The sequence below is a fragment of the Pteropus medius genome, unplaced genomic scaffold (genome assembly GCF_902729225.1).
Source record: "Pteropus medius unplaced genomic scaffold, Ma_sr-lr_union100, whole genome shotgun sequence".
NCBI classification, from domain to species: Eukaryota; Metazoa; Chordata; class Mammalia; order Chiroptera; family Pteropodidae; genus Pteropus; species Pteropus medius.
In genome coordinates this window covers 6,457,359-6,595,859 of record NW_024348533.1, presented here as the reverse complement: position 1 = coordinate 6,595,859, position 138,501 = coordinate 6,457,359, and the positions used below count along the sequence as shown (strand labels likewise).

General features: G+C 52.8%; 7 protein-coding genes, 1 long non-coding RNA gene and 1 pseudogene across 19 annotated transcripts; 4 read left to right on the top strand and 5 right to left on the bottom strand.

Moving 5' to 3' along the window:
- Positions 1-10,586: 10,586 nt before the first annotated feature.
- On the bottom strand, positions 10,587-17,288 carry IBA57 (iron-sulfur cluster assembly factor IBA57). 2 transcript variants are annotated; one of them, XM_039880319.1, is made up of 3 exons: positions 16,924-17,288; positions 12,296-12,498; positions 10,587-11,855 (listed from the first exon to the last, which is right to left on the bottom strand). In XM_039880319.1, exons 1-3 carry the CDS (start codon positions 17,262-17,264, stop codon positions 11,464-11,466), a joined length of 936 nt encoding a protein of 311 aa, XP_039736253.1. In that variant the 5' UTR covers positions 17,265-17,288; the 3' UTR covers positions 10,587-11,463. The 2 variants fall into 2 exon arrangements, with proteins under 2 accessions (XP_039736253.1, XP_039736252.1); XM_039880318.1 differs by having other exon boundaries at positions 12,158-12,498; positions 16,924-17,287.
- Positions 17,136-20,067, top strand: LOC120616653 (uncharacterized). The gene is made up of 2 exons (XR_005656649.1): positions 17,136-17,275; positions 19,899-20,067. It is a non-coding gene; the product is annotated as an uncharacterized LOC120616653 (long non-coding RNA).
- A 3,610-nt stretch (positions 20,068-23,677) lies between these two features.
- Positions 23,678-33,752, bottom strand: GJC2 (gap junction protein gamma 2). The gene has a single exon (XM_039880302.1). It carries the CDS (start codon positions 25,734-25,736, stop codon positions 24,465-24,467), a length of 1,272 nt encoding a protein of 423 aa, XP_039736236.1. The 5' UTR covers positions 25,737-33,752; the 3' UTR covers positions 23,678-24,464.
- A 144-nt stretch (positions 33,753-33,896) lies between these two features.
- Positions 33,897-41,780, bottom strand: GUK1 (guanylate kinase 1). 6 transcript variants are annotated; one of them, XM_039880310.1, is made up of 10 exons: positions 41,623-41,713; positions 41,372-41,468; positions 41,088-41,268; positions 36,535-36,648; positions 36,259-36,300; positions 35,580-35,676; positions 34,689-34,827; positions 34,490-34,574; positions 34,252-34,337; positions 33,897-34,126 (listed from the first exon to the last, which is right to left on the bottom strand). In XM_039880310.1, the coding sequence occupies exons 3-10, from the start codon at positions 41,131-41,133 to the stop codon at positions 34,091-34,093; spliced, it is 645 nt and encodes a 214-aa protein (XP_039736244.1). In that variant the 5' UTR covers positions 41,134-41,268; positions 41,372-41,468; positions 41,623-41,713; the 3' UTR covers positions 33,897-34,090. The 6 variants fall into 6 exon arrangements, with proteins under 6 accessions (XP_039736244.1, XP_039736245.1, XP_039736246.1 ...); XM_039880311.1 differs by having other exon boundaries at positions 41,088-41,239; XM_039880312.1 differs by lacking the exon at positions 41,372-41,468 and having other exon boundaries at positions 41,623-41,761.
- A 68-nt stretch (positions 41,781-41,848) lies between these two features.
- On the top strand, positions 41,849-45,000 carry MRPL55 (mitochondrial ribosomal protein L55). Of its 4 annotated transcripts, none has more exons than XM_039880304.1 (4): positions 41,849-42,121; positions 42,739-42,830; positions 44,299-44,500; positions 44,771-45,000. In XM_039880304.1, exons 1-4 carry the CDS (start codon positions 41,867-41,869, stop codon positions 44,918-44,920), a joined length of 699 nt encoding a protein of 232 aa, XP_039736238.1. In that variant the 5' UTR covers positions 41,849-41,866; the 3' UTR covers positions 44,921-45,000. The 4 variants fall into 4 exon arrangements, with proteins under 4 accessions (XP_039736238.1, XP_039736239.1, XP_039736240.1 ...); XM_039880305.1 differs by having other exon boundaries at positions 41,850-42,121; positions 42,742-42,830; XM_039880306.1 differs by having other exon boundaries at positions 41,871-42,002; positions 42,742-42,830.
- Positions 45,001-47,060: 2,060 nt separating this feature from the next.
- CUNH1orf35 (chromosome unknown C1orf35 homolog) lies at positions 47,061-49,916 on the top strand. Its single transcript, XM_039880303.1, has 8 exons — positions 47,061-47,255; positions 47,378-47,528; positions 47,640-47,685; positions 47,774-47,856; positions 48,027-48,099; positions 48,287-48,366; positions 48,961-49,083; positions 49,180-49,916. Exons 1-8 carry the CDS (start codon positions 47,162-47,164, stop codon positions 49,253-49,255), a joined length of 726 nt encoding a protein of 241 aa, XP_039736237.1. The 5' UTR covers positions 47,061-47,161; the 3' UTR covers positions 49,256-49,916.
- Positions 49,917-50,556: 640 nt separating this feature from the next.
- On the bottom strand, positions 50,557-66,958 carry ARF1 (ARF GTPase 1). Of its 3 annotated transcripts, none has more exons than XM_039880315.1 (5): positions 66,804-66,958; positions 52,416-52,600; positions 52,216-52,326; positions 52,015-52,139; positions 50,557-51,886 (listed from the first exon to the last, which is right to left on the bottom strand). In XM_039880315.1, the coding sequence occupies exons 2-5, from the start codon at positions 52,561-52,563 to the stop codon at positions 51,725-51,727; spliced, it is 546 nt and encodes a 181-aa protein (XP_039736249.1). In that variant the 5' UTR covers positions 52,564-52,600; positions 66,804-66,958; the 3' UTR covers positions 50,557-51,724. The 3 variants fall into 3 exon arrangements, with proteins under 3 accessions (XP_039736249.1, XP_039736250.1, XP_039736251.1); XM_039880316.1 differs by having other exon boundaries at positions 66,799-66,930; XM_039880317.1 differs by having other exon boundaries at positions 66,698-66,888.
- A 16,149-nt stretch (positions 66,959-83,107) lies between these two features.
- Positions 83,108-120,611, bottom strand: WNT3A (Wnt family member 3A). Its single transcript, XM_039880301.1, has 5 exons — positions 120,498-120,611; positions 105,539-105,780; positions 89,488-89,753; positions 83,419-83,900; positions 83,108-83,263 (listed from the first exon to the last, which is right to left on the bottom strand). Exons 1-4 carry the CDS (start codon positions 120,566-120,568, stop codon positions 83,421-83,423), a joined length of 1,059 nt encoding a protein of 352 aa, XP_039736235.1. The 5' UTR covers positions 120,569-120,611; the 3' UTR covers positions 83,108-83,263; positions 83,419-83,420.
- A 17,252-nt stretch (positions 120,612-137,863) lies between these two features.
- Positions 137,864-137,979, top strand: LOC120616737 (uncharacterized; annotated as a pseudogene).
- The last annotated feature ends 522 nt before the right edge of the window (positions 137,980-138,501 follow it).

The following is a 138,501-nucleotide window of genomic DNA, read 5'->3' as shown; positions in this document are numbered from 1 at the left end:
CCAAAATAAAACCAATGCAGCTGTGTTACCAGTAAACAAAATTGGCTTTGTGGGGGAAATAACAGCTAAAGTCAGAGGTCATTGAAAGAGCTCAGTTCACCAGGAGCCATGAACTTCAAAGGAACAGCATGAAAGCTAACAGATGTTAAAATTCATCAAAAACAAAACAAAGACAAGCTCTATTCATTTAGACATCACCTCTGAATAACTCAAGGGCCAAGAGAGAAAAAAAGCAAAATGAAAATTTTAAAATACTTAGAACTAAAATGTAACAAAAACACAGGCTGTCAACCCCATGGGTTAAGTAAGGCTCAGAAAGGAACCACTTTAGCAGCTTAGAGCAGAAGAGAAGAAAGACCAAAATGAAAAGCTCTCATACAATTTCAATTACACGTTTAATGTGCTATAAAGATACTGAAGCCATGCATTTCAGCTAGGTTTCATTTGGTCAAAATGACAGACTGCAGCAGAGTTTGGGGTGTCAACCCCCAGCTGGACTTGCTGCTTACGACAGAACTGTGGACAAAGTGGATTGCTGTGTGGACTTGACAGGATAGTTTTCAGGTGAGTCACAGAGATAGTAGCACAGGACATTGATGTAAGGTGAAAAAGAAACATCGAACCAAGGACAGGTAAAGAATGAAAGAACAAGACAGAAGTTAATGAAACGGAGTCACAAGACACCAGAGAGGATAAATAAAACCACATGTCACTTCCTTGACAAACCTTTATGAAGACTGACCAAGAGAAGAGGCACAACTAGTCCACGCTAGGAGGGTCAGGGTGGCACATTGTGAGTGCTGCATAGACTGAAAAGATAAGAGGATTCAAACTACGTTATAAGGCTACAGTCATCAAAACACCATACAACTGGCATAAAACAGACATATAGATTACTGCAACAGAACAGAGAGCTCAGAAATTTATCCCAAGGAAACAAAAACATTAATTTGAAAAGATATCTGCACTCCTGTGTTCATAGCAACCAAGATACAGAAGCAATCTAAGTGTCCATTGACTGAAGGATAAAGAAGAGATAGTGTGTGTGTGTGTGTGTGTGTGTGTGTGTGTGTGTGTGTATGCATATATATGTGTGTGTGCATATATGTATATATGTGTGTGTGTGTATATATATACACACACATATATGTATGTATATACACACACACATACACACACACACACAATGGAATATTACTCATCAGTATACAAAAAAGATGGAAATTCTGCCATTTATGATAATATGGATGGACCTGGAGGGCATTATACTGAGATAGTCAGACAGAAAAAGATAAATGCTTTGTGGTATCACTTATACATAACAAGAGAACAGAATGGTGGTTGCCAGGGGCTGAAGGGGATGGAGGAAAAGGGGAGATATTGTTTAAAGGGTACAAACTTTCAGTTATAAGATGAAAAAATTCTAAGGATCTATATACAGCAGGATTAAAAAAAATAAGAGGACCTTTGCCAAAACTCATTGGATTGTATACTTTAAATTAATGTAGTTTACTGTATATCAACTATACCTTAATATAGATTATTGTTAATAGTATATTATGAACAATATTATTATAATAAAATTTTAAAACTTAGATGATATGGACAAATTCTTAGAAAACATAATCATTTCAATTCATACCCCAAAGAAATCAATAAATTTCAACAAGCATTCATGATTTTGAAAAAAGACTTAGCAAAGTAGGACTTCCAATAATGGGAACTTTCTCAACCCGAAAAAGGTTATACCAAAAAATGTCAGCAACCATAAGAACAAATGTTGAAATGACCACAGCATCTGCTTTAAGATCAAGAACAGGGTGAGGCCCCACATTCCTGTTTAACTCAATCCACCATAGGATGGCATGAAAAAAGCACCAAACCACCTACAGAAAAGAATCATTTATAATGTCACAATTTTTTTCTATGCAATTTCATAAAGATGCCATTTGCAATCGTATCAAAATCCTTTTTAAGAACACATGGATAAATTTAGCAAATGACACGTAAGATCTTTTAAAAAAGTATACAATCGTTGTGAAAGACATTAAAGTAGGAGTAAATAAATGGAGAACTATGTGAAGTTCACGGGTTTGAAAATTCAATAACACTAAGATGACAGGTCTCCCAACTCAACCTACAAATTCAACCCAGTGCTGATCAAAATGCTATTCCGCATGTGCACAAGTGTGTGTGTGAACAGATCGTAAACCATCTGACTCTGAAAGTCACACAGATAAGCAAAGTGCCAGGAATAACCAAGATGCTATCTCAAGGTCTTGGCTTTCTATAGAGCCACACCAGTTCCTGAGACAGTACTCAGAACAGGGTGATCAATGCAACGTAGCTGCAGTGCAGGGATGGACAGATGGACATGTGCAATAGGACGCAGGGACCAGAAACAGATCCACATGGTAAACTGAGGGGGTTGGGCAAACCAGATCTGCAGTATCTTCTTCTTACTCTGACCAGGGACTCTATGGGCAAAGGCCCCATCCCAGGCCTGCCTACCAGTAGTGCTGTAAGGCCAGGAGTCTCAAGAATGAAAGCATGCACCATGATATGGGTCTTGGGGCTCCACTCGAGGCAACGCAGGACCCATGAGGGGCCGCAACTGTCACCCCACTTCATGGAACAGGTCAGTTCTCCCCACACCGCTTCGCAGGTCTAAGGCCATTCCTATCAGAGCCAGAAGCAGAGGTCAGCATAACCTTAAATGAGCTAAAGCCGACTGAGGTCTTGCAGTTGGCTCCCTGTGACCCAGTGAGGCCAGTGCTGGCTACTGCCCATCTGGACTCTGTGTCTTGCTGCACACGTCCTGTCTGTCCATCCTGCGCTGGTGCCACGTGCACACGCCCTTTCTGGATGCTGCTGGGACCTACTTACTTTAACTCCACTTCATCTCTCTCTCTCTCTCCATCCATCTCCGTGGCACTGCATTTTATTCACAGAATTCAGCACTGGCATCTGACTCTACCCACCCCACAGATTATGTTTCCATGAATGGCTCTAGAGCTAAGTTTCTGTCCATCACTCTCAGCCACTGGACAAACAGAGCCTAGCTGGGTTACAAGATAGGTAGCTTCTGCAGCCATTTCTTCCTCAACTGTTTGTGCCCATCCCTACATTGTGCAAATCTGTAAGCACAGACCAGACTTGTGCTCCATCTCAAATTCTCCCTATTTCCTCTCCCACCTGCAATTCCTCTCTAGGGATTGTCCACTGCCCACCTTATTCTTTAGCAGTTGACCATAAAGTAAGTTTCTGGAAAATGAATCTTAATTTTCCTGAATTATATTTGAAATGCACAGATATATTCCTTTGGAGATAAGTCTAAGCTGAAAACTTAGTTCATTGTCTTCTCCACTATATACTAGAAAATGTTGCTTATAATTATGTTTTGCCAATCAGATATTATCCTAAATCTGATCTCTTGATACTTCAGACACTCTCTCCTCTTGATTGCCATTTCCAGTGTTTTACGTGATAACATCCACTATTGCGTTGATGCAATGCTTTTGAACACAAATCTTTATTGACTGGAAAAGCCTCTTATTTTCACAGTCAATTAATATAAAATAAAGTAGTGCCAAATTGGTCAGTTCTACTGTTTTATCAACATATAGTGTCTATCTAAAATTAGCAGTACTCATGACGAGAACTTCTAATGCATATCGACTTCGTTCTCTACTAGATTTCTAGCATCCAGCATGAGGCCTGCACTTACATGATTCTTAATATATTTATAAGATTAATTAAATTAATGTTCATGTCCTCAATTCAAATAAGTAAAATAGTAAAGCCAAAAGTAAAATAGACTTAAAAAGCATTTGTCAGCGAAGGTAGAAGAATTCACAATCGCTTGTACAATAAAGTACCATGCTCTCAAGAAAAGAAAGGAAGTGTCACAGAAGTCATTGTCGCAAATTCAATGCCAAAAGGAGTCCCCAGTTTGGGGTGTGATGAGAGGAGAGTCACTTTACTCGGTTCAAAGAGCTCAGTTGTGAAATAGCTCAGTTACTATACAGCGCGACTTTGGAACAGCCCGGCTCTGAGTCTAGGCAGCCCTCATATTTATACTCCATATTGTAGCTAAGCCAGTGTTGCAGCTCCAGGCCTGGGAAATGCAGTCTTCCGTGAAAATTGGAAGCACACTTCACTGAGACAGAGGGTGATTTATATAGGCAAGAGTGCCTGCCCCTGACCCCTGATTGGTCAATTTCTATGCAAATGAGGACTCCAAATCCCCAGTTTGAATGGTCCAAATAGTACCATACTTGGTCAAAATGGAGCCACTCTGATGGATCAGTGAAGATGCAAATGAGGATATAGCTTTGCAGCTCCGACTGGACAGGGAAAGTCTTAGTCCTATTGGTCGAATTTTAATCCTTTCAAGGGTTGACTCAGGCAGCAAGAGCCAGTGCAGGAGGCTTGGCGGCCCAGTCTGTGGCTCTTCCCTGAAATGCAGTGTGGTTGAGGAAGCCCTGCAAACAATGGCTGCTACTAGACTCTGGTTATGAATTTGAGCCCAATCAACCACAAGGAGTCCTCTTTGGCAGGTATATTCTCCTTGGTGTCAATGGAAGGAAGGAAGAGAAAAAACAGCTAGGTTTCTTAAAGGCACAGTCAATCTTATTCTAAAATGTATATAAAAAGGCACAGGCCCTGGAATAGCTAAACAGTCTTGACAAAGAAGAAAGTGGAAAAATCACACTACCCGACATTAAGGCTACTCTAATATTTACAGAAATCAAGACAATGTTGTATGGCAGGGATTAGATGCACAGAGATGAATGGAAAAAAAAACAAAAACAAAACAGAGAACCCACAGACAGAGCCACACAGATATGCACAACTGATTTTCAACATGGCATGCAAAAGCAACTCAGTGGAGGAGGGAGCCTTTTCAACCAATGGTGCCAGAGCAACTACACATCCACAGGGGAAAAAGTGAACCTCATCCCAAACCTCACACCTTATGAGAAAATCAACTTAAATTGTAAACTTAAAAAATACAACAAACTAAACTTTTAGAAAAAAGTAGGAGAAAATCTTCAGATCCTAAGGCTAGGCAAAGAGTGCTAGGACTAACACCAAAAGCATCATCCATAAAAGGAAACACCGATCATTTCAGCCTCATCAAAATTTTAAACTTTTGCTTTGCAGAAGCCCTTGTGACAAGGATGACAAGACAAGCAATAGACTGGGAGAAGATATTTGCAAACCCAGTGAAGCCTCATTACTCGCAGATTCTGTAGTTTTCAGTTCGCCCAGCACAGGAGCCTCCCCTTATCCAAGGTTTCACTTTCTATGGTTTCTGGCATCTACTGGGGGTTTTGGATGAAGAACAACTGTATGCTTTGAATCATCTGTGGTTTGTAGGCACTCGGTAATTTGTTGAATGAATGGAAGGAGGGAAGAGGGAGAGGGGGTTGGGGAACAGTAAACATAGAACTCAGCAATCTTGAGTCTCCATTGACAGGATCCCTGCTATCATTATTTTTCCAAATTTCTCATTTTGAGAGATCTCTAACATAAAACAAAATTTATTCAGAATTAATTCATTTTCCCACAAACCCTAATATGACCAAATGGAATCAATCTCATTTGAAAAGAAACTAAAGACACAGACTTCAAGTAAGTCAGGTGCCCAGACCACAGAGAATGGATAGGGCTCCCCAGGGCCACCTCCTACTCTCCCTCACACACAGGCAGGCATCTGCCCAAGATGTTTGAAATTTAGACAACAAACTTCCACATGGAAATTAGAGACAGACAGCACCAAGTGCTGGCAAGGACGTGCTGTTGACAGGAGTGTCACTGAGGGGAGGTGCAGGTAGCTCCTCATACCCAGCTCTTACCAGTGGTCACAGGTCCACCTCTGGGCATTGACATGAACCTGATGAAAGCCTGTGTCCACAAACGTCGCTTTCCAGTGTGGAAATAAATGGAGACCACAGACGAGAATGGATATTTGCTCAGAGCTCGCTGCAGCAAGGGGTTTGGCCACCATCACTCACAAGAGACACTCAGAGGCCCCATGGAAACAAGGACAACTCAAGGGTGCCTTGATGGGGCTGTGGGCCCAGGGAGCTGGCAGCTGAATGGAAGTGGGCATCCTAGATTGTCACTAGAGACAACAGCCTGTTGTCCTACCAGGCTGACTTACAGCAGCCGACTTCCCAGGTGGGCTACTGGGGACAGTGGGCTGGTTTCTTGGGCAGGTGGCTGCAGGTTGTGGGTCAGAATTCTATTTTTGTGGCTGATCCAGCCACAGTCTGTTTGGATGTGGAGAGCTGCTTTCCTCTTAACAAACTGCAAATACTCCAGGGGCCCCTCCATAGGGGAAGCAGCTAAATGTGGTCCACACTTTCAACAGCACTACTTGACAACAAAAGACCGCACTAAGGACACGGAGCACTGGGGAGGCTCAAAGTAGTGCCGAGAGGTCAGCCTCACCAAGGGCATGGCCCCAGGTCTGCACCCACACGAAACTTCAGAATAGGGCAGCACATCTGTGGTGGCTGGGGCACCGTGACAGACTGGGAAGGGGCAGGAGAGGGCTGTCCTGGCGGAGATAGAATGAATGTTCCAGACCTCCCTGGGTTGCATGTTCCTATGCATTTCTGAATCGATCAAATAGCAGAATTTGTGCATTTCACTGAATGGAAATCTTACCTACAAGGAGAAAAAAGTACTATAAATGATAACCATATAAATGAGAACCATTACACCTGACAAAGGTGTTAGTATGAGGGGCCAACATCTGCACTTGCTCATTTGGAAATGAGTCAAAAATAAGAAAGGCCAAGGGGGGTGAGAGGGTGAGGGGTTGACACCCAGAAGAGCATGGCCCCAGCACCTCATTGAGAATCAGACGTGTCCATGGGATATTTACTGAAAAACTCTCTTTCTGTTAGATGTCTTCATAGCAAAGTGTTAAAGAAAGCAGATCTTTTTATTCCGCCCTCATTAATTCCCCACCCCCACCCCACTTCCACCCTGGGCCTATGGATGTTGCCGTTTGCTCTAGAACTGAATCTCTGAAAGCAGGGCATCTCTCCCACACGCTTGGGGCATGCACCCAGGGTATGGTCCGTGGCTCCACCTGGGGCACGAACCCAGGACTTTCTGCATGTAAAGCAGACGTGCTAACCACTGCACTATGGAGCCACCCCTGAGAAAGCAGATCTAAACAAGCATCACGGGGTGGGGTCTCCTGCAGGGCATGTGACTCCCTGCGCCTGGCACCCACCTGCCCATCTGCCCGCCTCCACTCAGCTCTCACACTGGCCTCTTAAAATGGGGTTTCCTTCCCACCCAGACTCAGCCTCCCCACTCCGTAATTTTTTTCAAAGCTATTTATAAATGCTTCTCACACCAGTGCCAAGAACACAGCACAACTGGCTGTGCGCCACCCACTGCTGGCCAGCACCCCACCCACACCTCCGGCTGACCAAGGCACCAGAGCAGGGTCAAGAGGAAACCATCTCCCACGACCTACCTGGAAGACTTATAGCAAAGTGTTATTTACCTAAAAAGAGAAGAGAACCAGGGAAACCCACCGGAAGTCCACCGACAGCCTAGCTGAATGACGGGAGTGACATCCAGATACTGGACGTCACCCAAATCTTTCATGGTGACAACAGGAGTTCAAGCACTCATGATACATGAGGAAAAAATACAGGAGACGAAACCGTTAACTATTATACATGGCAAAATCTCAGCTACACAAACAGCGCACAGACAAACCTGGAAGAAAATGGGACACACTATGTATTTGTAAATGAGCACTTTGGAAAATCAATGGCTGGGAAGAGGAGCATGGAGAACACAGCACGGGGGCAGGAGAGGGGCTCCTAGGAAGGCTGGGCACTGGAGTGGGGTCCAGAGCCCTGGCCTGAACCCCTGTAGACCTTGGGCCCTTCCCATACCCATCACCCTGTTGATCTCAAAACATTTGGTTTTATTGCTCCTGTTTGAGGGTTTTTAAATTTTTTAATTTATTATTTTTCTTCTTTCTACTTTCTTTGAGTCTATTCTGTTATTTTGTTAAGACAAGTTGAAGGCACAGCTTAATCTTCAGTCTTTTTTTATAATATGACTAAAGCTATAGTTACCCCTAGTAAATTTACCACAACTCAGGGGTGAAGGAAGAGATTTTGATAGGGGTTTGCTATGAATAACAAGACACTTTTATCATTCTCATTACAGGATGAGAACCACAGATGTGCTGCCCTATTCTGAAGGGTTTTAAGAGGTTGGTGTCGGGAAGGAGGACAAAGACCAAATAAATTTATTATAAATCACATCACAGATAAGAATGTCTTATTTTGCCTCCTTCTTGAGTTTTGCTGAGCTGATTATTTTTCTCTCAGTCTATGGAGGATATTATTCACTTTCCACTGTCTTCCACTGTACTTTTGATAAACCGGATTTTTTTTTTAACATTTTCTCTCTACCTAAGATCTTCTGTTTTTGGAATTCTGTACTTTCACTAAATGGTGAGTAGGCAGAGGTTTTTATTTATACTGCTGGGGACCCACTGGTCATTCTTAGACTCAGGACCCACTGCCTGAGTCTAAGAATGACCACGTCTATTAGTTCTGCAAAGTTCTCAGCCACTATTTCTGTGAACATTATCCCTGCCCCCATGTCCTTTCCCTTCTGTAATGCCACCTTAAGCCAATGTCACAAACCTTCTGGCTTGACCCGTCCGTTGACCTTGTTCATGTTTCCATCTCTTTCTGCGCTCAGTCTAAGACCATCTCTTCATTCTAGAGTCATTTCTTGACATCAGCCTCCCAATTCTTCAGAAAATATATCCATGAATTTTTAAAAATATTTTATTTCTGTAAATTTGCTTCTGCACTCTTATTTATGATTTTTTAAAACATATTAAATATACATTTAATGTGTCTGGTTACTTCGCTATCTGAAAATGTATGGGCTTTTCTGTTGACCTTGTTTCTTTGAGGGTTAAATGAGTGTTTCTGGGTTCTTTGGTATTTTAGCAACAAAGGCTTATTTATTCCTTAGAACCTTCTCTATGTAAGGCCTGAAGTGGACATGGGTTTCCAAAGGAAGGCTTACACACACCACCAGGCTCCTAGAAACACTGCCACCCAGGGCGTTTTTCTTTTAGCTATGATTACTTATTTTTTTTTTAGAAATTTATACTTTCTATAAAACGAACTAAAGCAGGTATGAAAAGGGGCAAAGATCCTTCTGGGCACCTGCAGCAGTTCACAGATTATTTTAATGAAGTTGAAGGCAGATGTGAGGATGGGACCCACTGCCACCAGGGGCGGCTCTAAGTACTCCTACAAGGCTGAGCCTTCTGTAAGTTTCTGAAGGCTTACGTGGTTTGTCAGTGCAGCAGCCATCTTCTGAAAGTACCAAGGTAGAACCTGGAACACGCATTTGGGTCTGAGCCAAATATATTCAGGTCCCCATTAGGTTACCTGGAAAACCCTGGAGACGGTCAGAGGAGGTCCCCGTGCTGAAAAGCCCCAAGGCCAGCGTCTGCTCTCACTTACTCACAGCTCACTCCTGCCACCAGCACTGACATGCTGCAGACACCAGTGCCCACTGAGAAGCCTGAGCACCCACAGCACATAGCAGGTGCCAGCCCAGGAGCACTTCCAAAGAAGGGTGGCCTGGCTTGCAAGGCTGGCCTCCAGGATTCGGTCACACAGACACAGAAAGAAGTGGAACCCTGAGCCATCTCAGCATCAGTGTACAAACCAGCCAGAGGGGCTGAAACTGCCACATCACATGTGCTAGTGAATTATGAATTGTTTCCTACGGGTGGGGAGAAGTGACTGATGCAGTTTCCGGTTAACATATTACCTCTGTTACCCGATTTTCAGTAAAAGAGAACATGAGAAGAGGGTGCCAAAGGCAGAGCCGGGACAGGTGGCTATTCTGGTCTTGGCCAGGGTGGGACAGTCACCATAGTTCCATCAGCACAAGCACTCCTGAGTTCTTTATGTGTTGTGAAAACACCATTCCTGTCCAGAGGCTGACCTACCTCAATCTTGTTCACCCCAGGAGATGTGCCTCAGGACGGTAGAGCCTGGCCTGACCACTTGCTTTCAGTATTGGAGGACAGCACTGCCTGAGGGGTGCCTTGCCTTGTGTGGCTGGCTGGGGCCACATCCCCATCTCCCCTACCCTCAATGGCCCAGTCGCTCTCTGGGCCCCCTTCTCCTCAGGTTCACCCCATCTCCTCCTGGGGTGACTCTAAGCTGCATTTGGCTGCAGGTTCTGGGTGGGGTCTTGCACCCAACCTGGCACCTGGATGCCTCCTTGTGGGCTTAGCCTTCTGCTCGGGGCAGGCCGTGGCTGCCTCCTTGCCCTGGGCCAATGACCACAGCTCAGAGCCCCTAGGGCCCTGGTGCTCCCTACCTGTCCCAGCCTCTAAGGCCTCTTACCTTACTGTCAGCCCAGCTAAGCCAGGAACTCTTACTAAAATATTTTAACTGGTGTGCTTGGCTGCTGAAGGGAGAGCTTCTCAATGTATCGTCTACCCAAAACCAAGTCCTGGTGCCTTCCACCCAAAATGAAACCAGAATCCCATGAGGGCCACTTGTGGATCAAACTTTAATAGTTGCTCTGGAGTATGAGCAGGTCACCCATAAACATGACATTCACACTGAGTGGGAGGATGGATGTCAGCATGGTCTCCTTACCATGAAGGCACACCACATCATAAAAGAGCAGCAGGAAATCAAGCTGAAGCCCTCCCTGCAGGCGGCCCACCGAGCTCATGCAGGCTCCGGGAGGGGCTGCCCAGGACGCCAGGGGCAGACGCTGCCAAGCTGTGGCGCCACCATGAAGAGGTCCAGGGCTCCACAGCCAGCACCGAATGCAATGGTGTACCTGGAGAACCTTTTGTGGTGCTTAGGGGCGGTGCGTGCCTCCATGCACATACGCCACCATGATACCACTGCACACAATTCCCGCCCTGAGACCTGCCCCAAACCCACACAGAAGACAATTTCCAGAGCCGCCTGCCCCTTGCCAACCAGAGGCTGCACTGCCTCAGTCCCAGTCCTGCCCCAGAGCAAGCTGAGTGGTACGGGTGGCGGGGAAGGCTCAGGAGCACAGGTCCTCTCTCCTATCCTTGGCTGATGGACAAACGGCCTCTAGACCAACATGGTTTAGGACCTCGTCTGGGGTGTGCTGGAGGCTAGGACTCAGCTCGGCACAGAGGTAGGCACAGGGCTTGCTCCTGCTGCCCCTGGCACAGACCAGTGTCTCTGCAGAAGCATGGTGGGCTTTTGGGAAAGGCCTAGAGCAGCAGTATGCCTACTGCACCCACAGCCCCAAGAGCCCCATGTATATTCGAGGACCTTCCAAGGGGGTGTGCATTCCACAGGGCAACCCTGGGAAATGGGAGCCAGCCTGCAGGTGTGCAAAGAGATAGAGGCCCTCAGTGGGAGCACAGGGATGTCCACGCTACTTGGTGGTTGTGGGCCACCAGTCAGGCACAGATGCAGTCAAGGCCACCCGGCCACTCCCAGCAGTTCTGATATGCAGAGGGCCCTTGATTTTCTCTGAATGCAGCAAGGCTAGCCCCACGTCTCCCTGGCCGGCCCTGTACTTGCCAGCTGCCTGTCCAGACTCGGTGAGCACCGTAGTACCAGGGGAGATGCCACTGGCAGGGAGGGGACCCGAGAGCTGCACTGGAAAGAGGCGCTTACGGATGACACCCATGTGGTGGGTGCGGGCTGTCAGCTCCTGGCCTATATAGCAGCCCTTGGTAAAGCTGACACCATTCATGAAGGCCAGGTTGGACTCCAGGGGCAGGGCCACTCCTGGGGGCAGGTCATGGACTCCCTCAGGAACGCCTGTAGGGGAAGGAAGGGAGAAGTTTGGTGAGGGCTGAGGTGTCCTCCAGAGCCAGGGCTCAGCCAAGGAGAGCGGTGCAGCCCAAACCACCTCCATAGTTACCCACCCTCTGCCCCCTGCTCTGGTCCCCTGGTGAACAGCTGTCTGGCCCTCATCCCACCTGCTAGAGATGGCACCTTGCCTGACCGGAGTCCTGCTTTCCCCAGTGGCTCTTCCTAGTGCCTCTCTAGGATCTGGCCCTGCATTCCCACCCTCCCACCTAGCCCCTGCCCTCCCTGACCCTCCTGCCTGGCACCCGTACCTTGCAGGTACCGGTGCCGGTGATAATCCCGGAGGTCCCCGAGTTGGCCCCCAGGCACCAGGGTAGAGCCCTTGTCCTGAGCAAGGAGCCGCCAGCCCATGCGAGCAGTGCGGGGGTCACAGGTGAGTATGGCAGTACCCTTGTGCTCCTGCAGCAGTGTGGCCCCACTGGCCTCCTCCGGGTCACGGGACAGCACGGCCCAAACGTGCAGCTCAGGGCACGGCTCCACCGTGACCTTCCGCCGGATCTTGTGCAGCACCAGGTGCTTCTGCAGTGCGTCTAGCACTGAGCTGTCACACTCCAGGAGGAAGGTGGGCTCCTGGTCAGCGTGTTTGGGGACCCTGCGGGAGAAGGCAGCAGCACACGTCGGGGCGCACCATGAGACCAGTAAGCAGAGCCGGGCCTCAGGCCCTCCTGCCTCCACTACTACTAAGCAGCACAGTATACACAGGAAACCTCTCGGCCACCACAAGAACCCACCCCCACATGGCCATGCACATACCAAAGGGCGGGCCCAGGGACCACAGTGGCATCAGGCACTCAAGGTGAGGCAGAAAGGCACCAATGCCCACCCTGAAGACAGAACCTGTGGCCTCCAGCCCTGGAAACTACCCAGAAGTCAGGGTCCTAGGCACGGCCAGAAGGGGCGCACGTGAATTTCAGGAGGGGCACTCTGGAGCTGGAAAGTATGAAGGGGCCAGTGAGGCCACACCTAACCACGCCCACCTTCGCCTCCCAAAGGTCTCCCAGAACTACCCCAAGCCCATGTCTACCTAAACGACCCCAAGATTCTGATGTGGTGATCAGATAAAGTGCACAGGTCCTTCAGACAGGTAAGAACAGAAGAGAGGCTAGTGCAGTTAGACATAGCTAGGGGGTTGGGGCTAGATGGAGTGGTCCAGCCAGGATGAGGACACCCAATAATATGAAAACAAACAACTGGACTTAAAAATGGGCCAAAGATCTTGACAGATACCTCACTAAAGATATACACAGATGGCAAATGCGCACATGAAGAGATGCTCCCCATCACATGTCCTCAGGGAAATGCAAATTAAAATAATGAGCTATCACTATACACCTACTAGAATGACCAACATCTGGAACACTGATGACACCAAATGTGGGCAAGGAGGTGGAGCAAAAGGACCTCTCAGCTACTGCTGGTAGGCATGCAAAATGCTGTAGCCACTTTGGAAGAGTTTAGCAGTTTCTTACAGAACTAACTCTTACTACATGACCCAGCAATTGGTCTCCTTGGTACTGACCCAAAGGAGCTGAAAACGTACGTCCACACACAAACCTACACGTGGATGTTTACACTTGCTTTATCCATAATTGCTGAAACTTGGGAGCCACCAAGATGTCCTTTTGATAGGTGAGTGAATAAACTGTGCTACATCCATTTGATGGAATATTACTCAGCACTAAGAGGAAATCAGCCATCAAGCAATGAAAAGACAGAGTAACCATACCTGTGTGTTACTAAGTGAAAGAGGAGACCACACACTGGATGATTCCAACTGCCTGCCATTCTAAGACAAAGGCAAGAACTATGGAGACAGTAAAAGACCTATGGCTGTCAGCGATTGTGGGGAGGGGAGGGATGACTAGGCGGAACACGGAGGATGTTCAGGGTAGTGAGACTACTCTGTGTGAGACCACAGTGGTAGATCCATGTCAGTTATTTGTCCAAACCTACAGAAGGTACAGCACCAACAGTGACCCTAATGTACACTATGGACTCTGGATGGTGATGTGTCTGTGCTGAGACAAATGCACCACTCTGGGAGGGGATGCTGATCGTGGGGGAGGTCATGTATGTGGGAAATCTCTGTACCTTCCTCTCAATTATGCTGTGAACCTAAAACTGCTTTAAAAAGTGTGAAAATGAGTAAAAACATCATTAAAATAGGAATCGTGAAACTCTGAAGGGGGAGCTCTCACACACTGCCACCCACTGTCTTCTGCAGACTCCAGCAGGAAGAAGCTTACTTCACATGCCCCATCAGGAAGATTTTCCTTGCCGAGAAACAGCCCAGCCAATGAGAAACCACCACATTCAGCCAATGAGAAGCTACCACTACCCAAACTCTAGCTCTCGTCCAAGGAATCTCTGCTCAAAACAGCCCCTCCAACTCCCTCTTTTCCTCCATAAGAGCAGTTCCTCTCCTCTGTTCTCAGGACTTGCCTATGGTTTCACCATGGTTTGCATGTCCCTAACTGCACTTCCTCTGCTAATCCCGAATAAACTCATTTTGCTGGAAAAATAAGAGGCTATTTTATTTTTAAGGTTGACATAACTCTACAAGCAAAAAGCTGCATCTGAGAGAAGGTGCTGCATCCAGGATACAAGAACAAGGTGCTCTGAGGAAGGAATAACTCAAGAATGGGAAATCAGAAGCATGAGAGTGAAAATAAAAAATTCGAGAGAGAGAGGATGCAGAGAAAAGACCAGACAGGGAGCAAACACAGAGGAAGCCAGAAGGCACACAAGCCTCTGGGGAGTGGTCACACCCAGCGCTGCCCTCTGCCCACAGAGCAGACCCCAGAAAGATGGGACACAGGTAAACGGCGACAACAACCAGCTGGGGAAGGAGCATATGAACCAACCCCATGAACTAACCAGAGGGGTCAGACTAGAAAAGACATGTCAGGCAGGGAACAAGGAGAGCCCCCAGTGCCCCACACCACAGAACAGAACTGGGAGATGAACCTGGACATAGCCTATCAACCTCCCAGGCGCAGAAGCAGCCATCCAAGGCAGAAGGTGTCTAACTCCTCCCTCTTCTCACTGCTGAGAAGTGAGACCACTACCTCTGTGGTGTCTGACAGAATGAAGACCCATCCCATCCCTCCCTGCTGAGGACTTTGTTTTGGAATCTCAGAAGGGAAACAAGGGTCAGGGGACATCATCATAGTGGCCCCCAGTTCCCTCAGCACATTGAACAGCGAGTGGCACCACAATACTCTATTCTCAGGAATTAGCCAGGAGAGGAAAACCGACTCATCTCCAAGACAAATCAGGGCACACGCAACGTCTGCAGAGAGTGCCAAGTGCGTGCACTGGGCCAGGAAATACTGGTGCAGCATAACTGCAATGACAATCGGACCAGAGGGACAGTGTGAAGAGAAAACAACCAAGAACCAAAAAGAAACTGCTTTCCACTGTAGAGTGACTTATGATAATATAAACTCATTGTAACAAGAACACAAAAGCAAAGAGATTAAAGGCAGACTGCAGACACAGCAAGGAAATTGGGGATCAAAATATCACAATGGTGATAAATTAAAAACAGTAACGAGCAGAACAGGTGCTAGTAAAAAGTACTGACAGAGGGCTCAAGATAATTAAAGAATGCAGGTTCTAAGATAAAGAAATTAAACCACTAGAGGAAGGTAAAAGATATGTGAGGCACAGTGACCACAGCATCTCTGAAACAGGGGACACAGCATAAGTCGCAACTGTTTTCTGTAGAGGGCCAAATAGTAAGACAATTTGGGCTGGGGCCACACTGCCTATCACAAGTATGCTATTGGACCGACTGCAAAAGTAGGCCCGGGCAGTACGCAAACAAGTGGGCATGGCAGCGTTCCAATAAAATATTTACAAAAACAGTTACAAAAACAGCGACTGCCTTACTGACTCGTTCCACAGTCACATCACCCATCGAGCACCTAGCAATACGATAGGAAAGAAACTGCAAAATAATCATCGATAAAAAGCCCCTAAGAGCTTTCAAGGCCTGAAACAAGAAGGCACGAGACTTCTCAACAGAAATACCGGTGCAGGAAGACAGGCCACAGCTTCATAATACTCAGTGACAATTTTCCACCTGGAGTTTCATCCCAGCCAAGCTATCAAGGAAGACCATTTGCAGAGCTGTAAGGAGTCCAAGTCCACTTAAAGTATCCCACCTCTCAACAAGTCACTAAAGAATGTGCTCCTATAGATGCAGGAGTCAACTAAGAAAGATACAGATGCATCCACATCAGGAGGGGGACATGAGAGTTCCCAGGGGTGCAGGCCTAGAGGACTGGTCAGAGAGGAGTGGCCCAGCATGGCTTCCGATACATGGTCTGGAATTGCACGGAGGCCGTGGCCCCGTGATCATCACATAAATCATGATAATGTCAACACAGGCTGATGTAAAACACCAAACACGTATCTCACTGGACATGGGTTGATTGGGGAGGGAAATGCAGAAGACACTGTAGAATTCGTGGCACAAGCCGGTCACGCAGAGGCTGTTCCCTGCAGTCATGGCAGAAGCCTCTGACCCCTGTTCTGTGCAGTGGAGACAGGGCGACCAACGCAAGGCTGAGCCGGAGCAGAAGCCAGGCGCAGGGAAACCCAAGACTCCACCACGGGTGCCGTTCGCGGGCCTGTCCCTGGGTGTCCTTCTGCCCCACTAAGGAGCCCTGCCCGAGTGCCCTCCTCCAGGGTGCCTCTCCCATCCTCAGGTGCCCTCCCTGGATGCCTGCCCCACGCGTCCCTCTCCAAATGCCCTACCGGTGTGGTCTCCACCGGGGTGGGCCCACCGGTGACCCTCCCATCCTCAGGTGCCCTCTCCCTGGGTACCCCCTCATCCCAGCTCCCACTCCTCCCTTGAGTGCCCCGCCTCTCCACCCTCCTCTAACACCCCCTACACACACACACACACACACACACACACACACAGACACACACACACACACACACACACACACACACACACACACACACACGGTCCCCTTCTCGCAAACTCGCGGGTGTTCGCCCTCACCCGTAGAAAATGACGTCATAGAGCGTGCGTCCTTGGACATTGAGAAAGTGGGCGTAGACCGCGCGTACTAAAGGCGGGGCCGCATCCGCCGCAGGACCCGGAAGCGGCAGCTCATTGGTCAGCAGCCCCAGGAGGAACGGGGCCGAGTCCGGCCCGCGCACGCGCACCAGGGCGCGCTCTCTAAGCGGGAAGCAGGCCCAGGCTGCGCCGCCTGCACGGTCGCCACCCTGACAGCCCGAGCCGTGGGCCAGGCGGTGCCTTGGAGCCGCGCGCAGCTGCCAGCGCCAGGCCGAGCCGCCACGCCCCGGAGCAGCGCCCCGGAGCAGTGTCGCGGCCGCCATCTTACGCACGAGTGAGGCGGCGGGAAGGGGTGACCGGGGCGGCGGGCGGGTACCACAGCGGCCCCTCGCGGCGGGCGGGCAAAGCGTGTGCCTGGGCGGAGCGGGGGCGACACGTGTGTGCTGGAGGTGTATGTGAGGCGGGGCCTTGGGCTGTCCGTCAGCCCCACGCCGCCCCACCTGTCCCCTGGGCTGGGTCCTGGTCCAGGCTCTGGGCGCACCTGCCATGGCCTGCTGGTGGGTTATCAGAACAGTTTCTGCTTGCTTTTTACGGTCTTAGTGCTATTCATGTGCACAGTTCTGGAGCATTAAGCGCATTCCCACTGTCGTGCAGCCATCTTTCTCATCTTCCCAAACTGACCCCCCCACCCAAACACACACCCATCAGACTGGCAACCCAACTTCTCCCCAGCTCCTGGAATCCCCCCTCCACTCCTCTCTATCTCTATGAACCTGACTCCTTTTGTGACTGCGGATCCCACTGCCCACAGTGTTCTCCAGGCTCATTCACAGTGTGTCAGGATTTCCTTCCTTTTTAAGGCTGAATAACATCCCTTTACGTTGTTTACCCATTCACATGTCGATGGACATGGAGTTTGCCTCCAACCCTTGCTATTGTGAATGTGCTGTTGTGGACACGAGTGCACAGATTCTCTTCAAGCTCCTGCTTTCAGTTCCTTTTGGCATTGTGTAAGGAAACCCACTGCTCTGTGCCCTTTACTCTTACATTCCCTTCACTTCTGACACTTCTGATCACCAAATGTGCGTGTCTGAGGGGGTCATTGCACACATCAAGCAGTTCTTTGAAGCCAGCTGGGTGTCCCACAGTTTAAGTCAATTCTGATCCTACCTGCCTGTAGATAGCCTTAGACCCCACAGGTAAAGAGCTCAGTCCTACAAGACTGCCCCCACTTCAGACACCAGTCACAAGTCCAGGTTGTCACTTGTTCTTAAAATGGAGGTTCCCACAACCTCCTCTTTGGGTTTAATTTGCTAGAGCGGCTCACAGAACTCATGGGCTTATTATAAAGGATATAACTCAGGAACAGCCAGATGGAAGAGATGCACAGGGCAAGGTATGGGGGAAGGGACAAGGGGCTTCTTCGCCCTCGCTGAGCCCACCACTCTTTCTGCATCTCCACATGTTTACCAACCCAGAAGCTCTCCAAACCTCACCCTTTCGGGTGTTTACAGCAGCTTCATTACACAAGCATGATTGATTAAATCACTGGCCATTGGTGACTGATTCAACCTCCACCCCCTCTTCCATCCCCAGAGGTCAGGGACTGAAAGTTCCAACCCTCTAATCACTGCTTGGTTCCCCCTGGCAACCAGCCCCTTTCGTTAGGGGCTTTCCAAAGTCACTTCATTCACATAACAAAAGATACCTTTATGGTTCTCATCACAGGAAATTCCAAGGGTTTTAGGATCTGTGCCAGCAACAGTATGAGACCCAATATATATTTCTTATTATAAATCATGGTATCACAGGTATATAACCATAGTGGAATTGTTGGCTCAGATGGTAATTCTATGTGTAATTTTTCTAGAAATCTTCACATTGTTTTTCCTAAGTGTGCCACTCAGCTCAGGCTGCGTAACAAACACTACAGGCTAGGCGGCTTACACAACAGACGTTCATTTTTCTCACAGCCCTGGAGGCCGGAAGTCCAAGATCAGGGTGCTGTCAGGGCAGGTTTCTGGTGGGGCCTCTCTCCTCAGTGTGTAGATGGTGCCTCCTCATGGTGTCTCTTCTCATAAGGACATAAGTCCTATGGGATCCCCACTTTTATCATCTCACTTAACCTTAAATAACCCCCTAGTGGCTCATCTCCAGATACAATGACACTGAGGCTTAGGGCTTCCACATGTGGATACTGAGGGACACAATTCAGCCCTTAGCACCAAGCACAGTTTTTGAACCCTGCTCCCCCATCAGCTGTCATCCCCAGTTGTTTGCTTCCCTTTAAAGAAAACTGAGAGCCTGTGTACTGGCCCTTAACCCACTGTCTGTGAAACCCACCCCCGCTCTCCCCAGGAAACTGCAAGATGGCAAATTGAAACTGGCCACAGACCCCTACAGCCCTTTCTGTGTTTTATCCCTGCCTGCTTCCCGCTTCCATGATCTGGCAGGCCTGGACTCCGTGGATCACCATCACTCCTGCCCCAATCCACCAGTCAGAGCCCTTCAGAGTAGCACCATGCTGGCCTATAGTGTCGGGTCAGGGGCATCCTTGGCAGCCTCTCTACCACCCTTCCCCTCACCACCTCATCCAGCTACACAATTTCATAGTGCTTACAAGCCCACGGCTCCAAGTAATGTCTCCAGTCCAGGCATTTCCTCCCAAATTCCAGACCCCATGGCCCGTTTGGCACACCCCCAGCATATCTGATACTTTTACTGTGTGGGTACAAGTGTGACCTCCACATCTCCCCAGAGCACAACTGCTCCAGAACCCAGCATCCCACCCTCCACTGCACCTGGTGTCACTTGCACACCTCTCAAATCCAGGAGGTCCCCATGTGTTACCTAGACTCACCCCCACAGAGCTTGCAGCCCCACACTCCCCTCTGGGATCATCAGAATCAGCTCTGGCCCCTCTCCTGCCTCCCATCCCTGTTCTCTCTCCACCACAGACCCCCCGCAACAGCACATGGATTGCCCTCACCTCAAGTTTGGACCCCGGTGCTGCCTCCCAGCAGAGCTGCTCTGACCAACTGTAGAAGCATTTGTCCAACTTTCTATTTGAAAATTTTAACCTACAGAAATTGTGAAAGAATAATAAACTGTATCACATTTCACCTAGGTTCAGCAATTGTCGACATTTCGCCCTGTCTATCTGTGTGCTATCTCCTCACCGGTCCTCTGTTCATCTAACTCCCATTTCGGGGCCGAACCCTCCTCAAGGCCGTGCTGCCCAAGCCCTGAAGTCCCAATTTCCCAGCAGGGCCGACTGCATGGTGAGAGGCACAAGCAGCCTGCCCGGAGCCCCCCGGTCCCCTAGGCCTTCAGTCCCCCACCCAGCCAGCTTCCTGACTATGACCAGCCCGGCCTGGTATGTGGCTCCCCTGGCCAATGGCCCTTTGTGGAGGTCTTCCTCTGCTGGCCTCACATTCCATGGGTGACCCGGCACCTCCCTACCAGCCTCTGGGGACAACAGAGGCAAGTTCCTCCAGCCTCACGTCAGCCTGTCCCCAGCCAGCAGAAAAACCTGCTTCCTACTGGCCCTGCTGCAGGAAGGGCCAGCAGGCAACCTGGGACCTCCTGGAACCTTCCTGACCTCCTGATCCGGTTCCAAGCCCAGTCTGCTCCACTACCAGGACTGTTTAAATGCAAATACATTCAAATGACATCAAATGAACCTTCCAGCTCTTCCCCAGATGGCCTCACTGATGTGCCTCCGGACATGCGTAGCTGGTGGCTGCTGGCTGCCTCAATAGATGGAGCAGACAGCACCTCCCACCATCCCAGAGTCTGCTGGTCAGCAATGCTCCAGGGCCTCTCCGCCAAGAAGCCTTCCTGGGTCTCTGCAGCAACCTGGCCAGCCCAACACCAGGGACCTTGGCACATGGGCACCTCACAGCTACTACCCCTTCTCAGGTGTCCCCATTGCTGCTTCTTACGCTACAGCTCTGCGGGGAGAGGAGGCTGTGGCCTCAGGAGGATCCTAGGGAACCCCACTCATTGACCTGAACTAGGCAGAGGCTGAGACTATAGCTGGATCTCATGTGTGCTCAACTCTCTGAGGCCATGGGCCTGGAGCCGTCAGGAGGGGTGGGGAGATGAGAGCTGGAAAATGGCAGGCGTGGGGGTCCAGACCCCACTTCCCAGCTGTTGCTGGGCCAGGGTGGTTTCCTGTTATTCTCTCTTTGTGGCCTCCTCCCTTCCCAAAGGCAGGAGAAGGAAGCTGTCCCATTCTGGGGGTGTTGGAGGACCCCCTCCCCATAGCTCTTTGTGGTTTCCCTGAGCAGCTGGGAAGCTGGCTCTGGCTATGGAAACGGATGAGAATGAGACAAGAAGGCCATTCTGTCTGGTCCTACCCCAGCCACTCCCCTGGCCCTCCCTGCCCCAGCATGGACCTAGGCAGGCCCCATGAAGCCCGGGGACACTGCCAGGCACTGAGGTTTATCCTGCCAGCCTGCTTCTGAGCCCAGAGGACGGGGATGAGTAGAGGGGACAATTCTATACCCAGGTTCAACCCTCCATCCTCAGAGCCATCCAAGGTGGATGAGGAAACCCAGGGTATTTTTATTTGTTTTAGTAGCTAAGTAAGCACAAAGTACCATGTTGAGTGGTGGGTTGGGTTCCACCTCTGGGAATTAACAGAACTGAGCATCTCAGACACCACGTCCCAAGGGGGAAATGGCCACCCACGTTAGGGTATCGGCTCAGACATGAGATTGTGGTTGTGTCACAGCATCAAGGAATTGGTCTTAGAGGTGGGATTATGGATGACACAGAGGTTGGCTCCCCAGGCCTGGGATAACCAGTGACAACAGAACCTAAGATCCTGCCTTCAAAAACTCACAGAACTGACAGGACCCCAGTGGTACAATCAAGGCCCTAAGTCCCCAGAACAGAAGGCCAGTGTCTTCTCTTGTAGTGATCGCAGTTTGAGTTGGGCACATGCCTTAGGGTGGAGACCAACCCCAGGACCTCAGATGGGGCTATATTTAGAGATGAGCCTTAAAGAGGTAAGGTGAAATGAGGTTGCTTAGGGTGGGTTCTCATCCCACATGACTGATGTCTTTATAAAAAGAGATCAGGACACAGACACGCACAGAGGGACAACCATGTCAGGACACACTAAAGAGATGGCCATCCACACACCAAGGGGCGAGGCCTCAGGAGACCCAGCCCTGCCTGCACTTGGACCCTGGATGTCCAGCCACCAGGACTCGGAGGAATAAATGTCTGTTTAAGCCCCCAACTTTGTGACACAGCCTGAGCTGACAGAGCCTCCGTTTGCAGCTTCCTTCACAGCTGGGATGCCCTTTAACCAGCCCTGACTGTTGGGGTGTGTGAATCGGGTTTCTCCAAAGAAACAGATCCAACTGGCTATATATAGAGAGATTTATTAGAAGGGATTATTTCATGCAGTGGTGGAGGCTGAGAAGTCCTAAGATCTGCCATCTGCAAGATCCAGGAGAGCTGGTAGCCTAAGCTCTGGCCCAAGTCCAAGTCCAAGGACAGGAGAAGACCAATGTGTGGACATCCTGTTTGGAATGTTCGAATCCAGAATGTTCTTAACCAAGCACCTCCCCTGTTGGCTGGCTTCATGGCTCCTTTTCAGATGGATGCTGGGATGCTGGAGCCCCTCCTCCCCACTCTCCCCCCATGGGATCCTGTTACTGTCAGATGCCCGAGTGCTGACTTTCAGGATCCAGGCCAGCCTCCCAGATTTGCTGGGATGTGCGCCTGCCTTCCTCACTGGCCCTCTGCAGCCACTAGGACTATTATAAACTTTGTGTTCCACTGTTCCCCACCCAGATGCCCATCTGTCTCCCTGAGGCCCTGAGGTCCTCCAGGGGCTCCACTGAAAAGAAAGCCAGCTGCAGGAGGCTGACATGGGACATGGAGAGGGTGCGGGGCACACAGGGTGCCTTGCAGGTGTCTGTGGCCAGTTCTGCCACTCACTGTGCCCAGTCACACCTATGGGGGCCAGGCAAGGCTGGACAGCATGGTCACCACCCCATGGACCCAGCCTCCCTAGTGATGATCCCACCAGGAGCACAGCCCCAAGTCTGGGACTGCTGATTCCATGGACCTCTCTCTCGTGGAGAGGTGAGTGGTGCACCCCTACTCTAGATCCAGACTGGCTTGCATTCAGCTCTTCCTGGGGTGGGGCTCCCCTGGGAGCAGGGCTCAGCCAATCAGACCCCGCACAGAAGAGGAACTCAGCTTGCTGATGGCATCGGACCAGAGGCAGGCTTGGCCCCAAGACACCAAAGAGAGGATTTGCAGCTGCGAGAGGCTGTCAGGAGCTGCCCTGGGCCTAAGGGAGGCTGGGAAACAACTAGGGTCACCGAAGTCTAGACGGAGGTGATTCCTTGCTGGCAGCAGCTTCTCTTCCCCAACCCGTGCCTCCTGTACCCACATGTGTCCCTCTCCAAAACCATTACTGCAGGCTCTGGCCACTGTCCAGATCATACTGGGGCCTAACACAGCAGTGCCCTTCTGTAGCCTGAGCCACAGGCCAACCTCGGCTCTGAGCATGGGGGCAGGGCCTGCTCTTGTTCACCATCTTCGTGCTTGTTGGCGCCCTCCCCGCCTGCTGCCTGGCACTGAGCTGTACCCACGTGTCTCTGACGAGCTGCTCTCCCAGCCAGCCTGGAGCAGAGCTGTGTCCTCAGAGGCCAGCGATGGACATGTAGACGTGTGTATACACCACACACATATACAGGTGCATGCACACTTGTACACACCACACATGCATCCACACACAGACCACATATGCACACATAGGGTTGTAAACAAAAGTTAGCTTTTTATTTTATGCCTTTGGGACGCTATGTCTGAATTAGGGAGGGGGCCCGAGGGCAGGGAGGCCCTGGGCAGGAGCCCAGAGTGCCTTTTCCCATCACCTCCGAAGCTGCAGCCCCTGGCTACCAGCCTGTTGGTCTCAGCAGCAAGGCAGATCCAGGTCTTTGGGGAAGTCCAAGTCTGTCTCAGAGGAAGGGGCCCTGTCAGGCCACGCGAAACTCAGGCGGGCGTGGCTGCGAAACTCCTGGGCCTCAGCCGGCTCGGCTGTCTGGGCGGGAAACCAGGAAAAAGATGCAGGTTCCCCGCACTGGCTGGAGGATGAGCAGAAGACCGAGACGGAAGGAGGCGCAGCCGAGGGCGGGGCGCAGAAGGCCTGTACCTGACCTGCCTGGGTTTCCTCTGCTGTAGGAGGAAAACCTGGGATTGCTTTCGACTCTGCAGGAACCAGCACGTGGGCTGGAGGGTCAGGGAGCCAGGGAAGGAGCCCCATTTGCTGCTTCAGGGAGTTGGGCGCTGTACGCCCAACGCCCCAGCCAAACACTCCTGGGCGTCACACCTGGGCTGCTGCAGTGGAACAGGGAGGAGAAGGGCACTCTGTCTGGAGCCCTTGTCCTGAGGCGCCAACTGGGTCCCAAGGAAGCTCCTAGGGAAGGTCTGAGCACCCCGGCCAGGGCGGCTCAAGGTGGCGGGAGAGGACTAAGAGCAGTGGGGGCGGGGACTCAGATCCACACGGTGGTCTTCCCCTCCCTGCTGCTGGCACTGCCCTTCTCAGAGCCTGCCCTGGGCTTGGCGCCCTGCCGACCCTGGCCCCCTCCCGTGCCCCCCGACGTGGCACTGCCAGACCCGGAAGCAGGCGCACCGGCCCTCCGAGGTCCCCGGACGGCCTCGGGGAGGCTGGGGCAGGGCGGACTGTCGCGGTCCCCAAGCGCGTGCCCGTCCCGCAGCGCCCGCAGCGCCAGGCTGGCCAGGTCCTGGTCTTGGGCGCGCGCACGCTCCGCCGCGCGAACCACTAGGCTGTAGTCAGGCGGGCAGGCCAAACCCGCAGGCGCGGCGGCCAGTGGGCAGGGCGGCGGGCGCGGCGCGAGGGCGGGGGGCGCGGGGCGACGGGCGCGCACGGCGTCCTGAGCGCTGCCCAAGCCCAGGTGCGCCATCTCGCAGAGGTTGAGCAGCAGACAGAGGCAACTGACCACATACATGACCAGCAGGAAGACCGTCTTCTCGGTGGGCCGCGACACGAAGCAGTCGACCACGTGTGGGCAGGGCTGACGGCTGCACGGAAAGAAGGGCGGCACCTCAAAGCCGTACAGCAGGTACTGACCCACCAGAAAGGCCACCTCGAAGGCGGCCCGCGCCACCAGCTGGGCCACGTACACGCGCATCAGGCCTTCCCGCTGGATGCGCCGCCGCCCATCATGCGGCCCATTGGGGCCCGGAGTCCCCACCACCTTGCCGTCCCCACCGGAGCCCTTGGCCACACCCGCGTCCTCGGCTTCATTCTCCCCTCCCAGGCCCTCTGTTGCCCCCTGCTCCTCGTCCTCCTCGCCCAGGCCCAGCATGGGCTCCTCCTCGCCCAGGTTGGCGGACTCGGGCCAGCTGGGGTGGGACGGCGGAGGCATTGGTAGGGGCGCGCGGGGCCCAGGGCAACGGCGGGGGGCGCGCTGGCGCTCTTCCTGCGCAGCACGGGCTAGGCGGTGCACAGCGTAGCCGAGGTACATGACGGAAGGCGTGGAGATGACCACTATCTGGAAGACCCAGAAGCGCACATGGGACAGGGGCGCGAAGGCATCGTAGCAGACATTGTCGCAGCCCGGCTGCCGCGTGTTGCACGTGAACTTGGTCTGCTCGTCAGAGTAGATGGACTCTCCTCCCACGGCCGTGAGCACAATGCGGAAGACCACCAGCACCGTGAGCCACACCTTGCCCACGAACGTGGAGTGGTGGTGGATCTCCTCCAGCAGCCGCGTCAGGAAGCTCCAGCTCATGTTGGTCATAGGGGCAGGGGGGGCGGGACCTGTAGGCCACAGCAGAGCTTAACCCAGGGTGAGGGGGAGAGTAGAGGAGGCCGATACTGGCCACACTGAGCTCAACCCAAAGCCAGGAAGGCTCCTGTGGCAGAGGTAGTGGCACCTGGAGCCGGGGCCCTAGAAAGGAACTGTCTTCAGCTGAAGGGACAGCCCCTTCAGGAACACAGCTCCCACTCTGAGTTCTGACCTTGGTGCATACAGGGAGAGGTGGGGCCAGGGCAGGAGAAGGACAGATCCCAGGAGGATGGATGACAGGCTGCCTTGCTCCAGCTGAGCACCCAACCCCAGCAGCCCCCAAACCTGACCTCAGGTCCTGGTGGCCTGGAATGGAGCCAGCCCCTACTGCCTTCCCCTAGAACCCTTCCCAAGGAAAGCCTGGCCCCGGTGCAAGCTGAACCCCTCTCCCACCTCTGGGAACCCACCCTAAGCCCTGAGAGCCACAGGGGGTCAACTGGGTGAGCCAACTTTGCAGCTGAGGGGTAAACAGGCCAGCTCCAGTGAGAATCTGGGGGCTGCATGGCTTCAGGCCTCATGCACACATGCTCTCACCCCACTCAGCCCCCAGGAGCACCCAAGTCCCTGGAGAGGGTCTCATGGAGTCCTGTTCCCAGCCTGGGAGTGTACTCCAGCCTTCCCAGTCCCCAGCTCCTCAACCAGTCCAGTTCCTCATCGGCCCCCATTCCTAAGGGCCTATGGGTCCCCACCAGTGCACTGCTCTCCCCTCCACACCCTGCACAGGGGCTCTGATCCCTCCCTCTCTATAAAGGACCCCCAGGCTCTTTCGTTCCCCTCACTCTGGTCCAGCTGCACCAGGAGCTGCCACCCAACCCTCTGGGCTGCTTTTCTCCTTCATGGGCACCCTCGTGTCTTCTGCAGTCACAGCTGAGAAATCCCAGCTGGGGGGCAGGGTGAGGCCAGGGGGACTGTCAGCAAGGCACAGTCACCAAAAGGCACCTGTGACACTCAGAGATAGCCACAGGCCACTCACCACATCTCAGACCAATGCCCTTTCCAGACCAACTGATCACTATGTGCCCCTGTGCCCAGGAGAAGGGGCTCTGCAGGCAGAGCTACACAATACCAGCCCCCTGCACCTCCAGGGAGGGGCTGTACCTCCCAACACTCACCCTCCTTCCACCACAGTCAAGCCCAGTACCTGCACCTGGATAGTTTGGGGCAGGAGACCCCTGAGTGCCAGACTCTCTGGTCCCCTCCCTCCTGGACTGGGCCTGGGAGGCAGTGTGGGCAGGTATGGGATGGAGCAGCAGAGACAGGCAGGGCTCCAGGCCCTCTTTATGCAGCTGGGGCCTCACCCCTGGGTGGGGGGAGGAAGAGGGGGCAGCGGGGGTTCCTGGGGAAGTGACCTCACTTCCTCACATCTGTGTGCATGACCCATCTCAGCTACACATGTGTGAGGCAAACAGATGCACACCCACACATTCACTCAGACATATGTGCATATAGGTATGCAAACAGACATGCACACCCACATGTGTGCACATGTATAAACAGATATACTCATGTACATGCAGTTACCTCACATGTGCACTCAGACACATGCATGCTGGTATACAATGCACTCACAGACACATGCATACTCCTGCACACCTATAAATGCTCATGTACACAGTCACCACACACACATGCACTCAGACACGTGTACACAGACATGCACACTCACATGTGCACATACACTTGTGCACACAGACACATGCACACTCCTGCACACCTATAAATGCTCATGTACACAGTCACCACATACACATGCAAACACTCAGGCACATGTGTACACAGACATGCACACATGTGCACATACACTTGTGCACGCACAGACACAGATACTGACTGGCACAGGCCCAGCCCTCCAGGGCCACCACCTTCACTGTCGCAGTAGGGACTTGTAACCTGGGTGCGGGTCCACATGCTGTGTACATGTATGTGTAGGGCCTGTCACACATGCACAGTCCCACATCACAGGAGACTGAGGCCCACGCCCCTCCTGCAGGAACCTAGGAAGTGTATGGCAGAGCAGGCCCCACTTCTTCCTTCTTTCCCAAGATGTTGGGGGTTAGTCTCAGGGTTTAGGCAGACCAGCCCCTAATTCCCAGGCGGCATTGCTCCCCACCCTGGGAGATATGATGGATTCTCTTGACATCACCTCTGTAGCTCCCACAGGTAGGCCCCTGCCCTGGGGATAAGGGACAGTGCTCTGCCCTGAGAGGCTTGTGCAGGTACAGTCAGGGCCCCAGAGAACAGACTTGCGGGGAAGAGGGCAGATGAGAGTGGCCCTGTGAGTAGTCAGCTGAGGGGTCATCCTGGGCAGCAAGATGGGGGAGGGAGCAAACCTCCTCTCTCCCTTCCCCAGTGACATGGAGGAGCTTGGGCAGCCTCACGGCAGGGCAGAGGCTCTGGCTCTTCAGATGGGTGCAGGTCCATTATGCAGCACCTGTCACGCATACATAGTTGGGGTGTGGTTACTCCATGGTCAAGGAGCTGGCCCTGATTACCTCTGGCCTGGAAGACCCCTGCCCTGGTCTCAGTGCCATGGAGGGGGCTGCCCAAATCCACACCTTCTGCCGGCACTGCCTCCTGACCTGGCACATAGGCACTGGCAGGCACTGAAAATTCCAGAGGACCAGTCCCAAATACCTCCCTCCAGAATGGCTTCCAACACAGATGGGCCTATCTGGGTGGCTCTCTGCCCCGCACTCTTTGGGCTGTCAGCTTGGATGCACCCGCAGGGGCCTGTGTTGTCGCTCTGCAGATGCCTGAGGAAGCCCATGGACCAACCTCTGTGGTCACCCTGCCTGTGGAGTAAAATGCCAAACACCCCTGTAGCCCCATTCTGCTCCGCATGGGCCAAGCCGTCTTGCCATGGCCTCGGCTTCATGCTTCACGTGCTGACCCCACACGCATGCACAGCCCTCCCCCCCACCCCTACACACACCTCTGCCGGTGCACTGGACTGAACTGGGGGAGTGGGAGGGCCCTGGCATGGGCCACAGGTATGTGAGAGGCAGGGCTGGAGTGTGCCATGTAGTCAAGAGTTAGCGTTGGAGACAGGGGTCTGAACCTGTGTTTGTCTTAACACAGGCACAGATGGTTTCCTAGAGAATGTCACAGATATATACATGCATACACACAGCTCTGTACTCCCTTGCCTGTCAGCTGAAAGGACCTAAATCAAAAACACCCCATAGCACTGAACACACCTCCATCCCACTCCCCACTTAAGGAACCAGGGCTCAGAAGACCGGCTGATTCCAGGGCAGGGAGTTTGGGGGGAAAAGAAATCCATCTGGATCATTGGGTGGTGGCTGAGGTTAAGGAAGTTGCTAATGTGCACACACACACATACACACTGATGGGGCGTGTCAAAGCAATGCAGGAGCTCACCGAAGGAGCGCCCTGTATCCAAGCCTGGCCAATTTGGGCAATAGAATAAATAAAGTAGTAATATGGATTGAGTTTTAGATTATCACCAAGGTTTAAAATAAATGAGTTCTCACTCATTTATTTGATATAAATGATTCAATAACTAAATAGGGAAAGGAAAATTCTAAAAGGTGTTTGCAAGCACTGCGCCTTCCAGGAGGGGAGCCCAACTCTCCATTCCTCGGGGGCAGCTGCCCAGAGAGCCCCTTACAGAGCATGCAGCAAAAGAGAGAAGAGTGGGATCTGCAAATGTCATTTCAGCTCAAGGCCAGGTCCCACCCACAGTGAAAAGCCAGGTTGAGAGTATGGGCCTTGTTATGATGTGAAAAGGTACTGCCCCTGCCATCTTTCCCTCAAACCTCAGCCCTGACCATTGACCAAGCCAAGGGCCTCAGCCCAAGGGGTTTGAGGGGCCCCTGAAGCGGGGAACTGCACGTGGGGCCCTGTGGGGTTGGGGAGCACCAAGGGCAGCGAAGATCATGGGAAAATTCAGGAATCTGTAGGAAGTGTGGGCTGTAGTTTTGACAGCACATCCTTATTGATGCAGTGATTGTGACAAGTGCGCCACAGGGTAATGGGCATGGGGATCACATGGGAACTCTCCCTGGTCTCCACAATTTCCCTGTACACAAGAGTTGGAAAGAAAAACCTTAATTAAAATAGTTCCTGCTCCATCTCTTGAAGGGTCCTCTCCCTGTCTTTCCCACCTGCCAGGCATCTATTTGTCTGGTGGCTGCAAGCACTGAGTAGGGACTTTGGTAACCTGTCCTGGGCTGGCAGGGGGCAGGTGAGAGAACAGGCTGACCCTTTTGCTGTCAGTGCTACTGGGAGGCTGTGGCCATCAGGGGCTCAGCTGGGCCTATGGCGGGTGGGGGTGGGGTTGCTGACCCTTCAGGGATCCAGTCCCAGGGGGTTTGCAGAGACTTTTGTTTACAGAGAATCTCCCTCAAGCTATGTGTCAGAGCGTGGGTAGGCGAAGGCCACTCAGGGATCCAGGGTGAGGTTTGGCCGGAAAGAACCTGGGAGGGGCACGCCTGGCAGTGGTCAGCAAGGATGTGGGGTTGGGGGAAGGAGGATGACTGCTGGGCCAGTAATGGGCACAAACAGGGGCACCCCATGATAGCTGGTCACCTCCACAAAGAGCCTAGAGGGAGGCACCTGACAGGGAGGAAGGTGACAGGCAGACACCATGGCTCCAGGGGGTGTCAGGAGGACCCACTGTGGGAAGAACTGGCCTGCCACCCCCATCCAGGGCTAGAGGAGTAGTCTCTGCCAGGGTGGGCAGCTGGGCTCTCCCTGATTCAAGCCACCCCTCCCCCCAAGTTCTGAACAAAGGCTGAGGAGGCAGGCAGGGCTGAGGGCCAGGGCCGGCCCAGCGCCATCAAGCAGTGCAGCAGACCGGGGGTTGGCCATCAATTTCCTTTCCATCCCTGGCCCGACTTCCTCCCAGTGGCTCAGGGCCATGGGCAGAACTTCCTCCACTGAGATGGGGTTGTGGGTAGGGCTGCAGTGCTCAGTTGGCCATAGTGCCTGGGGATCTTGCCCTGGGAACCTTTGGTCACTGGAACTGAGTCTCAGGCAGCTTCTTTTAGTCCCTGAGGACGCAGGGCCCCTGCATGCGCCTGGCACTGGCAGCCCTCGTCTACTTGTGAGCACCCACAAGGACCCCACAGCAGCTCCGTCCTGCTAGGCTGAGGCTTTAGTTGGGGTGCAGGACCTGCCTCACCTGCCTGCTGAGGGGCCCTAGGGGATCAGGCCTCATGCAGGCTTGGTACTGCATGCTCATCTCCCCACCCAACCTTAGCACTAGCCCCAGGTCTCTCCCTTGTCAGCTCTGTGGTGGTCCCATGGGTTCTATCCTCATCCCTCCCCCAGGACACTGGCCCCCCAGACTGGATGCCCCAGTCATGTTTCACCTGGACTCCTCAGCTGCCTAAGACCCAAACCCCAGGCCTGCGGACCCTCTGCTACATCAACTGCACCTGCAGCTCCTGCGTAGATCACAGCCTCCCTGCCCCCAGCAGCTTAAGGAGGGTCACATACCCCACAGGGTTGGGTCCCAGGGAGCCCGGGCTCTTGGTCAAAGCTCTCATCCTCACAGGGTCCTCAGGGCTGGCCTTGCCCACATCTGGACTCTGATTTGCAGGTGTGCACACTCACATGCACTCACACTCCTTTCTGGGAAGCACTCACTCACAGCGTGTTCAGCAAATGCAGGGGGTGAACAGACTTCTGAGCTCTGGGGAGGATGGCTGTACCTGAGGTGCAAATAGCTGGGCTCCAGGGGACCCCCAGGGACCCCTCTCCACTGTGGCTGGAACCCTGAAACCAGGAAGCGAGGGGCATTCCTCCCCAAAGGGTGAAGGAAGAATAGGGTCGGGCCTGGGGAGTGAGTCATCGTGGCACAGTCCAAACAGCTCAAGCAGCCATGCTGGTGCTGCTTCCAGGCCTCTCCAGGCACTGTGGGCCCAGGGCAGGACATGGAGCCCCACCCCTGCAGGGTGCCCATACTCTCTAGCTCTCCTTAATCCCACCCTACCCCCATCCCCATCTTGTAAACTGCCTTGGGTAAAGCCACCAGAGCCAGCACTGTTTCTCAGCAGGCAGTATGGCATCACTCCTTCTTTCAGTCTCCCCACCCATCACATCCATCTGCTCCCCCTACAGCCCAGTGCACCATACGCCTCGGGCAGGCACAGCCCTCACCAGTGCAGCAGCCCTGGTCACTCTTGGATGTGCCAGTGCCCCTTTGCCTTGCTGGCCACTTGCAGGGCCCCCTGCCTACTTCCATTCCTCATCCTTGTCCCCCCAGACAAGTCACTCACCATGTCTGCGGCATATTGGGGGGCCCTCCTGGAGGACAAGGGTCTATTCTGCTCTCTGCTGGCCCTGGGGGCGAGACCTGAGGATCTGGGACCCAGCAGGTACTTGTGAGGTCTTAAGGACTGGAAGCCCCAGGTCACGCCGAGGCTGGCTGAAGCTGGGTCAGCAGTGCAGAGGAAAGGCAGGTGGGCCCACTCTGGTTCATCTGCCGTGTATAGAGGTGGGGCTCTGAAATTCCCCTTAGGCCTAAATGGCCCAAGGCCCCAGCCTCTGGACACACTGTAGCTGCCTGACTAATGTGGGCTGGACAGTCTTGCACAGCCTGAGGGGCCCTAGCTGCTGGGGGAGGTGCTGGGCACATACTCCTTCCTTCCCTGCTCACCAGCTGGCCTGAACAGTCCCAATAGCTCTACATTCCCCTACTTTCAGGTCTCATTGTCCTAGAAGACTCTGCAGGTCAGGACCTGTTTAAGAGACGGTAGGCCTGCGACAGACCCCTAGAATGGAGGGACACCCAGCCAGACCCAGCACCTGTCATCTCCTGGGGCTAGATTTCAGGAGAAGCCAGCCCGACCCGAGAACCTGGCCTAAAGGGAAGGGTAACACTGCTCTGCTCCAAAGGGCAGCCCACACCTGGTTTCCCAGATAGCAGCCTACCTTTCTCAAGCCAGAAAATGCAAGTTCTTCTGAGCCCTTCCACCTGCCGGCTGGTAAGACACTGGCCTCCAAGGGTGTCTACCCAGCAGAGTCCAGGGCCCGACCCAGGGCCACCTCTCACTACCAAGCACAATATAGAGGGAGGGCCTTCAAGGGCCCCATTGTTCCCCTCAAGGCCCAGCGTCTGAATCCTCAATTGTCCATGGGGCTGTACAGGGCCAAGAAAGGGAAGGGGCCTCCCCCAGGCTGCACAGTGGGCTGGGAGGCAGCCCAGCCCTGTCTCACCTGCCCTAAGGCCTGGGAGCACTGCCCAGTGCCTTTGCCCACTGTCCCGCACCCAGGCCCAGCTCCCGCCAGGCCTCATCTGTGAATCTGGGCTTTTGGATGATGCCCAGTCTCTCCAACTATTTCCATCTGGGCTACCTGCCGCCTCTGGGTCTTCATCCACTATGTGTCTTGGTCCCATCACAGGAGTGTGGCCTGGGCATGGACCACCACACCACAGCCCACCACAGCTGCTCTGGCCCAAATGAGCAGTACGGTAGGTGCCTTCTCAGATTCTAGGATCCTGAAACCACAAGAGGCCCCGGGTGTCCTTCCTGCGTTGGCCTCTCCCAGACCATTGGGCCAGCTAGACTCTTGGCTGTGCATAAGGCTGGGAGCATATGGCACATACAGGCCCCAATGATGCAGGGGTCTAGTCCCTGAAGTCTCACCCTACTCCCAGGTCAGTAGCATCTGTCCCTTGGGTATCCCTTGTCTGGATCAGGGACCATGAGGAATGGCTAAAGCAGGATGAGAGCCCAGGGCCTCCTCTCCTCAGCCTCAAGCTACCTTGATGAGACAGTATGAGGCATATGCTCCCCAGGAGCCCTGCCCACTCTTGGGGGTGGAGGGAGCCCACCCACCAGGAAGTAGCCCAGCCCTGGGGGACCCCCAATGAAGGCAGCCCCAGCTGGTCCCCTGACATGGAGTTGGAGTGTGGGGAAGCTGGGGACCCTGGTGTCCTTGGTGGGGATTAGGCGAGGGGAGCATGGGAATAGGGTGCAGCTAGGGGGCAGCCTCACTAGCCAGCAGCTCAGAGCAGTAGACTAGAATGGGACCTGATGCTCTCTGCCTTCCTGGGGCTGGCTGTTGAGGGGTGGGACTGTCAGGAGGGTCGGGGTCCAGCATGGAGGGTGCCGGGCCTGAGAGGCCATCCACGGGCTCAAGGACACTCTAACCAGCAGCTCTTTATTAGGACACCGGCCCAGCTCCCACAGGAGAGGGCGACTGAGTAGGGGGCACCAAGAAATGGGCATGGGTGGAAGGAGCGAGCTAGGCAGGTAGAGCCACCTCTCATAAACACCCTGGCCACCAGGGGGAATGCAGGGCCCTATCCAGGGAGGACACAGCTAGCAGCCTCCTCAGGAGAGGCCAGTCCCTTGAGCCTTCTTGATTTCCTGCAGGAAAGAAAAATAGAGGGGCTTGTCTAGGGCCTGGGCCACATGTCCCATCCCAGGCTCTTTTCCTAGGAGAGACAGAAGTCTAGCCGCCCCCCCACCCCAGCCCACCTCAGAGAGCCCACCTCAGAGAGTGCCTCCTTCAGGGTCCAGTAGGCCTTGTCCAGGCTGTCGTTGACGATGACCAGGTCAAACAAGCCGGGCTCTTTGCCTGGGGGTGAGTGGGGCACAGGGCCAGTGGAGGCTCAGTGAGGGGTGGGGGAACTATGGGTGACAGCTCCTGCCCCTGCCCCTACTTTATCCCTCCAATGAGTGAGTCAGTCTGCCACAAGGGACAGTGGGGGACACTGGCTAGGCACTCACTGCTTTCCATGTCTACCCGGGCAGCGGCCAGGCGCTTGGCCAGGCTCTCCTCTGTCTCTGTGTTGCGCTGTCGCAGACGCTGTTCCTGAGGAGCATGTGAGGGTCAGAGCCCGCAGAGCAGCCATGGAAGAGCAGCCCCAGCCTGGCTGGTGCTGGCCCCGGCCCCGGCCCCACCCCTGCCCAGGCTCCAGGCCCCCACCAGGACTTCGAGGGAGGGCGGCTGCACGAAGATGTAGATGGGCTGCAGGTCGGTCTTCTTAATGTTGCGCACGCCCTGGAGGTCCACGTCTAGCACGCAGATGCGGTTCATGGCCTGCACAGCGCGAACCGCCGCTTTGCTGGGGGTGGCCAGAGGGGAGGGGCGGCCACTCAGCCCGGGCTCCTCAGGCCTTAGTAACCCCACCTTCGGCCCTGGGCTCCTGCTTTCCCCACTCCCTTGCTCTGGGCCTGGCTAGGGGCCCTGCAAAGGCCCACCCTGATCCCATCTGTGCCCCTTTATGGAAGCACTCCCCCAGCAACTCTTGTACTCAGGCCCTCTGCTGGGCTGGGGGTCACAGTGAGAAGGGGCAGGAGGGCCCTGGCTGTCACTGCTGGGCCCAGGGATCCTGGCTCCTGCAGCTCCAGCGCCCCATTTCAGGGGCTCGCTTGGCTGCCCTTCCCAGCTGCACCTGGGGTAGAACGTGATGGTCCCGTGGGGGGCTTGGGAACAGGCTGCACACAGCAAGCCTTGGCCAGCCTATACAATGACACTGCTCTGGGTGTGGGGGTGGGGTGAGGGGTACAGCTACTGCTAGGCCTGGGACCCTCCCAGGAGGCCCCAGTGGTTGGAAGGGAGGGGGGCCTCAGTGTAGCCTGTAGACCTCTGAGACCCAGGTCCCCTGGGTCCTCATTGCATACCAGCCCATGGAGTGGCCCCCTGTTCCCACAGTGGCCTGGCCAGAGCCCTGGCTGCCGCTCCATCTCAACCCTTAGAGGGGCTGGGTCCCTCATTTCGACAGCCCAAAGGGCGAAGCCCCTGTCCCAGCTGCCCATTCTACATCCCCAGGAGGCTGGAAGGAAGGTGGGAGGGAGGGTCCTGAGCTCTGCTCACCTGGTCCCATATAGGTTCCCAGAGAACTCAGCATGTTCAATAAAGTCCCCGGCAGCAATGTCCCGCTGCATCACCTCCCTGGTCACAAAGTAGTAATCTGCAAGGAGCAGAAGCTGTCAAGGCTGCCCATACCCAGACCACCAGGGTCCATGGGACCACACAGAACCAGCTTCTGTCCTGGGCCTGTCTGCCCATCTGTCCATCTGCAGTGAGAGCTATTCTGGCTACTGGGCAGGGAGAGATGTCTGAGGAGACAGACATACAGACGCCTCTTCTTACACTGTCCTTACCAAGGGGGGCCTGGAGACTGCAGGATTCCACAGGGGAGGTTGGGGGAACTTTGATGCCCTGTCTCAGATAGGCACAAATGCCCTATTAAGGTTACAGAGAATGCTTGTGATGTCAGAAAGCCCTAAATGCTGTGCATGGCTGTGACTTTATCAACAGGCCGTGCGGAGAACAGTGCACACGCTGGGAGCAGTACCCCACAGATGCCTGGTGCTCGGATCAGGGTCCCCACCTGCATCTCACATGGACATCTGGTGCCAGCACTTGCCCATCCACCCACCCTGGAGGAGAATCCCCATCAGATGGGGAGACTGAGGCCTCATCAATACCCCAACAGGCAGGGGGCAGCTCCAGGCCGGTACTGGGGCACCAAGAGGCAGGGCCAGCTCACCTTTGCCGTTCTCCTCTCCAGGCCGCGGGTCCCTCGTGGTGTCTAGGAACAAGCACCTGTGACTCACCTAGGATATCTAGAGCCCTCACATCCCATCCCCAGGGCCTCTCCAAAGGGCCAAGCTTAGCCTGTGTGTGGGGGCTGTGGGAGGCTCCAGGGGTTTAGCAGCATAGGCATGCCCCCTGTGTGTGAAGGGGGGCTCCTGGGTAGGCACATCCCCATGTGTGTGGGGGCTTCAGGGGGATTGGCAGGGCCCCCAATCCCCTAGAGCCTCACGGGACACGCTGAATCCGAAGATGCTGCTGTGCTCTTGCAGGAGTCTCTTGAGCAGGGTGCTCTTTCCAGCCCCTGATGGTCCACTCAAGACGACGGGCCTTGGTCCTGACATCCCTGTGGGCGAGTGGGGGCACATATCAGCAGGCCTGAGGGACTCCAGTAGGTGGGATGGCTGCAGTCACACATACCCCAACTTTCCCCAGGAATCAGACGGAACTGAAGACTGTACTCAAATCTTGGCTGCACCTCCCCGAGGAGTGGGCTACTCAGTACCACAAACACATGGCCTCTCCAGGTGTCTATTCTGACCCCACCTGGGGAGCCTGGACTTCTGCTCCTGGGAGGAGCATGTCTGGGTCCCCACCCCTGCGTCTCCTGGCACTATGCCCTAAAGGCAGCCATGGTCAAGGTCAGTGGAACCCAAGCCCTATTCCAGGAACCTTCATCAGGAAGTGAGGGGCCAATCCCGAGGGACAACAGCTTCCTGACCTCCCTCCCCCAACCTTTGATACTTGCTGGGAAGCCAGCAGGAGGGCAGCAGTGGCCTCCTCTCAGCCCCACAGCAAGAGACGTAGATGCCTGCCCCAGGTGAGAATGGGAGGAGAGGGACTTTGAGGGGCATGGGTCCAGTCAGCTCTGTGCCTGCCTGACACCCCCAGTCTCCCTCCCCAGGGCAGGACGCACCTCCTGAGTGGGGTGCTGCAGCCGTGGTCAGCCTGGGCTGCTCTGGATGAGCTGGGAGGGGTTGATAATCCCAGCCTCCTCCTGCCTCTTAGCACTAAAACCCTCCCAAGGCAGTCAGCCCCACCTGCTCTGTACTGGAGAGAAGGCTGCTCCTGGCCCTTGAGAGGCAGCCTGCCTTCCCAGCCACAAGCGTGATGGCAGGAAGGCCACGTGCAGGTGCACCCTGCTCCAGATGGAGACCCCCGGAGGGCAAGTGGGAACTGGAACAGCTCCTTACGCCAGCCTGCCCCTGCAGGGCTCCCTGGGGGCCCTCTGGTAAGGTGTGAAGGCCCCCAAGGCACAGTCAATGGCCAGCAGACCACCAGTGAGGACCTGGAGGGATAAGCCACTTGGCCCGAGGACACCCAACCCAGGGCAGCTCTCTAGCAGGCCCCCCCCTGCCCCCACCCCGTGGGCAGTGCTTTCTTAATCTGCAATATAGGCCAAGTGGGTAATCTTGCTAAAGCATGGCTATTCTGGGGCCATCGCACTCCACACATGTGCAGAGAAGGAGGTGGGAGACAGATACAGGAGGAGGAAGGGACCTAGAAGAACCCATCAACACAGTGAGTGTCATCTCCATGTGACCAACTCTTAGCTCCTCAGTCTCTTGCGAGTTTCCTGTTACAAGAGTACCTTGTTTCTAATGATGATCCCGCTAGACTCCCAGCTCCTCTCTGGTGTCCGAGCTTTCCCACCCAAACACACGTGCCACCACACATGCCACCTGCATGCCTGCACTCACATGTGCCTGGCTCCAAGCTCATGGCCACTGCCAGCTGTCCCCACAGCCCTGTCCCCCAGAGGCGCGGTGCATGAGAAGTGTCATCTCTCCCTCACTGGCACCCTTCACAAAGCCCCATCCTTTACAAGACAGATGTCCTGTGGGTAGCCCAACCCAGTCTCCTGGGTTTATCTGGACTTCCTAGGCACTGAGTAACTGAAGAGGGGAGTGGAGGGAGGGACACAGAATGGAAGAGGAGAGGCTGGGCACCACCAAGTCCCAAGGGGGACTAAGGAGGCTGGGGTTTGCCCCACCACACTGCCTAGCCTCTGGACAGTGTTGAGTCCCTGCCCCTCGGGCCAGGCAGCTGTGGTTGTCCAGTGGCCTAGACCCCCTGAACCTGATGGTGTTTTGCTGCCACAGGAATGTGAGTTCTTCCAGGGTAAGGGAACACACAGTGACAGCCGCAGCAATGGACCAGGAGGCCTGCTTGAGCCTTGATCATAGCAGCAAACCCTCAACTCAGTGGGTGCTGGGGCCCCTAGCACCCAACTTGGGGTATCCACCTCCAGGGAGGGGAGAACCCAAGGTCTCTCCACCTCCATCAGGGATGTTAGGAGGCACCCTCTGGGGGACAAGAGGCACAAGGAAGGGAGGGTGGCCCATCCCTCCTGCCTGCACAGAAGCCCCTCATAGACATTCTGCTCTAGCCTGTGCCTGCCAAAGGTGGTGCCCTGCCCTAGCACCCCACAACCCATGGTCACACCCAGCCTGCCGCTGAGCTGCTGGAGATGGGACTCTGTTCGGTGATTGCTGTGACAGAGTGATCACTATAGCCACCATCCACAGTACACCTAGTGTAAGACAGTGCTCTAGGCTTCGGGGCCCAGTGATCAAGCACTCTGGTGCTTGCAGAACTGGTTAACTGAAATGCACACGTCAGAGGGGTCATCTCTTGGGAAGATAGAGCCCTCCATTCAGGGCAGTCTGTGTCCTCTACTCCCCAACGACCTCACAATCCCAAACTCCAGCTGGACAGCAAGAAACAGGAAAGTACAGGGGACCGCAATAAGGACCCAGAATGCAAGCCCGTGTGTTCCAGAATGCTCTCCACTGGAAGCACACCTGAGAAGCGTCCTACGCGGCCAGGTGGCTCTTCTCCAGAAGCATGAGGTAGAACCCCCTCTTTCTGGCTTCCTCCTGTGGCCCATCCTCTCCCGAGGGCTGGGCACTGTCACCACCCCACTTCCCTCCCAATTTCTCCACAAGACACCAGGATGAGGTGTGATACCTGAGAACACAGGGAGGAAAGGTCAAGTCCTAGCAGTCCTCTTTTAAACCACTAGCCACAAGGTGGGAAGAGATCTGCCTAAGGACAGCAGGTCATGCCCCATCCCCCAAAGAGGCCATGTGGGGCAGGAGAACCAGCCTGGCCTTAGCCTCAGGGCTCTGCATGTGGAACATGTCCTGACCAAGTAGCCCTGACAAACCATTTGGCCTTTGGGAATCGGCTTGAACTGGGACAGCCACAAAGTGGCCTTCTCACTTCCCAGAGTGGGGCTGGACCATTCCTATCCTGAGAAAGCTGGGCTTTCAAAAACATGGGCAAGAACCACACAGTGCAGGACTTGGGCCTGTCCTGGTGCTGGCACGGCACATCCGAGTCTCTTTGCATAAAGAAGGACCAGGATTGTCCTGCACCAGATCCTAATTTTGCCTCACGGGTAGAAGGCAGAGGAGGCACAGAAGTTTTGGCTCCTAGGAAAAGAGCTATGAAGCAAAAGGAGCCCAGGCCCTCCGGGGGTCAGTCTCAGCCTTACAAAGGTGAAACTGAGACCTGCACTGGCAGGGTCAACAGGGGACCAGGGGAGACCTGGAGCTGACTACAGGAGCGCCTGCCCCCACGCCAGTGTTCCCAGCTGTTCACCCCTGTTACTAACCTTTGCTTCTCATGGGCTGGAGTCACCTCTTCCCACTCCCAACCAAGTCACAACACCCCCTTCATTTCTGCTGCTCTGAGCATGTTTTTTCGAATATGCTAAATATGCCACAAAAGATGGAAATATACCATTTAGGTGTTAGAAAAAAAGAATTTGGGTGTGGCTTAAGAGAAAGGTACATACTGAGTGCACTGCTAGAACTTCTGGAATCTGCTCCTCAAGGAAACTGCTGATATCACCCTTCTGAGCCAAAAGTCAAGGGCCAGGTCTGAAATCGAACTCAACAAAGCCCAGGCACGCTGCACCTGTCACAGGTGTGGCACTGACCTGGGTGTGAGCGGGCTTGGTGTTGCAGGCAGGTGTGTGGAGTTATTAGCAGAGGTAGGGTGGGGACTCACCTGGCAGGAAATTTAGCTTGTCAGTGGTTAAGACAGGAAATCCCCACCCACCTGAAAATCTTCCCTGGGGTGCAGGGAATGGGAACGTTTTCTCAAGTTCCTCATAAGTCATAGCCTGGAAAGTCTAAGAGTGACAGAAAAGTCCAGAAAAGCCCACATTTGGGTAGCCATGCCGCCTGGGGGACTCAGGTGAGGCTGACTGCAAAGGTCAAGTCTTGGCCCCCCCCTTCCTGTCCTGTGGGTCCCATCCCACACTAAGCAGCTGTCACCTCAGTTTAGTTTCCCTCTTCCCAGTGAAAGCCAACAGTGATGACGGATGATGTGACATGCTTCACTGCTCCTCCCCAAACCAGCACATGGATGAACTAGGCTCACTACCTCTCTGCTCCTAGAAGAATGTCTAAGAACCACATTCTTAGACATTGGGCAGTTCCAGCAATCGAAATCTGAGATCTCGGAAACTGAGGGAAGCTGAACCTCAATTTACCACACCCATGAGTCAGGAAGTCTTGCCCCCAGGGATCTGCTCTTGGGCGCAGAATCTGAATCTAAAACTGTGAAGCAGGCCAGGAACCTGCAGTCCTAAGGGCCCTCAGAGCAGTCAGCTCCACGTGCCCAGGACCACCAGGAGGGTTTCCTTTGAGCTCGGGAAAGACACTACGTTACTACAAGGTGGCTAGGACTCTGCTATACGAGCTCCCCAGGCGGCCAGTAATGTCCTTCGGAACCCTCATCTCCCAGGGTTTTCGGCTCTGCTGTGTGGCCCACCTTGGGGAGGAGTGTCAGGCTGCTTCCCCTTTCTGCCCCTCCGCATCCTTCAGGGTCCACAATGGCATCCAGCATGAAGTCCTCAGGCTGCAGGGGTTTTTACAAACTGTCTGGAGCTTCTAGTGACAGAATTTCCTCCTACGTTTTGAGAACTGACACAGGGAACCAGCTTTTAATGTGCCTAAGAAAAACAGCCACCAGAAGCAACTTTAACACAAAAACACCCAAACACATAGAACACAACTTCAAAACGTAGTGCGGCCCTTTAAATGAAGTCAATTCACCTGCATGAAAAAACGCGCTACCCTGTCTGTCCTCGTATCCTCTGTCTTGCTCGCTGGGACCCGGCGACGAGCCAGTCCTAGGAACCCCTGACGTAACCTGAGGCACGCGGGAAGCGGCGTCCCGGGTGCAGGAAGAAGACTGAATGCGAATGCTTGCTTATACGCGCGGGGCCGCGGCGGCCCCCGGGACGGCCCCCCGGGACCTGCGCGGACCCAGACGCTTCGCCCCTCGCGGACAGGCCACCACTCACCGTCCGAGGGGGCGCGGCCCAGGGCGGCCGCCGCCAGCCCGGCCAGCGGGCGCCGCAGCATGAGAGGCCACCACCGCCACCCTTGGGGACGTACGTCACAGGAGCGCGTCGGGCCGCTTCCACCCGTGGGGCCTACGTCAGCGCCGCGCCGGCCGCCTGCGCCAGCAGACACTTACGTCACGGCGCCGCGCCGGGCCCGCCCCTCAGGGGTGTTAGTGAGAGCCGCGCGACGTGGCGCTCGCGGATGACGTTGCGCCGCAGGAGGGCCGGGCGAGAAGTTCGCGGTGACCGTGAGTGTGGCTCCGGGCACTCCCTTTCCCGCCCGGCGGGTGCAGCCGCGCCGGGGGTCCTCGGAGCCACTCCGGAGCTCAGTGAGGGTGGTACGTTGGTCGCGTCGTGCGGGCGGGGACAGACTCCCCGAGGAAGGGTCCGGGACCCGCTGCCGGCATCCACTCGGGAAGTTTACAGCATTTCTCTTCTATCGGGTCACCTCCTAAGGGTGAGGGAGGCCTCCAGGTGCCCTCCCCTGACAGGGGACAGCGAGGCAAACCCGGTGCATCTCGGCTGGGAGGGCTTGTTTCCTGGGGCCTGAATGTTGAGACATCAAACATTTAGTTTTGAATCTCCCGGCTTGTCGCCGCGGAAACCTCAGCCCTGACGCTTCCCAGGGGTCCAGGCTTAGTAAGAGTGGCTCTAAACCTCGGCTCCCTTTTTGTACTCCTTACCTCGCTGAATTTTGTGAGAATCACATGACTTTGGAAAACAAGGTGTGAGCTAACCTCCTTTTACGTTGCAGTCCATCCTCAGAGCAGCTTTCTGACTCCCTCACCCACCCGAATGGGCCCGGGCTCGGTCCCGGGCCCTGCCCCTGCCCTACTGAGTCAGGATCTTTGGGAGTATAACCTGGGCCTCTGGTGTTCACAAACCTTCCACAGGTGGTTCTAATGCCAGGTCAGGGCTGAGAGCTGGATAGGTTATGGAGGGACTGGCAAGTGACCCAGTGATAACATACTTGTTCAGAGACATGTTTGGGTCTGTGGCTTTCTTCCTGCATGCGATTTGGCGAGGATCAATTAAATGGAAAAGCCTGCCTGTTAAAAAGATTTCCTTGCCCAGCAGGTCACTCGCCCGGCCAGTGACTTGACCTTTGGGCCTTTTCATGCCACAGGGCCCTCAGGAGGAATGGCAGCCGTGGGCAGCTTGTTTGGGTAAGCAAAAACTTCCAGGCCCCTTGGGAATGCCATCATGCGGCCACCCAAAGGAACACCAACTTAGGAGCCTCAGAAAAGCTTCTCCAGCCAGTGTATTTACCTAGACAATACACATAAGTACACGTGTACGGACGCCTTGACAGGCTGTCGAGGGAAGAATGGAAACAACTTGTAAACGAGCATCAGACAGTGGTGGCAGTCACCTTCCTATTCAGAGCCTGCAGCCCAGCTCTTGAGTCCCTGGGGAAAGTCACGGCCTTCCTGCTGTGACTTCCCACCAGGACTGCCTCCTCATCTGCCTGTTCCCCTTGCCCCCTGGCCTTCCCCAAATGGGAAACACAGTGTAGTCAGTGTTGCTAGAGGAAATGAGAGCAGGTTTCCTGTTGTTTCTATGGAACCTGGGAAGAGGAATGCGGCACTCAGTCTGAGTCAGTGTGAAAATAAGGAAGAGACTCTGGCTGCAGCATTCACTGGAGAGCCCTTGTCCTGGGAAAGGTTCACGTGGGAACTGCTGTTCTAGTTGGGGAACACCCACTATCTCCTTTCTCCTGTCTTGCACTTCTGAAGGCAGTGACTTGGGTTCCTTTGGTCAAAATTTACCAGATGTTCAGCTAGGGGGTCTGGGACTTAACAGTAAATAAGATGCAGTTTTTATCCCCAGGCCATCAGCCCTGGATGTCCACTGGGAAGTACAGGGTGTGGGTCAATCCAAGTTTGCATGAAAGGTGGTTGGAGATTACTTTAGGGGTCACAGGGCAAGGCCCCAAGTAGGTGAGAGACAGGTGGGGGGCAGGGCCTCGCCCTTTCCTTCACCTTAGAGCATGTGCTCTGTTGAGTGCAAATCTGAGTGTCCACCATGTTCAGAAGCTGAGTGGCTTCCAGTGGTCTTGGTGTGCTCAGGCTGCCCCAGTAATACCATAGACCAGACAGCTTCTCTCCCACAGATCTGGAGCTCTCTTCCTGATTCACAGACAACTGCCTTCTTCTTGTGTCCTCACAGGGCGGAGAGAGCTAGTTCCTGTCTCTTCTTCTAAGGGCACCCATCCTACCTTGGGGGCCCCACTCTCATGACCTCATCTAACCCTAATCACCTCCCAAAGGCTCTGCTCCTGATGCCATCTTATTGGGCATTAGGGCTTCAACATGTGATTTTGGGACACAAACATTCAGTCCACAGCACCAGGTCTGCATTCCCCTGAAAGGCAGCTTCCTGCTTCATGCTCATGTCCAGGGCTCCAGACATCTAGAGATTGTTGTCCTAACCCTTCTGTCCTTTTGTCTGGAAGCACATGTACTTACCTACTATGGCCTCTCCCCATACCTGAGGTAAGGGCTGCTCTGCCCACGTCCCACACCTTGGGGATACTGTGCACCGGTAGGAGCTGGTTGGCCTGGGCTGCATGGGCACGCTGTTCCAAGCACCTGCCGCTGACCAGTGTGTGTGTGTGTGCGTGTGTGTCTGCAGCCTTCTACGGCAGCGTGTGGTGACGAGGGCAGCCCCCGTGGGCTGCCACCTACACATGTCCTCCTGGTGGGCTGACAGCAGCAGAGCCTTGCTCACACGTGTGCACAGACAGGCCTACGCACGCCTCTATCCTGTGCTCCTGGTCAAGAAGGATGGCTCCACCATCCACATCCGCTACCGGGAGCCCAGACGGATGCTGGAGGTAAGCTTCCCTCTCTGGGGTGCAGGTTCCCCAGAATTGTTCATAGGCTCAGAATTGTGGCTGGATGAGAGAGGAGGGTGGGCAAGTCATGGAGCTGACTCCATGCACTAAGGTCCAACAGCAGCAGCAGGCCATGTGTAAAAAATACACATCCTGGGCAAACAAGCAGAAGAGGTTTCTTTAAAGAGTAGAAGTTTGAGCTAGAGGAGCAGAGGTTTGGAGAAGGTCCTGGTCCCTTCCACTGAGTGAGTACGCACCCTCCCTCCACAGATGCCGGTGGACCTGGATGTCTTGTCCCCAGAGGAGAGGCGGGCGCGGCTCCGCAAACGTGAGGCCCAGTTCCGAGACAAGAAGGAGGAGCCAGAGCTTGGTGATGACTTTGACGTGGAGCGGTACAAGCAGTTTTGGGCCAAGAAGTGACTGTCCCCAAACTGCCCTGACCTCAGATGTTGGGGGGAGGGGCATTTGTTTTTAAATCAAGCATCAGGATTTTAAATCCATCTTGTCTTTCCTGCTCATGTACTGGCCAGAGCGGGGTCTCTGGCTGAGCCCCCCGGAGGGCTTAGGGTTGGGTCACATGGTTTTAGGAGGTTCAAAGGGCACATGGACTGTGGACATGACTGATGTTGTGGGTGCTCCTCCCACTGCAGGAAGTGCCTGCCATCACCCAGCTACCCATCTGGGCCCTGGAGCCCCCTCTGCCAGTGCCTCTGTACCAGGAGCTCTCACATTAGTGTGGGGAGTGGTTGGGTCCGAAGACATCTGTGCTGGACCTGTAGCCCACCTGTCCTGTGCCTTACAGGGGCTCCTTTAGCTTGCTTGCTTGCAGTGGGAAAGTGCTCCCTGTCAGAGGAGCCAAGGGAGTGGCCAGTTGCTGACTCCTCTTGCGTCTTAGTGACGAGGCTGGCTTTCCCCAGTGAGCTGCCACCTTCTGCTCTAGAAGTGGGTTTCATGCTGGCTAGGCTTCCTGCGGGACCTGAGGGGGCAATTCCCAGCCTGTCCATGTGCAGCTGACCCAGCTCGGCACCTCATCCTGTCTTGGGGGGTTGATCATGTAACCTTGGCTGTCTGGTTCTTTCTCATAAACCTTGAGGGTCCATGCATGGTTCAGTGCTGCCATAGTGATGGTGGGGAGGTATTCTAGGCATGAGTGAGGAGGCAGAAGCATGTGGGAAGTGACCTTGCCACTGTTGGCAGCTCACAGAGAAGGATGCTGGGCTGAGCATCGACCCTGGAATCCTAGCTTGCAGTCCACTCCCCACTGGTCCACTGAGCAAGCCAGCCCCAGCCAGCCATATGCAGCTCCTGGGAAGTCTGCCCCACAGGCTCTGCCAGCCCTCTGGCCTCCTTGGAGCCCTTACCCCTCCATCTGCTCCGTGCTCCCTCCAGAGAGATGCCCACAGCAGTGTCTGCACTTGCTATTCAGGGCCAAGTTATTCATGACAGTGGAAGATGGCAAGGCAGACCTTAGAGGAGGGTAGAGGTGGTGGGTGCAGTGCAGGGAAGAGGCTGAGTACTGCACACAAAAGTGGGGATATGTGCCAGGAACAAGGCAGGGTCAGTGATGGGAAGCTACTAAAAGGACTCACCCCAGTGGGAGTTCTGGCAAAACCCACCTAATGGTATTGTTGAAAGCAGGTGGGCAATCAGACTGTCATCCCCCATGGAAGTCTGATTAGATGTGGAGGGGCACACCTGTGTCTTTGGATCTGCTGTCTGACGCTGGAGGCCCCTGAGCAGGTGCAGGGGCAGCTCTGGAGCTCCCATGTGAGGAAACTGAGGGTCAAAGTAGTATTCTAAGACAGGGCCGAGGCTCATACCGTTATGTTTATTCCTACTGTGGGAATCCCCAACCCCCCCCACCCCCAAACAAGAGAGGGTGTCAGCGGAGGCGGGTCAGGAGGCCTCTCCTTTGCCTTCCCCACTGAGTACCGGCAGGCCACGTAAGCAGGGTACGCGCTAGGGCAGCATCCTGTAAAATAACTCGTACAAAGGACAACGCAGGGGATGCCGTTTTAAGTCCCAGGTCTGCAGCCACCCTATGGAGTAGGCCTTGAACTCATTAGATAATTGTCACCGACTCGGTCTGTGACCCAAGGTGGTGACAGGCGGGACGCACTTGTTCGACGACCAGCCCGCTGAACCATCAGCAGTTTAGTGTGACACTTGTCCTTGTGGAGTCTCCGCCGGCGCCTGGGCGCTCGTTCTTACCGGCGTTGCGGACCAAGCACTGTGCAGCGCGCATTCACGCCCTGTGACCACAGCAGGGTCCCCACACGGTGTCCGATTCCTGGTTCTCACAGCCACGGATGTTGTAGTGGGAACCTCGGTGCGGATAGAGACTCGTCTCCTCAACTGTTCTCCGGCACTCGGTGCACACCGCGGACGGTGACTTTCGGGCGCTGTCCCTGGATCCTGGTGTCATTACAGAATGACTCCCGATAACAGCTGTGTCAGCGGGGCGCTCGGCTTCAGCTTCGGCTGTTTGCCCGCGCCGTCCCGGAGCCGGGCGGGCAGGGGGGCGGTGCGCAGGCGCGTTCGGCAACACGCGAGTTGGCGCGGGCATGACGTTACGGCGCGCGACGCAGGCGCGGAAGCGGGAGCCGCCGGGTAAGAAGCTGGGGAATCTGGAGGCTCGCGGGTACCGGGCGGTTCCGCACCATGTTCGGCTCCAGCCGGGGCGGCGTGCGCGGGGGACAGGACCAGTTCAGCTGGGAGGATGTGAAGACTGACAAGCAAAGGGAGAACTACCTGGGTGAGCGCGGGGTCGGGGGTGCGGGAAGCGGGGGTGTGGGTGCGTGGGGCGCGGGAGCTAAGTCTCGGGGATGCGGAGGACGCGCCGACCAGCGGGCCTAGAACTGACCTCTGTCCCCGCAGGTAACTCGTTGATGGCCCCGGTGGGCCGCTGGCAGAAGGGCCGCGACCTCACCTGGTATGCCAAGGGCCGGGCAGACGGCGCGGGGCTGAGCCGGGAGCAGGAGCTGGCGGCGGTGAGGCAGGCGGAGCAGGAGGCGCTTATGGCGGCGCTGTGAGTGCAAAGGGGACGGGGGCCCTGTGGGAGGCGGGGACACAGCGGGGATGGCAGGAGTGGGGCCAGGGCGAGGCCCGGCGCCCTTGACACTCGCGCGCGGCTCCGCAGAGGCTACAAGAACGTGAAGAAGCAGCCCACCGGCCTGAGCAAGGAGGTGAGGGAGGGGCAGCTCCCTGGGGGCGGGCGTGGAAGAGGGCTGACCCCGCACCGCCGCGAGTGTTTGCCCGTCCTCCCTCCCACAGGATTTTGTGGAAGTCTGCAAGCGGGAAGGAGGTGACCCCGAGGAGAAGGGAGTGGACCGGCTCTTAGGCCTCGGGAGCTCCAGGTGCGGGGCGGGGGTCCTCCCGAGGCGGGGTCTCCGAAAACGCCAGCGTGCAGCTTTTAGGGACTCAGCCCTGTCAGCTGCCCAGGTGGAAATCAGTTACCCGTAAGGGAGGCCTGGGGCGGGCAGGGGGTTGTTTCACTGTGGGGGGTGTCTCACCCCTGTCCATGCAGTGGCTCCGCAGGCCGAGTGGTATTGTCCAGAGAAGACAAGGAGGCGGCTAAGCTGGGGCTCTCGGTGTTCACGGTAATCGCCCCGAAATGTCTCAGGATCTCACGGCGAGATCTGGGTTTCTCTTTCTATTGAGGCCGGGCAGTCTCCCTTGTCTCCCCTGGGGACCCTTCCAGCTTCTTGGCCTGGGAAATGGGGGCTGGTTCTCTCCATCAACACGTCAGGGCACCCTGTATACCCCCAAGAGTGGCTCTTTTGGCAGCACCACCGCGTGGAGAGCAGTCGCTCAGGAGCCTCCCCTACTCGGAAGAAGCCTCGGCCTGAGGAGAAGGCAGAGCCGGGGTAAGGGCGCCGGAACCCAAGACTCGGGGTTCTCTGCAAGCTGGCTGTCTCTCTTGGGTCAGCACCATTCCCAGTTTCAGACCCCTTTTCCTTCTGTGGAGGCCTTTCGAGGTTTTGAGAACAGGGCAGTCACAGTCCCAGGACTGCCCGCTGGTGCCCAGCGAGGTTAGACAGCCTCATGGTGTCACCTACCAGGTGCAGGGGCCACCTGCATGAGCCCTCCCCAGAGCAGTGTGCAGTGCAGTACCCACTCTGGAGGCCCTGTGGTTGTGGGGTGCAGGAGGGCATGCCATCTGGTGGGAGGGTGTTGGCAGGGGCCATGAGAAGGTCCCATGAATTTTCTGCCTGGATGGGAAGGCTATTGGTGCTGCCCACCATGCTAGCCACTGGTCATGTGTGATACTGAGGAACTTCACGCAATGTCCTGAGATTGAAATAGGGCCCTGCTAGGCCTAGGGAGCTGTAGGGCAGCAAGCCGGCAATGTATCTGGTTAAGGCCAGTAGCTACTGGTGGCTTGTATGAACCTGTGGGCCCTGCCTCCTGTGAGACTCCCATAGTCCAGCAGCTTCTGGTATTCTGTACCCCCTTCACAGCCCTGAGAGCCACAAGAAGAGTAGGAAAGAGAAGAAAAAGAAGAAGAAGCACAAGAAAGAAAAGAGAGAAAAGGAGCACAGGATGGGGTCATCAACCTCTTCAGTGTCCCCAGCTCATACCCGGTAGGTACAGCAGTAGGTATAGTGGCAGCTCTGGGGTGGGGGATTGGGCCAGGTGGTGGGCAGCCCCTCACACCAAGCATCCCCTGGTCTCCATAGGGCCCACTACTGCAGGCACGACTCTGACTCTGCCTCACCCTGCTGCAAGAGGAGGCGAGGGCACAACAGTGACTAAGGCCCAGCCCACTGGGACTCTGCCCACTTCATCCAGACCCTACCCTCAGTGAAGCTTTTGAGCAAGTGCCCTGCTAGGCCTAGGGAGCTGTAGGGCAGCAAGCCCTACAAGGTATCTGGTTAAGGCCTTACCCCCAGATGGCTCCAGGCCCACCAGGGAAGGCCACACTTGCCCAGATCCAGCTGCCCTAGGCCCCAAGAGGCTTAGCTGTGATCAAGTACTGCTACTTGTATTGACTCACTCTTTGTACTTAAGTAAACTTATTTTAACTGGAAAGCATCTCATATTAAAGAGATTGTCATGTGCTTCAATTGTAAGTGATGTGTGAAAATGTGGTTCCAGCAAGATCATCTAAGACCCCACTGGGAAGGAGACTGTCTTGGCAGCCAGTAGGGAGGGCAGAGAGGAACCAGAAGTGCTGGGCTTCATATGGGCCCATCCTAGGTGGGCAAGTGCAGGGGGAGAGGCAGCCAGACTGGGTGTTTATAGTTGGTGGGTGAGGGCAGACTTGTATTGGGAAACACCCTTATTCCCTAAGGACTTCTTGCCTGACTCTCATGCTTCCCTATTTGCCTGCTGAATCTGTTCTGCTCTTCGCACGTGGGATGGAAGTGTGCCATTCACCCCTCTTTCCACAGAATAAATGAAAACTTAAACCCAGGCTGGATCATTATAAAATTTTGCTGATTTTAAAGAAATGAAACTAAAAATGTTTTTCTTCAGAGCCCCAGCCCTGGTTCTCAATCTGTTAAGACTTATCTCAGGCCAGGCAGGGCACATAGGGCTGGATGCCTCGAGGGGGAAGGACACCAGGACCTTGTGGGGGGCAGGGGTGCCCAGAAGGGCCAGGTCAGAGGGATGGCCTCCAAGAAGCAGGTAGGGGGCCCACAGCACACAAATGGGCATGGGTGTGTACAACAGCAGAGGCTTCTGAAGCAGCAACATGCTGGAGGGAGGGGTTCCCATCTCTCCCCAGGAACCTCCACAAACAACTCTAGGCCTTGGTGTTTCGGGCACAACCTACATGAGGACCCTGCTGGTCCTCAAAGCTTGGCACTGCCAAGACTGGACCAGGACTAGGGGCTGGACTACCAGCAGGAAGAGACCAAGGAGGGCCACTAAGGGCAGTGGGACCCTCAACTGCCACAGTGAGGGCAAAGGGGAGGACTGGCCCAGGGAAGAGGGAAGGGTCAGAGAAGGAATGCAGTGGGTCAGGGGCTGGCAGTACAACTTAAGCTGTCCCAGCCCACATCCCAGGAGGCAGCTGTTAGTCAGTGGCACCCAAGCACTGGAAAACCATGAAATAGTTAAGAGATTTTATTCTAATAGCTATAATTACAGTGCTTGTTGTCGAAATGAAAACTGAAAACAAGTATACAAAACAGTTGATTACTAATCGTGTATTGAAAGCAGTAAGAGGTTCCACGACACCAGATAAACCAGTTCTGAGGTTTTCCCCAAGATAAAGTTTAACAGCTCCAGCTTCTTCAGTGTTTATCAAAATACAAAAGAAAAAAGTAGAAGTTGTCGTTTTTGATGGCAAATCTGACCCTTGCAGGCTGAGGGAGTGAAAGCACATGTGGGGGGGAGGGGGTTCCGAGGGGCTGGATTCCAGATGACCGGTCACCCACCCACCCGGCTCCTGCTGGTGAGAACCAGACAACCTGGAGCGAGCGAGCATGTGTGGGGACCATGGGGCTCCCACTCTGGCCAGAGCAGTCCCACCAAAGCACCCACGCTGACCCAAGGTAAGGAAGGCTGGGGTCCCTCTGTGGGGTCTGAGTGGTGGCCGCAGCCCAGCCCATCCCTGGGTGGTGGTGTAAGCACAGGTACAAGCACAAACGCTATGGGATACGGGATGACCCAGCGACAACAGAGCCAATCACAGGGACCGTATGTGACCATGCAGAACTTATCATGGCTGGTTCTGCCCGCTGCACACTTCAGATGGGAGACAGACCATGGGTGGACTAGACTCAGGCCGTTACTGTAGAACCTGCACTAGGCACATTTCTCCCTTCTGTATGTTCAAGTGTGTCCTTATCTTGTATTTGTAACTATTTTAAAAAATGCACTGAGTTTGGATTAAAAACCAACCACCAAAATGGATCTCAACACAGATCTAAAGCTCCGAGAAGGAGCGTTGGGCTGGTCTGACAGCGACTCCTGGAGGCCCTGGGTGCCTAAAATCCCTTCTCAGTACTAAACAGTGGGTTGATTCTTTTTTACAATAAAAAAAGCTGAGTAATATTGCATAGGAGTACCAGAAACTGCCTCATTGGAAACAAGAACTATTTACATTAAATAAAAACCCGGTTGCAGGCTGCATCTGCACATGTACAGCATGGTGAAGCACACTGGGACCGACCATGGAGACAGCTTCTGGCACTCACACCACAGGGGCACGTCTGCCACATGAGAGGAAAGCGAGGGCGGAAGAGGGAGTGAGGGGGGAGAGAGGAGCGTGGCTCACTTCTGGTTCCGGAGCTGATTGGACAGCCAGTCCAGTCCCTCATAGAGCCCATCGCCACTGGTGGCACAGGTGGCCTGAATGTACCAGTTCCTGTGGCGCAGAGAGTGCAGGCCCAGCTTGTCCGTGATCTCGGCAGCATTCATGGCATTGGGGAGGTCCTGGTGAGAGGGGCGGGGCGGCATGACAACCATGGATCAGGGGAAGACTCAGACTCCTCCCCACACCACTTGTGTCCCCCGCAGACCTCCAGCCCCTTGGGGTAGCTCGGCCACCCATAAGCACGTACCTGCTTGTTTGCAAACACGAGCAGGACAGCATCCCTGAGCTCGTCCTCTGCCAACATCCGCATGAGCTCTTCACGGGCCTCGTTTACACGTTCTCGGTCATTGCTGTCAACCACAAAAATGAGACCTGCCAAAGAGCAGGAGTCAGCACAGGTGCCAAGGAGACCCCACCTCTCCCACAGGCCATGGGCCCCTGCCCTCACCTTGTGTGTTCTGGAAGTAGTGGCGCCACAGAGGTCGGATCTTGTCCTGGCCGCCCACATCCCACACAGTGAAGCTGATGTTCTTGTACTCCACCGTCTCTACATTGAAGCCTGTAGGAGCATGGCCCCGCATGAGCACTGCCCTGAGAGAGCCTGCCCCCGAGCTGCCCCCTCTGCCCCCAGCAGCCTGGCCTCCTCACCTATGGTGGGGATGGTGGTCACGATCTCACCCAGCTTTAGTTTGTACAGGATGGTGGTCTTCCCTGCAGCGTCCAGGCCTACCATGAGAATGCGCATTTCTTTTTTGCCAAAAAGGCCCTTGAAGAGGTTCGCAAAGATATTCCCCATTCTGTAGACCGGAGGGAGTGACACTGGCCAGAAAAACCTGCAGAGACAAGGGGTCCCCAGGTCTCTTTCTGTGTTGCCCAGAGCCAGCAACTCAGAGACCACCCACCCACCCACCACAGACAAACAGACACCCTGTTTCTTTCTCCAAAATTTCAATTCCCAAAAGCTACAGAAAAAGTTCCCCCCACTGGGCCTCTCGAGTCCCCTCAATTACCCTTAGAAGGGAGAATCTGATAATCTTAGGAACAGGGCTGACAGAAATTTGAGGCAGCAGCTGCCATCATCTCAGGAACTATGCCCAAGGCCACATGGCAACTTGCCCTTAAGTTCACTCAACCTGCCTATGGGGACAATGTCTGACATAGGAAAAGGGGATGTTTACTACCTGATATCCATGGCTTTCAAACGAAAGCCAGATTCTCTCCAATCTAAAACAAAACTTTTAAGGGGCCAGAAACAACTGCAACAAGGCCCTACTGTGTCTCCCAACTGCCCCACCAAGCTCCAATGAAACACGGCCCACATACCACGTGACAAATGTAGGGGAAGCTAGAGGGCTCCCTGGCATGGACCAGAAGCCAACTTGTCTTAACATGCTGAGAGCTCAGCACTCAGCCTGCAAGCAGGACATGGGGACCGACGACACCCGGGCACTGAGTCCAAGGCACAGCAAGGACCCCAGGGGAGCACTATCGGGGGGCTCTTTCCCACCAGCAGAAGTCCCAGAGAGCAGGGGCCTCACGTAGTGCAGCAACACCCACATGCTCATGTGAGAACACACATGCTATGTCCAGGCCACACTCTCACCCCAGATTCCCCTCACTCAGCAGAGCAGAATCACTGGGACATCACCGAGCCAGCTGCAACTTAAGGTCAGAGAGCCAGCAGGAAGGGACAGGAGGCTATGTCCTAGCCGGGGGAGAGTGGGCTCTTAGAGGAGGAGTCTCTGTCTCAGACAGCCCCCAGGGCATAGGAGCTACCCAAGCCTGGCCTGGCTTCTCCAGCCTGCAGCACTTTCACGCTTCAATTATTTTATTTCCAAGCAAAGACTTATGAAAAAAGGTCACCTCAGATGCTGAAGTACCTGCCCTCAGAGGTAACCACAAGCTCCCAGTCTTTGGACTTTGGACAGGTACTGCTGGTGTCAGAGGCCAGTGGAGGACACCGTAAAGGCCTAGCATAGGCATGCCCCACCACCCCATGTCACGCTGATGATGGGCTCAGGTAGAGTCACTATGTCTCTCTGCTATAAGTTTCTTCCACCTGAGTACTGAGTGACAACATGCACATCCAGCTTATCAAATGTCCACCCTCTGGTTTCAGCACCCTGACATTTCTGGCTGAACTAGTGCCATGACAACTGTCAAATGGTGCTTTTGTATCAAGTCATTCCTTCCAGCTGTCAGCATTCTGCTGTAAGAAACCACCTTTCCTTCCCCAGGTAGTGACATGGGCGTGAACTCTCACATTCTTATTTCACTCAATGTGTCAGAACCAGCTGCCCCATTTCTCATATGATGCTCTGGTGGCCCTGGACGTCCCCAGTGGAACCCTTTCCAACTGGCTTCGGTGCACTTTGACACTTTTTAAATCTTTTTGGTTTTGAACAATATTATCTATCAAAAAAATTTAAATTTAAAAAGATCTTTACTATAACTTTTCTGCAAACAGCATGCTTCCCTAAATAGAGTGAAAAACTATGGAGCACAGAACAGACTAAATGCATACACATTAATCTCAGTTCACTCCTGAAATCACTACCGATAAAGTGATGCCTAACCTATAAGGAAAAGAGAAAAGGGAGAAGACAAACCCTAGGAGCCAATGCTGTGTGGGTGGAGTCTGACCATGTGCTCAGCCCTGCAGGAGAGCAAAGGGACCTTCTTGGAACAACTCACCCTGGGGCTCTGACTCAGGTTTCCAGGCAGAAAGGGTGTGGGCGTATGCTGGGCTGGAAAGAGAGGGACTCAGTGCACAACAGGCCTCAAAGTAAGGACCTCTGTAGGCCCCCAAGACGGCCACACCCTATCTCCCTTTAAGAAGCTTCTACAAAAGTGACCAAAACAAACAAGGAATTTGGAAGGAGGCAAGACAGAGACTACTTAAAAGGGAAAAAAATAATTAAACAAAACCCCTAACCCACACACATCCCCAGTATCAACAAAGAAGGGATGTGTTGCCTGGAAAACAAGAACTGGATGTTAGGACACAGTGCAGACCTGACAGCCAAAGTGAAAAATTCACCAAAAAAATAGATAAGGAAAAATTGGGATAATTTGAAAGATCAACATCTACGTTGGGCATAGTGATGACTTTTTAGATATGAAACTAAAGACAGAATCCAGGAAAGAAAATTGATAAGCTAGACTTCATGAAAATTAAACTTCTGCTCTGGGAAAGACGCTATCAAGAGAAACAAAACAAAACAAAAAACGGTTGCAAAAGACACATCAGATAAAGAACTGTCTTCCAAAAACACAAAAAGACTAGTTAAAAACCAACAATAAAAAACAGACCGCCCAATTAAAAAGTGGGCCAAAGACCTTAACAGAGAGACATCACCAAAGAAGTACACAGGTGGCAAATGCGCACATGAAAAGATGCTCCCCATCATATGTCCTCAGGGAAATGCAAATTGAAATAATGAGCTATCACTACACACCTACTAGAATGGCCAACATCTGGAACACTGACAACACCAAATGTGGGCAAGGAAGTGGGGCGAAAGGACCTCTCAGCCACTGCTGGTAGGCATGCAAAATGGTGCAGCCACTTTGGAAGACAGTTTGGTGGTTTCTTACAAAACTAAACAAACGCTTATAACACATTTCAGCAACTGGGCTCCTTGGTACTGACCCGAAGGAGCTGAAAACTTAATCCACACAAAAACCTGCACACGGATGTTTAGGCTGTTTATCCATAATTGCTGAAACTCAGGAGCCAACAAGATGTCCTTCGATATGTGAGTAAATAAACTGTTACATCCATTTGATGGAATATTATTCAGTACTAAAAAGAAATCAGCCATCAAGCCATGAAAAGACAGAGAGGAACCTTAACTGTGTGTTAGTAAGTGAAAGAGGCCACACACTGGATGACTCCAACTGCCTGTCATTCTGGAAAAGGTAAGAACTACAGAGACAATAAAAGACCCATGGTTGCCAGGGGTTGTGGGGAGGGGAGGGATGACTAGATAGAGCACAGAAGATTTTCAGGATAGTGAGACTACTCTATGTGAGACAGCAGTGGTGGATCCATGTCAGTTATCTGTCCAAACCCATAAAAGGTACAGCACCAAGAATGACCCTAACATACACTATGGACTCTGGATGGCGACACGTCTACAGGTTCATCCGCTGAGACAAATGCACCACTCTGGGAGGGGATGTTGATCATGGGGGAGGCTGTATGCATGGGAAATCTATGTACCTTCCTCTCAATTATGCTGTGAACCTAAAACTGTTCCCCCCAAAAAAATTTTAAGAAATTTTTTAAAAAATAAATCAACATCTGGCTAAGACTGAAACTGGCCCACTTAATGCACACTAAATTCCAAAACACCAAGGGTCAACGTACCTCAAACTTAGTGTCCAGAGATCAGAGAGAAGCAATGCTTTCAATCTGTAACCCTATACCAGCCAAAGTATGGATTAGGTGTAAGGGCAGAGTAAAGATCAGGTGAGAAATGCCATGCTGCCTCAGGCGAGGGGAGGCCCAGGGTGATGGGGAAACATGTAGCAGGGGGCCGCCCACACTGCAGCATGAAGGTAAGAGTAGAGTTCCAGGAAAGTGGGAATGGGTTACCTGTGTGGTTTAAACATTGGGCTTGGCAATTCCAAGGAAACTGGAAAAACTAATGACAGGTACACAGAAAAAAAACCAAGGGTGAAAATGAACAAAAGGTGGTCACTTTAGGATGTCCTCTGGGAAAACATAAGGCAGTCACCACTTGGCTCAGCAGTGAACTCATCATGATACTGTTAACATTATTGTTAAGGCCACAACTAATGGTGTCAAGGGCCTACCCTCACCATCCAAAGCAGACATGCTCATTCAGAAATACAGAGTACAGTCAAGTGATCAAAGGGGCTGTCCTTAGGAAACAGGATAGAGGACTGCTATTTATGCTCATTTTATTGTTAAAGTATCATCTTCACAAAAACCAACAAAAACAGGCACCAGAGGTTATCTGTATCCTCCCTAACCCTCACTTGGGTGGAAGGCACATCTCCAGGTAAGCCCACCCATGTTTGGTGTCAGCCTCTGCAAGCATGCCGCCCCTGCCTCTCCCCCTGGCCTGTTCGTGAGCCCTGATTACCAACAGGGTTGGTCCCCAGCCCCCCTTGGTTTTTAAACAGATCAAACAAAGCTCTGGAGCCCCGTAGGGCAAAGGAGTCATGTTTGGGGGCAGAACCAGGATGGAGAGGAGCACCAAGTCTCAGATTTAAGAAGTTATGAGACACAGCACTTGGTTTCTCCCCACTACAAACATCTGTACCAGCCCTGCACCTGGCCTGTCCCCCCAGCACTGTTTACTGCTTTGTCAGAGGTCCAGACTGAACACGACATCTGTGGTAGCAGAAAAATTCAATACTCGCCACCAGAGCCATGCCATGGCCTCTTGGCACAGGTTCCAACTTGTGGGATGCCCAGCCCATGTGCTATTTCACCTTTTCCTCCACCAGGATCCCTCGACCTCAAGTCCTGTTTTTCAGGTTTGTCATAATGATCCATCATATTAGTGAGCAGAAAAGACACTGAATTTCTCAGAACACCTGCCCCACCCACCTGAGTCTGTACCAGCTCCTGACCAATCTAGAAGATGCAAGAAGAGTCTGTGGGCTGCATTCCCGCATGCAAAGACCTACAGGGCTAACCGCCAAGGCCAACGATGGGGCCTCCCTGGGGAAAATACCCGTCCCACTCCAATATATAAATCCTATGTGACTGCTTTAGCTGGAGAAATAAGCGCACCCAAGACCTCTACCTGTGCCCTCTGCATCTCCAACAAGCCTCAGTGGTTTCAGAAGCAGGGAGGCCCTCATCTGCGATCAGAGTTGTGCAGCGTACCTCTGCAGAAGGAAAGTCTGTCAGGTTTTCGGAAACCGTTAGAGCTGATTTATGTAACAGAATCTCTATAGAGTGAACACCACAATGACCTGGACAACTGGGATCATGAGCAAGACACCACCAATTTTAAGTGAGGCCTGGGAAATAAAGTGTGACCCAGGGAGGCAGAAAGTGAGAGCCAGACTCCATTCTGCTGTGGACGCGACGGACTGCTTTGCTCTTCTCTGTAAATGGGGGCTCAAATGGATGAATTCTCTACTTGAATAAAAAGATGGCTAGCATCAGAGTTTTCGTTTTGCCTTTTTAAAAGTTTACTGAAATATAAGTTACATCCGGTAAAATGTACAGCCCAACGGTTCATCACTTGTTTGAATATATTAAGAAAAGTAACAAAGTAAAGATTTCTCTGAAGAACTGATATATACTACCAAACACTTTAAGTTTCATCAAGGAGCAACTGTCTCTAGCAGTCACATGTGTGTTTAGATTATCATCCATCACTCACAAGCCCAGTTCATCCATGCCACACAGGATTTAATTTTAAAGGGGGGTGGGGAATCCCCTTCGTTCACAGGTGATATGGTCTTGTTATAATTGTTGCAAACTGCTTTGTGTATCACCTAGGGACTCCAGCACATCAGCTAAATAAAGCCTCAAGCCATGAACCAACACCCTGCCTGTCAGCCCGACATTGCATTTCTATAGCTGACATCTTTTCTGCAATTGAGTAGTGCATTGTATTTTATCACTATTTTACAAAAATTAGTGTAAGAGGAGAACTTAATGTACCAATACTAGTGATAAGTAGATACACCTCACAGTCTAACACAATTGTCACAAAGATATGCACAAACACACTCAGAATACTCAGCCTGGGACACTTAATGGATCTAATTAAGCTGACAGAACTGTCCTTTCTTCTCATTCACATATAATTGACATATACATTGTATTAGTTTCAGGTGTACAACACAATGAAGTGATATGTGCAAATGTTGTGAAATGATCACCACAATGAGTCTAGTTATCATCACTTCAGTTATATTTTTTTCTTGTGATAAGAACTTTTAAGACCTACATTAGCAACTTTCAGATGTGCAACACAGTATTGTTCACTATAGCAACCACCCCACACAGTACATTCCAGGACTTACTTAGATCTAGAAATTTGTAGCCCCTGACCCCCCTCCCTCCCCTGATCTGGAACCTTAAATAAACAGAAGATCTGGAACTTTAAATAAACAGAAGAACACCCACAATACTCCCAAACTGTATAATTCTGGTCACCAAAAGAAATAAAACTTTCAGGATGTTTCTGCAGGAATCTATCAAGCACCAGGCTGGCCTCTCTGCAGGACTCCTGCTCCCCCACCGGCCAAGGCCTGCATCCTAATGCTGGAGGGCTGGTCTCCAACACATCCTAGCTTTGCACACCACCTCCCACACCTGAAAGAGGGCACTACCTGTGAGGTCCAACTCTCAGGAGGAGCAACCACTGAAACTTAATTTAGACTACTCTTTGCAGGTTAAGATTCAAGGTAAAATCTTTAAAATGACAGCTAGAAATGAGTTTCATTCATGAATGTGGCTCTTGTTCTACAGTAACACGAACACCCAAGAACCCCTGTCACTAACTGAACAGACATACACCAACCACAAGGCCCACATGGGAAAAGCTTAACAGCAATTAATCCTACTCATCACTAACTACAAAAAAACAAAGCCTTTAATCGATGAACATGTTTATATTTTGTAGTTCCCCCTCATTTAGTCTTAAAGTTTTACTTACTATTTTTTAACATAACTGACCTCAAAGCAATTCACCAAACACTAATTATGTTCTGAAATCCAGAGGGGGCAAATACTCAGGTGGGCTAACAACATGAAAACAATATCCACGTGGGACACTGAACCCAAATGAAACCAGGATGGAGACCCAAAGCTAAGGCCTTGTTCAGAACTGCACCAGGAATAGCTCTCGCAGCTCTGTGCAACTGTCCTCATGGCAGACAATAGCTGTTCCTGTCTTCCTCTCCCTGATTTGTCCCTGGGAGGAGATCTTCCAGAATAAATCTACATTCCTGGCCCCCTGCAGCCATGCAGGCCCATCTGAGTATTCTGGTCTGTGAGATGGGGAAAAAGTGATGGACTAGATTCCAGGTCCTGCAGGCCTGGTGGTGGCCACCTGCATACTGGACCCTAATGAGCACCTCTACCCTGGCAGTAAGGATGTAGATACCCCTGTCTGACTGATACCAAATGTAGTTAAGACTGAAGGAACTTGTTACTAGAAAAAAATTAAAGAGCAAAAATACAATTTTGCATCAACCGACAACATAAAATGTACAACAAATCAGATTGAAAAATGGAGAAAACTAATTTATGACTAAAATGCAAAGTGGGATTTGAAAAACCATGGGCAACTTTAAGGCACTCAGCCACCCTGAAAAGTGTCCTACCACCTAATTTTGCAGATAATTAGTAGTTCTTCGGAAGTTTCAGAATTGTCTTTCAATCCAATCCCGTGGGAACCAGAGGACCAACAGGTGAGATCCGCTTGGAGAGCCTCAGCAAGTTGCTTAGGTGTGTCCTGACCCCAGTGCCCTTACCACACCCTGATTCTCTCTCTATGCTGTGCCCACGGAGCCCTTTGCTTAACCTCTGAAGCCAAGCTCTGAGACTACCAATTTCCACAGGAAATGGTCTTTTCCTCTCTATTCTTCTCAGTGCACCCTTTACCTCGACACATGACAGTACTCAGCAAAGGAGTAGCTATGCCAGGAGAATAGCACCGGGCACCGAGGTCAATAACACTCAGTGAACCCAGCTGACCGAGGGCAAAACTGGAGGGCTGCAACAAGTGTCTGCCTTCCACCCACCTTATTGGTAAACTAGGTCTTAGAGGCCCCTGGGCCAAGCAACGTCAAAGTGATACTGGGGCCCTCTCAATGCAGACACGCACACATTCAGATGGGAAGCCCCCACATTCCTGACAGAGAAGGCTGGCGCACCGGTCACAAAACAGTCCTGGGTTTCAGTTCTAGTACTGAGAACATGAAAAGAGAAAACAATTCAGGATTCTGATTTCTGTTGTGAAGTAAATCACATTCATTTCTTGATGTCATCCCACTTATGATGTGGTCACCGCAAACACGCTGCAGACTCTGCAGTCATCATGTAGTGGCCATCACGTAGACACAGGCCCTCCCCAGCACAGGGGTGGGGCTCGCTTCGCAATCTTGAAGAGAAAGGGAACTGCAACCTCAGAGACCCTCCAAGTGCTCAGAGCAACAGGCAGACCTGAGGCTTTCTCACCTGGGGGCTTTGGTGAGCGTTTAAGCCAATCTCCAAAATTTGATTTTTGCCTTCAGGGAACTTTCATTTTGAAAACAAAAATTTAAAAACTACAACCCCAACCCTTTATCTGAGAGCCAGCCTCTGGAGGACACAGAAGTGGAAAGTGTAGCGTGAGCTGAAGCCTCTGTTGGATCCCCCCACCTTTGAGGCAAGCCCTCCCACCACCAGACCTGCCCCCCACCTCCTGTGACCTTTGCAACACTCAGAGGCTCAGGATGCACTCTGCCTCCCCTTGCTTGAGAGGCCACAGCAACCTGTCAACAGGCCTCTTCCAACTTCTGGTCACACTTCAGATAGGGAAGCCCTAGTGGCAGGGTTATCTCACACACATGCTCACATCATGCTCTGCTTAAAACCTCCCAGCGGTTCCACTACACTCTGTGTCTTGCACTTTCACACCCCAACACCGCCCCCTTTCAGCCATTCACTCGCAGGGGAGTACCACTCCTACACATAACCCCCATTTTTCTATTCCCCACTAGACATTCTCTCTTACCCCCGGACCCCAATCCCATTATTCCCTAGACACCCAGATCTCCCACCAAAATCTAACCCTCCAACATAAAGGGCCTGTCCTTCTCCACGTTAAACCTGAAAAACTTCTTCCCAGCTCCTTAGACCCCAAACCGGAGACACCCACAATCCCTCTCTCTTTCATCTCCGAATGTGTCTGCTTTACCAGCAAGTCCCACCTCTCTCCCCTTGAATGGTGCACCCCTACCATCACTCACCTCTACCACAGAGTAGTCATCTCATTTCCCCTCTGGAACCTCAATAGCCTGTTGGATAAATCAGATGACTGAACACCACACGCTAAGTCAGGGTCTATACACAGGTCCGAACCGGCACTCCATTGGTGTTTCATAAAGCCATTTCGCAAGGAAGCTAGCATACAACACAACCAACATATGCACCGACTGCAAATCACCCAATACATTTCCTAACTGTAATGTAACAGGGAAATGAAGGACAGTGACTTAGAATAAAATGCGTGCTTCAATGTCAGGCACGACCATGCCGCCAGCTCAAGGAGGCTTTCAGAGAACCAGCTTACAGAGCCTGCCACGATGCCCATTGCTGGGGCTGGCACCTCAAACACTCAGGGCCTGGTGTTCCCGTGGAGCAGAAAGAGAAAGCAATTCATGGTAAGGTTTTGCAAAGAACAAATTCCCCCCCACCCATGATTTACAAGGAAGCTGTTTTTCTGGAAAATTCAGCAAGTCTATTAAAACCATGCAAAAAAAAAAAAAAAGTGTTGCCTCTCTATATAATATAAAATTAGCATTAAGACGAAATTCACACAGAATGCATTCTTGCAGCTCTCACAAATTCCCCAAAAATACTCTGGAGAGCCAGCCCCTCCAAGGCCCACTGGCACACACGAGCAGGCTTCCCTCCCTTCTTCACTCACTCTGCTACTGGCAGATTTCCAAAACCACCCCAGGGCCTCTGCATTCACTGCTCCTCTGCCTGGGAGAAGCTTCCTGTTTCTCCCACAGACCCACAGGAACCCTGCTCCCCCACACCCCTTATCCCCAGCTCATGCCCCACCCTCCTCACAGGCCACAGGCACTTAACGCCTGCCCCTTTCTTGTGTTCTGTTAGCCTGCCTTCTCATTCTGCTCAGTGCCAGGGCCCTGCATCCTGACCCAGCTCCTCACTCTGCCAATGGGGCCTCCTGTGCCCAGAACTCACCTTCTTCCCTGCCCCCACCACCTATCTCCCACCACCGGTACTTCCCTGGGTGGTCACTCAAAAGAGTCACCATCAAAGAAAGGAGAAAATAAGTGTAAAAGAGCATTCACCAGGGTCCTTAGGGATTAAAAACCAAATATATGAATCATACCTGTCTGCAAATATGGTTTTCCTAAAAATTAGTTTGTCAAGAAAACGCTATCAAGTCAACAATGAATTTCATGCTGGTTTAAAATTATATGTGAGTGGTGGTCTGAACATTCCTTTGACATTCCAGTGAGACCAAAGCTGTGGAGACAGTGTGACTGACCACTCAGGGCAAAGGTGAGCATCCCAGCAATGTCCAGTACATAGGTGAAGTATGTGCACAATCTGCTTCCTATACCTGCCCTCAGGTGCCTGCAACTGGTGACTCAGAATACATTTTCACTGATCTCCCCAGGAACTGGCAAGATCCTACAACACTTTGATAGAAGAGAAATGCCAAAAGCTGTAATTATTTTGAGCAAAGATTCACCACCAAAAGTGACAAAAGATGTAGCATTTTAAATATAAATTAATGAATCCAATCAGTTAATTAGAAACTGCATGCTCCCCTACAGAGGAGAGGAAATGTCACAGGAAAACACTGTTAACAGCAATTTTAAAAAGACTTCTCTTGTTCTGAATCCTATGATCAAAATGCTGGCACATATAACTTTGCTTTCATTCCCACTCTTCATGAATGAGTCAAGGCAGAGTCTTGAAATTGTTTTCTTGACCATTTGTATCTCAGCACGATTGATGGGATATTTAAAAACACTTCATGTTAAAAAAAAATTGCAGAATCTTAAGAGAGTTACAACTCTAAGCTTCCTGTTTAGCTCTCAAACGTGGAAATACAAAAATTATCTGACGTATAATACAAACTGAAAGACTTTAACTATTTTACATGACTTGCTAGCATCCCTTTGAGGAACAAAGCTTAAATTCTGATTAAACATTAATTAATGTTTCCAAAATGTACTATGCGCTTTAACTTCTGAAAATGTGCATGGATCATACCTGGGCCTCCCATTAATTTATGCCTTATACTAACAATCATCTCTGTGGCCTCAGAAGGTGTGTAAAAACATTTACCTCCTAAACAAAACCACTCCCAATTGCTATGTGTAAAATCTGCCTTTTTTTGGGTCTCTTCCCTTTCTATGACAGGTTGCCAAGCTCTTGTTGCTACTGTGCACAAACAAACAAACAAACAAACAAACAGGAAACAAGGGTCTGTTAGGGACAAGGCGGTCAGGTTTCTGCATCAGACAGACGCACCATTCTTTCCAACTCATGTAAGGAAGCTGGGGTGACAGGACCCTGGGAGAGGGCCTAAGAGACTTTCCTAGATTAAAGAGCTTTGATGTTTTTGTGTTAAATTTTGCCACTCTTCCCCCCAGCTAATCAGACCATCTGATCCATCTGAGAATTCTGAACTACTCTCCAGAATGTGATACAGCTATAGTTGTGACAGATGTAGTGCAAATATATTTAAATTTTCTAACAGAAAAGGATAGAACCCAGGGATGAAGAAATAGAGCTGTGTAATATGTGTGACCTGGAGTCCTCCCACCCACACACACTCACACATCCCCAAGCCGTTCTTTACTTGCCAGTAGGAAGGTTACACCCAACTCACTGGTAGGTCAAAATTGTTTCCAAAAGACCACTTCAGATGGTGCTTGGAGGACATCTCTAACACCATCCACACCAGGAAGGAGCAGACAAAGTGCAAGAGATAAGTTACCCAATTTTAAGATCTCAAATGAAGGGAATTTTTCATGCTTCCCAACCGCCTCTGACAGATGTGCATTTCATTTCCATTCACCTAATTCTACAAAGGTTGGAAGATCAAAGGGGGGAATACTGATGAGACAACATGCACAGAGACGGTTGTGAATGGTATGGCAAGCCCAGGATAGAGACAGCACCGGCTCAGTAAACGATCACAACCCTTAACTTAGGAGGCTGCGGAAATGCTCGGTAAGCCTGAACTGTGGTCAAGAGCAGATTTAAATCCACATGTAAAGGCAATATTCGATATGGAGAATCTGAAGAATATTAACTCAGCTCTCTCAAATCAAGTTAACGTACAACTGACGAACTTGCACATGGTTTTTCCCTTTTTAGGTTTATTCTTGTGCCATTTGACTCTGGATACCACCCCAGAGGCCGATGGTCCACACGGCATTCCACTGAAGTCTACAGATAAATCAAAATGTACCTTCCTGTAGTTTCAAGCCTGCCTGGTCTTTGGCAGAGGCAGCTTAGCAAGGCTGAATGTCCTCTTCATATTGTGCAAGAGGCAAAGTATATAACTAGACCACATGATTTAAAAAACCAGAACTGTGAAGAGCACAGAACCAGTTTTTGCTTTATAACTTTCTCTCTGTGATGAACAGACAGCATGTGAGTCAGCTATGATCCAAACCAACTATTTTAGTCTTTTTGAAGCAGCAATCCTGAGTACTTATACCTGAAGATAGCCCTTACAGGAAACAGCATGTTTCTCATGCCCAAGTGATATGGATTTACTTTCAACAGGACATTTCTGAAGACAACTGACACCTGTGAGAAGGCACAGCTATGTTATGCTAATGAGAGAGGAAACCTTTGTGGGAAAGAAACAGCACACTCTTAACAAAGTGGCCAGATTTGTGATTAACATATACATACTTAATTCCTCTTAATTTTGAGCCCAGCTAGCTAGTATCACCATGTATTCAAGTTTTTACAGTTTTGGCTACTCAGTTTTGGAGGTTGCTCAAAACACTAAGTGAGGACACCACACTCACAGCCCCATGTGTTAGATACTGCGAATTGCCAAGGTAGAGGGCCACAATGCACCCTAGCATCTCACACTCCTTGGGACACAGACACAGCTGGAAACGCAGGAACCATCATGCAAACAGCCGGCAGAAAAAAAGTGCTGACCACTAGTTCTGAACTAGAACTAGAGCTGACCACTGGAACACCAGTAGTGGCACCAACTACACAACTCTCAACAGTGACTTCCCAGACCACCCCAAAGCGTTTTGAATTCCCTCTTTTCAATCCAATGACTTGTGCAATTCCGCTCAATTAATTTAAAACAGCAACTTGGTGTTCCAAGAAATGAGAGTGCCATCTAGCTCAGAAGTGCTGTCTGAGCTTACTAGCTATAAGTAACCGGCAAACTACAATTTTACACGCTGTAATCATTTCGATTGTGCAACAAAAAAGTGTTAGCGCTCTGCTAGAAAGGCAGCCTCGACCACGGACCAGTCGTCCCATAGATAAAGATTCACCAGCTCGTAAGAGTGTTCTCATCTCTGCCAACGGAGCCCAGGAAGCAACAAGCTTTGACAAAGGGGCCCGGCACAGGCGCTCCCACTCGGACCCCAGGCCCTGGCCTCACAGGACGGCTCAGGCACCCGGGCCCCACCCTGCCCGCCCTGTCCTCGGAGCAAACAGGAACTAGGCTCAAACCCTGGCCACTGTGTGACCTTGGCAGCGTCCCGGGCCACAGGCCTCAGTTTCCTGGTCCTTGAGACCCCGAGGAGTGAGGCTCAGCACCAAGCGGGGCTTCCTCGGGATCCCGTGGCCCAGCCGGACTTCCGGTCACCCGCCCTGGAAGCTCAAGGGGGCGCAGACCAGTGGCGGGGGCTCGGAGGACGGTAGGGAGTGACCCCAGCTCCGGCTTGGTCTCAACTCGGCCCCAGCCTCGACTTCAACATGACCCTTGGCGGGCGACTAACCCTGGCCCCAACCTCCGCCCCCGCCCGGCCTCGACTCACAGTCCAGTCCTCTGCGCCCGCCTCGGCCCCCAGATTAGCCTCGAACCCCGACTCAGCCTCGCCTCAGCCCTCACCGTCCTGGGCTCGTCTCGGTCCCCACCTCGGATTCGCTTCAGACTTAGTCCCCAGCCTCCCCTCGCTTCAACCTCGGCCTCACCATGGCTCCCGGCTCGGCCTCGCCTCCGCCCCGGCCTCGCCCCGGCCCTTACCACGGCACTCGGCCTCACTTAGGCCTTCTCCGCCTCGCCGCCCTCGCCGCAGTAGGCAGAGATTCCTGCAGCCCAGGCCTGCCCCCAGCCCCGGCGCCCACCTCACCCTCGGCGGCCGCGGCGTTAATGCTGCTCCGAGCCAGGCGTTGGTTTCGCTCCCACAAGATGGCGGTTCTGACGGCGGCCACGTCAGTGCCTGCTGCCGCAGGGTACGCTGGGGAATGGGGATGGCCACCCACGCCCCGCCCACTCGCCGCCGCGGCGCTCACGCGCAGACTCCCAGTGGAGGGCGGGCGGGAGTGCAGCATGGAGACGACGCCCCGCCTGCCGCCGCGCGTGCGCTCCCTCACCTCTGCGCATGCGCATCATCACCCCCTACCCGCGGGGCGAAGTCTTTACGTCTGCGCCTTGCGTCGCTGTCGGGGGCTGCAAATGGAAATCACAACCCATTTAGCGGATGCGGAGGGTGAAGCTCGAGTAGGTCCTTCCGTTCTGGAGCGGCGACGCTGAGATGCCAGACAGCTTCCTCGGCCAGGGATTCCCCACGGTCAGGCCGGCCCCCTGGTATTGTGGAAACTGTTGCCACCAGTAGGCGACCACCGGGGATAGGGGGTTCCCTGGGGCTCCCGTCCCCTGGAGATACCGCCGTGACCCATGCAGCCCAGTGCGCACCGGACAGCCTATGCGGGGAATCGGCCACCAGATCAAATAAAGAAACCATACAGTAGCAGATGCCAAGCAAGAGGACCCCTCCTCCGAGAAACCTCTCTGGGTTAATCAGAAGGGAGGCGAGGACCATCGCGACTTTTCACATTCTCCAGGCTCAGGGCCTGGCTCTGGCCCCCACTTGAGACCTTACTCTGGCCTCTCGCCGATCTTGGCCCCCTCCTTCTGCTACCTGAGCTCCTTTTCCCCCACCCTTGTGTTGCTGCGAGGGGTCCCCAATCAAGAGGGGTTGGGGAGGTTGCTGGGGGCTTCAGACCCGTGCCCTGCGTGTTGAAGAGGGTGCAAAGCAGATCCCAGCCGTCCAGGGACCTGCCCGACAGAGGAAGGCCTAAGGTGTTCTGGGCCTGGCGGGGAACCTCCTGCCCTCTATCTGCCCACTTTACTCACCTGCTCCCCTTGAGTAGGGCCCCCTCACTGGGCTGGGGCTGCTGGGACCTTAACAGCCCTCCAGGGGCTGCCCAATCCTCCCAGGCAGCCGGAGCTCCAGCCTCCCCCTAGACCTAGCTACCTAAGTGAACTGGACCTCTGCTCTGTTGTGCAGCGCCAAAAACACTCCAAGAATGCTCAAGCAAAGCGCCTCAGGGGTCTGTACCTCCAGGAAGGGGCACAGAACCTTCTGGTGGAGGTGGTTCCCTGCCCCGGAGGGCTGATCCACATGGCCAGTCATCTGCAAGTGATCATGTGTCCTTGGAAACACACGAAACATCCTTTGATTTTTTTTTTTTTTAATTGAAAGACAGGAAGGAGCATGTGAAAGGTATACACAGTTTAAAAAAGAACAAGATGGATTTCTGTGTATCTGTTGGGAAGTTAAGGAACTTACTTTTCTGGTTCTGTCTTGGCCCCCACTTAGGAAAAGGGGGCATCTCAGGGCCATGCAGGTACGGTGGGCCCAGTCTTGACCCTGGCAGGAGATCTGTCAGGGAGGCAGGAAGTGCCAGGCAGCTACCTGGGTAAACTGAGGACCAAGTTCTTGCCTGAGGTTAGGGTGCCAGGACTTTCCTGCCCCTCTTTTCTGGGGTCCTGGTGATGGACACGAGACAGACTGAGCAGAGTGTCTGTCCAACTTCTGCCAGGAGAGGGCGAGGTGAGCTAGCTAAGGGGCCACCAGCATCTGTGCCTCCACTGTCTGAAGCCTCCATCCCAGATCTTCACTCCAGCCTGACTACGGTGGGGACCTGGCTTGGGTCTGGGGTTGAGCTTCTTCCCTCTGGGGGTCCTTAGGCCAAGGACCAAGTCGTACACAAGGATGCTGAACAGTAAGGCCCCTGGGGAAGGTGGCTGGAGGGACAGAAGGACAGCTGGAGCAAAGGGGCAGGGGCAGGAGGGAGGGAGAATAGGAAATGTTCTCACCTTCCAGGACCTGAAGAGATGAGCCCTGGATGGTGAGGGCCGAATGCTTAGGGTGGGGTCTCTGCAGCTTCACCTGTGAGGTGGGCAGTGTTCATGCCAGGCTAAAGGCTCTTAAGTCCCAAGCCCTTCCAAGGTCACACAGCTAAGACTGAGTCCCCGGAACTCAGCCCCAGGGTGCCTATTGGCCACACCTTTGCTTTTTCCTCACACTGCCCTTCTTGGGACACTGAAGCTTCAGTGCCTCTGCAGGCTGCAACATTATCTTGGACTCTAGTGACAGGGAGCTCAGTAGTTAACACTCAGTGTCCAGCATTTTTAATCTCTTAAAGGGTTCCCTGGAAAATGGGGAGAAGGGAAACCCTTGCTCCCTGCACTCCACTGCCTGCTCTTGGCCCTGTTGGGCTGGCCTCTGTGGACCACCTGAGCCCAGAGTGGATCCTGCAACAGGTTTTTGTCTAGATGGGTGGGTGTAGAGAGGGCCTCACCCTTCTCTCTGCTTGGTTTGGTTCCCTTCTCTTCCAGGCCTTTCCCCAAAGCTCTCACATGGCCCTCCTGGTGCTGCTTGCAGGAATTATTGCTATTCTGACGGTGTAGGCCCTGGGAGGGAGCTTGCACAGGCCCCATGCCCACACCCAGGGCAGCCCTGCCCGTGGCCTGGCCTGGGCTGGGGCCAGCCAAGCTTTGACCCCTGCCTCTTTGGTCATATGGAAAAACTGAGCTTGCCTGCACCCAGCCACACGGCAGCAGAAGCCAATATAAAAGCCACAGCCCAGTTCCATGTACATAAGGCCTCTCACCTTGGGGCCTCACCTAAGCATCACCTGTTTCCCTCATGCCTGCACCTGCCTCAGTTTCCTCATCTCATGCCGGCCCCTCCCTTCCCTTTGTCCCTACTGTGGTCCCCTGGCCCCGGCCCAGCTCACGGAGCTCTTTCCCAATCCTGGGACAGGCCAGGGCCGTTCCCCACCTGGGGCCTTGCTTCCTTTGCCTGGGATGCTGTCCCTGGTGGGTGGCTTGGCTGGGCTCTCCCGGGCATGGTGGCCATCCCTGGAAGGCCAGCTCCACAGGGCAAGGATGTTTCTTTTGGGCTCCCCCCACATCTGGGCAAACAGCAGGTGTGGCGAATATGGGGCATCCTGCCCTGCAGGGCCTTGCTTGAGGGTACTGAGAACATGTCCTTGCTCTTAGGACCATTTGACCACAATTGAGCATTTTCTCCCTTGCGGAATGCAGACGACATTCTCAAACAGCCATATGCACAGGACCAATGACTGTCAGCAACAGAAACCTCAGATATTTTCATGTCACACCACAGCTGTTGCAAGAACCGTGAAATGTTATTTCTGCTCTCTGCTCAACTGAAATTATGAGGTTGTCAGCTGGCCTTTTGTCACCTCCAGTGCTGGTAACTAAGGCTGATCCGTGACAATGCTGCATCCTGTGCCCACTTCTGCACAATGATTCACTTACAGGTTTCCTGGCTTTATGGGAATGCAGGTAGAACACAGCAGGACGCACTGGAGTTGTGCAATCTGGTAAGTTCTGACAGCATTTGGTGCATTTCATCAAAGTAATAGAAACCTGTCACCCCCGAAGGTACATGCCAGAATAGTCTTAAAGCTTTTGATAACTGAATGTTTCTTTTGAAATGGTGCATCTTTTATTTTAGGCAGTGAGACGGCCTTGTTCTAAGAAGGGGTCCCATCTTCACCAGCCTGCTAGGGGGCCCCTGACACACACACAGCCTCTCCACTCTGTCAGACACTCCCAACAGTGCCCCAACACCTGGCAGATCTTGTACATTCACTTCCCTTTGTGGGACCTCAGCAAGTAGTCTTCTTGCAGGCAAGTAACCCCTGCTGCTCGCCCTGCTCCCCACGGCACTTAGGGTGGGGTCTCTGGGGGGAAAAGAATGTCTATGGGGGATGGGATGTGGGAGTCGTTTCTGTCACTCAGGCTGTGTGGGTCCCAAGCTGCAGCTCATCTCAGCCACCTGGAGGGTCACTTACCTTCTGGCCCCTACGTCTGTTTCTCAGTCAGTGGATGTATTAGTTAGGGTTCTCCAGAGAAACAGACTAATAAGGGGTATGGAGACGTATATGGGTCATGGTCGATCATGGGGATTGGCTCGCAAGGTTACAGGGGTCAAATCCCAGGACTGGACATCTGCAGGCTGAAGACACAGAGAGTGGGTGGGTGATGCATCCCAGTCTGGGGATTGGAGGACCAGGAGCTCTGTAGTTGGAGGGCAGGTGAGATGGATATCCTGGCTGAGGCAGAGAGCGAATTCCCTCTTCCTCCGCCTTTTTGTTGGGTACAGGCCCTTGATAGATTGGATAAGGCCCACCTGCTTTGGTGAGAGCCATCTCCCTCCCTCAGCCCACCAATTCAAATGTTAACCTCGTTTAGGACACCCTTCCCAGACATCCAGAGATAATGCTCTACCCACCTGGCCCTCTCTTAGCCCAACCAAGTTGACACATAAAACTAACCACCTCAGCAGTGCTGAGTGGGGCCTGAGAATCTGTATTCCTAAGTGGCTCCCTTAATTCAGTGCTGCTGGCCCAGGGAGACCCTTCTGGGTGTAATGAGGTGGGGACAGCTAGACTTCTGGCACCGAGGCTCTAGCATTGGGAGATTCTGCTGGTGAGTGTCTGCCCATGCATATGGTGTCTGTGAGAATTGGGGTGCAAGTGCTGGTGGGTTTGAGGAGTCTGCAGTTGAGAGGGACAGAGTGGGGTCTGGGAGGAGCCCATGGCCACCCTCATGCCTGAGCCTGGCTCTGTGACACCCAGAGATGCGGGCCATACTCTGCCTGTGGAGAGCAGTCATATTCTGTGGCCTTGTCACTTCCCAGGTGGTTGGACACTGGGGCAGTTGTGAATAAACTGCAGGGAGCATCCCACCAGCTTTATGTGACATGCTGTCACTGTTGTAATTTCTCCGTGTGCAGTGGCTGGCTTGTGGACCATGGAGCCCTTCTTGCTGCTTCTTGCTGAGCTGTAACTGCCAGCTTTCCTAGTGGCTGTGCCTGCAACCTTCTCTCCCCACAGAGGAGTCTCTGTTGCTGCTCAATGCAGAAGGTGGCTAGGGTTCAGGCGGGGGGTCAGCACAGGGCAGCACTCGTTTATGTCCCTTAATTACCTTGTCGGGGGAAGATAATTTCAGCTCTCCCTTGTGACCCACCTCCATCCTCTGCCCTCTGCCCCAAGCCTGCCCTCTTCTGAGGCCCTGGAGGTAGGGAGAGGGGCCTCTTTCATCTCCTTTCAGGCCAGATGTCTACCTGTTGGTACCTTGGGAAGTTCGAGGAAACTTCCCTTGAATCCTGTAAAAGAATCAACTGACTGGACCCTCAGCTGGGTTCTGTCTGGCCACCTACAGGGCCTATGTCTGAGCTCAGACCTTCTGGGAGCCCAGCTTGCTGCCCCATGAGGGGACAGGGCTGAGAGTATGGAGCTGCTCCATTCTGGGGTCTGCTCAGGTTGGAGCTCTCCTGGAGTGCCGGGGGCTAGGGTTGCAGCCAGGCTGGTGAGAACTAGCAGGGAGCAGCTCCAGATGTGTTGGTGGGCAGTGTGGATGAGCTACCGTTGCTGGGGGTGTGCGAGAGGAGGCTAAATGAACTTTTGACACAGGAGCATTGGCATCCAGCAAAGGGTCTGGACCTGGAGTTTCTTGGTGACATGTACTGGCCAGAGGTCTCACATGAGGGGCAGCCAGATGGTGGCAGTGCTAGGGTTTATACCACAGGCTTTGCAGTGGGTAGAACTGTGTCCCTCAAAAGTCACATTTGCCTGGAACCTCAAATGTGGCCTTATGTGGAAATGGGGTATTTGCAGCTGTAATCAAGGTAAGGACAGAGATGTGATGACCCTGGATTAAGTAGGTCCTGAACCCAATGACCTGTCTTTATAGAGAAAGGAAGGGGAGATTTGAGACACACAGGGAGATGACAGAGGCAGATGGGGGTGATGTGGCCACAAGCCCAGGGATGCATAGGGTACCAAGAGTTGGAAGAGGGAAGAAGAACCCTTCCCTGGAGCCTCTAGAGGGAGCGTGGCCCTGTGACACTACTGGCCTCCAGACCTGGGAGAGAGCACACTCTTTTTTTAAGCCACAACATTTGTGATCATTTGTTAAGGGTACCCTGGGGCCTCATGCAGGCTTCTTTACTCACTTGGCTGGTGCCTGGGCTGAAAGGATGGGGGCTCCCCTGGATACCCGCTCTCTCCTCTCTGTTCTTGTCTGGTTGTCTGCACACAGCAGCCTCAGGGTGGCTGACTTCTTGTATGTGGGCCCCTGGGCATGTGTCCCTGGCTCTGACCACCACCCTTTGTAGCCAGTCCCCTCCTGGGTGCCTTACCCTGCAGCTCCAGCAGGACCAGGGACAGGATTAGTGGCAGCTGGTACTGGTACTGAAGAACACCCCTCACCCCACTTCCCTCACTTGTCACCCCCAAAACCTCGTGTCTGGAGGAAGCCAGGTATGGAGAATGTCAGCCCTGCAGTGATGGTTATTGCAAAACTGCCCTATGGAAAGATGGCAGCTGTGGGGAAGAACTCACGTGCCTACCTGCTGCCCCTCCTCCAGGGGACCCAACCAGCTGTGGACTGTCCCCAGAAGCAGGAGTAACCCAAGGGCGTCTTGCTTGCCATCCCATTGCACCAGGCCAGGGTGCCTGGACAACACTCAGAGTGGGGTCCAGGTCATGGGATGAGGGTGGGGTGTCAGGCACCCTTGTGTTCCTGGTGCCTACTCAGTAAGTGGTCCTGTCAAAAGCCCCATGTGGCTCCCTTCTCCCCAGTGAAGCTGAGAGCCTTTCCCCACCGTGCCCACAGCCCTATGCTGCCTGGTGCCCCTCATTCTAGTTCATAGGTGCACAGCCCCCAGCTCCTCAGCTCTGCCCAGGGCCACACTGGGGCCTTTGCCTGGCTGCCCTCTAAGTGAGCGCCCTCCCTCCCTCAGCAGGCCTGTGCTCCCTCTACCCCCATCTAAAACAGCCCTCCCTGATCTTTCTGCCCCTTCCTTGCCCGCCATCCTCCGTTTCACAGGGCACTCCATGCAGTCCTTTGTTTCATTGTGTTTGCCTGTCCCCCGCCACCTAGCAGCGCCTTTACAGTGGACATACCTCAGATGCTCACTCTGCCAGTGCAGATGATGGGAGGGAGAGGAGAACAAGTCTCCGGGGACAGCCAGCAAGCCCAATCAGGGCTGTGTCTTAGCCTGCAGAGAGCAGGCTGGCTGTCGCCCTCTGAGGCACAGCCACCCGTCAGACCGAGATCTGGGTGGAAGCGGTCAGGTGGGGGCGCTCCTGCCCAGGCCACCGCCGCCCTGGCTGGGAACCCTCACACTTTAATTAAAACCCGCCTCCCGCCTGACCCCACTCTGCCATCACATTCTCCACTTAATTGGGGCCCTTCAGAGCCACCGAGGTTAATTAAAAAGCCCAGTGAAGGCATTGCAGTGTCCCGGCATCTGCCGCCAGCCCCGCCTGTGCACGCACCCTGCCTCAAGCCCCAGAGGGACACCTCTCACCTGTCACCCCACCTGGGCAGCGGTCTTCTCTGTGCCGTGTGCTGTAGGCTACCTCCTGCTCTGGTCTCTCCAAGGATTCATATCATGCAGAGCTCACTGTTCCCACCAGGGGAGGGCCAAGCAGCAATGTCCCAACTCCAGCCCCACCCTCCAACTGACAGCCCAGCTGGGCACCCAAACTTGGGGAGCCCCTTTCTTGGGGGGGTGGGTCTCATGCCTCTGTCCCTCCCTCTCAGAGGCTGCCACCTCCATCACCCCAGTTAGGACTGGGGGAGGGGTGTGGGACACCTGGCAACCCAGATGCATTCCAGAAGGTGGGTGTCTTATGATGGGGGGAGAGGTATGCAGCTCACCAGGTAAGAAGCCAGGGGCATCTGTCTTCCAGTAGAACCTTCAAAGGTTTCATGTTCGGGGCCTGGCCAAAGAGAGGGAGACATAGGCTAGCCAGAGGGGCTGAGTCAGTGACAAAAGGGGCCTCATTCTGCAGCCAAGGAGATGAATGGAAGTTGCTGAGCGCAGGTCCCAAGCCCGAGCAGGTGGACAGCTTATTGAAGAGGTCAGGCAGCCCACACTTGGGTCACTCTGTCCTGGAGAGAAATTCCTCCTTAACTGGATGCGGGGGAAAAGCTAAAAAGAACACACCTCTGCAGTGGGACAGATGGGAGCTGGAGACTACCGTGTGCTGGGGGCTTGTTGGGTGGGGTGTGGACCACTGCTGCCCACTCAGCGTCCCAGGTTGACACAACCCTCTCTGGCTGAGGGAGCGTATCAGAGTGGATGGTGCCCTGTCCCCCATCATATGTTGGCCCAGCTGGGATGCAGGTACTGGACCCATGCTGGCTCAGCTCACTGTTGAGGATCAGCCCAGGTAAGGGGCTAGACCTGGGGTCAGGAACACAACCCTGCTCTCTGCCCATGGCAGGACAGTCCGTGAGACAGGGAGAGGCAGAGAGCGGTTCTGAGCCACCTGAGTGTGTCTCAGCCTGAGGCTTCCTACCTGCGCTGTGTGTGATCCCAGCTGTAGTGTGCTTCCTCATATTGTCCCCACCTGTAGTGTCCTCTCTCACCTGCAGACTCCCCAGCTGTGGTTTCCTCACCTGCAGTGTCCCTACCAATGGTGTCCCTACCTGCAGTGTCCTCTCTTATCGCCTGCAGAACCTCACTCATATTATCCTCAGGTGCAATGTTCTCATCTGCATTGTTCCAATCGGCAATGCCCCCACCTGCAGCATCCCCCGCCTATATGGTCCCCACTTGCAACATCCCTACATGAATCGTCACCACCTGCAGTGTTCCCGCCTGTATCATCCCCACCTGCAGCGCCCCCACCTATGCCCCACCATACCAGTTATCCTCACAGCTGTCTGGGAACTGGGCTGTGTCATGTTGCTCAAAGGGGAGGTTGAGGCTGTCCCTGGGCAGGTTGAGCTGTTGGTGGGAGGAGGCCACACTGCCCACCTGGTCTGAGCAGGCAGGTGTTGGGCCTCAGCTCCACTGGCTTCCCCACATTGGCTGAGGGCTGAGGTGTCTGTCCTCCTCTTATGAGGTGCTGGAACTGTATGTCCTCCACCCCTTCCCCCCCAGGAGTAGCTGTCACACAAGCTCAGGCAGGGTTGTGGGTTACCAGGCAGTGCCTGGGCAGCTCCCCAATAACCCAACAGGCACTTAGCATTCTGCAGATGAGAGACTTGGAGCTGAGGGGCTCAGGTGTGGGTCAGGGCCCAGGAGCTACTGCTGTACCTCCAGGGGTGTCCAGGAGCTTGGGCGAGGTCACCCACCCCCACACCGTGGAGAATGTCCTTATAGACCATCCCTTTGGATGCAGGCAAGGGGCAGGCTGAGCCTCCTGGCCTCAGTTTCCCTGTTTGTAACATGACTGGCTGCTGCGCTGTCATCCTGAGACCCAGATATCCTTCCTCACAGACACTTCCTGGGATGCTGATCTAGAAGCTGGGGCATGGCTCCTGGGTGGGCACATGCACAGGAACCACTTGACATTGCTGTAGGGCCAGCCCTTGCTGAGATTACACCTTGTAGAGTTGACGCCTTGCAGGGTTGGCCCCTTGCAGGTGCCCTAACTACTCTCAAATCTTCTCCCAAAGAGCTGATGAGAGAATATTCCTCTGAAGGGTTCTTGGGGCACTAGTTTGGCTCATTTGGCCCGACTTGCCCATGGGCTGGGCTAAGGAGGGTGGATCTGTCAGGGGCAGGCCTGGAGGTGGGGAGAGAGCTGGGTAGGGCCCCTTTGGAGGCTCAGCCTGCAGCCCTGCAGAAGGCCAGGTAAGGACTTGGCACCAGAAGCCCCCCACACCTCACCCCTACCTCATTTACACACACGCAGCTCCTCTGCAGCCATGGTGTCCTGCACAGACCTCTGAGGTGTGGCTAGCACTGACCTTCCAGGGCCCTCAGGGAATGGTGATATAGGAGCCACTGAGGGTTATGGCGGTGTGGTAAGAGAGAAGGTGCAGCTGGTGGGATGGAGAGAGGGTGAAGGAAGGCAAGAATGAGCTGTAGATGGGACTGGAAGGAAGGTGTGAAGTGAGGTCACCAAGTGCCCTTCAGCAATCCATTCCTGGAGAGGGTCAGTTTCTCCATCAATGCATAGAGACCTCCTTCTTCAGAATAGTACCAACATGCAAGGGGCACAGGCTGAAGCACTCCAACTCTATCCTGTGAACACTATGGGGAGGTTCTTGAGCACATGAAGGTTCTTGAGCACAGGAAGGGCTGGTTCAGGGCTGTGCGACCGATATTCTCAGTTCCTGAGATTCTGGCCCAGACCTGGACATTGAAAGCACATTCAGGAAGAAGCATGAGCGATCCTCAGGGCTCCTTCCAAACAGCCTCACCTGGGCTCCCGGTCTTGCCTCACTGCGTGCTGCAGCCTGGCAGGGTGGGTCGTACCAGGTAAGGTGAAAAGGATGAACCCAGTGGACTGTAGGCAACAGAGGTAGCTGAGGAGCCACCGAAAGTTCCACACGGCCTGTCTGCCTCTCCATGAGCCTATTGTCAGGCAAGGGGCAAAAGTTCCTCTGTCCCCACCGCGTGGTCAGCCTGTGCCGGGAATTCCACCATTTGCCCTCTTGCATTAGGGACTGGGCCACCCTGTATTCCTGTCTTTAGTTCTTCAGATGGCTGCTGGGGTGGGTTGGGATGGGGTGTGTGCCTGGGTCCTGACATCTGCCATCTGGACTTGGAGGAGGTGACAGGGGCTGTGGTTGGATGCAGAACACCCCTGGGGAAGGGTCAGAGGAGGGTGCTAGGGAGCCTTCCTTGTTCCTTTTGGAGGAGCCTCTCTGCCACGGAAGCTTCACCTCTTCCTAGAAGCCCTCTGGATTAACAACAGTGCCACCTCCAACTGCACTAGTGCCCTTCCAGCAGGATTCTGGGCAATGCCAGTCCAGTGAACCAGCTGGCCCCTCGCCTCAGACTGGGCAGCAGGGAGCAGGCCAGCCTCCTTTTTCAGAGTGGGGAATCACCCTCCTCCCCGAGCTGGGCCTCCACGGGCAGGAGGGTGTGCTGTCCCTGCTGGCCCAATGCCTCCCTCCCAGCCAGCCGTGTTTGGGTGGACTAGTCCTGGTCCTCACACCATAAACACCAATTTGCAGGGCCCAGAGAACCAAATGACTGTTTACTGTGTGCTCCAAGGACTTAAATAAAGACAGAGAGAGAGAGAGAGAGAGAGAGAGAGAGAGAAAGAGAGAGAGAGAGAGAGAGAGAGAGAGAGAGAGAGAGAGAGAGAGAGAGTGAGCAAGGAGCCAGCCTGGAGCTAAATATCAATTAGCGCCTCTGACTAGCTCCTGTCCCAGCTGCCAGGCTGGGTGGTGGCTCCCAGGCTGAGGCCCTCCCCCAGGCTTCCCTGGTGTCCTGGGCATGCTGCCTGGTCCTGGCATCAGCAGGGATGAACTCTCAGAAGTATAGGAGGCCTAAGGGGCCCAGACAGAAGTTGGAGCTATAGAAACTACACCCGATGCTCACCTCCTCTTAGAACCCTTCCCAAGTGACCCAGTAGGTGGTAAAGGGGCCATTGCTCAACTCTCCAAGATCAAGGTCACCTGGTAGGGTGAGGGGTGGGCCAGTGGGAGTGTCTCTGTTAGCTGCTCCCCTATCCCCCACTTGATGGTGGGACAGGGAGGGAGGAAACAGGGATGGCCTTACCTTCATTATCTCACACTCGGAAGAGTGGCCTCATCCAGCAGACTTCAGTTTATCTGTGGGTGCCTATAAACAGGAAGGCTGGCAGTACCCCCACCTAGTGGGACAGGAGAGATGTCATCCTGTTCCCCTGAGCATTAGATGTCACCCTGGGAGGTCATGCACCATCTAGACTGAGGCTGGGCTCCAAGCAGTGCCCAGCTATGCAGGGCTGGTAGGCAGTGTGGGTAGGTCAGGTGTCCAGTTCCCGCTCAAACTGGGAGGCCAAGGGGCTCGGCTGCTGACCGCCAGGCTGAGACCTCAGAATGCCCTAACTTTGGGCATCCCAACCAAAGGGTTTCATGAAAGGAGATGGGGTTCCAACAGGGAAATGGACAGCAGATAGGAGGGTTGGAGGTGTGGGGAAGCCTAGGCCAGGGAGACTGCTATAGGCGGCCAAGAGAGTGTAGCCATCCCAGGCCATTAGGCCAGACTCCAGGATCGGCTATGTCCTCCAGACCAGGCCCAGGTTCAGGCTGTGTCCCCCAAAACCCAGGGCATGGCCATGTCCCCAAGACTAGACGTGTCACCATTTGGGGCAGGGACAGGGGATAGGATTTTTAGTCCTCTGTCTGCTGCCCTGTATTCCCAGCCTTGGGGCAGTAGGGCATTGGTGTGTCCTTAAAGGGAGGAAACTGAGGCTCCAGGACTCAGAAAGTGGGGGCCAGAGGAGGGACTGAACACACCCCTGCGGAACTTCAAAGCTGCTGCTGTGGGAGTGTGAGATTTACAGGGGCAGGGCCAAGGGGGCCCTGGGTTGGGGGAGGCCTTTAATATGGTTATTCCTCTCCTGTCTCAACTACCTGTGAACAGGCCCACCAGGCCCATTTCCTCCCTCCCAGGGCGGGCGGGAGGAGCTGTAAACTCCCTGGAGAGGCAGCTTCTGAGGCGGCCAGGCTGCCTTGCTCTGCCCTCCCTCTGAGTGGGGAACAAGGGGCCAGATGGGGGCTGGGCCAGGGTTCATGGGGACATGGATATCTCGACAGGTGAGGGGGGAGCCAGCCAGCCTCCAGAGGGGGCTCCAGATGGAACAACCCACATCAACAAAAGAGAGAAGCAAAGAGGCCTTGGAGAGATCCCCCTCAACCCAATTCCTCTTGTACTGGTGGGAAACTGAGGTCCAGAGAGGGGTGGGGCTTGCTCTTGGCCAGCAGAGAGTTGAGGGTTTCACCTTCTCACTCACCCAGGCTCTTACCAGCCCCCTCGGGGCCTGTACTGTGGCCTGATGTGCATGGGTACCCCATCCTGGACATCTTCTGGTGGAGTTCTGCCTCTCTACACCCTGGAACCATGGCGGTAGGGATGGAGGCACGCCCTCTAGGTCAGCCCGCTGCCTCACCTTATAGAGAGCTGAGAGCATCTCCACAGTAGTTCTGCTCCCTAGCCTGTAGGGGCAGGGAGAGCCTCAGGTCCCAGCATTCAGAGGTCAGAGTGGGATCCTGAGACATTCTGTGTGTCCTCAGGCCAGTGCCATCCTTTCTCTGTGCCCTAGCCAGACAGAGCCTGGGTGCTTGGGGTTTGTAGTCCTGTGACTCACAGGTGTGGGGGCCTGGACAGGCAGAACTCACTTCTGCATGGACCCCCGGGTGTGGAACTGGCTTATCTTCCCTCACAGGCCAGCCCCACCCCTGCCCAACCTGGCTCTCTGGCCCTTTCATCTGAGGAGCCCCCGGCCCTTGGTTCCCAGCAGGTGCTAATTAGGGTGGCTCCTGCTCAGCTCCTGACTCAGGTACTGCACATCTGTGCTATCTGCACTGTAGACTGGACACGCCTGTGTGGGTAGCTCAATAAAGCACCTGTCGCCCTCACCTCCAGGGCCTGACATCTGTGTAGAGTGTCTGTTGGGCTCTGTTGTCCAGCATGGCCTGGTGGGCTGCAGGAGTCCAGCTGATGACTCAACCCCCATGGGATTGCCATAGGAGATTGCCACTTGTGCTCCAGCCTCGGCTGCTGCCCTGTGCACTCAATCACCAGTTCTTTCTGTACAGAGCATCTGCCCGCAGCCCATCTGGCCCCAGCTGACCCCTTGGAGTCCTGGCTGAGAATCTCTGATGGTCAGCTATGGCAGTGGGTGATCCAGCCTGGAGTGGGCCTGGTGGGGGAGCAGCTGCCCTGAGGTTGAGAGCTTGGGGCAGGACGTGGCGGGTATCAGCCTGTGAGGGCCTGGCTGCTGATGCAGAATTTTGAGTGTGAGGGGAGGGATACTGGGAGCCTTGAGCCCTGGGTCTGTCCTCTGTCCCTTTGCTCCACTGGGTCCCATCCAGCTCTCTCTTCAGTGGCTCGGAACCTCTAGCGAGGACTCTGTGGCCAGTAAGGAATGGAGGGGCAGGCTGGGGGTCTCCCCAGGTCCTGTCTTGATGAACAGGACCATGACCTCCCACCACCAGGCTTTCTCTTGTCTCCTTCACTCATATGGAAGTCCACTCCACTCACCAGGCAGCTCCCCACACCCTCCCCGACCTTTCTCCCAGCACAGGTTTTGGTCCAGAGTGGATCCCCCTGCCCACCCTACATTTGCACACCTCTGTCCAGGACTCTCCTGCTCCTTCCAGCAAATGGCCCAGGCAAAGTGGCCATGCTGGGCCTGAGATTTGAAAAGGTAGGAGCTAGGCCTCCTGCTCTCTGTTTCCTTTTCATGTCCCTCACCCTCCACCTGTCCGAGCATGCCCACCCCCACCTCTTCCTCAGCTCTCTCTTTCACTCTGAGGCTGGCTATCAGAGCAGGGCTCAGAGGTGGTGGCAGGAACTATGAAAGGGCAGAGAGAGGTGCAGGTACCTTGTGCCGGGCTTGGCGAAGCAAAAGTGTGGCCTGGGGAAGGGTCCCTTACCTTGGCTCCTGTAGCCTCTGCTTCCAGAGGCCACACCCAGCACTGTCCCATGTAGACCCAATGAGGGTGGACATGGGTGACTTCTAGGCCTCTGCCGGGCAAGCCTTTGGTTGAGGGGTTGTTTCTTGTCTCCCAGACAGGCTGGGTTCCCACAATGGGGACCCACACATGGGCCATGCCTCCAAATACAGAGGGGTGGCCCTATAGGCAGCACTGAAATGTCAGCTGAGTGAAGCACATCATGGATGTTTGGGGAAGTGGCTTGCGGCTGACTTAATGGATGTTCCCCTGCACCACTGACTTTTGCAGGGACCCTGCCCACTGGGGCTGCACTGGGTCCTGCTCACTGCATTGCATGGCCCCTGCAGCAGGCAGGCCTCCTTCTCCTTCTCTGTACCCCTCCCAGAGCCTTCTGCCAGGTCTAGACCTCAGCACCACTGGCTGTGTCCTCCTTTCCTTGGTGTGATCGTTCCTCTTCCTTCACCTGTAATGCCATTCTTTAGAGACCATGAAGAAGTCCCCAAGGTGCATGCCAAACACCTCCTCCCATGGCCAATGGGTGTTCCTGTCCCAGAGGCCACTGCCAATCCAACCCCTGTGCCTTGCCAACCTACCACCAGAAATCCAGCACGATTCACAGCATTTGGTTGTTTCTGTTTTTTTTTTTTTGTCTTTTACTTCCCCATTGTTTAAAACTCACAAGCTATGACTAAAATAATTTCTTTCATAGAAAGAAAAGGAAAAAAAAAAACAACACATCTGTCTAGCTCCAGTGTATGGTGGATATAGCAGCATCGGAAATAAAATTAAAACCAAAAATGTAAAATTCAAGGCACAGGAAGGTCAAGTCCTGGCAGCATGCTGGTCATCCCTGCCTTGCCTGTTTCCTCCCCCTGCCTGGAGGGTGGGCCCTTGGGGATTGCAGGCTGGGGGATGTTTCACAGTGGCAGAGGCTGAGTGAGGAGAGGCCTGGCGTCAGCAGTGGCTGAGGGGTCCAGCAGCCTCTTTTTCCTGGGCTGGATGGATGAGTCAGAAGGTGAGAGGGCCAAGCAGCCAGCCAGCTGCTCCAGGTGGCCAGTGTGGCAGTCTGGCACACCATAGCTGTGGCATGATGACCCAGGGGTCAGTCTTAACCATAAGGGCTAAGAGGGGAGATCACTCCTCTGAGGGCTGTGGGTCCTTTGTCTTCAACATGGGCATGGCTCCTTCCACCAAAACCTCCCAAACCATTCCACCCCACCCAAATGGGCCTCCAAGACAGAATGATGGAGCTGTGGCGAAGTGGGTCAGTGGCCATGGGCAGACTTGGGATCTGGGCTGTGGACAAGGGAGGTGGGAGAGGTGCGGAGGCCAAGAGGGAGGATAGGACGGGAGGCTACGCTCCTCTCTTGTGGATGGGATGGGGTGCAGGTGGGAGACCTGAGGGAAGGAGGTGGAAGGACCCCACAGTGGGATGTTCCATCAGCCACAAAGCAGAGGGCACTGCCGTGCAGGCTGACCAGGTCGAGAGTGAGCCTGGGCAGGGCCTGGGCGACAGCAGGAACACTCACTGGGAAGAGTGCCTGGCTGTCTGATGCCCTGCACCTAGCAGCCAGGGCAGAGCCAGATCTCAGGGCCCAGCCTCCTGCTCGGGTCCTGAAGCCAGGCCCCACCTTCCCCCAGGCCCAGCTGGTTCCTAGGGCTCTGAAGGGCGTGGGTCCTCGGTAGGGCTCCTGGTCAGGAGCGGTGGCAGATGACAGGCTGAGGAAGGAGTGCTACAGGCCTCCAGGAGCCTGAAACTTTCCAGAGCGCCAGACTTGGAGGGCTGTCCCCAGACTTCAGAGGAGGAGGTGGAAGGATAGGATGCCATCCCACATGTTCTCGGCGGCTGTTCTGCCAGGTGAACTGCTCTGCACAGGGAGGTGGAGTGGACGGAACCTTATAGGTGGGCTGGGTTGGAGGGGCGGGCGGGCTGAGTCTCTAGCCTGGGAGCCCCGTCCCCAGAGAGGGTCCCGCCCCCACCCTTGAGCCTCACCCCTGGAGCCTCACCGCCCCTCCCCACCCCAATCCAGGGAGGAGCCCCGCCTCCCGCGCCAGGCGCGCACCACTACTTGCAGGTGTGCACATCGTAGACGCGCGCGCACTCCTGGCAGCTCACGTAGCAGCACCAGTGAAAGACGCAGTGGCACTTCTCCCGGCGCCGCTCCGCGCGCGCGTTGTGGCCGCGGCCACAGCACAGCAAATCGCAGCCGTCAATGCCCGGCGAGCTCACGTTGCAGGTGCGGTCGCGCGTGCCGAATGAGCCGGTCTCGGGGTTGGGCTCGCAGAAGTTGGGCGAGGCCTCGTAGTAGACCAGGTCGCGCTCCGTGGGCACCTTGAAGTAGGTGTAGCGCGGCCGCAGCGTCTCCACCCAGCCGCGGGACTCGCGGTGCTTCTCCACCACCATTTCCGAGGCGCTGTCGTACTTGTCCTTGAGGAGGTCGCCGATGGCGCGGAAGTCGGGCTGCGACCACCAGCAAGTCTTCACCTCGCAGCTGCCCGACAGCCCGTGGCACTTGCACTTGAGGTGCATGTGGCTGGCGATGGCCTGCAGGATCGCGGGCAGAGAGCGTCAGGCCCGTCCTAAGCCCGGTGCGTCTGTTGGAGGCCATTTCCCTGGACTGTGCTCCTGGCCTGCAGTCCCCACTCCCACTCCCACCTGGCAAACCCAGCCCACTTGCCTGCTCCATAAAGCATCTAGGACTTACAGGTGGAGCAGGTGCCTTCTCCCTGGGTCCCACAGCGCCATCCCCTTCCAGTGTCACTCCCTTCAGTGTGCCTCCCCTAGCCAACCTGAGATCCCTGGGGGCGGGCCTGGGAGCCTCCCTGCTCTTTTAAACGCTGGGTCTAATTCTTCAGCATGTATGACAGAGTGAAGGACTGTAACCTGTGATGATGTAAGTGCAGGCATGTGGAAGAAGGGCACTAATTCAGACCTGGAGAACCCAAGACAGAGGCCCAGAGGAGGTATATGTGGGCTGCTGGCAAGGCTGGGGGCTACCTGAGCATAGGTAATGGGGGTGCCTTGCACTGGGCACCTTCAGGCCCCAGGAAACTGGGTTCTTGAACCGTAGGGGAGTGCAAAGAGGAGGAGAGAAGCCGTGTAGGAGACAAAGCTGTGAGGGCCTTGGAGACCTGAGGGCTGACAGCAGGTGAGGCTTGGCCAATGAGTGTGTATTTCTCTCTGTGGGCAGCAGGGACCGCAGGTTCTCTTTCCTCCTCTCTGGGAAAAGGTGGAGGTGGGGTGATGTAATCAGACCTAAAACTGCACTGTCCACCATGGTGGGCACTGACACCAGAAATCCCTGGCCGGTCCAAACTGAGAGATACCATGAGTGCAGACCACACACTGGGTCACAATAAGTCTCCAGACTTCATGTAAGAAGAATATCTTATGCATGATTGTCATATCGATTGCATTATTGAAATGACAATATGTTGGATATAGTGGGTTAAATAAAATTTAGTATTAAAGTGAATGTCAGCTGTTTTCTTTTCAAATATGGCTCCCATTATACTCCTATTGGATAGTATTGGACTAAGACTTCATTCAGGTGAGCTCCGCATCCAGACTCTGCCCCTACCCTGTCCTCCTCTTCCTGCTGTTTCTTCAACTCTTCTTTCTCATACTGGCCCTTTCCTCAGGCATTTGAGTTGCACCCCACACCCAGTTCATTTCTGACTAACCTTCATTCTCTTCTCTTTTGTAGCCAAGCTTTGCCAAAGAGGAGCCCCCACTTCCCATCTCTGCTTCCTCAGTCTCTTGTTTTAGTCTTACTTTATCAAACATATATTAGCACCTACTCTAAAGACCCCAATGTTTCCTAAGACCTGTTAAAAACCAGAGTTCTGCACCCACTCTCACTAGTGCTTTCCTGACCTCCCGAGGTAGTGCTATGTGCCTCTCATGAACCTCTAATCGACGCTTGTGTGCTGCTTCTTGGTTTCTCAATGTTTGGCATTGTCTATGGACCTCTCAGCACTCCACGCCAATGCACACTTTCCCTACCCTCTTCCTACCCTAGGAACTAGAGCATACTTCCAGTTGGATCAGTATTTAGGGCTGATGGTATCGGCACTGGTCAATGTCATACTCAGTGGAGCCATGTGATATGTTACAATTACTCTTTCTTTCCTACAAGATGTTTTATTGTGGGATTTTAAATACTCATGTCATGGATTCTGTCTTAAGCTCTCCCTTAATTGTCTAAATATCCTCTTCTAGATGTTCAAACACACCAAGTATCCTATTGATATCAACTTGGGGACATCTTTTTGAGAGGCCTTCCAGTAAATTTTATGAAATGTAAATGTCTGGAAACAAATCTTTTCTACTTGAAGAGTTGAAAAGATGATTTAGCTGGGTATAAAATTCCTGAAAGCATCACTCCATTTCATTCTGGCATTTATATACTCGGAATCTCTGATGTCATTCCACTCTTGACACCTTGCATGAACCTGACCTTCTCCTGGGATGCCTGGAGGGCATGTCTGTGCCATCGCCTTGATGTGGGTCTCCCTTTCTTGTGCCAGGCACTCTCTGGGCCTGTGTAGTCTGAAACTTGTGATCGCCAGTCCTGGAAGCTTCCTGCCTTTTTTCTATGCCAACTTTCTCTTCTTTGTGTCTCTTTTGGACAGTGCCTCCATATTTTCTATTCTTTCCTATTTTTCGCCTCCTTGTCTTTTTTCCTCTACTTTGTAGAAGGGTGTTTCAACTATCTTCCAATGTTTCTGCTGAGAGTTTTGTTTCGGCTGTCCTATTTCCTAACTGCTAAGAGCTCTTTTTTTCCCCCTCCGAATGTTATTCTAAATTAACATCCTGTTCCAGTTTTATGGATTTAGTATGTTCTCTTATCTCTCTGGGGCTAGTAATAGTTTTTTGAAATTTTTATCACTCTTTCCATTGTCTCTTTCTCATAAGTGTGGATCTTGTTTCTTTGTTTTGCTCTTTACCTTTATGGTTGCTGGAGACTTCCTTGGGTATCTGGCAGTTCTTGGCTGTCTGCTCATATTGAAAAGTGGGACACTAAAATTCTTGTTGGAAGCTCCTGTGCCTGGGTGGAACTCGTCAACTTGGGCTCTTGTTCCAGAATGACCTGGCCACATTATTTCATTGGAGAACCCCCAAGTCAGTATCTTTAAGTCTCTTCTCCTGGCTTCGTCTCATTTCCAGGGGAGAACCTTCCGTTCTCCTCTCCGGAAGGTGATTGAGTTTCACTGTAGTATTAGGAGATTAGGAAGAGAAATGTGTACCTAGACTATTTTCACTCGGGGAGCTTCACCCTCAGCTGTGTATGGGGCCCCGCAGTCCAGACACCCCATTTTACTCTTTTTAGAGAACAAGCCTGCAGACTTCTGAGAAAGGAGGGGTGTTGACTGAGGGCAAGGAGTAGGATAGAAGAGCTGGTGCATTAAATAGTGCTTTTAAAATAGACTTTCAACCAATCATCCTGTTTTCAGCTGCATATTTACTTCTGCTTCTCAAGATACCTGATACTAGTAATTCCTGGGTTGGTTCTCAGATTTCTCCTCTACTGGTTTAAGTCTACTGGTTTAAACTTTCTTGGGTCTACTAAGACACTGGGTATTTTTCTATATGCTTTTCAGCTTTCAAAATTGTGTTGCCATTGTCACCTCTTCGGTTTTCCATGTTCCTGAGAGTCTATTTATTTATGTTAAAATTTATTCATTGTCATTTCAGCAGGTGTCTAGGAGGGTGCAGAGGGAAACGCTTGTGGTTGCTTTGTTGTCTTTAATTGGAAGTCTTCATTTGTTCTTCACTTCTACAATTTCTATGTGATTCTTTGTCAAATTTATTATATTATTTTTATAGTTTCCAGTTCCCTGCTGAAATGTTTAAACTTGCATTTTAGCTGTGTGAACTTAAGTGAGCATATTTTTTTCTGATAAGCTGTGTCTAATCATTCCAGTATTTGGAGTCTTGTTTCTGTTTTCATTGATTACCACTCATTTACTGCATCATCAGCTCTTGTGACAAGTTATCTTTGCTTATGTGTTGGATATTGTGTTTGAAAAATTATTTGTAGAAACAATTTTCAGCCTGGCTTAAGGTTATCATCCTCCAAAGAGAATTTGTGTGCTTTTTCCAGAGCGTGAGATTACTGGCATTTGAGATCATCTTAATCCATTCTCTGGTCTTGATTTTTCTAGCCTGCACATATGCACAAGAGCTGGTCTACTTCTGGTTTTCCTTTGCTCCTTAGGGTCCCAGCCTAAACTGAGGAAAGATTACCCTTGGTGGGCCCCTTAGCTCCGTGAGGCTGCCAGAAGTGTAGCTCAGTGTGTGCACTTTCTTCCACGTCAGCAAATGACCCCGAGACAAAAGCTACCCCGGGTACCAGGCTCAGAGTCCTGTCTTCTCCTGGACCTAAGGCTGCTAATTCCTCACTTTATGGTTAGTTATTTGAAACTTAAAAATAATTTTATGGAAGTGTAATATACATATGAAAATGTATATATGTCGTAAGCCAAAACATGACAAATTTCACAATCACCAGCTCCTCAGAAACTCCCATCATGCTCTCTTCCACTTGTTGTCCTCCCCTCCTCAGGGCACCAATTCTGATTGCATTTCCTTGATGACTAATGATATTGTGCACCTTTCTCTATATTTATTGGCCATTTCTATATGTTCTTTTGTGAAAAGACTTCCCATTCTTTAGCCAACTTTTCTATTGGGTTATCTGTCTTTCTCTTATTGATTTGTGGAGTTCTTTTGATATTATAGCTTTCATATTTTTTTTTGAGATCTGTCATCTTCTGTGTGGGCTGCCTTTTCAGTTTCATAGTGGTCTTTTTATGAATAGACATTCTTAATTTTAATACAGTCCACATAATTATATTTTTCTTCAGCCTGTTTAAGAAATCTTAGTCTACCTCAAGGTCACAAAGATGCTCTCCTATGTTTTCTTCTAAACTTTTTTGGTTTTACCTTTCTCATTTGGGTTTCTTTGTAATTGATTTTATATATGGTGTGACGTAAGGGTCAAGGTTATTTTTTTCCATATTGTTATTCAATTGACTGAGCACTATTTATTGAAAAGTCCATTTCCACCTCTGCACTGCACTCTCTTCCCTGTGATAAACTGGATCACTATATACAGGTGAGCATCCTATACTTTCAACAAGGTGCTTTTTATATTCCATCTTGCATTTGTATTTGTCTTCAGCAGGAAGATGAGTCTGAGTCACCTAGTCCCCATTTAGAAGTTGAATGTCCCTGTTCAATCCCCTGCAATCCCCTGGTTCCACTGGCCAAAGCCAGTGCCATCTTTGTGTTGCTTAATCTACTGGACACCCCTTGGTCCCTACACTAGTCACTTCTCATCAGCAGCCAGTCCTTCATCAGTCCCCCACTGACCTTCTGACCCAGTCCTTTTTAGCAGGGCTCACAAAGCCTTTCACATCTTGGTCCTTGGCAACCTCTCCGCTCCCCAAATTCTCTTTCTTCCTCTGTTTTCCATACTCTACCCAGACTAACTGATGTGTAGGCTCACTTCTGGGTAGCTCAGAATCTTCCCAGGCCTCCACCACCTAGTCAACTGCCATCACTCTGCATGTCCTCACTCACTATCCTTGCCAGCAGAAAGTCTTTTTTGAGAAGACTCTAGCCTGGGTCTGTGCCTTGCGCTGTGCAGGGTCACCGTGTTTGTGCATTTCCTCATCACAGAACTTCCCATGCTGCACGGTAGCCGCCTGGCAGTCTCTCCTCCTGTACTTGCAGGAGCTCCTGCAAGGCAGGCCTTTATCCTGTCTCCCCTTCCCGGTGACCCCAACTCCAGAAGTGGACCTGGCACTCTGTGGGAATATCCTAGACATTGTCGAAGCAACTGGACAGTGTTGTGTTTCAGACAGCCCTGGGTAGGTGAGCAGACCCCCAGCTTGGCTACCACAGACAGCCGGCCATCCTGCCCCCATCAGGCCACATCACTTAAGGGACCAGAGCACCCAACTGTTCAGGAAACTTCTATTTCCTCTCCAAGGGGTGTGGTCAGAGTGCCTCCCAACACCCCAGGATGCGAAGGGCTGTAGTCAAAGCACCCCTAGGACAGGCAGGGCCATGGTTGGAGGGACATTGGGTACATTCCCCAGGACACACGGGGCCGCGGACGTACCTGGCGCCCCGCCTCGTTGTTATGGCGGTTCATTGCAGAGCGGGCGTCAGGCCTGTTCTCCCGTGCATCCGCGAACTCCCGAGACACCATCCCGCCGAACTCGATGTCCTCGCTGCAGCCGCCCCACTTCCAGCCGTCTCCGGGTGAGCTCTGGTGGCGGCTGCTGCAGCCGCAGATGGTGGTGGAGCCCTCCGCGCAGGAGCGCGTCACCGCGAAGGCCACGCCAGCGGCAGCGATGGCGTGCACAAAGGCAGATTCCCGCGTGGCTGTGGAGAGAGGCACCCGGTGGGCAGGGCCCCCTGGCGCGGCGGGGTGGGGTGGCAGGGCTGGGGGAAGAGGGATGCGTCTCCCCGGAGGATCCAAGGAGGAGGGAGAGCTTCCTCAAAGAAGGAGCCCAAGAAGCGAGGCTGGACTTTACTCGTTGTTGGGAAGCGCAGGGACCGCTGTAATCAGATCACAGCGAGTGCTGGCGAGAACCTTGCACACTGCTGGCTGGAGGGAAACTCGCGCAGCTTCTAAAAAACAGTTACCGCATGACCCTGCCATTACCTCCCAGGTATTTCCCCCGCAGGAAGCCTGCGTCCACGCAAAAATCAGGAAGCAAATATCAGGGCCGCTTTAACAGCCCCAAACCTGCAGCTCTCGAATGTCCATCAATAGGAGAATGGATAAACACTGGCATAACGCATAAGTTCTGGGGATGTAATGTATGGGAGAGTGAACAATATTGTATATATGAAAGCAGCTGAGAGAGTAGATCTTAAGTGTCATCACCACACACACACACACACATACAAATAGTAACTATGCGTGGTGATGGATGTTAACTATACTTATTGTGGTGATCATTTCACAATATATACACATATTAAATTATCATATTGCACACTTGAAACTAATAAAATGTATATGTCAGTTATATCCTTATAAAAACTGTGGCATTTCCATAAACTGGGATTCTATTTAGAATTAATTGGAAAAAATATGACACTTCTCAAAATAATCATGCTGACTGACAAAAGTCATCTCAATGGCCAGGGTGCAGTCCCCTTGCCCAGACTTCGCAGTCAGAGCTTCCAGAAGCCTGACCCCCATCTACAGTGTCGCTCCTGGCCCACGTGCTGCTACCTGAACACATTTTTCCCTTTGTCCACCCTGGACCACTGGCCCCAGTACACACCTCACTCTGTGCTGGCTTCACATGCCCAGGCCTAGGGATGCTGAAGCCTGCCAGGAGGTGGCCTCTGGGCCCCTGTTAATCCACTAGCTAGTACTAGGACTGCCTGGGCCCCTACATGCAACCTCCTGCTTCTACACATGGAGAAACCGAGTCAGAGGAAGTAGCATCGGTTTTGCAGAAGGGCAGTGGAGGAGGGCTGCAGCTAGGAAAGAAGAAGCATGTGAGGCAACAGGAACACACAAAGGTATGTGTGGGCATCCAGGGAGGTCCACCTGGACTGTGCTGGGTCAGGGGAGGCCTAGCCTGACGTTGGTAGACAGAAGCCTGGGACGGTTGGTCCAGGAGGATAGGCAGGAAGCAGATGGAGGTAAAACAGGGGGCAGGGGGATTCTGCTAGGCTGGCAGGACCAGAAGGAAGCACCAGGCATGTGAGGGCCATCTGGCCTTGCAGATCCAGACCCCAAGCCGAGCTTTGGCTGCTGGGATGAATGCATCACCTCTTGGGTGTGTGCAAACATTTAGATAGCTCTGGGTGCAGAACAGGGTCTGGGGCTGCCCTGGGTCCTGTGTGAATTGATCAAATGGTCCCTACTCAGCTCAGCTTTCCACACGGGTGTATGGGGTGCCTGCTGTTTGCCAAGCTATGCTGGAGAAACAAAAGGATAGCCTCATGGACCTTACCTGCTACTAACAAGAATTTAAAAATGAGCCCAGCAGGCCTGGGCTGAACCCTGGCTTAGTTCTGGTGTCTGGTGTGCCCTTAGGTGTCTCTGCTACCCTCATGTGGGTCCTGCACTCCACCTTTCCTGGTTATGCCCCTGTCTCTTCTTAGGTCTTGGGTTGGCAGGAGGGAGGAGGGAGCAGGGGACAAGTGGGAACAGGACTGACCAGGGCGCTGGGGGAGTGCCCTGTTGTGTTCCCCTGGAGCTCTTCTAGGTGCCCCACCCCCCTAGGCAGGCCTGAACCCTGCTGGGCTCCCTATGGCCATGGGAGAGTATTGGTGGTGTGTGTGTGGGGGGTGCTGCTGCCTCCTCGCCCCACTTCAATGCCCAGCGGCCTTTTGTCCTGGGAGGGGGACAGGCAGATGGGCTCCACCCTGGGAAGTGAGCAGAGGTTTCAGGCTGCTCCCAGGTTTGTACCTGAGATGTATGCCTCAAGGCCCATGTATGCACACACTCACACTCACCCACCCAGCTTTGTTCATATCCACACACACCTGTCACTGAAAAATGTACATTTTCTCTGATACCCAGAACACACAGACAGAATATTTGGAGGAAGTGCCCTCTGCACAGGCCTCCCGCTGGCCATCTGGCCCCATCTGGCAGCAAGCACACCTGCTTTAGGAGATGCTTTCTGTGGATTTACCAGCACTTCCTGACAGCCCTGTGCAGGCCCTGGCCACTGCGTGTCCTGCCTGAGCTCTGATCAGAGCAGGCCTGCACTCTCTCTGCTTTCTGGAAACTCTGGGCCGCACCCAGCCACAAATCCAGAAGGCCACCCACCGCCAGCTTGGGACTACCCCAGACTGCAGGCTGCTCTGTCCTCCCTCGGGGCAGGCCCATCCTGCCCACCCAGCCCTTCCTGGTGAGTCCAGCCTTAACCATCTCCCACAGGGACTAGAAGGGGCTCTGGGTTGGGACCTGCACCCCAGCCTCCAGCTTCTTCCCTCATCCATATGTGTGTATCACACAGAGACATGCAAGCACACACAGACACACAAACACACATGCACACGTACATGCACACACACACAGGCCACTGGCGCAGTGCTTTGTCCAATGCCCAGCTGGCCTTGCCTTGTCCCTTCTTGAGTTCTTGACGCTATGTCCTTTCTTGACTGGCACACAGGCCAACTCCTCCCTGAGTGCTGTCTTCCCGGTCCTGTTGGCCAGCCACACTCAGCTACTGTCCTTCCCTCAGGTTCTTTCCAGCTGTTCCTCTGTTCATGCAGCATCTGCTGTGCCCCCACCTCACCCCCCATCTTCAGGGCACAAGACAGGGTCCTGCAGCCATGCAGTCCAGGCGTGGTCCACTCCTTGCCCCGGCAGCCCTCCAGCTCCCAGGCACCAAGGGAGCTCCCTCCTTTACCTACTTGGTCTGAAAGCCCCAAGAGGTGGGGACTATGTCCTGCTAACTGTTTGTTTCCAACCCAGAGCACCAAGTGGTCCCATAGATGATTGCTGGGGAGCAAGGACCTGGTCTGAGTAGAGAACAGGGGCCCTGGGCTGGGGCAGGATGTTCGGGAGGGGCTGAGCCCACTAGGGCAGGCCCACTTCATGGAGCCCAACTCTCTGCCCCTCCCTGCTCAGCTTACTCTTGAATGGATCCAGGGCAGTCCCCCTCACCGCCCCCTTTCTCCAATACCAGCCAGGCAGTTGCCTCCCCAAGACTCATGAAGCCTCCGCCCTGTTTTTCTTACATAATACAACCCATCAGGTCAGCCTGTGTGCCTTCTGCTGCCCCAAGGCACCTCAGTGAATAAATGCCAGTGTGCACTGAACACAGATCCTTTCCCATCCTGTCCCTCCACTCTGCTGAGCTCCCGCCCTAATTTTGTGTTCTCAAGGACTTGGGCTGCCTCCTCCCCATTCCTCAGGCCCTGGGTCTCAACTCCTCACTTTCTTGCCTCTCCAGGGCCAGGTCTGGTGCCTCCTCTCCCACCATGTAGCCTGGATTAGGGACTGTCATTGGGGTGCCCTGCAGGCTCCTCAGGGGCCAGCTTTCTTGGCCACCCCACCCAGGACAGCTCAGGGCACATGTCCCAGCACTCAGGGACCTTCTGCACATAGCACCCCCCCACCCCCCACTGCACTCTTCCATTCTCAGCTTCCTAGGGCCCCTGGGGCCCTTCTCAAGGATGTCTAAGGGCTGGATACCCTCCCCCAGTCCTGGCAGAGCCTGCCTTCCAGTCCAGGGGTCCCAGGGTGGGTTCCTGCAGAGGGAGCCTGGTTCTGCCTCTGTCTCTGCCTCTCTGCCAGCCCCTTCCCACAACCTGCTCCTCTGGAGATAAGGGAAGGGGGCTTGGTCCCTCCCTCAACAAGGGCTTGGAAATTTGGGCAAACAGCCCAAGGCTACCAGACACACTTGAGGAGAAGGGTATGTGGGATGGGGGTGTTGTGGAGCTCCCCCTTGAACTCATTCCTGTCCAGCTCTGTCATCAGCTAGTTGTGCAAACCCCCCACATGCCCTCTCCCCACCGTGGGCCTTAATTTCCCCTTCTGCCAGATGAAAACGGGCGTCTTCAGGTAAAGTCCCCACTGGCCGAGGACATCCTGGGGCACCCTTCAATTTGTTTGTGGAGAAAAGAAGCCTTTGCTTCACGTTTCAGAAAAAACGTGGTTCAGTTTGTTCTGGCAAAGAAAGTTCATTTTAAAAGTGAAGGCATGGGCCTGAGCGGTTCCCGGAGATACTGATCCAGCACTAGAAAAACTGGCTGGCCCCCCTGACCAGGGAGACTGAGGTGGCCCTCAGCAGCAATGCAACAGACAGAAAGACTCCACACACTTCCCTTCCCAAGAGGTGCTCCGAGGACACCTCTTTGCCAAGTTTTCTCACCAAAGATGCGTAACATTCATGCAGTGTAGGGAAACACCAGACAAACCCAGAGACCTGAGCAGGCTTCTCCCAGCCTCCAGGGCACAAAGGACAAGAGCCCGGATAACTTAGTTTTGACGGATGCAGCTGGATTTGTGCAATGTCAGTCCTGGGAGAGGCCTGGGTGGGGGACTGTACTCATTCCTGCAATGTCTTTAAGTCCACAATTATTTTCAGGAGAAATTGAAATGCACCAAGGCCATGCAGAAGGAAGACTGCCCAGAAGGCCAGGTGGTTTTAACCCAGGGGCCAGGGGCAGGTTTCTGGAGTTCATAACCCTCCCGCAACTGTGAGCAGGAATGACAGCATGTGTCTGAAAACTCATGAGTTTGTCTGGGTAGGGAATCCATTACCTTGATCAGATTTTCACAGGGGTTTCAAATAGGAAGTTTGCAACCCACTGCCTAGAGTGGCCTCAGTTTACGGAGGAGGAGACAGGGATCCTCTGAGGTTGTAGGTGGAGAGGGTCTGGAGCCCAGCAGCCAACCTTCACAGCCAAGTTCTTATCCACAGACCCTGGCTTTTGTTTACACAACAGAGTGACTCCAGAGGGGTAGGGGAGCCATCCTGCATGGGAAGGCACCTCCCTCACCAGCAAAATAAGTTCCTCCTAATGGCTGTCGAGAGAGGAAGAGGGAGCGTGTGCTTGGGGACAAATGCTGCCAGTTTGCCCTGTCTCTGGGGTGGACCCTGGGTAAACTTCTTCAGCTACCTCAGGCCTGCTCTGTTCAGGCCCAGGACTCTTATTCCCACACTGAGATCAGGGTGAGAAAAGAAGAAGAGAGGAAATCGCATGACAAAGTCATTCTTTAAGACAAGCATCTTCCACCAGGAAAACCATCTTCCCAGAAAATTGATATTGTCTCATTAGCAATTATTCATTGAGTTCATGCAAAGTATCAATGACCTATCCTTCCTTCCACCTATCTCCCATCCATCCGTCCATCCATCCATCCATCCATCCATCCATCCATCCACCACCTATCCAATCACTCATCCATCCACCATTCAGGATCTGAGTCTATAATGAGCTATACACTAAACTCAGGACTAGGAATTGAGCAGAGGAACCCTTCCATATCTCTAGCAGGAGGCTCTGCTGTTGCAAGTCAGGTTCTTTGCTTTAGACTGTGTTGAGTCATCTGCCTTCGAGAACTTACAGTTCATTAAAGAGAGAGTAGGGAGAATGAGGACACCCAGTAGGCTTGGAAACATGAGCTTTGGGGCAGGCATGGGAGGGATGAGTGCATAGCGGATGGATGGTAGATGGATAGATGGTTAGTGGACAGTGCCTAGAGTGTAGATGGGTGCATGGATGGGGGAATAGGTGGATGGTGGATGGATAGATGGATAAAGGGTGGATGGATGGTAGATGATGGATAGATGGTAGATGGTGGATAGTGGTTGGTTGGTAGATGGACAATGGATGGATAGTAGATGATGGATGGGTGGTGGATGGATAGATAGATTACAGATGAATGGTGGTTGGATGGGGAGAGTCTAGTGCAGGCGAAAGAGTCCTGTGTGGCAAGAGCTGGGCATCTGATGGAAGGCAGGAGGAGCTGCCAGGTGGGGCCAATCATAGCTGAGGCCAGTGAAGCCCTTGGTGTGGGTAGGCGAGTGTCACTGTGAGATGGGCTTTGGTGGTTACTTCACCTCCCAGAACTTAGAACTAAAGGGGTCTTAACAATTCCATTTCCTGGTTTGGATTCAGGGATTGTGAAGTCCTAGAGATCATTTGGGAACTGAAAGAGGACTGCCAAGAGTTGTTACTTTTTTGTGAGATGGCAAAACATATAAAAAATAGCTATCATGATTTCAGAAAAAGATTTTTTAACATCAAAACGAGGCTACATTTCTAAAGTCCTATACGTTGAATAAAGTTTCAAAAAATCATTCCAAGGGCCTTGTCTTTCACATTTCACCATGAAGCTGGTCAGTTGGCAACTATTTATTGAGTACCAACTGTATTCTAAGTGGATAAAAAGGCCACAACCTCTGTCCCCAAGCCAACTTTCTTCAGCCAGACCAATAGCAAAGCAGACTGGAGGCTGCCCCCCCGTCCCCCGCTCCCTCGCTGCCAGGGCCATGAATCTTTTATCACTCTTGAGAGAACAGGCCTGGGCAGAAAGAGGGGCGCTCTGCTCAGCCCCAGCAACATGCAGGAGGCTCAGAGCCTGTCAGCTACAGGCCCCAGGCAGCACAGCAAGGAGTGCAGAGACCAGGCAGAAGGTCCCTGGAGAGGCTCCTGCACCCCCAGCAAGGGGTCTGAGACCCCACTTGCCCTGCTGGACCCATACCCACTGCCATGGTGGGGTGGAGGACACCCACCTGTCCTCTCCTGAGAGGGGAAGGCTGTGGGGCACCAATACTGGATGAGAAGGAGGGGACAGCTTGGGGCTCCTGGGAGGAACCCATTGGCCCAAGGAGACACTGGAGTAGCCTTTCTGAAGAACAAGGGTGAACCCCAGGCAGTGGAGTTTCCTGGAGGGGACTGTGATTTAAATGTGACCTCTGAACAGCAAGATAGAGCTCCTGGGAAGTTCTGTCTGTGGGGTCCACTAGGTGGGCCCCTTGGGAAGCTCTTCAGGGATGCAGTCACCCAGGTGGTGCATCACTGTGGGCCCCCTGGTGGGCCTGGGACATCTATCCCTGTAAGGGTCCCAGGCGATTTCCCTGCATCCTTGGCCTGAGCCCCCAGGCTCCATTACAGCCTTAGATTTGTAAGTCCCCTCCTCTAGATGGTGGCCAGACCCAGCAGGTGTGTAGGAGGGGAGGATCCCACTGTGGGGGATCTCTGACACATTCCCCCTTCCCTATGCGAAGTCAGTCCCTCCATCACTGGCCTCTGGAACTGAGGGGCCTGGTTGTTGTCGCCTGGTGACCAGGTGGGGACTCAGCCAAGGGCAGGGTAGGATGTGACCTCCCTGGGAGGTGCAGGACTAGCCTGTCAGAGTCTCCTCCTGGCTGACCTCCTCCCTCATCTGGGGGCAGCCCCTGGGCTCTACCTCTCCTCTGGACAGTGTTAACCTTCAGGCCTCTCTGGGTCCTCCATGGGTCACTCTGCCTCCACTGGCCCGCAGAGCATCATTGGTGGGTCCCTGAGTTCCAGAGAGAAATGGGGTATCCTCAATCATGTTGCATTCCCAGCACACACACAAGGTCCTGGCCTCCTCTCCGAGCCTCCCTGGTAGCCTGGGGACTCTACAAGGCTCTGCCAACCCAGCAGGTGAGGGGCTGAGGGTACTCCTAGAGTGTTCAGTGGGTTGGCACCTCTCCCTCCACCAATTCCCCAAGACAAGGGATGGCCTGTGGCTCTGCTGGATGAGAGCTGGCCAGCGTCCCCCGCTTCCACACTGCCTACCTTCCCTGGTCCCAGAGTGAGCTGGGCAGCGGGGGTGGGGGTGGGGGGTCGCGATGGCATCTGGTAATCCTGCATCCCGACGGAGCCACCTGAGAGCGGAATGCGGCTGGCGCCCCACTGTGGCCACGGCCCCTGACACCGCCCTGTCGGTAGCCCGGCCGGTGTCCTGATTACCTGCTGGGGCTAATGAATCTGGCTTTGTGAGCCACTGTCACGCCGCGTTAGGCCCACAATAGCCTGCGATATTTTATATGAATTTCCCCCTCGTCGGCGATTAGGCCATAGCAAGCCGGTCATAGCAACCGGGAGGTATGTGCGGGGAGCGTTGTTCACACGCCGAACACGGCCCTCGGGCGTGTGAATCCAGCAGCATTTTCACTTCTCTCTGTGCTTAATCTTGTCGTCCTGGCGGGCACATTGTGCTCGGAGCCTGGCGCAGTGGGGTGTTGCAGGGCTTCTCTGGCGCCTTCACCCCCTCCCACTGGGGGGAGTTAATGATATACGGGGAGCCCCCCCACCCCCAGCCCCGCCACTGCACACCGAAACACTTTCCGATGGAGGTCTGGGGTCATAACCTGGGTTGGGGACATTAGTCCCCCTCAGGAGCCTCCTCTCCAGCCCCTCCTGAGCCCTGTGACCAGCCCACTCTTGCATTGGGGCCTCCCATGGAGGCAGCAGACCACCGCCTGGAGCCTGGCCAGGGAAGGGGCTCAGCTCATCCCCTTCCTGCTCCTCCCTAGCCCAATCCCCAAGGAGAACAAGGAAAGTTGGGGTTGGGGGAAACTTATCCCAGGCCAACCAAGGGCACAGGCAGAGGGCTACAAGGTTGGGGATGGATACATACCTGCTGAGAACTTGACTGACCCTGCAGACCTTGCCTGAGGGACTCAGGGGTCCTGGGGAACCGACCAGGACTCTAACGTGACAGGCTCCTGGCCTTGCTTGCACCAAGGGCGCCAAGTGCTTGGGGTCACTATATGCTGCAGCGGGGGGCCGCTCCCCACCAAGGACAACTCACTTCTCAAGGCCCCTTCCATTGCTCTCAGGTAAAATGTCCCACCCAGCTGCTCACAAAGCTACATGCCAGAGGAGAGCCTCCTCCACGGGCCCGGACCTGGAGCCCACTGCTTCCACTGTGCTCACTCCCTGGGCTCAGCTTGGGTAGTTCTCCTCCAGGGGTCTGCTGAGTTCTGAGCTCTGAGACCCGTTTCCCTGCCCTTCAGCCTCCCCACCCCTTCACCCCTGTGAGGTCAAGAGTGGGTGTTGGCCAGCTCTGGGGAAAGCTGGCCCTCTGGGTGCACAGGGAACTTCCTGGGGCAGGGAACAGATAAGTAGCCATTCTGCACCAGCCTCTAAGCTCTCAAAATTCTTCAAATGCTTTCTGCCCCACGATGCAGGTTGAGTGGTCCTGCTGCCTTCGAAGCAGGAGAGGGACACTTGTTCCACGCCGGGGCTCACTTCTGTCACCCAACCCCACCTTCTGCAACCCCGATTCTGGGCCAAGCAGGTGTGGGAAGGTTTGTGATAAGGAAGATAGAGGGAAGAAGAGAGGCAGAGGGAGTGTGTGTGTTTGTGTGTGTGTGTGTGTGTGTGTGTGTGTGTGTATGCTGGAAGCAGGAGCTATGAGCACACTTTCTTCCCCTCATATCCTCACAACCCTGCACACACACGTGCTCACACTCACACATGCTCACACACGGGGCTGGGCCCCTCTCTTCAGCTAGCCAGGCAGGTGGTGTTAAGCTCTGTTCAACAGAGCCGCCTCAGCAGGGGTGGCCAGGCACCCTGTGGAGCCCACCACAAAGCCTGGGTGACCTCTGACACGATTAGGGTTGCCCTGACCCTAATCCAATCAGATTGATTACAGAAAGCACAGCCAGGGAGCTGTGGGGGCCTCCACAATGGCCTCCCAGGCTGGCTTCTCTCGGGGACACCTGGCAGTCTCCTTCCTCTGTCCCATTCAGCCACAATGATCCAGACATTTCTCAGCCCCATGGCTGTGAAGGGGAGAAGGGAAGCCTCTGCCCCATTTAGACCAAGTGGTGAGGGCTGGGGGCTGAGGCGATTGTCAACTAGCCCAAAAAAGAGGAGGTGGGATATGTGAGAAGGAGCAGGGGAGGGAGAGATTGGACAGGGGAGCAAGGGAGCAAGGGGCAGAGACAGGAGCGTGGATGTGGGAGAGTAGAGGTGGGGAGAGCAGAAATGGGGAGGGGGTGTGGGGGAGTGGACCTGGTAGAGTGGACGTGGGGGAGTGGACATAGGAAGAGTAGATATGGGGAGAGTGGGCACAGGGAGAGTGAATGTGGAGGTATAAGGAGCTGGGACACTGAAGCCACATGGGTGTCCCTGAGGCCCATTGGTATCTAGACTTCCCAGGAGAGGCTTTCGAGGAAGTTACAGGGTCCCCGGAGCTGCAGCCCAGAAGCCTATGGCTTGTCTACTCTTCCGGCAGGCCTTGGGCACCTACAGGACCTGCTCTCCCCTGGAGAGTCTCTGCTGACCCCACGTGGTCTGGGGCATCTTCAGGATTCCTAGCCTGGCCCTTCATTTGCCTTAGTTTCCTTACTTGTAAGGAAGTTTCTCTTTCTCATCTGATGAGTATGAGGATTCAATTTGCTGCTCAGTGTAAAACACTGATCAGTGCTGGAGAGTACCATATACAGGTTGTAAAGATAGAGCGAAAACCTTTTGAGATCCAGCTCAGGTGCCACCTCCCCTGGGAAGTCAGCCCACATGGGGACATCCAGGCATACACCTCGTCTTTCAGTCACCAGCTCGGGACCTCCATACTAAGTACCCTGGGCTGCCAAGGGCTCCCTGTGTACCATGGAGCGCCTGCTGCCCGTGGCGGGGGGAGGGGCAGGCGCACCAGAACCCATAAGCAGAGGCAGGGCCCGGCTCTTGTCTAGGAGATGGAGGCGTTAGCAGGGTGTGGATAGAGCCAGGTAACACGAAGCAGCTCTGGGGACCTGGAGCCTCCCCAGGTGGGACTTGTGGACTGAGAGCTGAAAAATAAGGAAGAGCTGGACCTAATGAGGACTGCAACAATGAGGGCACAAAGACTGTTCCCAGTTTCGGACTGTGGGGAGCAATGAGGTGGACCTTCCCTGCTCTGGGAGGGCAGGGAAGGTCTGAGGCACACAGTGAGCAGGACAAGCCTCAGGAGAAGGCAGGATGCCTTCAGCACCACGGACGGGCGGGAAACGCAGAAGAGAGTGGATGGGTCGTGGGGCAGACATCAGGGGTTCAACCGCCCTGCTGTCTGAGATGCTAACTGGAGTATTGCGGGTCTGGAGTGGAGGGTGATGGGACAGATGTCGGAACACATAAGGAAAGGACGGAGCCCGTGTCCACTGAGGGCTATGCTGTGGCCTACGGGAACAACGACTTATCCCAGGGGTCTCGCGGCCAGTCTGCATATCCCTGGGGAGCATGGAAATGGGCCAAGGCCCTTAGATACATTGGCGGCTCCAAAGCACCATTGCCTACGTTCCCGCCTTCCCTTCCAGGGCCATCCTCTCCCACTGGCCTAAGAGGAGACTCTTGGTCTTCCTAGCACGTGTCGAGCCTGGCGTTGGCTACAACAACTGGACCTCAAAATCCTGTATAAATCTGGTGCTTCCAATTCTTCATTTTCCACAGAATGAAAGAGAACCCAACTGAGTCATTAATGAGCTGACAGATTTTTAAAACTTTTCAATGATAGATTGCTATGTGATTTTTAACTGAGAAAAAATGCAAAAACTGGAAGGACACATAATATCAAATCCCTGCCCCCACACTCCATGTTACCTAGTCATGAAAACAGGCTCCTCACTCGGAAAGCTGTGAAACCAGTGCACATACCCAATGGTGAGGGAATGAAAGCTATTCCTGTAAGATTAGGAGGAAATCAGGGTGCCCGCTCTGCCCACTGCTCTTCCATATTGTCCTGGAGGCTCCAATATAAAGAGATCAAAAGGAAGAAGAAAAACAGTCTCTATTAGCAAATGACACGAAAATCCTAAGGAACGCCCCCCACAATCTATCAGAACTGATAAACCTTCAGCAAGGTTACAGAGTATGAGGTCAGTATTAAAAATCAACTGTGTTTCTTTGCACCAGCAATGAACAATCCAAACATGAGATTAATAAAACAATTCCACCTACAATAGCTTCAAAAAGAATAAAATACTTAGGAATAAATTTAATGAAAGAAGTGCAAGACTTGTACACTGAACATAATAAAACATCATTGAAAGAAATTAAAGAAGACCTAAATAAATAGAAAGACATCCCATGATTATGGATCAGGAGACAATATTGTAAAGATGGCAATACTCCTAAAATTGATCTACGGATTCAATGCGAGCCCTAAAATCCCAAGCTTATTGCAGAAATTGGCAAGCTGATCCTAATATTCATATGGGATGGTAAGGAGGCCCCAAATAGCCAAAACAAGCCCAGAAAAACAGAAGAGTTGGAAGACTCACACTTCCCAATTTCAAAATTTCCTGCAGGACCATGGTAATCCAGACAGCATGGCATGGGCCCCAGTGGGATGCATATGTGGGCCAATTGGATAGAATAGAGCCCAGAAATAAACCCACACTTCCCTCCCTGGCTTCCAGGTGGGGCCCAATTCCATTCAAGACAGCCTTCATCCACCACTGGATGGCAGCCTTTACAGGTAGTAAAGGCTTCTGCCTTCTTCCCAAACTCCTGCTCTCTTTATCTCATCTGGGGGAGTGGGAACCCTAGGCACCCCCATGTAGGCTCTGCAACCAGGTACCCAGATGGCACCGGGGCCCTGTCTGAGGCCTCCTGACCATGGCGCAAGTGCTAAACATGCCTCCCTGCCCCACACACCACCAGTCAAGGCACAGCATGGAACCCACATAGGCAGCAACTGCATGATATACATGTTTGCTCACATATGCACATACACATGCTCATGCACACACATGTGCACAGACATACGGCACAATGCACACATGCACACTTGCGCACATGGGATACACATATGCATGAACACACAACACACCACAAATGTACACATCACACATGTATACGCACACACTGAACATGTAATACACATAAACATCACACATGTACACAACACACACGTACACATACTATGCAGATGTTCAAACATGGGCACACAGTACACACAGAGTCATACACACCCATGCACGTGCACAGCACATACATGTATGCACACATGCACCACACACTCACACAGGTACAGACACACATGTACCTATATTCTCACACACATGCACATGCATGCACACACACACTCACACACGCATGTCCCCACACATCTGATATGCCACATTGCCCTGTGGACCTAACTCCATCTACACACAGCAGTGGCCATCCCTGTGGGGAGCTGCTATGTAATTAACCTAACCAGTAGCTCTGTGAAGTTGGCCGAGTAGCAATTATCCTCCCATTTTATAGACGGGGATACTGACACTCCAGGAAGTGAACTGGCTTGCCAGTCAAGGTCACGCGGTACAACCATCCCTGCTCCAGAGAACACAGGCTCACCTGGGGGGAAGGGTCATGATCACTTGACACCGGAGAGTCCTAGGCCCTTGAATAAACACCGTCAGGCCCCACCAGCCCTCAAGGCAACACTCGGCGGCACTCTCAGGACCCCTTTTCAGCTGGCCCCGCCCCTGGCACACCTGTAGTCCTGGGATCTGGTGTAGCTTCCTCCCAGATGTCTCTTGTTCTCTTTTCTTCCTCTGCATTCTGGAGGCAGCTATACCAGTGCATATCCTATTCTTCATGCTCATCTCCCCAGGTGACCTTGACATGCCATCAAGGACTGGGGTTTGTTTGTGTCCCCTACCCTAGGTAGGGCCTTCAAACTGCCTCACCAACAAATGTGGCTCTGCATGGCCCCTGAGACTAGGTCTCAGAAGGCAGTACGAAGTGACATCGGTGAAATGGCAGAGTAGGGAGCATCAAGGGCCTGTCCATCCACAGAAACATGGAAAAATATCGAGCAAAAACTATTAGAACCAACATCATCAGAACTGGGTTTCCACATACAAAAGAATGAAGTTGGACCTTAACCTCACACCATATACAGAAATTAAATGTAAGATTAAATGTAAGAGATAAAACTGCAACTCTTGGAAGAAAACATAGGAGTAAATCTTTGTAATCTTAGATTAGGCAATGCTTACTTTGATATGACATTTAAATAGATCAATTGGACTTCACCAAAATTTAAAACTTTTGTGCATCAAAGGACACTGTCACAAAGGTGAAAAGACAAGGGGGGAGGTAGACAGGGTAAAGTGGGTAAATTATAGGGGTTAGAGGGAGGGTGAAGTGAATAAAGGGGATCAAATATATGGTAGCTGAAGGAAACTGGACTTTGGGTGGTAAACACACAATAGAATATACAGATGTCAAATGATAATGTACACCTGAAAATTATATAATTGTATTAACCAATGTTACCCCAATAAACTTAATTTTAAAAAAGAGGCAACCAATCAAATGGGAGAAGGAAAAAGAAAAGAAAAGATAACCTACAAAATGGGAGAAAATATTTGCAAATTGTATATCTGACGAGATTCTAGAATATATGAATAACTCTAACAACTCAACAACCAAAAGACAAACAACCCAATTAAAAACTGGGCAAAGAATTAGAATAGACATTTCTCCAAAGAAGACATATGATGTCCAATAATCCCATAATAGGATGCTCAGCATCATTAGCCATCCAGGGAATTGTGAATAAAAACTAGAACAAGATACTATTTTGCATCTACTGGAATGGCTAAAGAAAAAAACAGAGAATAACAAGTATTGACAAAGATGTAGAAAAAAATCGGAACCCTCCTGCATTGTGGGTGGGAATGTAAAATGGTGCAGTTGCTGTAGAAAACAGTATTGTGGTTCCTCAGAAACTTAAACATGGAATTATCCTGAGGCTGAACAATTTTACTCGTCCATTCCAAAAGATTTGAAGACAGACATTTAAATAGATACTTGTCCAAAAATGTCCATAGCAGCACTATTCATGATGGCCAAAGGTGTAAATAACTTTAATGTTTATCAATGATAAATGGATAATAAAATGTAGCGTATTCATACAATAGAATATTATTCATTCATGAAAAGGAATGAAGTGCTAGAACATGCTACAGTGTGGATGAATCTTGAGAACATTCTGCTAAGTGAAAGAGGTCTCTCTCTCTCCACCTCCCTCCCTCCCCACTTGCACGTGGGTCCCAGCAACCATGTCTAAGGGAGCACAGGCTACGACGTGTTGAGGCCACTTGTGGGTATTCCTGCTGACAGCAGCATTGGCTGCCAGATGGAGAGAAAGGGATGGCTGAGGGGCAGAGATTAATCCTGCCTGCAGGTGCTGCAGTCTGATCTGTCAGGACCTATGACACATCATCATTGTTTAAACCATGACGTTTTGTGAAAATGTGCTCTTCACCAAAAGTTAACCAACATCCAGCCAATCTCATCTCCCTCTCCTTCCCCAAATAACCCCTGGCTCCAGGACCCTGGATAGCTTTCGCCATGTGCCTCTTGGCCCCCCAACTCTTTCTCTTCCTGAGTGTGGGTTTTGTTTTTGTTTTTTGTTTTGGTTGTGTGTGTTTTCTTTCCAAGATTTGCCTGCAGTGTCCCCCTAGAACCATGCAGTTTCTTTTTGGGGAAAGGAAGCAGGAAGCATTTGCACGATTCAATGTCCTTCCCAAGCTCCAGGAGGCTCCCAGATCCAGTGACCACGGGAAGGACCCACGTCAGAGACGCCAACGTTGCCAGGTCTGTGCAGCACTACCCACACACTCCGCTCCCATGCCCGGGGACAGGTACGACACCAAGGCAGAGCCGGGCACCTGGCTTGGGCCTGCTGCACCCATAGGCTGCCACCTCCCCGGAAGGCGTACCTTTGTCCAGCACGGGGCCGAAGATGGCCAGGCTGTTGTTGACGGTGGTACAGTTCCACCGGCGACCGCGGAACTGGTGCTGGCACTCCTGGATGCTGACCCGGAGGCCTTCTGCCACGCTGGGCATGATCTCGACGTAGTTCCGGCAGAAGCGCAGCTGCTTGGGGACCAGGCCCGGGATGCTGGCACAGAGGATGGGCTGCATGCCCAGAGATGAATACTGGGGCCCAACAGCCAGGGACCTGGGGAGGAGGGCAAGGAGGCCTGCTTAGTGGGAGTGCGGCCCACCACCAGTTCTCACTCTCCACGGGGGCCTATAGATTTAAATTAAGTAAAATGACATTAAAATGGAGAAAATTTCGGTTTTTCAGTGGTACCAGCCACATGTGGCCTGAGGTTACTATGATGGAGAGTTAGATATGGGACAGTTCAGTCACTATGGACCACAGTGGGCGAGAGTGACAGAGTGCTCTGTGTTTGATGGAGGTATTGATTACACACACGTTTCTGTGTCAGAACTGATTAAACCGTGTCTGTTTTACTGTATGTAATTGCACCTCGATTTCAACCACCACCAGGCCCGCTTGGCAGAATAAGAGAGAGAGAGCTTCCCTCATCTGGCAGGCAGGTGATGCATAGTCCTGCCACCTGTAGACGTGTTCATATCTGCAGCAGGTCCCCCACTAGCCTGCGTCCTGTGGATGTGTCCATCTCCACAGTGGGTGCTCCGTGGTACTGCCACTTGTTAGATGTGACAATCTCCGCAGTGGCTGGTAGCTCCTGTAGGCAGAGTTCTGCCTAATTCTTCTGCATCTCAGCACCTCCTTCACCAGGTGTGGATGTTCCATGCGAATGATTGCATGGCCATTGTTGCTTTTTTGTGCCTGGCTGTATAATCTTATCTTCCATCCACTGCTGATATCACAGAAGGTCTGCTGGGTCTCTGGGAAGGTACAGTGGAGACCCTCAGTGTGGTGGGGGAGGCCCTGGATCCAAAAGGACCGCTGGGTGGGTGGTTCTAGTGGACCAGCATCTGTGGCTTCTAAACACAATGTCCCCAGAGATCTGCTGGCTGTTAGCACAGAGGTGCCAACACTCACTCAGGCCATGGTCCGTTTGCGCTGTCCCCTCCCTCCTCGGGGAACCTGTCCCCTCCTTCTTCTGGGCTGCCCGTTGCGGGGCGTACAGGCTCAGATCCAGAGCCATCCTGGGCCCTCGCTGTAGCTTGCTAGCTGGGCTCCAGATGGGGAGGCCTGTCTCTCCTTCCTTGTTGAGGAGACTGAGTCAGTGGCAGCTTTATTACTGCCTCGGCCATAATTCCTAGAGGTTCTTCTTATTTAGCGCTTCCTCTCTCCTGGGATGATTGAGCCCCCGTGAGAAGGCAGGACAAAGGCTTGTCTCTCAGCAACCACACACCCACACTATGACACTGATATATGGTAAGTCCTACTCGAAATCTTAACTCCAGGCCATTCAGCTGCAATGAGGGCAGTAAGAAACAGACCTGTCCTCTGGAAGTACAAAGCAGATCCTATGATCTTTCCTTCTCAAGTCTCCAAAATATTCAAAGGCCACCTTGCATTGAGGCACGAAGCCCGCACACTTCAGCTGCTGAGTGCCTGCTGCCTGCGTGCCACAGAAGACGTTTCCTCATTGTGTAGTCCTGCGAGCATCTGGATCTCTCCAGCTCTCACCTCTCATACCTGGGAAGCCCTGCACTCCGGCCACACCAGCCTCCCCACACTCTTCCTCTGTCTTCAGCGCAGGGCTTTGTCTCATCCCAATGCCACACCGAGCTCTCTCTCTCTCCTGCAACCCCCGTGGCCCCTGCTCCTTGGCAGGCAGGATGTACACAGTTCCACCTTAGTTAGCTGGCTGGAGAGCAGGCAACTTCTCCCTGGGGTCCTGGACACAGTCTTTCCCACGTATGGTGTCCTCTCATCTTGTACACTCCTGGACAAACCCTTCAACAGCCTGTGTGTTCCCATAATTCCTGGGCGCCCTCCCCTCCTCCCGACCATGCACATCCCTCAGGACTCAAAACCTGTCTTCCTCCGGAGTGTCCTCCCACCTTGTAACCAGATGCCCCAATGAAGCCAAGCTTCCTTCCCATGGCTGACTGGCCCCTTGTCCCTGGTGTTGGGGAAGGCCTGGTGCTTCCAGACCAGACTCTTGGCTTCCTGGTGAGCCTACATGTCCCCACATTGGTACCCCAGCGTGCTCCTGTCTTGCCTGGATGAGCTGCAGACCAACCTTGACCTCACACCAGACATCGAAGGCCTCCCCTCGCCCCCATTTGAGTTTATGATCCTGATGTGGCATGTGACGGCAGGGGCTGACTCACTCATTCATTCCTTATGGAGCTCGGTGAGTGCAGGGTGCCAGGCTGGGCCTGACCATCCCAGGTCTCTCTCTCATGCCTGCCCCACAGTTCCAGGATCTCGAAGTTTCCAGAAAGGCCAGTCCCCCACCCCTAGCTCTCACCCACCTGTGTGGTCTTTCTTCTCTGGAAGTGTCCTGTGACCTGTACCTGGCTCTCCCATACCTTGCCCTGCATTGATGGCTCTGAATAGGAACCACAGGGGCTGTCTCCCTCACCTTTTGGGGACCTCTGTGCCAACCTGCTGTTTGGCTTCCTGATGGATGAGCATGGGTTAAGTGGATGAGTGGATGGGCTGAGCTCAGCTATCTCTGACCTCAGGGGTACCCAGCTAGTTGGGGTGAGGCCTCTGGGATGATAAGTTGGGCCTGGCCAGGTGCCCCAGCACAGGGTGGGGGTAGGAGGACAGGGGGAGGCTGAGGGGCAGTGGGATGGGACAGACCTTGGATAAGTTGCATGCCTTCTGCCACTCTTGGCCACCTGGGCACAGAGAACCGTAAAGGGAGAACGAAATACTCAGCCCCTGGTTCTCCTTCAGAACTTCTACCTCTACTTCCTGTTCAGCCCAGTCCAGCTGGTTTTTATGCCACCCACCCACTAGATGGCCTTGTTTGGCCCCAGGGACCACGTGGCCTGGGTCGACGCGTATGTTGTATGGACAGCTCTGCCTGCCCCAAGCTGAAATCAACGTTCATTTCCATCGCCACCCCAAGCGTCCCCACTTCTGGACACTGTCCAGCAAGAAACAAGTGCTGGGGGCTCTGCGCCGAGGGCTAGGGACCAAAATCCTCTTGGTGGTGCATCCGGGAGACCACATGCTCCATCCCCACTCAGCACTAGCAGGACTGACCTGGAACCATAGCACCAATGTGGGGGTGATACTTTCTGTAGTAAGTGGAGGGGAGCAGGGCTAGGGGCCCTGAGAACCATGTAGCCTGCAGGTGGCCCAGCGGGAGCTGGGTAGGGGAGAAGCCCTGTGGCTTGGGCTCCTTCGGCAGTTCCCACGGTGCCTCCCACAGTGGAGCCCACCTCACACTAGAAGGAAGATTCACTCAGAGTTGATTTCTCTTCACTGGTTCAGTGTGCTTCCTGATTTGGTTGCTCAGACAGAAAGAAAAGAGGACTTTGTCTCCCTGTGTTCGCCAGTTTCAAGGTGCTGGCCACTGGCCAGATGTGAGGCCAGGATATGTTATGGGTGGGGGGTAGAGAAAGAGAGAGGCACCCACCCCAGAACCCTGAGCTTCCACAGAGCACAGAGCTGCACTGCCTCGGCCCCACCCTGCCTCCTTCACGCCCCAGGCCATTGCTCTGGGGGAAGAAGAGTGGGACTCCCAAGTTCACAGCCTCTCCCCAGTTCATCCCTGGGGGTGCTGAGTCAGCTCCCACCCGCCTCCTCTTGGCCCTCCTCTGGGCAAGCCCAGGCTTGTCACTTCCCCGAGAGAGGCCAGGGTGCTGGCGGCCGCCAGCACAGATGCCACTCCAGCTGTTCCAGCTTCCACCAACCCATGCCTCTCCAGCCCCTTTAATTTCGTGAATTGCTTTCAGAAAGTTTTCTCTGTCCAAGAGCTGGGTGGCCAAGGGGACCTGGGCAAAGCAGATCCTACCCGAGGAGAGCTGAGAGCTGGGGGGCTCCCTTCCCACGAAGGCGGGGCCGCTGCCGAGCAGGAGGAGGGATAGGGAAGGGCCGAGGGGTATCATCAGGCCACCAGATTTTGGCCAGGCCTTGAAGGGTAAATTGAGTTATTAAAAAAAATTATAAAAAATCTGAACATGTCCACTAACCTTACGTGGTGATCATTTTGCAACATCTCTATGTATCAAATCAACATGATATATACCTGAACCTCACACAATGTCACGTGTCACCTGCATCTCAATAAAGCTGGGAAAACATTCCCACTGCACATACACTACCACCCACACCCAGGATCCAGACTTCTAACTAAGGAGAAGGTAGCTGTCCCCAGTCAATTCATACTTGGAAAACCACAATCTGTAACTCTCTTCTACAGCCTTCCAGGAGGAGGTGGGGGCTCCGGGGCTGGGGGCTGAATGGGAGGATGGGGTGCAGCCTCAACCTGCAGCAGTGGCTGCAAGGGGCCCAGTCTCCTGGGACTACCATGTACTGGTCTGTCTGCAGGTCTCCTAAGGACTAGAGGCAGAACCAAGTGGATGGACAGGGAAAGGATGTCCACAGAGAGACTGGTGAAGTCAGCTGCCTATGGCTGGTGGCTCTGTACAGGGTGAGCGCCCCATCTTGACACACATGGCAGTTATGCAAGACAGTGAGCATGAGGGGAAGTGGGCACAGTGTTGGGACCAGTGGACGGCCCTCTTGTCCTGAACCAAGAGGAGAAGAAAGAACAGGTACGAGGAAACGGCAGACTGACGCGGTTGCAGTCACAGCACATGCTTATAATTCAGGAGTGAGTGCGCGTCTTTATTGAGCTTACACCTGGGCTGAGAGCGGGAAGGCGTTTTGTAAACTCTGCCCCAACTGTCATCTGAGATGAAAGTATCTGATCCTAGTGACATGGATCAGAAACTGTGAACGCTGTTGCAATTTGCCGCCTGTGTTCATAATTGAAGGTCAGCCCTACTGCAATTAGTGGTGGCGCAAATAAAGATGTCACCCCCTGTCCCGGGGACTGGCACTGAGGCTGCTTGGCGTGTCTGCGTGCTGTGGGGGGCAGTGTATTGCTCTCCCTGCCTCACTGCCCACCAAGCCCAGACTCTGACGTAGCCCCAAGTTTCTACCCCACTGCCCAGACTGAGACAGATGACAGATCAGGCTTGCAATATCAGCAAGATGTGTGGCTGGTGGCAGATGTCAATCAGAGCCCCCACCCCGAGTTCATCTAACCAAGCGTTCTGGGAGTGAGGACATAGCCTTCTGGAGTTGCTTTGGCTCTGAGATGGAGGGGCCATATTTCAGGGCCAGAAAGTGATCCCTAGGAGCTGTGACACCGGGGCCAACAGCTGCACATATGTGACTGGGTCCCCTCACTGCAAGGCCCTGAGTTTGACATCTGAGAGAAGTTGGGAGCAAGTTCTTCCCTGGACTGGCCGACACTTCGGTTATTCATGAAACTCTGAGCTAGGAACCCAGATAAGCCACCCAGACTGTGACCTGCAGAGGGTGAGCTGATGAGTGCATGCAGCACATGAGTGAAGCATTAAGTCCGGTCACTTGTTCGGCAATGTAGACTGAACTACTCCTCCCTCCTCTGTTCATGAAACAGGGCTTCTCTCTCAGACTTGAAGGGACAGAACCTTATGGGCTGATAGGCCTTCCATGTTCAGCTCAAGGGTCCAAGCCACTGCTGCCTTCACTGGCTGGTCATCAAGCCCCTTAGACAGCTTTTTTAGGCTCCCCTGCCTGGGATCACCTCTCCTCATGTCTTGGTGCCTCTCTCTCCCAGAGGCTAGTTATTTCTTCCTTCTAAAACTTTTCCATTGCTCGGTCCTCTGCCGTTAGCCACTGCCCAACCCCTGGCCCACTTGCCTTGTCACCATCACCTGTGTGAGCTTGGCTTAGCCTGCTATATGACTTACTTCAACACGCACAACCTGGAGAGGTGGCACCCAGGGACCTCCTGGACCACGAGGCCACGGCTCAGAGGAAGACACTGGCCAACAGACAGCTGCCTCCTCTCTGTGCCCGCACAGAGCAGATAGAGAGCGAGTTCCTCCTGTCTCTTCCTCCTCTCATAAGGACACTGGTCCCACCAGGGAGCCACCCTCAGGACTTCATCTAACCCTCATCACTTCCCAAAGTTCCCACCCTCACATTGGGAGGCAGAGCTTTGTCGTGTGAATTTGGGGGACAGGGACACGAAGTTCATGATGAGCAAGATATAAATCAAATCAGTAAATTAATCTCATTCAGCCCATTTCCATCATAGAACTGTCATCAAAAGTGGATACGTGTGGTGGCCCCCACATCTCCCCTGGCTGGTCAACCTCACCTGCAACTGGAGGACCCTCTGTCTTTGTGCTTCGTTTTCCCAGCTGACATGCCAGATGGCTGGGTGAGAGCTGGGTCCTCCCAGGGTGGTCCTTGGGCTGGCAGTGTGCACACCATAGGGCCTGTCAGAAACTCGAGTTCTCAGCGACCCCTAGACCTGCTGAGTCAGAAACGTGCCCTGGGAGGGGGTCCAATTCTGGGTCACTGAGGCTGCATCTGGCTCCAAGTCCCAGGGCTGCAAAGCCTCCCTGCTGCTGAGGAGACGCTTTGGGTCTTCAAGTCCAAACCCTTGGATCTGGCAACCCGCAGTTTCCCCCTGGTTTCTGCTTATGGACCCCAAGGCTTCCAGAGACTTCCAGGGCTGCCTTTGAGATGTGGGTTCAGTTAGATCTGGGGAGGCATCTGATCCAGGTCAGGAGCGGGGCCGGACATGAATCTCTACCCTCCATAGCCTCATCTGTCTCCATGGAGTGGCCACAAGCTTCACCCCAGCCCAGCATCCTGAAACCAACAATGAGAAAGTCACTGGGGCCAGGCCCCAGATGTCCCTTCAAAAGCACCAACAGGAGGAGGAGGTGCCAGCAGTGAATATTCCAGAAGCAGCGTGGCAGGAAGGGTGATGCCTGGCTGGGCACTGTCAGCCTGTTGCCTGACCTCAAGGAGACAGACGGAGGCCTCTGTTCAGAGCTGCCGAGAAAGGCTCTCAGTTATACCCAGCCTCATCAACCCCCCGAGCTCTTGTTTGTAGTCTGGGCTTCAGGTTCATCTTCCAGTCTCCCCTCAGCTCCTCACATGCTGCACAGGTGTGCAAACTGGGGTCCAGAGAGAGACAGAAGGGGCCTGACTCAGGGTACACTCAAACAAGGAATAGTGGTATTTGGGTGAGCACCAGGGTGGGGACACTGAAATCTGTCACCTATCTCTTAATCTGGGTCACAGCGAGGTCTTGACCCTGCTTCAGGGACACCATGCATCCCTTTCTGCTCACATCTGTGGGTTGGCCAGTCATGAAGGTCCCAGGAATTGTGGTCCTGGAGGTCTGGGGACCATAGGGGCATGAGGGCCCTGCCAAGCCTGGGGAAAGGTTGAGAGGCCTCCTGCCCTTGCTGTGCCCCCCTGCCCCTGGCTGTGTGCTTTACCCCATCTGCATCTCCCTGCTGCCAGCCCTGTGGTGCAGGATGGCATCCCAGGAAGTGCCCTACATCCTCATCTTCAGCTACCATCCGGCAGAGGGGCTAGAATTTTAACAGCTCGGATGGATAGCACACCCTGATGTCCCACAGGCCTCTCAAAATAAGAGCATTCTACACTGAACGTACCTCCCAGATATGTCGCTCCTTCTCCCCTTGAGCCCTGAGCCTTTACCCTGAGTCCTAGCTCAGAAGAGACCCTCCCTGCAGTGCTATCCACCTGGCAGAAAGGGCCGATGGTCAGATTGCAGCACATCCACACCACAATCCTGCATACCTGCCAGTATCATCTTTGAGAAGGCCCCAGAGATGCCCAAGATGCTTACTGGACAAGGTAAACCTTAAAACACAGGCCACAAACTGCTCCATGCAGCCTTTATAACCATGAAAAATGTATGAGTGAAATGAAAAATACCCACAGTATTAAGTTGGTGAGATGACAGACTTGTCTTTTTTCCAAGGGGGGTGGGAGGATGGGGCGTCACCTTCAGCCCAGAATACACCACAGGCAAAGTGGCCCCTAGGCTCGATTCCAGCCTGTGGCTGGGGCCACGTGAACCACGCCCGCCACATGCTCTCGTGGTTTCCCTCCTGCCCACTGAAGACGATGTTGCTGAGAGTCCAGGCGCCAAGCCAGACAGTCTTGCTTGGGATAGAGGCAGCACTGGCTGTGACAGGCAGGGGAGCTGGCCAGCTGGAACCCAGCCTGGCTGGTGGCCTTCACTATGTGGGTTTTACCGTAATTTTGCGGTGGGGCCAGAGGACCAAAGAGGCTCTGGGCAGAGGACAGATTCCCAGTTAGAGAGGCTGGCCCTGTGCACCACCCGGGCAATCTGGATGGGTGGCAGGCTCTCAGATTTCTTGAATTCTGTGGGGGATTTTTCCCCCAGTAAAATTCAGCAAACATGGGTGCATGTGACTATATTTGGGGGACTCTGTGGATGGGGGCCTCGGCTAGGTCTGGAGGGCAGGAGTTGGGAACCAGCTCTGCCATTATTCACTGGTTTAACTGTTCCTGCCTTTCTCCTCCTGGGCCTCAGTTTCCTTGTCTGTCCCAGGAGGCAGTGGGGCACATTCTATCTGATGTTCCCAGAGGGAGGTGACCAGTGGGGAGTTGGGTCCATTACAACTTGGTGGCCCCAGGCACATTCTATTCCATGTCATCAGGCTACCTCTTCCAGGAAGCACCCTATGTGCCAGCCTTGCTGGCCACCCTCTCTTTCTGCTGAAGCTTGCCACCTCCTCATGCATGTCCTCCCACATTGGGGCCGTCAGGTGCCTCTCCCGGAGGGCGAGGCCACGTCTTCTCTTGTCCTTCAAGGGCATAGAACAGGCACAGAGCTCTGCCCAGGCCCTGGGGAAGTGAGGAGGTTCAGGGAGTCTTCTGCTGCCCACTCTGTGGGGTCTCTGCGTGGAGGGTTCTGGTCTGTTCTGGGGGCATCCCCTTGGTGATGCATGAAGCCTCCAGAGCACCTGGAATTGAGTCTTCTATGACTGGGGTCTCTCCACAGGTAGAACGATATCCTTGCACCAAGACCTGAAGCCCAAAGGGTGGGGTGGTCGCCCTGCGGGTTGATGGCTGCCCAGCTGGATGGGCAGGCTCTGCCCCTCTGGGTGGAGCCATCCAAGAGACACCCCCACAGGTGCCAATCTGCCCAGAGACCTTCCAGGTTCTGCCCACTGAGGGGGCCCCAAGAAGGGCCACATGCCTCCTCTCTCCCTCTCTCTCTCTCCCCCTCTCATCCCCTCCTCTCTCTCTCTCTCTTCTTGTTCTCCTTCTCTTGCTCTCTCTCGCTCTCTTTCCTGGAGGACCCCTCCCTAGGAGCCAAAGCACCTTCTACATGGGGAGGGCCAGTGGGAGGGGTCCTAGGACCCACCCTTCCCTGCCCAGCCACATGGCCCTGCCTGCAGCCCTCCCAGCACCCCCGCCCCACTGGGCCAACAGAGATTACTGACACATACTTTGAGCAAGTCCCAGCAGGCGGGCAGAGGCTCCTGTGCCCGCGGCCAAGCATTTGCCCGCTTCCCTGGGCGGCAGTAGCACGTTTCATAGGGGAAGGAATGTAGAAGCGCCAAAGCGTGAAACACTCCAGGGTGTCACCTGGGAGGCCTGGAGGGACACTGAGGCAGCGCTGCCCGGTGCATTATGGGCACCCAGCCCCAGAGCCAGGAACTCAGCGAGGGGGCTGTGAAAATATTCAGGTGTGTCTTCATGTCCCTCTGCTCGGGCCACCTCATTTGCCTTCTGTTTTTTATAGAAAAGATTCTATTAGTTTATTCGTTTGTTCATTCATTTGTTCATTCAACAAAAATCTTACCAGCAGCCTCAGGGGGTGAAGGGGCCAAGAAGGGAGGAAGAATGGATCCCCTCATGGGATTTCACGGCTGGTGATGTAGGGATAGTCCTGTGACAATTCTACGAAGAGAGGGACAGGTCGAACTGGGAGCAGGCAGCCCGGTCTTGTTCCCCATGACCTGCATCCAGCCTAGCTTGGGTGCACCAGGTGCAGCTACGCCAGGGTTTCCCTGCAAGGCCTGCCCAGTGTAGTGCACGCCTGACACCACTGATTGAACAAACACACCTGAACCAGTGACTGTGTCTGGTGGAGTTTAAGGGAATTACCAGAAGGATGATCACCTATGGAGGTGACTGCTGGGGGGTCCACAGGCCCCCACCAAAGAAAGCTGCCCTTTCTTAGGCCTCCAGAGTGGCACCTCCACCTCCCAAATGCCAGCATTCCTCTCAGACCCAGAAAGCCTTTCTCAACCCTGAGCCAAAATCCACCTGCTGGCCTCCTGCAGCCTCTGATTCCGCCTCTCAGACCCCGCACAGACCTGGGAGCTCCGGACACTTCTCAGTCCTCCAGCCACATTTAAAAGGGGCAAATACAAGGCTTCGCATTTGGTTCAAAAATCCAAGTGCAGTGCTGGGCAGCAAAGCGAAGGGGCAGCGGACCACAGGGCTGCCTGCTGCGGCGAGTTTGGGCTCAAGGCAGAGGTAGATGCTTCTCAAACTTGCTAGAGGACAACTTGCATTTTGAGGTTTTTTTTTTTTTAAACTTTCAACCCATTCTAAAATACTTCAGTGCCAACACTCCCAAGATGCACCACATACGTATTTTAAAATTTTGTTCTTATTTCTTTATGGACAACTGTGGATGGTCTCTCTCCTGCGGACCACACTCTACGTGTAACCAATACTTGCATAGACAGGTGGCACATCCCAGTCCTGCTTTCCTGTCCAGGGCTACACCTGCAGGATGCCAGCGGGGCCCCTCAGGGACCAGGCACTTCCTGTCCTGCAGGCCGGAGACTTGCATAGGGGACCCTCTGTGGATAATCTGATTTACAGCCTCTCCGAGACTGCCCCTCCTCCTGTATGTACCCATCCTGTTCCCCTCGTCACAAAGATTTTAGCAGGTTTATGCAAATAAAACAGAAAGTCACTTTATAAAAATAGATAACAAGCTCAGGGAAATGGAGGACAGCTGGCCTGGGAAAGGCTGCCGCACCAGGCCCCAGTCAGATGCCTGAGTGCTTAGGGGTCACAGTCAGAGGGACAGATGTGAGGACGAGTGTGCCAAGGTAGGCTTGCAAGGGGTCAAGATGAGGGATATATGACTTGGTGGCTGTATGAAACCAGTGTTCTCACCATAAAGATTTTACCTGTGGCTGTTTCTGACACTGCCCTTCGGTTAAAGAATGTCTGTTGGTGGTTCTGTGGGGGAATGCTGGTCCTAATACTCTGAGATCCTACAACACTGGTGTGGGGGGTCAGCTGGTGTTTGGATTTCTCTAGTAATTTTATAGGCCAGCTACCACCATCACCAGCCTCAGGGGTGCAGAGAGAAACAGACAGAGGGACAGAGACAGAGAGAGAAAGAGATAGACAGAAACAGACAGAGAGAGATGGAGAGACAGCGACAGAGATATGCTAGCTTCTGCCATCACCAGGCTCAGGGCAGCAGAGAGATCAAGAGACAGAGACAGACAGAGACAAAGGGTAGAGGGAGAAGGAAGGCTTGGAGAGAGGTGGGAGCAGAGCGCGGGGGTGAAACTCACAGAGGCAGGGTAGCTGGGGAGTCCTACCCACTGGGTCCTAGCTGTCTGAGAAGTCTCAGAGCCTTGCTCAGCCCTCCCCCTCCTCCTTTCGCAGACTTAGAGGCTGTGGGTCCCCAGGCAGTGGCTTCTGAACTCTCCTTCACCTGCCCCTGAACTCAACATGCACGTTTACTCCCACAAACACTGAAGCTCAGTGAAGAGGTCTGCGTCCCACCCCTGGACTGAGAAGACCCTGTGTGCGAGGAGCTTGTGTGGCCGGTGTGCAGGAGGGCCATCACAGAGGAGGCTCTGGGAGTTGGGGGCAGATGATAGCATACCTTAGGGGTCAGAAGGGGTGGGAGACCTGGACACATGCTCTTAGCTGGTGCCTGCATGGCCAGGAGTATGTGGGCCAAGGTCTGGGGAGGAGGGTAAGGAGGCTGAAAGGATGGAGAGGCAGTGAGCACATCCAAAGCCACTGAGCTGGCCCAGAGGAGGGAGAAGGCTAGACTCAGGTGGGACGACATCTGCCCCAGGGCACAGCCTCTCTGCTAGAGAACCTGTGGTCTAGCAGGGACTGGTGAGGGGCCAGGCAGCTGAAAGGAGGTCCCGACAGGGAAAAAGGGGCCAGGCTCCCTGTGTGGGTAAATGTGGGGCAGTAACTCTGGGTAGTGAGGATGAAGGATGGAGGCAGGAGGTGGCCACAGGAGTGGGGTATAAGACACCATCAGTTGGAGGAAGATGTGGAAAGCACATGTCCACCAGGGGCTGCTCTGCAGGAGTCTGTGTCCCGTCCCCTGTCAGCAGCTCTGATGCCCGTCCCCTGTTAGCAAGGCACTCCACTAACTCTGGTTCCACAGGAATGCAGCCTGGTGAGAAGTGGAGGGGAGTACAGGCCATGGGGGTCAGGTGCCCAGGCCCTGTCTCTTCTCTGGGTCCCCACCTTCTTGTCACACAAGGAACCTATGCTCCTGGAGGTCTCGGCAACTCTCAACATTCTGGTCTTAGGACCGGCTCTGCCTGTGGACCTCAGGCATCACCATCATGGGTGAAAAACACTCCGAGATGGTCCTTAGGAGCTGGAGGCCCTTCAGATTCCCACAGGGCCCTGCAAGCAGGACCAACTCCTCCTCTCCCACCAAGAGCCACACTAACTTCAAAGGCCTAATTACTCCCGATTTGGGCTGTTTCCTGGCTGTTTCTCAGGTGAGGAAGTCCTCAGTCACTTTCACTTTCATATGTGAGGTGCTGGGGTGGGAGGAGGAGAAGGGATGGGGCAGCAGCTTCCTTTTGGAAAGGGAGGGTGAAACAAAACAGCCAATTAGGGAGGCTGAGCATGAAGGTGAGAAGTTATAAAGAGAAGTTGGGGCAGGGGGAGGGGGCGGGGGGGTGCAGGTGAAGGGAGGAGCCAGCTGTGGGAGCTCTGCCAGGTGAAGCACGAAGACAGAGGCCTCCCCTGCTATTAAACTTGCTCTTTCCCTGAGCCCTCCTCTCTGTTCTGCCTGGGTGCTCTGTGGGGAGACAGCATCCCTCCCGTGTCTAGCCAGCCTGGGACAAAGAGGAGACAGGAGGAAGAATCGGTCCCAAAGGAGCCCTGAGGTTGTATCCACCAGACATGCTTCTTCTCAGGAAAGGGACACTAACTGAGTGTATAAGCGAAGTGAGGTCTCATGGCACCCCTACCCTCTGGGGCTGGGGCTGCCCTAGACCCTACTTGGGTTGGTCCTGAGGGGTCCTTGTGGGGAAGGACTCCTCAGGCTCACCTGGAGAAGGCGGGGTCAGATCCGTTTGGACCAAACGCATATGGCTCAAGTGAAAAGAATGGCACATGTGTGTTGTGGGGGAGGGAGGCAAGGACAGAGACCCTCAGGGCGAGCAGGACAAAGACCTCACTGAGTGGGATAGCCACGAAGCTGGTGCAGGGCCCTTCTTTATGGGAGGAGCGCGGGGGCAAAGGTGCTTCCTTCTGCGCGCTGGAATGAGGCGGCGGTTCTAATTAGAAGCTGGTGGCCGCGGGGCCCTCTGGACGCGCTCCCGGCTCCTCCCGCGGTCGCTGAGGAGGTCGTTAGTGTCCCACGTCCGAGGCATGCCCGCCACAGCCCATGGTCGGAGGGCGACCCGGGTTGCAGGTGCCGCGCGGGTGCGAGGAGCGCAGGGATCCCCGAAGCGCGCGTCCCGGCCGCCCCGCCACCTCTCCCAGGCTCCCGGACTCGCCCGGGCCGCTCTCGCGCCCCGCCCCTCCGGGCTGCGCCTGGACCCGCGTCCCCACCCCGGGCGCCCCAGCTCCTGAACCATCTCTAAGAGAAAAATTATTATCGGATTAGATGTACTTCGGCTCGCTGGGTCTCCCCCTTCCCCTTGGCGTAATTATTATAATTCCAGGCAAGCCGTCGGAGAGGATTCCTGAGAGTGTGTGTGCGCGCGCGCGCAAGTGTGTGAGGAGGCTCCTCTCCAGCTCTGGGTCTCCTCCAGCAGCGCGCCCCGGCCCCCCGGCCCCCGCTTTCCCCCCAGCGGGGCTGGGGTGACCTTGGCCTGTGGGGACTCTGCCTAATACCCCAAGGGAGAGTAACCCTGACCCCTTTCCCTCATTTGTGCAGTAGGCTCTCGGGACCCTTCCCTAGGTTTGTCTGCGCTTCCATCACCAGGTTTAGGACGGTCTCACCGGAATGTGCCTTGTCTGGGGCGAGGACAGAGCGCCCCAGCCTTCTCACAGGTGGGTTGTGAGGCCCTTCACTCAGGAATCCTCACTCCCTCTATACCCTCCTTGCCATAGAGGTCCAGGCAGAGGGCTCGCAGAGAGAGACCCTCGGGACATCGTTGCGGGGACAGCGGCAGGAGGCGCGGAGGGCCGGGCACTGGTCCCACTGCGCCTGCCGCTCCCGGCCGGTCCCCGCTGTCTTTACGTAACTGCGCTGCCCCGAGCTGTTCGGTCTTGTCTCACCGACTTTGTTTTAAGGTGTGTGTGTGTGTGTGTGTGTGTGTGTGTGTGTGTGTGTGTGTGTAAAAGACACGGTCCTTAAGGAAAGTCTGGCGAATCTCCCTCTCCCAGCTCGCCCTCCCGGCTTCTCTTGGACTCAGGCTGCCTTGACGTTCGTGCCATCTGTGCGGACCCTCTTCCTACCTCTCCCCAGCCCACTGCTTGCCCCGTCCGGCACCAGGGTCCCTTTGAGCCCGGGGATCAATGTCCCCGGAAGCTCCACCACCAGAATCCCAGTCCCTGCCCGAACAGGTCGATAGTGGCCACTAAGGGAAACAATCCGCCTGCCACCCGCTGAGTCGAAGGGACAGGGCGCGGGCTCCGGGCCACCTTGGGCCCTGTCCGAGGGGACAGCGGCTGGGGGCACATAGAGGCCGCGGCGAACGCGTGGAAAGCTCACTTACCACCAGATCGGGTAGCTGCCCAGCGCCTGCTTCAGGCCGTAGAGGAATAAGAAGTACCGGAGCAGGGCCATCGCCGGCGGGAGAGCGCGGACGCCGGGCGGGCCCGGCCCTGGGAGCTGACGGGCGGCAGCGCAGGGCCCTCCTGCGGCCTCGGGGTGCGCGGGGTGCGCGGGTGTGCGCGGGTGCGCGGACTCCGAGGGCGGCGCTGCGCCAGGTGGGCTGGCGGCCGGGCGGCGGGCCGGGGCCCGGGGCGGCGCGGGACGGCGGGGGCGGGGCAGCGCCGCGGGGGGCGCCCGCCGGGGCTGGAGCCAGGGCCGGGGCTGCGGCGGGGAGGGCCGAGAAGGGAGCGGGCGGGGCCCTGGGAGCTGGCGCGGCGGAGACGCTGGCCCCTCCCGCGGCTGCGGGGTGCACCGGGTGCATGGAGCATTTGGGGTGCGCTATCAGTTAGAGGGACGGCGCCGTGGCCAGCTGAGCTTCGGGACTGCATGGTCAACGGGCATCCCCCCTGACCTCCCGGACCGCGCCTTGTGTTTGGAACCCTGCACGCCCTGCGCTCACTGTGGGACGCGCTGTCCCGCTCTCGCTCCTGCCGGTTCTCTGTTGCGCTCTCTGTCCTTTACCCTCATGGAGGCTGGGCTGCCGCTTCCTTTCGTCCATCTTCTCGCCAGGGGCTGGTGTTCGTTATTCCGAGGTCGGCCCCTCCAGCCACGCCTTGCTGGTCCGCTGGGATTCCGGTTGCCTGCGAGGCTTTGCCCACCGAGATCCGAGAGGCTGGGGACCGCCTGCCCTGGGGACAGCGGCTGGGTGGGCCTCCAGGGTGCAGCCGCGTATCTGAGGTTAGGATTGGGAAACAGATGGCGACGACCGCTACTCTCTTCTCACATCCCACCGGGGAAGGTAACGCTGAACCTCCTGGTGTTGCGGGAGGCAAGCACAGCGCGGTAGCTGCGCCCTGGCGCTAGGACCTCCGACCACTCGGTCGTCCAGGGCTGCCAGCCTTTTTGCCTAGATGGGATTTCTGAGAACTTAAGTACGTCAGCTGAAGGGGGAAGGAAAGACCAGAGAAGGGAAGTGAGTTATCCAAGGTCACAAAGAATGCCTCACCAACTCTCCTGGTCGCAGTCCTGGTTGCAGACAGCGAGGCTCTGTCTGCATATTGATCTGTAGCCCAGGAAGACACAGGGGCTTTTATTTGGGGAGGGGAGACCCCCAGTTTCCACTAGTGCACATGATAATAACAGGTGAGAGGCCTGTCCCTGCTCAGTGTCCACGGGAGAGATTGGTCAGTCTCGATGATCCTGTGAGAGGAGCTAAGCAGGAATTTGTGTCACAGTTTGAGGACTAGGGGGAGCAGAACTGTGTCTAGAAATCCTGTCCAAAGGGCGCGTCCCACAATGTCTCTTTTTCGTGTGACCACTGTTTCCCATAGCCCCTGAGCCGTGCCCTACTGCACCCTACTATGTGGCTTACAGAGTGTGGGGGCCCTATGGAGAGGCCCCAGTACAGAGGTGCCTCGGTGTCTCCCCAGATTTAATACTGGCTGGAGAACCACAGGGAGGCTGTGCTGAACAGCATGGTGCCCATCGGCTGCAAGAGTCCTGGGGGCCTGTGGACTCTGGCCCCAAGTGTCATCTGGTGACTGTCAGGAGCCTTTTCCTGATGTGGAGCAGAGCCACTGTTTCAAGGAAAGCTCCCTCTCCTCACCAGCCTTGAGATCCAGTTATGTCTACGCATGCCCGTCCCTTCACCCTCCTCTTAGTCACCCCACGCCCCCCACCCGAAGAGAGGAGGGACGGATTCTGGAATGAAGTAGGTGAATGGGCAGGAGGGAGCTGGCTCATCCTCCTGTGGACTTCCCCTCACTCTCAGAGAAAACCCCACCCAATTATCACATTACTGGGGACTCGAGCTTTGGGATTGCGGTGGAGGATGCGGCAGCCTCCACCCTGCCTCCCCAGCTGCATGACCTCCAGGGATTAGAGCCGCAATGGGGGAGCCCTCAGAGGCTGCTGGCTCCACACACACAGGGGTGGCCATCCTGCTGGGATAGAAACCGGTGGGTGCTGTGTCCTCAGCCCTCCCTCCTGCCCCTCTCCTGCCAGGTCCTTGTCTGCTTCCCCTGCTGCTCTCTTTCTCTTCTTTAGCCTTGTCCTCTCCTGGTGTTGGTGGTGGGGAGGGAAGAGCAAGTGAGAGGTGGGCCCTGCACTCACAGATGAGGGCTCCCTGTCGTGGAGACGTCCCTGAAGATGTGTGTCAGAGCAAGCCCTCCAGAAAGCTGCAGCCAGGGCTAGCTCTTCCTTCGCCCTATTTCCTAGAAGCTGTTGAAGCCCTCCAGGCTGTTTCCTGCCAGCTCAGGGGCATGGGGCAAGGCTAGTGGGGCTCAAGAAGGAAAGACTCAGGTGCAGCATGGGGAGGGTCAATCTGTGGTTGAGTGGCGAGGCTCTTTCCTGCTCCGTGACTTCCAGTGGGAAATTCTGCACCCTAACTGGAGGAGAGTTCCCTCTTCACCCCGTGGCATGCCTGCTTGTGTCCCTGCTCGTGTGATCCTGGCTAAGGCTGCTTAACTCTTTCTTTCCCCCGCTCCCTCCCCTAGGAGCTGCTGAAGGTGAGGTCCTTCCTGGCAGCGCCCTCTGCTGTCACATGGAGGGGGTTTCCCTGACGCACCCTGGCCACAGTTCTGATTCCACAACATTCCTCATTTATACGGGTGACCCCAGAGCAAAGATCCTCACTGTAGGCTGTCCGAGGCCCCTGGGGGCCACTTTTCTTCCAGAATAGGCCCCAAGGGGAAAGCAGGTTTCATCTCAGGAGCTCTGGGAGGCCCCTGCTGGAGGAGGGGCAAGGTGAGGACCTGGTGTGGGAGCAGAGCCAAATGAGAGGACAGTTAGCTTTCTGAGGTAGTGAGTTCCTAGCCTGTGGCTTGAATCATGAATGACAGGTGTCAGGTGGAATTTTGCAGTGGTCCTTCCTGTGGTGGTGGGGGGCAGGGGAGAGGGAGAAGCCAGGCTTTCAGACACTAATTGCCTAATTATTCACTTCCTTCTTTTTGGAAAAGAAGTACAGGAGGCAGGAGAGGATCTGGGCAGCCTGGGGCTGGAGGCAGAGAGCCCATGGCTTTGTCATCAGAGGGGCCAAAAACAGATAGGATACGGATCTCTAGTCAGAAGCAGGGGTGTTCTTCCTGCCCCTTCTGGAAGCTTCTTCACCCAACGTGTGTATGTGTGTGTGTGTGTGTGTGTGTGAGAGAGAAAGAGAGAGAGAGAGAAAGAGAGACAGACAGACAGACAGACAGACAGACAGACAGACAGACTCTGGGCACCTGCTCCTCAAGGATGAGGTCCTTGCATTCAGAAGCAGAGGGCCTATTCATGCTCAGTCATCTTTTCAGAGTGCCCCAGGCCAAAAGAAATAACTGACGATTTTGTTTAGCAAGTAATTAGGTCTAAACAACGTAATAATTAGTAGCACTTTGAAAAAAAATTCACATAAGTTAAAAGAAAAGAATACAATTTTATTTCATTCTCACATAACTGCAGTTGCTTATCATTAGGAAGCTGTGCCCATGGCTGGTGAGGACACCCTGTTTTCTGTTCCCTGTTGATTTTCACTGGGACTTGCTTTTTATCACAGTGCCAGCCAGAAAGCTAGCTTTGTAAAGATACGATAACTTCCAAAGAAATGTGGCCCATCTCAGCTGAAATGGAGCTATCTGGAGCCAGTAGGCATCTCACTTGCAAATGATGATATTGCTGTGTCTCCCTCAAGTGTGCAGCACCCTGGGGATTTGCCGTAGGGCCTTGGGGTGCCTTGTCACACAGTTTGGAAACCATGGCTCTAACACAAGCAGCCGGGAGTGGCCACCTGACCTCACCTAGAGCCTCTATGAGGGTCTGTCTCCATGTTCCAGGTGGACAATGAGGTTTTCCACGTCCCCAGAGAAGGATGAGGCAGGATGGGGTCTTAGTCTCTATTTCTCGTGGAGTCAGTCTCTCCCAGATCTGAATACTGAAGGTGGGACTTAGTGTTCCAAGGTCATGCGGTGAGAGACCTGCACCCCGAGAAAAGCCGGGGCCAAGATAGAGGCGTGGGGTGAGGGCATGTCACTCGTCTTTCTGAGCTGCCCATGGGTGGAGGATGAGGTACCTTCCAGCCCCGAGAACCAGTCCATCTGTCTCAGGATATCTCTTAGCTGGGGCCCCTCTCTTTATCACTACTTCTAATTCTTCCTGAGAGCTCCATCTTGATTTTGATAGGAGGCTCTGACTAGACTGACTCCATAGAAGCGACTAGAACCTTAGGTCAGTCCCTCCTTGTACTAGAAAATAGGTTCGAGGTGAGTTTCAGAGAGTGAGAAGCAAATGGATGAGACCTTGGTCTCTGGACTCCACCCCCCAGGGGACCCGCACGCCTTTCAGAACGTCAACTCATCAACTTGAGTCGCCACACACCTAACTTGTGCCCCTGGATGTCATGTGGGAGGCTGTCATCTGTGGCTTGTGGAACCAGACTCCTGTGTGCATCCCAGGTACACAGTCCTAGCTCTCATCCTCCCATCCCCCACTCCAGGAAGTACAGCCATCAGACCTCAGCATCTATGGTTCCCAAAGCAGTGAGTGGGCCTCAGAGGCATAAAAAAACAAAATTTAGGGATAAAAATTTGCATCGTGGACTTCCAGAATCCCAGATTCTCATCACAGTGGTTAGGACTGCAGATTTGCTGTCCGGAGTCTCACTTCCCTGGGATCTGGAATCCTGGTTCCAATGCCCCACTCACCTGTAAAATGAGGGTGTTAGCCCAGCCCAGCCTTTCTGTCTAATGTGCTGTTTTGCTGTGGGGCCACATGGGGCCATTAGAGTTTGAGTGGCCGCCTGCACAAATTCTGCTTCTGGGCCAACATTGCCACCATGTGGAGATTCTGAGTGAGGCAGTGGCATGGACGGAACACTTGGGGCCACACTGAGGTCCGTCACCTGCAGGTGGTGCCCACCTGGGCTTGGCTGTGGGTGGAGCAAGCTTTAGCTGCTCTGAGGGTCTTGGCCTTCCCGTGGCTTTTCCTGGTAACGAGATGACCACTCAAGACCCGCTGTTACATTCCTCAGGGCAAAAGTTGGAGCTGAGGCCCAGAGGGGCCGAGAGTGAGATTCATGGGACCAGTGTTCAGAGGTTAGAGTCTGTGTGGCTCCCAGGCAGCGTCCTTCTGCCATTCTGTCACCCAGGCTCATGGTCTAGCTCCTCTCTCCTTTGGTGTATCACATCCACAGTGTCACCTTTGGAGCCTCCCTCAGGGATGGTGGGAGACACATAGGTCTGTCAGCCTCTTTCTCCCCAGGTTGAGGGAGGCTGGGGTGTCACCTCCCCATGATAATACGTTGGACTCTGTGGGCGGGGAGGGGTGGAACCTGATCCTGGGAGGGTGCGAGCAGGGCAGGGCAGAGGCCTGAGACTGTCCGGGTCTCCACTGGCCACTCCCTTCCACTTTTGCTGTTTTCTGGCTCTAATGACACTTGACAATATATTTCCTCTGAGGCCAGCAGCCCCTTGGTAGGCTGCATCCTTTCCTACCTGCTTGCAGGGCCTCCATAGCCTCGTCTGCCACCCTGCTGGCAGCTTCACTTCCTTCAGTCATTCCAGTGCGTCTCCTCCCCTCTCTCAGTAGGCTCCCTCCTTCCTCATGTCACCAAGGGAAATCGGGGTCATCAGGTTCCCAATTACAACCTGGTGGGGCCTCCATCTCTCCTACCTCAGAAGATGAGATTTCTACCAGCTCAGGTGGGCCAGACAGTTCAGTGAAGCATTTGTTCTCATGCTCTCCATGCTCAGGAAACTTTCCCCTCTCTTCTAAATCTTCTACCTACCCCTAGACCAGCTTATTTCTCTTAGTCTGGAAGCTAGATGCTATTTGAAATGGTATTTTTCTTTCAGTTTCCATTTCCATCATTTTCTGCTAATATGTAGAAATATCATTGATTTTAGTATATTGATCTTGTAGACTTCCCAAACTTACTTATTAGTTCTAGTAGTTTTTTTCATAGATTCTGTAAGATTTTCTACATAGACAATTGTGTCATCTGTGACTAAAGGCAGTTTTACATCTTCCTTTCAATTCTGGATACCTTTCATTTCTTTTTCTTGCCTTATTGCATTGGCTAGAAACTCCAGGACAATGTCAAATGAAAGTGGTGAGAGGGGGTCTCCTTATTGTTCTTGATATTGGAGTCAGGCATGCAGTGTTCCTTTTAAGTATGATATCAGTGGTGGGTTTTCCACAGATATCCCTTATCAGGTTGAAGAAGTTCTCTTGTATTTCTAGTTCACTGAGAGTTTTTACCGAAATGTCAGAATTCGTCAAGTGATTTTTCTTCATCTATTGAGATTATGTGGCTTTTATTTTTTAGTCAGTTAATATATTGAATTATATTAATTGATGTTCAAATAGCAAACCAACCTTGCATTCCTGGGATAAATCCCACTTAGTTAGAATGTATTGTCCTCTTTATATATTGTTGAATTGGATATAATAAAACTTAGTTAAGAATTTTTGCATTTATGTTCACAAGAGAACTTGGTCTGATATTTTATTTTCTTATAATATCTTTGTCTGATTTTGGCATCAGGGTAATTCTGGCCTCATGGACTACTCAAGTGTTCCCAATTCTTTAAATTTTTAGAAGAGTTTGTGAATAATTGTTTTTATGTCCAGAATGTTTGGTATAATTCACCAATGAAGCCATCTTGTTCTAAAGTTTTCTTAGGAAGAAAAGTTTCTAAAGAAAGTTTTGTAACTATACATTCAATTTATTTAATAGATGTAGAGTTATTTTGGGTATTTACTTCTTGGTGAGTAAGCTTTGGTATTTATGTCTTTCAAGGAATTTGTTCATAGAAGCTATTAAATTTATTGGCATATGAATGTTAATATATGCCCTTTTATTTTTAATATCTGTAGAATATGTACAGCTACCACTTTTCTAATTATTGATATTATTAATTTATTTTCTCCTTTCTTGATTAGTCTGGCTAGAGTGATCTTTGCAAAGAGCCCATGGTTTGAACCTGCTCATGATCTCTTCTGAATTCCTGTGGATTTTGGACTTGCTTAGCCTCCACAAACTTATAAGGCAATTCCTCAGAATCAATCTGTTTCCTAACTTCAGGGACTCCAATTACAAGTATATCATGCTGCTTGAAGTTTGCCCAAGCTCATTGATTCTCTGTTCATATTTTCAGTCTTTTCTCCTATGCTGTGTCTTCAAGTTCACTAATCTTTTCTTCTCCTTCTCTAATTTGCCATCAACCCCGTCCAGTGTGTGTGTCATCTCAAATACTGTAGTCTTCATCTTGAGCAGTGTACTTACCTTAATACATTCCTTGTCCCTACATACCTGCTCAGTCTTTCCTCTACCTTCTTGTACACGTGGAATCCCTACCATCACTGTGTTGATGTATCTGTCTGCTAATTTTCTCATTTATGTCTATTTCTATTGCTTGATTGATTTTCATCCTCATTATAGGTGATATTTGTCTGCTTAATTGCATGCCTAGTAATTTTCTGTTGAATGCCAGACTTTGTGTATTTACCTTATTTGGCTGAATACATTTGTATTCTTATAAACATTCTTCAGCTTTATTCTAGAATACAGTTGAGTTACTTGAAAATAGTTTGGTTCTTCTGAGGCTTTCTTTTAAGCTTCATTTGGCAGAATCTGAGCAGCACTTATTCTAGGGCTACTATGTACATGTACAATCTATTATCACGTACATGTTGATCCATATCTCTATGCTGTTCCCTGTTTGTGCAGCCTATGGTAAGTCTGCCAACTTTGTCTTTCTCAAACTGTTTGGGATATTTTAAGCCCTTTGCTGTTTCATATAGATTTTAGCATCAATTTGTCCATTTTTGCAAAAAAAAAGCCTATTGCAAATTCATTTGTGAACTTAATTTTTTAAATTAACATATAGCACAATTAACTTTTAAAATGTACAGTTCCATAAATTTTAACATATGGGTTTAATACCTGGTGAAATAGCCACCACAGTTGGGATCCAATAGTTTCACCACCCAATACACTCTCTCCTATTGTGCCTTTGTGATCACACCCTCCCTTTCCCGGCCCCTGGTGACTATTGCTCTGTTCTTCATCTCCACAATGTTGTCATTTTGAGAATGTCATATGAATGCACTCATATGGTATGTAACTTTTTGGTATTGTCTTCTTTCACTCAGCATAATGCCTTTCAGCTTCATCCGTATTGCTAAATTTATCAACAGCTCATTCTTTTTTTTTCTCTTTCTTTCTTGCTCTTTCTTTCTTTCTTTCTTTCTTTCTTTCTTTCTTTCTTTCTTTCTTTCTTTCTTTCTTGCTTGCTTGCTTGCTTGCTTGCTTCTTTCTTCTTTCTTTCTTTCTTTCTTTCTTTCTTTCTTTCTTTCTCTTTTCTTTTCTTTTCTTTTCTTTTCTTTTCTTTTCTTTTCTTTTCTTTTCTTTTCTTTTCTTTTTTTTGCTGAGGAGTATTCCACTGTATGGAGACACCATGGTTGGTTTGCCCATTCTCTTGCTGAAGAACATTTGAGTCTTTCCTGTGTTTGGAAATGATGAATATAGCGGCTGTAAATGATACTTCACACGTTTTTGTGTGACCAAAAGTTTTATTTCTTCTAGGGGTAAATACCTCAGAGTGGGATTACTGGGTCACATGTAGGTGTATATTGTTAACTTATAAAGTGGCCGCACCATTCTGCATCCCTACCAACAACACAGAATTTCCAGTTGCTCTGCATTCTTGTTAGTGCTTTGCATTTCTATGTCAGAGTTTTTGTGTGAGCTGTTTTAACAGGTGTGTAGTGACACCTGGTTGTGGTTTTCATGTACGTCTCTCAATGGCTAATGCCGTGAGCACCTTTTAATGGACCAATTTGCCATCTGTGTATACTCTTTGGTGATGTATCTGCTCAGATCTCTTACTTGTGAAAAAAAAAAAAACCTTTTTATTTAAAATAACCATGGAGCCACAAAAAAATAGTGCACAAGGTTTTGTGTGTCCTTCACTCACTTTCTCTCCATGGTTACATTTTACATAATTGTATCACCATATGGAAAGTAGGGAGTCTGCATTGGTCTAATGTGTGTTTGGTGTTCTTTGCTTCATCTACCACTCGTCAGGTGTAGATCCGAGGACCACCACCATATGCAGGACACAGAAGTCACATGTCAGCCCACAGCTCTTCTCATGCTGCCCGCTGATAGTCCTGTCCACCCTGCACCCTGAACCCGTGCCCTGGCACCACCAATCTGTATCCAACTGTATAATATTGTCATTTCAGGAAGGTCCTACACATGGAATCATGCAGTACATGACCTGTTGAGACTGGCCTTTTCACTCAGCATAATGCCCTTGAGGTCCATTTAAGTCGTTGTGCATATCAATAATTATTTCTTATTGATAAGTATTATATTGAATGGGTGTACTAAAGTTTTTCTAACCATTCACCTGCTTAGGGATATTTTGGTTGTTCGTAGTTTGAGGCTACTACATGTAAGGTAAGACATTTACATTTACTGTAATGATTGATATGTGGTGGCTTAGGTCTGCCATTTTATTTTTTGTTTTCTCTTCGTTCCCTCTGTTTGTTTTCTTTTTCATACATTCTTTGGGTTACTCAAATACTTTTTAGAATTCTATTTTGGTGTATCTGGTGTGCTTTTGAATGTATTTGTTTTGCCTTTTTACTGGTTGGTCTGCATATATAACATCACAGGCTGCTGGTGCAGACATTTTACCAGTTCGAGCACAGTGTAGAAACCTCACAACCCTCATTTACAATAGAATTGTCTTAAATATTTCCTCTACATATTTTGAGTACGACACCAAATGATGTTATAAATTTGGTTTAAACCATCAAACACAGTTTGGAAACCTCAAGAGAAGAAAATTCGGTTGTGTTTACCTACATTTTTACTCTTTCCTGTTTCTTAATGTTCCATGACTTTTCTGTTCCATGAACTTCCTTTAACCATTCTTTAAGAGTTGATCTAGTGGGGACATGTTATCTCTATGTTCCTTTCCTCTTCATTATTGGAGGATTTTGTTGCTGAATATAGAATTCTGAGTTGACAGTTCTTTCTCGGCACTTAGAAAATGTTGTTCCAGGTCCTTTCTGGCCTCCATGGTTTTTGATGCAAAATCTACTAAATTTCAAATAGTTTTTCCCTTAGCAGTAAGGTGTCACTTTTCTTGTGCTGCTTTCAATTCTTTCTTTGTCTTTAGTGTTTAGAGTTTGACTATGGTGTGTCTCGGTTTGCCTTCTTAGGATTGATCTAGTTTGGGGTTTGCTTAGCTTCTCAAATATGGAAATTTATGTATTTTACCAACTTTGGGAATTTTTAGCCATTATTTCTTCTAGCATTTTCTCACCTGGCCTTCTTTCTCCTCTCTTTCCAGGCCCCCAATGACAAATAGATCTTCAGGTATGTAGTCCCCCAGGCCCTTTGGGCTCTGCCCATTTTTTTTAGTCTATTTTCTCTCTGCTTTTCAGGTTGGATAATTTCCATTGTTTTGTCTTCGAGTTCACTGATTGTTTTCTCTCTCCTCTTCATTCTGCCATCAAGCCCATCCATTATTATTATTTTTTTAGTCATATTTCTCAGTTCTAAAATTTCCATTTGGTTCTTTTTTATATTTTCTATTTCTTGGCTGAAAATTTCTTTTTTTCTTATTTCAAGTGCATTTGTAATTGCTTGTAGAAGGATTTTAATGATGACTTCTTTAAATTCCTTGTCAGACAAGTTCAACATCTGTGTCATCTTGGTGTCGGGTCTGTCTCTGTCACACAGGCGAGGCTTTCCTGGTGCTCAGAATCACAAGTGCAGGTGCTACACTGCATCTGTTTCAGCAGCCCTCCTCTGACACTAGCCTCTGGAAGAGGGCGGTGCCACCTCACTGCAACCAGCAGGGGAATTCGGCTCCCCAGGTGGCCTCTACCCACACTTCAGGGCAAGGTGGGGCTCCTAACCCCTGGACGGTGGTGCCTGTCCCTGGCTTCCCATTGGGGGTCTTCTCTCACACCATCCAGGTGAGTGAGAAAGGGCTCGCTGTTATGTCTGTGCGAGGAGGTTGAGGCAGGCACATTTCTCCCACTGTGTTTGGCTGGGGTCGGTGGTTATTGTCTAAAATGTCTTGTTTGCTTAGGAGCCCTTTCTTGGTCCTTGAGGCTTTTTTGGTCTGTACCCCTTGTTATCCCTGTTTCTGGGTTCTCCAGAGCCCAGGCTGGGATCTATGGGCAGAAGGACCACAGGGCTCATGGCTGCATCTTCCCTCAAATCCCCAGATCCTGGCAGCCAGCCTTTTCTCCACCTCTCAAGTCTTCTTGTTTCACCTGGCTCTTTTGGAACTGATTTCCTGTTCGTGTTTTGTGTTATCTCAAGTGATGTGTCATGCTGCTTCTGTTTCAGATGGTGGGTAGTCCAGTGGCCTTAGATGTGACATTTCCATCTCTTTGTCTGCTGGGGCTTCCAGCTCTGTCAAGCACAGTGAGCTGGGGAGGGCCAGATGCAGCCCTGGTCTGGATTAACTCATAAGTCCAAGAGGGCATAGGATGGGCCCAAGCAGAGGGCCCAGGCCCATCAAAGCAGCTGTAAGACATTTGTGTAGGCTGTCAATCTGTGTCATGGTGGTGTGGCAGGCACCTGACACCCAGGTAAGTGCAGGACCTGTGAAGCTCTCTCCGCCCACCTGGGAGTAATTGGGTTAACCCCTATCCTGGGGCCTTTGCCATGAGATTAGCTCATCCGTGGACACCAGAACCAAAGAATAGGATCTACGACTGAGTTCTCTGCCCAAGGGATAGGTGTAGGCAATGGGAGGAGGCAAGATTGGAATGCTGCTGATAGAGCCCCCAGGTAAGATGCAAATGAGTCCCCTCACAATGAAACCATGTTGAGTGTACCAGCTTGTACTGCTGGGGGGACCTGTGAGGGCCCAGGTAGAGAGAGTGCTTTTTAAACAGCTTGGACATGTGCCAAGCAATTCTGAGAGGGTCTGGGAGACCGGGGGAAGCTCAGAACAGCGTGGGCAGCAATCGGGGCTCCCGCAAGTCTTTTCTGGGAGAGGGGCAAGATGGGGGATGGAGGGAAGGAGTAGTCACTCAAGGTGGGCAGTGCTTCCTGGGAAAAACTGTCATGTACGTGGCCTTCCCTTGCCAGAAGCCATAAGTTAAATCGATGTGGGTATTCTTGTCAGAAGAGACCCCTTGAAGTTCGGCACCAGGTGCATCAGCCTGTTGCTGTGAAACAAATCAGCACAAGTTCAGAGCTGAACAAAACTCATGTATCATCTCATCAGGAGACGGCATTGGCACAGTGTGGCCAGGCCCTCTACTCAGGGCCTCACCTGGCTGAAACCAGGGGTGAGCAATTGCATCCTCTTCTGAAGACTGGACTGGGGACAACGCTGCCCAAGCCCCCATGGATCACTGGCAGAACTCCTGTCCTTGTGGTTCCAGGACCAATGTCCCTGCTGTCCCAAGTGTTAGGAGGACTGTGAGCTCTTCCTATAGGGATGGCTAGAGCCTTGCCGCCACCAACAGCTCTCTGGTCCAAGAACTTGCTTCTGTCACCAGTCTTGCTCCAGTCCCTAGCCCATGGCCCAAGGGACCATGCCCTGGGCTCCAGGTCTGCCTGCCTGCTTGCTCAGTATAAGGCCCTGCATGATCTGTTCCCCTGGTGTCCATCTGACCCTCCTCTCACCTCATGCACTCTGGCATCCCTGCTGACCCCCAGGCACTGAAGACCAAGCACATGCACCTAACTTGCTTTGTTCAGACAGGGAAACCACAGTGGGGAGCTCCCACTTCTGAGGTGGGCCTCACTTGGCCTGGTTGGGGCAGACTCTGCAGTGAGCAGAAGTCACTTCCCACAGTGGGCGAGTCAGCTGGCCCTGGTTCTGTGAGAGGATTGACTCAGGAAGCGGCAGTCTCCACCCCTCCCTGATCCCGGGGCAAAATCATAACATTGGGAAAATAGATGTCGATCACATACATCCTGCCTTGGGTCTTGCCCTCCTAGGCAATGCCTCATAACAGAGAATCACAGAATGTCAGCTCAAACGCCCAACCTCTCATTTTACAGGTGGGGAAACTGAGGCTGGTGAGGCTGGGGCTTGCCTGAAGACATAGCAGAGTGGTCAGGCCTGGATCGGACCCTCTGTCCCACACTGTCCCCTCCTCCCGCATGGTCCCCAATCTCATCTCCACTCCTTCCCACCCTGGACTAGGGACACCCTGACAGCCTTATTCTACCTTCATCACCTCTGTAGAGGCCCATCTCCAAATACAGTCAACTCTGAGGTCTCAGGGGCTAGGCTCCAACATGTGAGTTGGCAGTGGTGGGGAAGCACAATTTAGCTCATAATAGCCTCCCTGGACTCTGGCTGTCTCCTCAGGACTCTGCCTGGACCCCTGTGGTATGCTTGGAGAAGTGGGCTCGCTTTACTCTCCATCCTCTGGATCACTGCCCTGAGCTGCCTGCTGTTCCATGTCTAAAAATGTTCCATAAACTTTGTCTAGTTTCTCAGTTGTTTTGGGAGATAGGGTCAATCTGGTCCCTGTTACTTAATCTTGGTCAGAGCAGAAGTCTCCCCAGTGTGGACAGTTAGCCTGTCCCGCATCCCCCTTTTCCACCTCATGCTCCCACCAGCCATGCTTGTCCCCAGGGCTGTGCCCAGAGACCGCCGTGTCTTCTGGCTGCAGCTTCTCTGCTCAGCTAAGTCAGTGACCTCTTGCCCATCTGTTTCCTTTCTTTCAAAAATATGTTGTAATTGCTCATCAGCTTCTCCGGGTTACTTTGCCCCATGGGTCTTATATCTTTCTATTCATTTATTATCTTTTTAATGAGTTCTTGGGAGGAAGAAGAAATCAATGTGGGCTCGACAGTCATCTTGAACCAGCAATTTTCTTGAACCAGAAATTGTCTTTAGACAGCTAAATTTTCCTGGAAACATTATTTGAAAACAGATGTCCTCTGGGGGACATTTATAATGCTTGTAATTTTGTACTATTACAAATAATACTTTGATCACTGCCCCTATCTACAATGCTTGTGTTTCTCTGTTACTTTTCTAGCATAAATGTCTAGAGACTGGGTCAAAGTTTTGATGGGCTTACTAAGCTCTATTGCCAGACGGCCTACAAAAAAATGTGCCTCTTACCCTGCCTCCACCGGCATTTTCTTCCTATGCTGACAAAGGGCTTTCTCATCCTGAAATCAACAGAAAGTTCTCCTGTATTTTATTTCCATTATTTTAAAGTCCCTTTAATCCCTCTGAAAACTGTTTATGGTAAAGCCAAGAGTGTGTGACTTTTTCAGATAGTTTATTTGTCCTCTTTAAGTCAGTTTTCGATCAGTATATCCTTGCTGTACGTTTACAGCTCTTCCTGCATCACTCTGGGCATAGGGCTGGACCGAGCACTTGAAAGGAACACAGACACGGTGGGACCAGCTTCCAGGCCTGGCTCAGGAGGCCAGCTACTCTGTCTTGCTGGTCCTGCTGTGACACCAGCAGCTGCCCTCACTGACAAGAGAACAGCACTTTGCCTGCCACCCAGCTAATGAATCCCAGGAAACTTCAAACCATAGGTCAGGTCTGAGCAGAGACAGACTGCCCAGACAGGTGTCACATTCATGATAAAGACCTGACCTCAAGCAGCTCTGGGGCAGGTTACACAGTTTCCCTGGAACTGTTCATTTGGAAGTCCATGCAGTCAGGAGGGACCGGGGGCATATGAAGTGTCCTTGCAAGGGGTGCTGCTGCCTTCTGCACTATATTCGGCATACCCTGGCCAGCTGGAGGGTCCAGCAGAAACTGGGAGGCCTCGCTGCCTGCAGGGTGTCCAGGCCACTGAGTCTGCAGGAGGAAGTCATGGGAAAGTCAGGTCCACCCTGGTGGGCAGTGATTCATGTTTGGGCTCCCATAGGTGAAGGGACCCTGTTCAGCATCCTTGTCCCTCAGCTACTGGCTTTTGACCCCTGCTGACTGACAGCCCACCTCCCAGCCTTAGAGGAGCCTGCTAACATTGTGGTAGCTCCTGGGTCAGGGCCAATCCCAGGGAACACGCCAACCACCTGGGGAGGCTCAATGTGGCCTGCACATCCATGTCCTCTCTTGGGAGCAAGCAAGCTCCCTGGAGCAAGGCCACTGGCTTAATGCCGTGGCCTTGGTGTCAGAGCTCCACAGGCAGGAAGGGAGAGCGAAGAGGTGGAATGCAGGTTCTGTGCCCCAAGGCCTGCTAGGGGGCCTGCAGCTACGAGGCTCCAGCCATGAGGAGGAAGCTTCGGAGGTGGGTACCAGACCTTGAACACGCACACGCTGGTCCAGCCCCTAAGCAGGAATGACGCCCCTTCCACCTGCACTTCAGGTGGGAATGACCTCTCAGTTTGGGTGCCTGACTGCTTTCTCTGCCAGCCCTGGGTTGAGCGTTGGTCAGTGCCCACGGGCAGGGAACGTATCCTGAGGGCCATCGTCCCCACCAGCAATGGATAAACCAAGGAAGAAGAGGCTGTTCAGAAATCTGGTTTGGAGTAGATTATACACATGAAATCCTTCCTCAAACCAGGTGTCAATGTCAAATTAGAGAATAGACTATTTATATTTTAATTAAAAATACAAATTTGAAAAATAGATTTTTTAACTCTCCTTAAGACTCTTTGACCCATGAGTTATCTAGAAGTGTGTTATTTAGTTTCCAAGTGTTTGAAGAATTTCCAGGTGGCTTTCTGGCACTGATTTCTAGTTTGATTTCACTATGGTGAGAGAACACATACTGATGATTTTATCTATTTTAAATTTATTGAGGTTTATTTCGTGCTCTGAGTTTTGGTCTATGTTCAATAGCTGTTTGAAAAGAAGGCATGTCCTGCTGTTGTTGGGTCAGTGTCAGTCAGACCTCTTGGGTTGCTGAGTTTCTCGATGTCCTTGCTAATTCTTCTGTCTAGTAGTTTTGCCCACTGCCAACTGAGGGGCATTGACGTGCCCAACAATTATGAGTTTGTCTACATCTCCTTTTGCCTCTAACAATTTTCACTTCATGGATGTTGAGGCTCTGTTGTTTGGTGTGCACACTTTTGGAAATTACTATGAAAATATGACATATAAGACATGTGGGAAGCAGCAAAAGCAGTGCCGAGAGGGAAATGTATAGCACTGAGGACAGTTTTTGAGTCAATATTCTAAGTTCCTGCCTCAAAAAACTAGGAAAAGAGCAAAATAAAACCAAAGCAAGAAGGAAGGAAATAAGAGCAGAAATAAATGAAATTAAAAACAGGAAAACAATAGAGAAATCAGTGAAACAAAAAGCTGGCTTTTCAAGAAAAAAATCAGTAATGTTTATAAACCTTTAGTAAGAAAGAAGATACAATGAGAGAAGATGCAAGTCACCAATATCAAGATGAAACAGGGGGACATCACTACAGACTGAGACATTGCAACAATAATAAAAATGCCATGAACAACTTTCTACTCATAAATTCAACAACTTAGAAGAAATGGACCAATTTCTCACAAACTAGACTACCAAAATTTAGCCAAAATGAAATAAGCTGAATAGTACTATAATCATTTAAAAAACTGGTGTAAATAAGAAACTCCCCAAAAAGAAATCTCCATGAGCAGGTGGTTTCCTAGAGACCTCTACCAAACAGTTAAAAAAGAAATAACACCAATTTTATTCAATTTATTCTAGAAAAATAGAGAAAATAGTAATAGATTGCAACTCATTTTAGTAAGCTAGTCTTGCCCTGCCTGACACCCAAACTAGGCAGACAGCACAAAAAAGAGGAAACTACAGACTAATATCCTATATGAACATCAAAGCAAAAATTCACAGCAAAATATTTGCAAATTGAATCTAGCAATGCATGAAAAGAACTATACACCATGACAAAGTGGGGTTCATTTCAGGTATGCATGTCTGGGTTAGCATTTGAAGTCAATCAATTTAATGCATCACATCAACAAGCTAAAGAAGAAAAACCATATGATTGTATTGATACAGAAAAAGCATTTGAAAAAAAAATCCAACACCAATTCATGACAAAGCTCTCAGCAAATTAGAGGGGGAAATACCTGTATTAACTTACAGCTCATTTTATACTTGATGGAGAGAGACGAACACTCCCCTTAAAACTGAGAACAAGGCATGGGTGTCTGCTATTCAACAGTGTGCTGGAAGTTCCTGTCACTGTTAATAAGAAGATAAAAGGAATAAAAGGCATACATAAAGGAAAGAGAGGACGTGGTTCTATAATGTAGTGGTTAGCACATCTGCTTTATATGTAGAAGGTCCTGGGTTTGTGCCCCAGTGGAGCCATGGTCCATGGTCTATGGCCATGCTACCCTGAACAAACCCGATGTCTAATCTCGGAAGCTAAGCAGAGTTGGGCCTGTTTAGTACTTGGATGGGAGACCACCTAGGAAGACCAGGTGCTGTAGGCATAAATAATAATAATAAATAAAAAAAAGAAAGGGAGATATAAAACTGTTCCTACTGACAGATGACATGATTATCTATGTAGGTAATCCCAATGAATCTTTTAAAAAAACTAAGTGGGTTCTGTAAGGTTGCATGATACAAGAGCTACACACAAAAATCAATCACATTTTCACACTCACAGTGAATATGTGGAAACTGGGGTATAACACACAACACTGGTTATTATCACTCCAAAGAAAACCAAACAGTTACAAACTGAACACAACATGTGTAAAATTTGCATGCTGAGATTACAAAATGCTGATAGAAAAAGTCAAATATGATCTAATTAAATAGAGACACATTCTATGTTCATGGATCAGAAGACTGGATTCTCCCCACATTGGTCTATAGGTCTAACATGATTCCTATCACAGTCCCAGCAAGGCTTCTTGTAGGCACAGACGAGCTTATTCTAAAATTGATATGGAAAGACATGGGCCCTGGAATAGCGAAAGAAAGAAAGAAAGAAAGAAAGAAAGAAA

Excerpts from the sequence above, each read along its gene's own strand:
- CUNH1orf35 (XM_039880303.1), top strand. The coding sequence starts at position 47,162 with ATGTTCGGCTCCAGCCGGGGCGGCGTGCGCGGGGGACAGGACCAGTTC. Across the intron at positions 47,256-47,377 it reads GCAAAGGGAGAACTACCTGG|GTAACTCGTTGATGGCCCCG; the intron begins GTGAGCGCGGGG and ends CTGTCCCCGCAG. Across the intron at positions 47,857-48,026 it reads TTAGGCCTCGGGAGCTCCAG|TGGCTCCGCAGGCCGAGTGG; the intron begins GTGCGGGGCGGG and ends CTGTCCATGCAG.
- GUK1 (XM_039880308.1), bottom strand. The coding sequence starts at position 41,683 with ATGCTGCGGCGCCCGCTGGCCGGGCTGGCGGCGGCCGCCCTGGGCCGC. Across the intron at positions 34,575-34,688 it reads CGCCCTCCCTCGAAGTCCTG|GAACAGCGTCTGCGACAGCG; the intron begins GTGGGGGCCTGG and ends CATGCTCCTCAG. Across the intron at positions 34,338-34,489 it reads CCGGGTAGACATGGAAAGCA|GCAAAGAGCCCGGCTTGTTT; the intron begins GTGAGTGCCTAG and ends ACTCACCCCCAG.
- ARF1 (XM_039880315.1), bottom strand. The coding sequence starts at position 52,563 with ATGGGGAATATCTTTGCGAACCTCTTCAAGGGCCTTTTTGGCAAAAAA. Across the intron at positions 52,140-52,215 it reads CTACTTCCAGAACACACAAG|GTCTCATTTTTGTGGTTGAC; the intron begins GTGAGGGCAGGG and ends GCTCTTTGGCAG. Across the intron at positions 51,887-52,014 it reads TCGTGTTTGCAAACAAGCAG|GACCTCCCCAATGCCATGAA; the intron begins GTACGTGCTTAT and ends CCCTCTCACCAG.
- IBA57 (XM_039880318.1), bottom strand. The coding sequence starts at position 17,264 with ATGGCGGCCGCGACACTGCTCCGGGGCGCTGCTCCGGGGCGTGGCGGC. Across the intron at positions 12,499-16,923 it reads TATGACGTCATTTTCTACGG|GGTCCCCAAACACGCTGACC; the intron begins GTGAGGGCGAAC and ends CTTCTCCCGCAG. Across the intron at positions 11,856-12,157 it reads CCGGCACCGGTACCTGCAAG|GCGTTCCTGAGGGAGTCCAT; the intron begins GTACGGGTGCCA and ends CTTCCCCTACAG.
- MRPL55 (XM_039880304.1), top strand. The coding sequence starts at position 41,867 with ATGACGTTGCGCCGCAGGAGGGCCGGGCGAGAAGTTCGCGGTGACCGT. Across the intron at positions 42,831-44,298 it reads GCCGTGGGCAGCTTGTTTGG|CCTTCTACGGCAGCGTGTGG; the intron begins GTAAGCAAAAAC and ends GTGTGTCTGCAG. Across the intron at positions 44,501-44,770 it reads AGCCCAGACGGATGCTGGAG|ATGCCGGTGGACCTGGATGT; the intron begins GTAAGCTTCCCT and ends CTCCCTCCACAG.
- WNT3A (XM_039880301.1), bottom strand. The coding sequence starts at position 120,568 with ATGGCCCTGCTCCGGTACTTCTTATTCCTCTACGGCCTGAAGCAGGCG. Across the intron at positions 105,781-120,497 it reads GGCAGCTACCCGATCTGGTG|GTCCCTGGCTGTTGGGCCCC; the intron begins GTAAGTGAGCTT and ends CCTCCTCCCCAG. Across the intron at positions 89,754-105,538 it reads CGGCCCCGTGCTGGACAAAG|CCACGCGGGAATCTGCCTTT; the intron begins GTACGCCTTCCG and ends CTCTCTCCACAG.
- GJC2 (XM_039880302.1), bottom strand. The coding sequence starts at position 25,736 with ATGACCAACATGAGCTGGAGCTTCCTGACGCGGCTGCTGGAGGAGATC.